Consider the following 144,113-nt stretch of genomic DNA (forward strand, 5'->3'; position numbering starts at 1 on the left):
CGTACATGTATGTGTGTACTTGTTTGTATACCAAACCGCAGCGAGTATTAAGGCAAAACATACCGTACATGTATGTATGTACTTGTTTTGTTTACCGAACTGCTGGGAGTATCAAGGTAGAACATATCGTACATATATGTGTGTACTTGTTTGTTTACAGGACCGCAGGGAGTATCAAGGTAGAACATACCGTACATGTATATGTGTACTTGTTTGTTTACCGAACCGCAGGGAGTATCAAGGTAGAACATATCGTACATGTATGTGTGTACTTGTTTTGTTTACCGAACCGCAGGGAGTATCAAGGTAGACCACACCGTTCTTGTATATGTGTACTTGTTTGTGTACAGCCATTACACGCCCGCAGAAAGTAAGTAAGTTTTTATCCATACAATGCTCAAACAATGAAAGTGATTAACACTCGTCAGATATAACTAGTAAGTGGTCAAACAACTTTAATTAATATAAATTGCCGTCATAAAAGTCAAAATAAAAGATTAATTGTTCGTTATGAATTGCAAATGCTAGGGAGATTTTGCCGTATTACATGTTTATTTACCATATATACCTTATACACATACGTAAACCCAACCTCACAAAACAATTGCTGCATGTCATGGGCTCCAAGCTCTTACTTTTGTGTAATAAAATGAATGCTGTCTCAGTAGCATTAGGAATTTTGGAAAGGAATCAAAATTATGTAGCATATCTTTTGAGGGTGATGTTTTGTGCAATAGAATGAATGCTGTCTCAGTAGCATTAGTAATTTTGGAAAGAAAAACAAAAAGTATGTAGCATATTTTTTCAGGGTGATGTTCTGTGCAATAAAATGAAAGCCGTCTCAGTAGCATTAGAAATTTTGGAAAGAAAAACAAAATTATGTAGCATATCTTTTCAGGGTGATGTTTAGTGCAATAAAATGAATGCTGTCTCGGGAGTGATCAGATTGAAAGGAACACCAACATATGTATCATATCTGCTCAAGGTGCTGTCTTGTATGAAAACAAAAACTGTTTAATGATTACATGAGCTTCGCTGTTGATGGTGATTTTTGTTAGATGTGAATATCATATGATTGATTGGCATTTTTCGAAAAGAACAATCATAAAGGATTGTACTGTTTATGAACGTAGGTCGTCACTTCTTAGTTAAAAACATAGTATTTTGTTCTTACTAAACATCTTACCTAATTTGAATATGCAGTCGGAACGTCACATGCAGTTAATATAGATATATTTATTATATACCTTATTCATATGTCAAATCGTACACTTTCAATTTTAACATGTGACCGTACAATATATATCTGTATAGGGACGCACGCACATACAATAAATCCTGTAGCTTTACCGTATTGTACAATACACAGGTCCAATGGTTAACCTAGGATGAAGACCGGAACACGTGATATGGTTCTGAATTAAAATCATGAACGCCAGACGCTCTATAGATAGAGTGAAATAAATCCTTTTCAAAAACAATGATCGTGTCAAAATGTCAATATTTTGATAAATCAGCGAGGAATTGTAGAAAACTGGTCTTTGGTTTTGCTCAAGTCGGCTAAATTATCAACTGATTGGTCAATATTATCCGCAATTTTATACTGACCACTGAAATCATTTGAAAATGCAAACAAGTATAAAGACAAGTTGACAAGTTTTATACAATTTGCGGCTGATATGAACGCATTGATGAAATATTATATAATCGAAATATTTGGAATAATGAAGGTATAGTATAAATAAGTTATTTAATATTGTTTCATACACTATGGGATATATTTGGACTCATACACAGCTACACCATATATATATATATATTCGTACATTGTACAGAGCAATGTTAAATAACCCATAAAATTGTCATTTTGGCCTACATTTTTAAGCAAAAAACTAATATGATTTGTATAATGTTGAATAATTTTCATCATCATTCTTTAAGGAATCCGAACTTATTTATAAACGATATTTAAACAAGTTATTTAGTATTAATCACTCCAGTTGGCACAGGTTTACGCGAGGGTGTGATTTTGTCTTGTAGGGGAAACCTGGAGAAAACCAACACGTCCGGCTTGGTGACCACAAGCTTAACACACATGCGCCCAAGCCGGGAATCGGACCAGGGCCGCCTAGTTGTAAAGAGACACAAACGGACAACCTATAGAATATAATATAATTAAACATATGGAGGAACCCGGCATATAAAAAACAATTGTTCTGTCAAATCAATTAATCATATAATGTATCATTTGGAACATATATCTTGGACGAATATAAATGGCCATCATAAAAGTATGTGTATTAGCTATCTATTTCAATAATATTGGATGTAAATGACATTTTTTGGTAATCCTTATTATTTTAGCTTGTTTTAATATCAAAAAAAAAAATATATTGTTCAATATTTTTAATAACGTTGTTAAAAGTTTTCAGTTTTATTAAAAATAATGAATTCAGAATTATAAAAATATAATATAATGTAGTTTAAAAAAGGCACTTCATTCGCCGATTTTCAATATTATTTAACTATGTAACTTTCACAAATGTAATTGTGATAATGCCAATTTATGATTTGGTAATTTATAGCGTTATACTCAATAGTGTACACAACTTGTTACAAAATGTTGAAGATATACGACTTCGTGTTAGACAAATTCATGAATGATATTTGTTTGTTGATATTGTCAAAAAAATGTGGATGCAGTGTTTCACATATAATTGTATTTTTTTCTTTAAATAATATGTTTAAGATATAAAGCACACATAAATTGTATGGATTAGCATGTAGTTATATAGAGTCAAACTCTCATTCAAAATTTGATTTTAAATAAATGTATGTATTAATAGATTTACGCGCAGCGCATTTTCCCTCACCCCTCACTACTTGTGAATACCCTTGTGAAGGCTTTTCGCCTGTTTGGATCTGAAAATACCTCTCTTAATGAATCATTGATTGCTAAGGCAACATCCAATATATTGAACTTATTGTCTCTAGTTAAAAGGTCCGTGATATTGGTACGTGATATTGGTAATGTATCTGTAAATTGTTATTCAAAAATAAAGCATCCTACACCTCGTACACTGTTATTATTAAAGAAACATCGAGCCCTCCGTATACCGTATGTATCCTATAACTCGTACACTGTTATTATTGACGTTACCTCAAGCCCTCCTTATACCGTATGTATCATATACCTCGTACACTGTTACTACTAACGTTACCTCAAGCCCTCCATATACCGTATATATCCTATACCTCGTACACTGTTGGATCTCACATCACACTTATTGATCTCACATCAAGCCCTCCATATACCATATGTGTACTATACCTCGTACACTGTTATTATTGCCGTTACCTCAAGCCCTCCATATACCGTATGTACCAAATATCTCGTACACTGTTATTATTGATGTAACATCTAGCCCTCCTTATACCGTATATATCCTATACCTCGTACACTATTATAATTGATGTTACATCTAGCCCTCCGTACACCGTATGTGTCCTACAACTCGTGCACTGTTATTATAGACGGAACATCTAGCTTTTCGTATACAGTATGTATCCTATACCTCGTACCCTTTTATGATTAACGTAACCACAAGCCCTCTATTTACCGTATGTGCCCTAAACCCCGTACACTTTTACTATTGACGTTACATCTAGCCATCTGTATACCGTATGTGTCCTATATCTCGTACAATGTTATTATTGATGTTACATTTAGCCCTCCTTATACCGTACATATCCTATACCTCGTACACTATTATAATTGATGTTACATCTAGCCCTCCGTATACCGTATGTGTCCTACAACACGTACACTGTTATTATAGAAGTAAACATATAGCTTTTCGTTTACAGTATGTATCCTATATCTCGTACCCTGTTATGATTAACGTAACCACAAGCCATATATTTGCCGTATGTGCCATACACCCCGTACACATTTACTATTGACGTTACATCTAGCCATCTGTATACCGTATGTGTTCTGTACCTCGTTCACTGTTATTATTGATATAACATCTAGCTCTCCTTATACCGTATGTGTCATATACTTCGTACACTGTTACTATGTACGTTACATCTAACTCTCCGTATACCCTATGTGTCCTTAACCCCGTACACTGTTATTATTGACATTACCTCTAGCTCCCCGTATACCGTATATATATATCCTTCAACTCGTACACTGTTATTATTGACGTTACGTCTATCCCTCCGTATACCGTATGTATCCTATGCCTCCTACACTGTTACAATTGATCATAAATATTGCTCTTAAATAACGTATATATCCTATATTTTGAACTCAGTTTACATTGACGATAGATCTAGCGGTTTAATTTCGTAAATACACAGCACTTTGTACACTGTATACATTGACGATGCACCTAGCTATTTAATTCCGCATACATCCTTTACTTCGTAGGCTGTTTGTTTTCACGATTCAAATTGGTATTCAATGTTGTTTACATCCTATAGTTTCCTACGCTGTTACTATTGACGATAGGTCTACCTCTTTATTTTGTATATAGGCTATACTTCGTGGGTGGTTACAATCGGTAATACATGGTTGAAAACGTTCAATGTTGCTTGATATCCGGTATGCAAGAAAAGTGACGAAAACAACAACAATTTTAATCTCTGTTTATTATTTAAAGCAGACTGAAATGATTAATAATAGACGTGCGTTATATTTGCATCAATTTTCGTGTTGTGTAAAGAGCCATGTATAAAAGACAGCATAAACGTACGCCTCGGTAAATATTTGAGCCAACAGAGTTATGAAGTCCTAAACACCATAAGCATCATAAATGAACACTGTGAAGAACAACAGAAAGGGAGGAGAGTGTTTTATATCGTAAAAGTCATAAATGAACACTATGAAGGACAGCAAAAAGGGACGTGAGTGGTTGACATCATAAGCGCCATGAATTAACACTGTGAAGAAGAGCAAAAAGGGACATGAGTGTTTGACATCATAAGCGTCATGAATTAACACTGTGAAGAACAGCAGAAAGGGACGTGAGTGTTTGACATCATAAGCGTCATGAATTGACACTGTGAAGAACAACAGAAAGGAACGTGAGTGTTTGACATCATAAACGTCATAAATGAACACTGTGAATAACAACAGAAAGAGAAGTGAGTGCTTTATATCGTAAAAGTCATAAATGAACACTGTGAAGGACAGCATAAAGGGACGTGAGTGGTTTACATCATGACCGCCATAAATGAATACTGTGAAGAACAGCAGAAAGGGCCGTGAGAGTTTTACATCATAAACGTTATTAATGAATACCGTTAAGAACAGCAGAAAGGGCCGTGAGGGTTTTACATCATAAACGTTATTAATGAATACCGTTAAGAACAGCAGAAAGGGCCGTGAGAGTTTTACATCATAAACGTCATTAATGAGTACTGTGAAGAACAATAGAAAGGGACGAGCGTATTTTACATTAAAAATGAATATTGTGAAGTACAGCATAAAGGGATATGAGTGGTTGAGATAATAAAAGTCATTAATAAACACTGTGAAGAACAGCAGAAAAGGGCGTGCGTGCTTTGTATCATAAAAGTCATGAATGAACACTGTGAAGAACAGCAGAAAGGGACGAGGGTGTTTTATATCATAAGCGTCATTAATGAACACTGTGAAACACAGCATAAAGAGAAGTGAGTGTTTAACATCATAAACGTCATAAATGAACACTGTGAAGAACAGCAGAAATGAACGTGAGTGTTTTACATCATAAACGTCATGAATGAACACTGTGAAACACAGCAGAAATGGACGTGAGTGTTTCACATCATAAACGTCATATATGGATAATATATATGGTATTGGAGAAAATGGAGTGAGCATTTGACATCATAAATGAACACTGTAAATGTAACATGTATTCAAAATAAAACATTTGTCTACACAACGACTGCTGTGAAAATATCATATATAGGTTTTGATAATTCTGTACTGAATAATAGTAATCAATAAACAACCAATGGGAAAAAGACACACACAATAGTGGCAATCTCAACGAAATAATGTGTTACTGCTTACATAGGTTATTATACGACCAATATTATGAGAAACAATATCAGTGAATAATACAACCAAATTATAATAACGTAAACCTATAAAAGAGGATAAAGCGGATAAATGTTTGTTTCAATATAAGATTGTAATATATTTCACCTAGTAAGCCCCAAAATTTACATTACATTAGATCCTCATGATATGAAATATATTGCTATATTACACTGATTTCTTCTTTTTATAATTTGCCTTAACTTGGAATTAAAAAGCATTTAATTTCATGTTTTTAGAAAAACGGGCTTGTGTGTTTGTGCACGTAACGTCATTTCGGAAATGACGTCGTTGAAATTGTGTCCCAGCCCTGTTTCCGCTAACGTTTGATTCAGATCTGAGGGCAGGCTTAAATTTAAAACAGTGAAACACATCGACTTGATATTTTCACTATTTGAACCAGTGAAATATCAATTTTATTTCATTTGTTTTGTTTTAACCATCGGAAAGCATTTAATAAAAGAAAATAATAAGCAAAGAAAAAAAATGAACAATTAAGCAAAATGTACATGTAGCTCCATGTGCGTGTTCCCACGTTTCAAGAAAAACAGCCAATACTTCATATACCTTGGTCAATGAGTATAAACGATAAATGTCTTAATTTTGACCTTAAAATCGAAGACTTTTGATCACTCTGCATGTCGTTATATCTTTTAAACCATTCTCTAATCACATCTACGTTTGCTGTTCTTATACCTATTAGGTCTCATTTCCTTCAATTTTAGATTTCATATATATTTCTACTGATTAAATTGTGATTGCATTTAGCATCGGCCCATCCCTCATCCTACCATTAAACGTTTTAATTGACAGTTTAAAAGGTTAAATTATTATTCTATTAGTCAATAAATAATTAGCAGAGCAGGCATAATGACGTTCAAATAAAATAAGTATTGCATAGTTTTAACATAAAGCTCTCACTTTAGTAAGTACTGTTTGTAATCGATTGTTGTATTATAAGTAATTCCCTTTGTATAGGTCTTTTAGATAGTTTTGTCTGGTCTTAAATTAGCAACACGCACGCACGCACACTTGCAAGCTCAGTTGCTTATTGTCAACAGCACGTGCCTCACAAGTATACATAATATAAAATGTTCTGATTAAATATGAAAGCTTATTTTAAATGCCGAAAGTCCTCTCCAAAATTCATTCAATCCACGTGCTGTCGATCGTGCGTAACTAAGGAGCTTCCAAAGCTTGAGCTTCTTGGCGTAACTTCTCCCTTCTCTGCTGGCACACACTCAGACGAGGGGGTGTGACTATATGAAAATAGTTGAGAGTTAAAGAGTTTAAAACAAAAAAGAACACAGAAACGTTTTAATCATCAAATTGTATTGATTCGACGATTTTAACGAGGTCTCCTGATAAATTTAGGTACTAACTCACGCTATGATCCAAACACACTTAACACCATCCATTTTCTTTGGTATTTATGCCCAAAACTACAGAAACAATATCTGTAGCAAACAGTTTAAACATTTTTAATGGCACTGGGCAAACCTAAAAGACATAGAACATAAAACAAAAAATCACAAACATGGACGAACAGCACAAAACTCCACAAACAGCACAGTGCAAACATACTATATATAAAAAACTTGGTATGTTTATCAAGGATTGTTAGGTACTGCCTTGGAACGGTCAGTAAAATGTCAATTTACTGGGGGTTTAAACCAGTTTAAGTGCACAAACCCCAGTCTTATCCCAACAATCCTAAATAAAGAAAACTTATTGACGTCATTCATGAAAAATAAAGGTACTAAACAAACATCCGGATAATCAAATGGCGATTAGCAAAGCAACTGAATATCCGAACTAGAAATCAGAGTGAACTCAATACGCAAAACAAAGTACGCAAATAATTGCACACACGCCAGAACATATATGTCTCAACATTTCTAGAAGTTGAACTGTCATGTGAGTTAGTCAGAAAAACAACAACATCGGAAGATGTGTTTAGTTTGAAATGTCTTTCGTGAATTGATTCACTTAGTTTTATAATGATTTAAGTTAATATAAATCGTCTGAAAGGAAACAACCTTCAAATAGTTTTAAAAGTAAGCGAATTTATACTTAAAATGCTACTTTTTCATTAAAATGTTAAACTAGCCTCAGAAGTTAGAATAATATTGCCAATTACAAATAAATAAACCCCGCATAGATTAAGTTCGCAGGAAACAGGTATGTTGGTTAATCTATTCAATGTCTGCAGAACAAGCACGCGTACATCAGACTGTTCTCACGTAAATAAACATATTAGCAGGTATGCAGTAAGAATACATCATTACAAAGGAAAACTCCCCTTGACTAAGCGTTTTACATATCAAATATATTTCAGACATGTCAATATTGCAACCAAATTAATACGCGTATTAACGTCGATAAACAACATCGCACGAAAGTTTGGGTTTAATTACCGAACAATGCAGTATCGAATTCAACTTGTTTACATTAATTTGTACAAATAGATATTTTAAAGTAGGCAAGATAACAGGTCAGTCATTTGCTTTCAGATGATATATATATTATTTATCCACAGCTGCCTCGTCAAGTATTTACACTAATCTTTCTTTTCGTTTATTGCAGCTCAAAACCTACTCGTTCAACCTATTTATTTTGTCCCGAGGATGCATACAAACATAAAGCAATACTTACTGCCGCAGTGGAACTTTCATAGACAAACAAAGTGTTTCATTTAGTACTAGAAAAAGGAAATTAGTGCAACCGGCTTCAAGGTTAGAATATTAGTGATGATTTGTGTTTTTCATTTACTGTTTTATTTTAAAGTATGTTAGCGTTAGTGTGTTGTTTAATTCAAATTCAATTTATATTTTTATAGACTAAATCATTAATACCATTGTTCCAAAAGTTTCTTCAGTCATAATTTCAAAGTGGCAAAAATGTGCAAAATATTTGGTAATGGCTTTGTTTGTGTAAACGATTTGTATTTTTAAATCCCTTTATAAATACTTAATTGTAGGCATTAACTATATGTAATGCTGCAGAGCTTTAATTGTTAATATATTATTTATTCATTCTTTTCAATCCATTTCAGATAAGGCGTCATGAGACCCGTCGTGCTTTATCTGATGTTGTGCTTGACTGTCTTGGTGCCCATACAGGGATCACGGCTGGGGAAACTAGAAGATGTTGTAAAAAGTCTTAGGAGCTTCATATACAGCGTAATAATTATTACATTTCGAAAGATGGCCTTTAACAAATTAGTTGTTATCTTAAACTCAAGAACGTTGACGCAAAATCTATTTAGACGTTTCATATTTCATTGGAAATAAATTCAAATAAAAAATATAATGACGGACACAGCAAACATTCAATAATGTAGAACTTTGCGATATATTCATTGTTTCATTTGAAGTGGTTTGATTTTGTGACACCATTATTTAGTTATAGATAAACACCGGTAAATCAATATTTTGCTAGTTAAGGTCGCATCCTGATTAATACTCAAGAAATAGTGAATAATGTGTGGTTATGGTGAGCATAAACTTTGCATATGACGTTTTTTCGGAGAGTAATCATATTTGTTGTTGGCACGGACCGGTCATCAAATAAGATCTGGACCGCTGACGTCATAAAAATGATGACCACGGCTTTAAGACTTTCACAACTGCGAAAAAAATATGTCTGTTCAATATTTGCTTTTTTAAAACAACAGCATTAACCAAGCCTAAAACATTTTGAATGTTAATATAAATGTTTGTTATAATATAAGAAACATAACACATAATGTGAGTTTGGTTTGTGGTCACTAAGCTGAAAAAAGTGGGATTCCTCCTGGTACTCCGGTTTCCCCCACAATATAAGACCACACTTTCGCGTAAAATCGTGCCAACGAGAGAGATAAATTCAATGTTGTAACAACTTGTTTAACAATCGTTGTAAAATAAATAAGTTTAAACTAAATATAGCACATCACTTCGGGCCTTATGGCATTGTAAGGACCAGCCCTTGGACCTCGGCGTTACATCTTCGGTTGCTGACTGTCCGGTCCTTATACTGTCATTTGACCCACAATGGTGGTAAATACATATCAAATATTTAAATCAACTTCGTCAGTACATCTTAAATAGGGAGTTTATCGATCAAAATTATATTTAACTCGTATTTTAGTCCGTTTCTCTGTGACGCGGACAGAGCTGGGAAGAGAAATTAATGAATTATCTTCTAGAATTGAGTCATTTAGCTAATATTTGTTGCTGTAGTCTAATTAAAAATAAATTAATTATTGTGTACAATGAATTTAAGACTATATTCTTTTTGGAGGATAGAATATATTTTACCTCGTAAACACCAAATGTAAATACGAGTAAAGTAAAGGTTTTGGTGTTCGTTCAGTAATTAAAAAATAAATTTATTTTTTTGACAGAACCAACCAAGTGTTCTTAATAAAATCTATTGTTTTATAACCACCCAAATAACGAAATGGAGGAAAATGCTGAAGAAAATGTCAACATTGCAATGCGTTTGTAACATTGTATGTGTAACTTTATTTGTTCAGGAGTTATCTTCAATACGGCATGAGGTCAAAGAAATCTCCAACAGAGTGGACATTTTGGAAAACACCACGGTTACGCACGACCCAAGCAGTTCATACCAAGATATTGACATTACCTCTAACAACCTTGTTAATGAAACTAGAGAAAGTGTCAATCAACTTTTACGTGATAAAACTAACGAAGCAAGTCATGTTGTAAAAGCAGAGATTCAAAATATGCGCAAGGCTTACTCAAATGACAAAAAGGACCTACACATACTGAAGCAAGATGTTCAATACCAACTGAGAGAGCTTGAACAAAAGATAACTACCCATATGTATAACCTGACTGCAGACGTGCAACATAATATCGAGTACATTCATGAAAATATATCGCTGGCTAACATTGCTTTGTCCGAGTTCATCAACGGGTCTACTACAAACGTTAGCATTTTTTCGGACAATATAAAAATGGAAATAAAAGAGGTCTTTGCGAGCAAAATTGAACATTTTACCTTAAAATTTAATGAAACTGAAGCGCAAATGAAAATAAATGTATCGTCTACTCTTCGTCAAAATGAGGCTAAACTGGAAAGATTCGTGACGCTTGCGGATCGAAATGTTAGTGAAATAATGCTTAAATCTGAAAAGATTTTCAGTTTTGTTCGTACTAACTTTTCGGAAATGCCGATTCAAATTACCAATTTAACTTTTGAACTGCAAACAAACAAAAATGAAATAAGAGATGTAGAGAAAAGGCTGTGGAATATACTTGAGTCAACTTCAAGTCATTTAAGGAAAGACATTGATTTTCTAAAAGACTTACATTATTATTATTACCCAAGCACAAAAGACATCCGTCTGGCCAACGCGTCTTCATATGGCTCCAACGGCGTCCAGGGGCGGCTTGAGGTTCGTCACGATAATATATGGGGCACGGTCTGTGATTATAGCTTTCAAAACGTAGGCGAACGTTACATTACTAATAACGTTAACGTGGTATGTAGGATGTTCGGGTTCCAGGAATGTGACTATGTGGAAAAAGCGGGTCTGGGTGAGGGCAGTGGGGACATCTTGATGGACATTGTGTTATGTCTTGGCGGTGAAAGTAGCATCCTGGAATGTTCTCACGCTGGACGGGATGTTAATTTCTGTCACCATAGTGAAGACGTAGGATTCCGTATGTGGAATTAACATAGAGCTAACATAATATAACGATCTAAGTGATAGGATTTATATTTGAACATTAACTGTGTTGTTTGGTTCTGGAGATTTAGTGGCAATAGGTCATGAGTTTATGTTGTTTAATATCTTGTTTTGTTGGTAACGACGGTGGTTAAATAAATCTGAAAGAAGATGTGTGTGACTAATGACCATGGTGGATTAAATGGCCAATTAAAAGATGATCATAGACATTTTGCGGAGCACGCCAAACAACCTTACTTCTTGGTATATATACAACTGAAGAATGTTTACTCTAATAATATAACTTACTATTTGGTCCATAGTAACATAAAAGGATGGATCCATTAGGATAAAACAATCTCAAATGTTTCAAGTGAATGTCTAATCGCTTGTACAACATTTGAGAATACAACGCCAAAAACAGTGCAGATAAAAAGTCAAGTTGCATCAGTATGTTGGATAACAAGACGTCCGTCATTAGAAATAATTCGTGGACTTGATGCATATCAACTGTAATCAACAGCCGTGAACAATGTAACTAAATTGTAATGTTTTTATGTAAGCAATTTTGCAAGTTTAAAAAAAAATTATTAGACACGTTTTTACACTATATATCAATTTGAAAGGTACGCACATATATATTATATGTAATTAGCAAAAGAGTGTAATTTGCATCTTATAAATAACTCACATGTTTGTATAAAGCATTGTTAAACATATGTATCTGCCTTGATATCGCGCTTTGTATGTTTGCATATTGCGTGTTCTGCTTTTAAAAACAGCCTCGGCATAATGTTTTCCTTTAATCTGATCCTCATGCCTGCAAGTTATAACCAACTTACTAGTTTGAATATATTGAAACTTCACTTATTTAGAAATATTGATCTGTTAAACAAACAAGGGGAGCACACTTGAAATGCAATGAATTCTTAACGTTGGTACATGACGCTTCAAAGGCACCAACTCTGATAAAGGGTCCAACACGTGTGAACTGTTTTTGAAGGATATCATATATTTATATAACATCAAAATAAAAGAGATAAGACACATATACAGACAAAAAGCCAATAAAAATCACATGACTCTTCGACATACCCCCCCCCCCCTCAGAGAGAATGTCATTGGCGCACGCTACTTGCGTAACTGTAAACCTTTCGCCTAACTCGGTTGAGTCAAAATCAATGTCAACATCATCATCAAATGCTCTTGAATTACCGAACCGGGTCGCAATAAATTTCAATGTAGTGTTTTCACAGGACCCCTACAAAATCCCTTCCTAACCCGGGAAATGAGAGTGTCATTATTAGGCTGATTACGTTTATTAATTTAAATGCATGCACTGTCCATCTTTTCTAAAGCCGGAATACGCAAAACGTACCTTATACTTATCAATATAATTATTTTAATACAATCAATTTGAGGTTTAATCATTTTTTTTTGAAATACTATGAAAGTTGTAGGTTAATTCTGCCTTCATGGTCATTATTGGAAACATATGTTAATACTGTCGACTTTTCAAGAATTAAATATACATTTTAAGATCTAAAATGCTTGCTGAGACTTGATTCAGTCGTTTGCAGGTGATGCTTGTTTCCGGTCGTTTAGGACATTTTTTTATTAGTTTATGTTATTATTTTATTTTATTATTTTTTCACTGACCGTTCAAAGGTGGTTATCCCATATAACGGTAAAACTAATTTGATAAGTTTATGATCTGTATGGTGTTTGTATTTGTGTTTTTGTTTTTGTATGTCTTTGTGTCTAGCTCAGTGCTTTTTGGAACCTTGTATAATGCAGGATTTGTTTTACTATTTGGCTTGTTTCGGTAGTTTTCGTTGTGTTATTGAACAGTCTTAACATGCTGTTTTTCTGTATAATGTTTTATATGTGTGTCTGTCGTTTGCATTTATTTCTCATTAAATAAATATAAGCAAGTTTAGAACTATTGTCCTTATTTTAACTCAATAATGTCTAAATGATTTTTGTTATGCCTGATATTGTAAAATGTTACAAGAGAGTCCCTTATTGGACCGTCAAAAGTGTGAGTTTTTTTTCCATTAAATTGGCGATTAAAGCCGTTAATTCTTACAAACAAATGACCTGTAAATTAACATGACATTTTTAAAGTCCAAAATTATTTATTTAAAGCAACAAAGCATTAACATTGGAAACACCGCTTCTGGATGCCCTCTCCTGGTGCTTATCATCGACGGCGGTCTCCTTGTAATTAAACACAGAATGAGCATAGTCTGCATCCCCAGTATCGGAAATGTGTCACCCGCAAACGAAGTGATTTGAGCCGACGAACGAGTTTCAATCTGGCAACCAGTTCATCCTCTACGTTTAATACAGTTTTATAACGTTTGTGCGAACCGTTTGGAAACATAAAGAACTTTTTCAAAAGTATTTACGCGAATTCTGCATCCGAAAACAGAGCTACTTTTAACCACTTTGATGTCAATGACGCGTGCCACCCTTGGTAGGTTTTGCTATGCGGTAGGTTCAGTACCGCAGTACAGTCGACAAAAGTGTTAAATGTATAAAAAATATTATTTCTAGAAAAGTGGTAATTATCTGTTCATAAATATATTGACTCTCTTTGCTTTTTACTTGGAGATAATTCCAAACAGCATTTTATGCCATTGCAATGTGTTCGTTGTCCGGGTAGCGCAGTTGATAGCGCACTCGCTTCTTACCAAGGCGACCCGGGTTCGATTCCTGGCCTGTGCTCATCTGAGATTGGTTCGTGGTCACCAAGCTGGACAAGTCGGTTTCCACCGGGTACTCCGGTTTCCTCCACAACACAAGACCATATGCTCCCGTAACATTGTGCCAACAAAAGTGATTAATATAATTTTGTTATGACTTGTTTCACAATCGTTGTAAAATATATGAATTTAAACAAAAACGTGTTGAGCCAAGTTTCAGAATATGTGCCGTGAAACATTTTGAACCAATGTTCAGAGTAAATTCTTTTAAAAGGAGTTAGACCAATGTTCAGAGTTTGTTCCTTTAAAACGAGAAGGAGCATTGTTTAGAATTTGTGCCTTTAAAGCGTGTTGGACCAATGTTCAGAGTGTGCTGTTTTAAAACCTGTAAGAACGAAAATAAATATTACATTTGCGAACTCGTATGGTTACAGATCAAACTTTCAAGTGTAGTTGACAGCTTATTTCAACAGCTTCAGTTCAGGATGACATGACATTATGATGATATGAGAAAATATCATACATAATAACACGAGACTGTTTTAGCGATAAGAACAAGCAGTATGCAAATACATAAAGCAAAATATAACTAGAGAGAAGTATGTTTAATAATGCTTTATTCAAAGATTTGAGCTATTTATACTATGCAAAGTACACTTTATTGCTTATTATATATAAAAATATATACATATTTACATTGTTAAAACATGTTTAAAATGAATTTACAAACTGACAAAACGTTCTCTATTTGGACAATTTGTTGTTACATAAATACATTTAGTATTTAGCAATGGTTTCATAGATCGCGGCTCTTTATGGTTTTTAATAATGCACGTCTTGTTATCAAATTAAAGAATGCCATTTGAATTTTTTTCTACCGTCTTTCGTTGCATAAAAACATGTGGTATTCTCAGTTGATGTACGAGCGATTGGACATTTCGAATTGTTTTATCTCCATAAATCCTTGCTTGTACGGTTCTAGGGACGATAATGGTTATATCGTTAGAGTATTGATTCCTCTGAAACATCCGTATTTTACATGTAACGTTATAGTTATATCGTCACAAAGACAACAACATTGCGATGCATAAACAGACGTTTTTGTGTGCCCTGCAAAAGGTCTATTATCCCCTTTCAATTCGCCATTAATGCGCCATGTTCTGTTTCATTGTTAATCATTTTGGAAACAACACTGATTTTAATACACATTGTTATTGCAAATTATCAACTGATATTATGAATAAAACAACACATTTAACAGCATTACAATTGAAAATTCATAAACTATTGTCACTTAATCACAGAAAAAATAACACAATACTCCTATCCTTTTGATAGGATCATATTAATTCCACATACTGAACCCTACGTCCTCATAATGAGTACAACTATGAATCACCCACCCATGGTGAGAACATTCTAAGAAGCTACGTTCTTCTCCTCGACATTCAACATGGTCCATCCAGATGTCACCACTGCCCATACCCAGACCCGCCTGCATCACATAGTCACATTTGCGGAACCCGAACATCCTACACACCACGTTTACGTTGTTTGCTACGTGATGTTCTTCTACATGACCAACCTGAAAGTTGTCGTCACATATCGTGCCCCATTTATTATCATGACGGATCTCAAGCCTCCCTTGGACGCCCGTAGAGCCATTGGCAGACGCGTTGGCCAGACGGATGTCTTTCACACAAGGGTAATAATAACCATCATGTGTAATTTCCTTGCTTATACATGGTTTTAATGAAGCAATTTCTTTCTTTCATTTGCTTGATGTCGTCTCAACTCTATTTCCCAGCCTTTCTTCTACACCTTTTAGTTCATTTTTAGTTGTTTGTAGTTCCAAAGATAAATTAGTAATTTCAATCGGCATTTTCGAAAAGTTACTACGGATTCCACTGACAATGCTGTCTGCTTTCAGAATCATTGCACTAACATTGCGACCGGCAAGTGCCGTGAATCTTTCAATTCTACCTTTTTTCTTACGATATTTGGAATTTATATTTTGTTGCACGTCTGAAGTCAGGTTATGCATATGGCTAGTTATCTTTTGTTCAAGCTCTCTCAGTTGGCCTTTAACATGTTGCTTCAGTTGGTGTAAGTCCTTTTTGTCATTCGAGTATGCCTTGCGCATAGTTTTAACCATTGATTTCAACGCATGTTTTGCTTCATCACGTACGATTTGCTTGCCACTTTCACCAGTTCCATCAACACGGTTGTAAGAAGTAATTTCAATGACCTGGTTCGATATGCTTGGTTCGTGCGTAACCATGGCGTTTTCCAACATGTCGACTCTGTTGGAGATTGTTTTGACCTCGTCTCGAATAGATAACATCTCCTAAAATAATTTGACACGTTCAATATTACGAATGTGGAGTTCCTGTATTATAATGATGACAATTGTAAAACTTAAACATATTTCTTTATTTCGTTATTTTGGTGGACTATAAAGACGACACTTGTGTCTGTCGAAGTTTTATATATATGTCATTGAAGAAGCACAAAGAGCTATATTTAACTCTTGGGTGTTAAAAGTTAAGCAATACTTATTGACGAGATCGAGATATGTATCTTTAGATTATGCTTTTTGGTGGTGATTATAGCAAGATAAACATACATTAAAATCACAGATTTATTTCAGCAATAGCAAAATAAGAGCATGATTCGAATTAAACTTTAGCGAACTTTCAGACAACGTACTGATTTGTGGGTCAGGTGCCTCAGTGGAGCTTTCAGTCAACGTACTGATTTGTGGGTCAGGTGCCTCAATGGAGCTTTCAGCCAACGTACTGATGTGTGGGTCAAGTGCCTCATTAAAGCTTCAGTCAACGTACTGATTTGTGTGTCAGTTGTCTCAGAGGAGCTTTCAGACAACGTACTGATTTGTGTGTCGGGTGCCTCAATGGAGCTTTTAGACAACGCACTAAGTTGTGTGTCAGGTGCCTGAATGGAGCTTTTAGACAACGTACTGATTTGTGGGTCAGGTGCCGCAATGGAGCTTTCAGACAACGTACTGATTTGTGGGTCAGATGCCTCAATGGAGCTTTCAGACAACGTATTGTTTTGTGGGTCAGGTGCCTCAGTGGAGCTTTCACGCAACTTATTGATTCTTTGGTCGAATGTCTCATTGGAGCTTTCAAACAAGTAGCCAAAATTGAGCTTTCAGAGGACTTATCTTATATGTAGTCGGATGCTTTATTGGAGATTTTAGATAACTTACTTCTTTCGACTGACACCAAATTGTTTGAAAATGCAGTTCAGATATCCAACACGCAAATTCAATATTTATCTGACAGCTCTTTTGAAATATCTGATCCACAAATATCCGACTTTAATTGAAGCCAATTCCATGTATACTTGATGCATACCAACCTAAAGAAAGCAGTATCTCTGTATCTTCATGGAAGTAGCTTACTTGTAGGTAAGAGGCCTCAATGTAGCTTTCACGGAACTAGCTGTATGGTTGGTCGAATGACATATAGTTTTCAGGAAACTAGCTTATTTGTGGGTTGGATGCTTCAATCGAACTTTCAGGGGACAGCCTTACTTGTGCGTCGGATGCCTTAATATATATATCGGCAAACTAGCTTAATTATGAGTCAAATAACTTCATGGAGATTTTAGGAAACTAGCTTTCTTGTTGGTAGGGTGACTTAATGTAGTTGTCTGGAAACTAGCTTACTTGTTGGTGGGATGATTTAATGGGGCTATCAGGAAACTAGCTTACTTGTTGGTGGGATGACTTAATGGAGCTTTCAGGAAACTAGCTTACTTGTTGGTAGGATGATTTAATGGTTCTTTCAGGGAACTAGCTTACTTGTTGGTGGGATGACTTAATGGAGCTTTCAGGAAACTAGTTTACTTGTTGGTAGGATGACTTAATGGAGCTTTCATGAAACTAGCTTTCTTGTTGGTAGGATGACTTAATGGATCTTTCAGGGAACTAGTTTACTTCTTGGTGGGATGATTTAATGGATCTTTCAGGGAACTAGTTTACTTGTTGGTAAGGTGACTTAATGGAGTTGTCAGAAAACTAGCTTTCTTGTTGGTAGGATGACTTAATGTAGCTATCAGGAAATTAGCTTACTTGTTGGTGGGATGACATAATGTAGCTATCATGAAACTAGTTTACTTGTTGGTAGGATGACTTAATGTAGCTATCATGAAACTAGTTTACTTGTTGGTAGAATGACTTAATGTAGCTATCATGAAACTAGTTTACTTGTCAGTGGGAAGACTTAAAGTAGCTATCAGGGAACTAGCTTACTTGTTGGTAGGATGACTTAATGTAGCTATCAGGAAACTAGTTTACTTGTGGGTCGGATGACTTAATCGAGCTTTCAGGAAACTAGCTTTATTGTGGGTCTGATGACTTAATGTAGCTTCCAGGGAACTAGTTTACATGTGGGTCGGATGCCTTAATGTAGTTTTCAGGGAACTTACGTTTTGGTCGGATGCCTTATTGGAGCTTTCAGGGAACAAGTTTCCTTGTGGGTCGGATGCTCTAATGCAACTTTTAGGGAACTAGCACATTTGTGGGTCGAATGACTCAATGAAGCTATCGGGAAACTAGCTTACTTGTTGGTCAGATGACCTTATGAAGCTTTTAAGAAACCGGATTATTTGTTGGTCGGATGACTTATTTAGTTTCATGGAACTAGCTTGCTTGTGGGTCGGATGACTTAATGGAGTTATCAGGGAACTAGCTTACTCGATGGTCTGATGACTTAATTGAGATTTCAGGGAACTAGCATACTTGTTGGTCTACTTTCTCAATGGATCTTTTAGGGAACTTACATACTTGTTGGTTTGATGCCTCAATGTAGCTTTCAGGGACTTTACATACTTGTTGGTTTGATGCCTCAATGTAGCTTTCAGGGAACTAGCTTGCTTGTGGGTTGGATGCCTCAAAGTAGCTTTCATGGAACTAGCTTACTTGTTGGTCAGATGTCTCAATGTAGCTTTCAGGGAACTTAAATACTTGTGGGTTGGATTGCTCAATGTAGCTTTCAGGGAACTTACATACTTGTGGGTTGGATGCCTCAATGTAGCTTTCATGGAACTAGCTTACGTGTGGGTTGGATGCCTCAATGGAACTTTCAGGGAACTAGCATACTTGTGGGTTGGATGCCTCAATGGGACTTTCAGGGAACTAGGATACTTGTGAGTTGGATGCCTCAATGTAGCTTTCAGGGAACTAGCTTACTTGTGGGTTGGATGCCTCAGTGTCGCTTTCGTTGAACTTACATACTTGTGGGTTGGATGCCTCAATGTAGCTTTCATAAAACTTACATACTTGTGGGTTGGATGCCTCAATGTAGCTTTCAGGGAACTTACATACTTGTGGGTTGAATGCCTCAATTTAGCTTTCAGGGAACTAGCTTACTTGTGGGTTGGATGCCTCAATGGAACTTTCAGGGAACTAGCTTATTTGTGGGTTGGCTGTCTCAATGGATTCTTCAGGGAACTAGCTTACTTGTGGGTCGGATACCTCAATGGAGCTTTTATGAAGCCAGTTTACTTGCGGGACAGATGCATCAATGGAGCATTTAGATTCCTGCCGCAAACCAATGTGAACATGTAGTGTGATAGGTCATAAAATCACAAATCGTGCTATGGACATATGACACATTGTCTTTTGATTGGTCATTAAAAAAGATGAATTCTGAACATTCGAAAAAGGTTATATAGTACATGTTTAGTTACAGAAATACGCATTTTAGGCAGACACTATTGTTCATGAATATATTAATGAGAAATTTATAATAAATTGAAATTCATATTATACGCGCTTGAGTTATTCAGTTACAAAGCAGTACACAGCTATACAGACCAAAAGTGTGCCTTATTATATAATATATTAAAGAACCTTATTCAAATCGGTATCAATAACAAAACAATTAAATCATGAATAAAACGTAAGCCCACAAGCATTAAACATTTTTTACCTTAAAACAAACTAAATGTAATTATATGATTATTGTTGTCAAATTTTAGATACTCTAAATTTTACATTAAACAACATCATTTTTCTAAAGCTAAGTTGTTTCGGCTAAAATACACCTATATGAACATACTTCATAATGACTGACAGTATATGAGAACTAACACTGATCACTTCTAATCGAGGGTTGAAAGCGATAAGGTTTTATCTACTTCTTAATTTAATGTCACTTAGAACCTTTTCGCATTCACTCCTCGTAATGCTCTTACCTGGATGTTTCTATTTCTAGTACAAAATGTTAACAATTGTTGCCGGTTGCACAACTAAGTTCCTAATTCTAATACAAGATGAATCAATTTTTTTTATCTAAGAAAGTGAGATTCCTCTACAATGAAGCGGCCATAACAAATCTTGTGTATTATATATGCAGTCTTAGCACATAAATCGGTTAATAGAGTAGGTTTGAGCTGCAATGATCGAAACAAAGGAATAGCGTAAAGACTTGGCGCTGTTGTGGATAAACACTATTTTGATATCCGGAATCACATTATTGATCTTATATCATGCACATCTTAAAGTATCCATTTGTTTAAATATTAAAGTATAAAACGCATTGTTTGTACATTGCACAGAAACGCACGTGCGACGTTGTTAAATGACGTCATAACGCGTATTAAATTTTATTTCAATATTGACGTTAAAAGACCGAAGTGTATTTGATTTTTAAACATTAATTAAAGGGAAATTTTCCTTTGGAATAATGGATTCCTACTGCAAACTTGCCAGTGTGTTGTTTTCGTGAGATCTGGCTGATACACGTGCCTGTTCTTTGTCGATGTTCAATAACTTAAGCAACACACCTGTTTTCTTGGAATATAATACATATGGATTAATATGTATTTTGCTCTTTGTTAACATTGTCTTCCTTTGTTGTTTTTGTTTATCCACGTGTTTGTTTAAATACCTGGAAGTAAACAATATCATGTGACCGAAAGAAAAAGTAATCAAACGGAGCATTAGGTCAACATCCACTAGTTTAAAAAAAAAATATTACTAGTAACTTAGTTATAACACATTTGTTAGGCAAATAAACCAAAATATGCCACTAGCAATATAACCATCATGTTAATGCAATGTACATGTATATTTCTGTTTGTCGTTGTGTTTTTTGCATTGTATTTTGTTAAAATGTTTGATCAAGAGTCATTTTGACCTTTTTAAAACACATCGTTTGTATATACTATTTCGATGAATAAACGTTCTTCTTTATGTGTTTGTTTTGTTTTGGGTTATTTGTTATAGGCAAAATTATTATTTTAAGGCAACACGCACATTATATGTCTTAGTAAGGAGGGACTACTTAAAATAAATACTTTCTAAACATAACAACGTAGAAATATCAACCAGCTTTAGTATTTTAGGAGCAACATTTAATATGTCCAAATATGATACCTCATGCGGGGTGTCGGGCACGTACACCATTATAAAACATACCTTTAGATCGGTAGAGTCGTGTATATACAATAAGATTTTTTCACTGCATATCATCCATGGGAAAAGCCGAGTACGTAATCAAATACTTTTCTTTATTTAAGATGAATTTATGGGGAGAGTCGGGCAGGTCATTCAAGAGGTGAGTCGGGCACATAAACCATTTGAGCTCATCTCTTTATATTATTGGGAGGATAAGGGCTCGCATGTCTTTCGAAAAATTTACTTTGGATGATTTATTTGTATAAAGAAAACATAAAAAAGTGACTTGGAACCTTATTGCACTAAGGGGGCAATATTGATTACCCTACACCTAGCATTAAGCTGTCGATTGTTATGTTTGTAAGTATATATAAGTGAAAATAACATTCAAATTGATATTATCCAAGCAACCACATTTTATGGCTTAACTGGGCTGATTTGATTAAAGCATTGGCAAATAACATCCGTTTATTACCATTGCGAATATATTTATTAAGGAAACAGTCCGGAGTAAATGCAGCCTTAACACCCCTAGGTTCGACGCTATACTCAACATTACTTTGTTTAACAGGATGCCAGATAGATTCTTACAACGCAAACTATCATCTTCACCGTGCACGCGGGTTTCAATATGTTGCAACCTTGAACGAAATAACTGACATACACCTGTTTATCTTATTTGTACTAGTTTTTGTAATTCTGGCAGAACAAGAGCACTATTTTCCTAGATCCGACCTTGTTGTTTAGAAGTCTGTATTGGTTTTTCTAAGAAACGCAGTTTATGAACACCACAATGAGGGATAAATATAACTTCCTCAGTACAAAGGAGAAATAGGTTTCTCAATTGTTAGATAGATTTCCACCGCAAAATGGGTTGGAATAAAACTTTATCCACGTGTATCGATCATGGGAATCACACAGAATGCATACAACATCTGACCTTGCTGCTTTTCAGTCTGTAATAGGTTTAAAAAAATATATTTTAAGTGTAGTACTCATGGGAGTCACATCATGTATCATTTTCAGATATCAAATGTCTGGAATATTTGTACTATGTATGGTGTGTGCACTGGTGTTCAGAATAGTAGTAGGAAACTATAAATATTCGGCAAGATCGTTGATCATATAAAAAGTGACTTTTTTTCGATTGGGAAGACAAAACCTATCCTTCGTTGTCCCTTAAAATAGAAACAATTTAGTATGGCCTTAGTCTGTCCAGGCAGCGAAATGAGCATACGCAATTTGGGGGGAGGGGGGAATGTTTAGCTGGTCTGTAAAGGCAGCGAAATGGTAAAAAGTTACTTTAAGGTATAACGCTGCTCTGTTGTCTATATTTAAAGGAACTATGCAGTCGTGCTTTTATATTTTTCGGTAAAGTTTCAATCCGGCATCATGTTTTGATTGATGTTTTTTTTTCCGAAATTTAGAATGAGCATTTTACCTGTTTACGAACGGTATAAACGCCCAATTTCATTCCTGTATGGAAAATATCGGACGTTTTTTTCCTGAAAAAAAAGAAGTCAATGAACGGAGAAAAGTTGATAATCTTTTCCGATACTAGTTTGTTCCATATCAGTTTGAACCAATCTCTTGGAAAATATATGTTCTGAAACATATAAGAATGCACACATGAGAGAAGTCATACAGGTGCGCGAGATGTGGGCTTTTCAGTTGTCAGGGATGTCATTAAACGGGGTTTATGTTTAAATTTTTTGCTACTGGGCTCGTTTCTGTAGTTTTTCACATAAGTGTTGAAAGCGTTCCATTAAATAACACATATAATCGAACATGTCATGATACTTTCTCTTGGAAAATTTGCTTACATAGTCATATGATAAGCTTAACACATTTAAGATGTCGAGGCATTCCATCAAACATAATGTTTACATACTTATAGTGACTAGACAGAAATATGCACATATGGAAATGAGACAAGAGAGGATACATCAATCTGATAAGCCAGTTTGACAGATAATGGTAGCAACTAGCAACACACCAATATACATGCCACCATCGTTCAGAGGGTATAAGTCTTTGCCCCCAAAATATTTTAATATTCTGTGTGATTTTTAAAACGCAATTGTGTAATTTTTTGATGATGTTTTATGTTGATATAATTTCTATGTACTAATTACCTGTTGTACTGTTGTATTCGATTAATCTTTGATAGTTTTTTATGTATATGGACGTTTATAATACAATAATGTATTTTCTTTTAAAATATGCAGCATTTTACGGCGATTGATATAATTTACACTATAAATAATAAAATTCGTTTATCATATCATAAAATAAGCAGTGTATCACATCTGTTGACACAATATGTCCATGTCCATACCTGACAACCATCTCGATTAAACCTTGTACTAGCAGTATGTTCATTTGCCTCTGAGTTGTGTCGCTTAATTGATTTACATGACTAGAAACTGGCTAAAGAATAACTATTTTATATGGCACTTGCTTGAAAAATATTTTATTTCGTGGCACATATGATTTATAACATCGCTATGTAGGTATTATTCTAATATTATTAGGTGTTGCCACCCTCACGCTATATGGCGTCTCTTTTGTCTAGCTTATTTGCTTAGCAGTGCAACTATGAAGGTATACACTTAATATCAGTTTGCGTAGGCCAAAGTTAGGTTGCATTGCGTCATATATTGTCTATATGATAACAAAGCAGTGCATCTATGTAGTTTTACTCTAAATCAGTTTGCGTGCGCCACACTCTCGCTATATTGTCTATCTGACAACAAAGCTGTGCTATGTAGGTATACTTCTGTTATCCCTTGACATGAGCCACCCTCACACTACGTGGCATCATATATTTACTGTCTGACAACAAAGCTGTTCTTTGTAGGTATACTTCTGTTATCCTTTGACATAAGCCTCCCTTGCGCAAATGGCGTCATATATTGTCTATCTGACAACAATGATGAGCTATGTAGGTATACTCCTAATATCTTTTGAAGTGCGCCATCCTTGCGCTACATGGCATCATATATTTATTGTCTGACAACAATGATGAGCTATGTAGGTATACTCCTGTTATCCTTTGAAGTGCGCCATCCTTGCGCTACATGGCATCATATATTTATTGTCTGACAACAATGATGAGCTATGTAGGTATACTCCTGTTATCTTTTGAAGTGCACCATCCTTGCGCTACATGGCATCATATATTTACTGTCTGACAACAATGATGAGCTATGTAGGTATACTCCTGTTATCCTTTGAAGTGCGCCATCCTTGCGCTACATGGCATCATATATTTACTATCTGACAACAAAGCAGTACTGTTTAAGTGTACCACTTTTATCCTTCGTACTCAGCCTCCGCTCTACATGGCGTCATCTTTTGTATATATTACAGCAATTGAAGCATTTTGATTATCGCAGGTAAAAAGAACATGTCGATGTTTACAAATATGTCTATAAATGCGTACAACATTTTAACTATTATGTGGTTGTGGTCCGTGGCATGTGTTTTATTTCGTCAAAACATGTATGCGGTCGTGGTTATTAAACGAGAAGTTCTGCAAACACAAGCAGTATTTCTCTACATATATTGTTAATCTCCCCGACAATACGAGGACACAAACATAATAGTCCATATTTATGTTTGCCATTTTACTCAAATTTTCAATTCTCTATCATATACGTCAAACACGTTTTTAAATAATTCAGAAAATAATAAAGGCAACGCTATTTATTTTCAAATTATTTATCTCACATACACTAGCCAATATTTTGACAATGTTATCATTTTGAAAAATTAAACTGCATTGTCAATTCAAACGAATGACGTATTTGAAGAGCTTAGCGGTATAAGTGGATCATTCATGACGTTCATCGTTGTCAGATGTCAGAAGGAGGTGGTCGTGAAATGATAGAGAACTCATTCCTTGAAGAGATGTTAACTATGTCAGTATCAAGGACCATACCCGTCGACATAGAAATCTACAAGGCTTGTACGGACAAAAACATCATCAAATGCTAAGTTCCTCTTCCTCAGTGTTTCAAATGAAAAATCAAAGGCAAAATAATGTTTAGGTGTTAACAAGTTTGAGCGTAAGGATGCTCAATTTTATAACGAAATCTTGACAAACATTATAAAAATTTTTTAAAAACTGCTGGACTTAAATGAAATAAACAAGAAATATTATCGCACAGTAATATAACCATGTTATGAACCTTGTTTTCAACCATCGTACGGACAGAACAGCGCCAGCAACACCTACGCACTCGTTTGATATCCGCATGTGCACCTAAATAATATTTTATCAAAAATCAGACGTACGTTTTCAAACAATGTTTTAGAACTGCTTCAAATCAGTAGGATATAATTCTAAAGCAAGGAACATGAGTATTGATGCAACAGATAATGCGGATGAGGATCAAATGCGGGTTTTTTCTAAAGAACAAATGGGAAAAGGGCAATGTTTATACAGAACATATTATGTAGAATGGAACACACTGCAGTCAAACATACCGATACTTGAACTACCAATTCATTTTAATATTGCATTTATATATAAATGAAAACTATTAAAAAGTAGTTGTTATTTCACTGATAACACTACATTTGTCGACGATAGGCATGCCAAAAACACATCAAACATAACCGTAGGGATCGCAAAAGATAAACAATCCAATGGCGATCAATATCTGGTTCGATATTTCTGTATTTCATCTAGCTGTAGTCGGATTCAGTGTGGTACACAGAATCTCCTAAAGTGGGTCCCGGTGGTGAGCAGAAATCAATATCGATATTCTGTCGGCGTGTTGTTCCTCCTTGCTGGAACTCTGGCGTTAGCTTCCTCTAAGAACTTGATGTCCAACTCGGCGTACGTTAGGCTGTTGTCTTCATGTGGTTGCTGGAATGTATAATATTGTAATACGTTTCAAAATGGCATAATTTTGTATACTCGCATGACATCAAATTTGGTAAACTATCAGGTTTAATCATTCTCATTGAATACATGAATATTCGATTCGTTATGAACTATTGTATACCCGTCCTACTGTTTTCAATTAGGGTATTATCAACTACAGTGAAAACTCAATATTCATTAACCTAGTTTTAGTTTTTCTCGTCATGTTTTATTGTACTATTAATACAACCATCGCATCACATTTATTTCCACGAAATATACTGCGCAAAAAGAATTGACCTGCGTTACAGTCCTCTATATGACTGCCGGCCTCTGCACTACTGCGTACTGGACTCCTTGCGTTGTTATGTGTGGCAAGTCGTTTTCTGACAAGGCGCCTGCTTTTCATGAATAATTGTATTTATTAACGCCCGTTTAAAGGCAAATAATGTATACGAGTATTTAGAAAACCAATAGAATAAAACTGATGAAATCCCCGAAAGACTGCCTTTTCGATTTGTATGTAGCTTTTGATAACTATTTTTATCAATAATAACCTGTCAATATATGTTTTGTTTAACTAATCTTCGTCAAAATACAAATGACGTTGAAAGCATTTTTGAACATGTTCACTCCCTTAGTTCGATTCCTTATGTATTGAGGCGTCTTTATGGTTACGAAAAATATTTGAACCCTTGAAAATTAGATCAAATAAATTACAGTTAATAGTTGTATCTTTATCGAATGCTCGATTGTATTTTTAACAGGACTTCGTATTAACCTAAAGAAATCTAATAAACTACTGAAAAACTTACCACTGTGATGTTCAATGCTGAAAACAGTACAAATTATTTCATTAGTTAAATGAAAAAAAAACATGAAGCATTTTATTATCGAATAAACTGTCCAGAAACAGTTGCACAATAATCAATCTAACTATGCAAAATTTAACTGGTATTTTATGTTTGGAATATTTAAATTTGATACATACATCTCTATTGTATTGACTGTGTTGACCTTTCGCCGTTGAAGACGTAAACATCCTAAAATGTATGTCTGTATATATTAAGCATTAAATAACCATGGTTCTAAATAGTTTCGTTTGAAGTATCAAGATTGATAATATTTTTGTTTAAGGCATGAATCGTGGGATTGATGTCATTAGCGGGGTATGATCGCAGTTGGGCTGGATAAAGTGAGTGGAGTATAACAATTTAATTGCATTCGAAGAAATCTCTTCAGTTATTCGTTCTCACGCATTCTGTTAATAGAACGACCCGACCATATACGGATATTATCATATGACGTCTTAACAACGCGGGAAAAACTAACAAAAAATAATAGTTGATTTTTGACGAATAATTTAAATTGACAAGAATATTTAAACAAACCATAAATCCCTTTTCAGCATGTTGATAAAAAATTCTTGGCCCGCTCACACAATAAAAGATAACGAAATAAACAATTTTCAATGCGCATATTTATTTGCATGCGATCATTTGCGATCCGAGCATATCCGATTATGTTGCGTTCATCGGATGATAATCGCAATTGCCGAAAGGCCGTTCTTTTAAGGAATGGAAGTTGAGGTATATATATTTTCTAATAATTGATACAGACATCTTATGTTCTTTTGAAACAAAAGATGATAAAATATGAAACATGGGATAACATTTAACAACACCAACAGTTGTAAAATTTGAAAATATTTTGTTAGTTGTAATGTTGATAGTAAATGTGTTTTCGCACAAAACATTTATAATTCCCGGTTGGCCAATGTCCTTTCTGTCAGTCAGTCTCAAAACCTTCTCTGAATAATGCGATATCACACTTAAACAAAATAGTAAATTGGTAAAATTGCATAAGCATTGTATCTAACTGTTCTTACTTTTTCAAAGGTCAATGCAGAATAGTTAAGAGTTTACGCCAGTGGACCTTTTACAAAACTGCACATCCTAAATTACAGAAAAGGAATTTTGCTAGATTCAGTATAAACGCTAATGAGCTTGTTCAGGAAACAACATCCTTACCTCCGATTACAACCAGAATGCAGATTCCACAGAAAATACCCGTTCCAATAAGTAGATTGTTGACAGGAAATCTTAGCAATGAAGACAACGTCTGAATGTTATTTTCCTGGGATCGACTACCTACAATATTTTTATTCAAATCAGAGTGTAGTTTTTTCATAGTAAAAATTCGGAGCCTTCATAAACTTAAATGCGTTTTGTTATATTAAAGTCAGGGAACTTTGGACCAAGTACTGGGTAACTTGGTCGCTCTGAAACCAACAAAATCTAAACTTTAAATCATTTTGCATTCCATTAAGAGATTCAAACTGATAATTTATGTAAAATCCTATAACATTGCTACTTATAAAGCCGTTTACTTAAATAAAAACAGCATCCTTATATCAACGAACTTTCTAGTCGAATTTTACCTAAGATAGAAACAATGATAAACTCTCTAAACATGTGAAAACACTGAAGTTACCTAGAATTTGGAGTTGCACTGAGTTCGTATAACCAGCAACATTGCAAGTTAATCTATACGTTCCCTCATCACTTTTATCGAAGTTAAATATAGTTAATATGTACAAGTATTCAGAAACGTTTTCCTCTTCGTAATAACCTTCTCGTAGATGAATATCTTGATTGGTTTTTGTCCATGTTTGTATTGTGTATGTTTCATGCACTAAAGAAAAGGTGGATGGAAAGTATCCTAGTTTAATTTCCGCACCGCGAGTAACCTGGTTTAGAAGCACGAGAGCACCGCATTTTCCAACGATTTCTGTAAATTGTTACGGGAATAAATATGATTGGCCAACAACATCATATTTCTAGATTGTGGTCAGACAATAATAATACAACAATGGAAATTACACGGAGAAGCGTGATGGCAAACTTCCTGCTTTGCTTGTGTTAGGAGGCTTTAATGAATTAAACACAAAATTTAAAACAAAGAGGAAGCACAATACAACACATATATTTCATATCCTTAGAAATACGTTACGTTTATAATACAATGCGGGTAACCACCTTAAAACAGAAGTTTATGTCTTACCTGTTAAATTCAAAGATACCATGCCTGTTTTAATCGTTTGGTTTCTTGCACAACTGGCGTAGAATCTAGATCTGTTGTATTGAATTGTAGCCGTCCAATTTAAAAAGAATGACCCATCTTTCAAATATCTTGTAGTAAATGCACGACGATGCGTAGTTTGAAAGTGTGTGGTCCCGTCCATAATGTACCTCCATATTACATCACATCCCCAAGGGTAGAGCGGTGTCGCTTTAAGTGTTACCTCCCTGTTTAAAAAAGCTGGTCCCACTACTGAGATGGTTCCATACTGGTTTGTGGCAGCCCATATGTGACCAAACAGAGCTGCAATAGGTGGAGCGAAGGAAAGCAAAGCCAATTAATACCAGTACATTTATCACACTAGCTAATTATATTTGAGTAGTAAGACTAAAATCGAGTGGAATACAAGAGCTATAGATCGCCAAGACGTCATTCACACGATATATTTTAGCACGTCTGTTTTCAGCATAAACATTAAAATATACCGTGTGAATTATGAATCAACTTCGCTTCTGCTAACAAATTTGCTGAGCAAAAATAATAAAAATATCCTATTCCGTATGCTTAAACCAAACGCCCTTATGGTCAGATACATGTCACATCAAAAGTTTATCGTAATACTTGCATGAAGGAGTAAGGACGCTGCTACGACACTGATACTTTCACGGACCAAACGCACATGTATCATGTTTGTAATAGTGATAGTAGTAGTTGTAGTTGTAGTAGTAGAAGTAGTAGTAGCAGTAGCAGTAGTAGTAGCAGTAGCAGAAGCAGTAGCAGTAGCAGCAGCAGCAGTAGCAGCAGCAGCAGTAGCAGTAGCAGTAGGAGTTTAGCAATGAAAATGTGTCCTACGTACCAGTAAAGCGAACGGCAAATTCAACTCCTTTTATTATCCATTGTGGAAGCCTGGAAAACATTATCTATATTTTTACTGACATTAATTTTAAAATGATACATATAATTATGAAACTATTAACAAGTGTACACAAACAATCGCTTATTTATTATAGGGAAGATAAGTATTGTAAACCCATTCTGTCTACAATTGCTTGGCTAAAGTACAGGAAACATGGCAGTTCAATTGTAATGATTCTTAAAGTTGTTGAAACCACATTAAAACATGATAACTAAGTAATTGTGTTCTTCTTCATACTTAGACCATGGAAATCATTTGTAATTTAAACGGGACGCCAATACTCATTCTTTATTTTATTTCGAACCTTAATTATGTAAAACTTCTAAGATACTTGCTTGACGCTGGTAATAAAAGAATAAAAAATACACAAATGAGCAATAGTTTGCAAACTCAAACAGTTAGTTCAAATAACACGGCAATTTGTTTTTCATTTAATAACGTTATAACAAAACATTTGTTTTCTATCGACGTTTTTAATTATCGTTTTGCAGTACATCAGATTTGTTTTACATGCGATAAAATGCAAAATTTTCTGAATACACCTTATACCATCAACGCACCGCAATTCTAGTTTTACTAGTAAGGAAGTATTTCAGATTCCTTCCATACACAAAACCCACAGACGTATACATGTTGTTTTTTTTTCTCGTTGCATGGACATTTTCGAACGTTGCAAGTGGTAAATAACTTGCGCATAATATAGGGTTTATAGTTGTGCTCCCCTTAACAAAGCTCCGTCTGCACTCATTCCTCTGTATGCTTGTGATATTATATAGGCTAGATATAACATAACAAACTCAACACAGCGGGAACTTCCCTTTGCTGTCAATGGAGAATATTGTATAGGATATTACTACTACTACTACTAAATCATGTCCACGGTATGTCACAATTGTCGCCTCATTCTTGAAATTACATATCAAACGCCTGGGTATTCTCAATCAAGTGCTTGAAACATATATGTAGGTAAAACACTTTTCAAATGTTAAAGATTACTTTTAATTTACAAATAATACCAAATATTGATGACTGAGTAAAACTCACATTTGACTTTCGCTCGTCACGTGTCCGGGAAGTAGGCAAGTGTCCGAAAACTATTCGCATTTTTAAAGTCACTTGTCCGAGAACTACTAGCCTGCTGATAGGCTCGTGTCCGGTATCTACTCGCCTACTGCTAGTATCGTGTCCGAGAACTACGTTATTACTGGTAGAAATGTGTACATTTATACGCGTCAAGGAGACATACCTGTATAAGAATGAATTTTAGAGCCGTGCAACATATTGCGGGTTATAGAGTTATTACACACCTTCGAAACATTTAGTTATTACACACCATCGATACATAGAGTTATTACACACCATCCATACATAGAGTTATTACACACCATCCATACATAGAGTTACTAAACGCCATCGTTACATAGAGTAATTCCACACCATCCTTACATAGAGGTATTACCCAACATCATTACACAGAGTTATTACAAACCATCGATACATAGAGTTATTACACACCATCAATACATAAAGTAATTACACACCATCCATACATAGACTTACTATACGCCATCGTTACATGGAGTTATTAAACACCATCCATACATTAAGGTATTACCCACCATCCTTACATAGAGTTATTACACACCATTGACACATAGAGTTATTACACACGATCGATACATAGAGTTACTACACACCATCCATACATGGAGTAATTACACACCATCCATACATAGAGTTATTACACACCATCCATACATAGAGGTATTACACACCATCCTTAGACAGAGTTAATACACACCATCGATATATAGAGTTATTACACACCATCGATACATAGAGTTACTACACATCATTCATACATAGAGTTATTACACACCATCGATACTTAGAGTTATTACACACCATCGATACATAGAGTTATTACACACCATCGAAACATAGAGTTATTACACACCATCGATACATACAGTTATTACACACCATCCATACATTAAGTTATTACACATCATCGATACATAGAGTTATTACACACCATCGATATATAGAGTTATTACACACCATCGATACATAGAGTTACTACACATCATCCATACATAGAGTTATTACACACCATCGATGCATACTGCTATTAAACACCATTGATACATAGAGTCATACATAATGTTATTACACACCATCGATACATTGAGTTATTACACGCCATCGATACATACAGTTATTACACTCCATCGATACATAGAGTTACTAAACATCATCCATACATATAGTTATTACACACCATTCATACATGGAGTAAATATTTATTTAAATGAATTGATGGATGCACACATTAACTTTACATTCTCTTTTATAGAGTTAAAAACACACAGTGCCTGCAAAAACCTTTTTTGTACATTCTTTGAATAATATGTCGAAGCACTAGCATTAGGCAATTGCACGCAAAGAGACTCGAGGCAAAAGCGCATTGTAAGAAAAGGCCATGTCAATATACCGTTTACTAAGATAAGTTATTAAACAATATCAATATTCGCGTTGGTAGAGGAAACAAATAACAGACACCATTTGCATACATACATGTGCCATCTACTGAGTTCAGTTATTGAACAGTTTGATTAGTCACGTTTAGAAGGGAAATAAATTACAGACACCATTTGCATACATATATGCACCATGTACTATGTTCAGTAGTTGAATAGTATAAATATGTCTATGGGAAAAGTAAATAAATATCAAACACCATTAACATACGTTTATATACCGTCTTTTAAGTTCAATAAATGAACAACATAATTATGAGAATGGAAAAAGTAAATAAATTGCAGACATCATTAACAAACATTTGTGTACCGTCTACTTAGTGCAGTAAATAAACAAAGTTCTTATTAACATGGAAATACTACAACTGATAAAGTAAAAGTAAACATTTTTGTGCAAACCTTTACTAAATAGTAAATTGCAAGAAAATATTTACGGTAAAAAAATGTAATATTTCATTTATTCTTCATTAATTTGAAGCAGAAGATATTTTATAGCAAAAATCATATATGATGTAATAGTCAGTTCATATAGATAAATGCCAATTATAGTTCAAGGTCATAGATATGTAAGGACTTTGTGCACGGCCCTTACATGATTTTACAGTCATTAAGGAAGAAGTGTAGACACCTTTTGAACGGCCTTCGCATTATACACATGTCATTAACGGATAACTGATGGAACTTGGTGAACGGCCCGCGAATTCTACTACAGTCATAAAAAAGAAGTATAGCATCTTTATATCAGATACAAGATACAATAACTTTATTTAAAGTCGCGTACGTGTTAACAAGAAACATTAGCTCAATGGGCTATTTTCCGAAATGAATAACAGACATACACAACATATCAAATAAAAATAACAATGAGCTTGTGACCTGGAAATAAAAGTTATATATGTTAAAATGGACACATAATGGAGCAAGTATTTACAAAAGCCATTCGTTAACATATTCGTGCATACAAATACAAATACGAAAATTGGATTAGAGCATCAAAAACAGTGAAAACAATAACAAGTTGATATTTCACTGTAAAATGGTTAGTTGTTTCAAAAGAATAACTTAAAGGGTAATTAGTACTAATTACATACATTGATATAGCAAAATTTTAAGTAGCAAAAAATACAAGGGAAGAACAACTTTGTACATCGATGTGTAGTTTGTTAAAGACTTAAAATTAATCCAGCTTAATAGGAAAAATCTTTGGAAAGTATTGCTTGGAGGAGGTATGATATTTATCAGATTATTTTGATATTACAACTATCACTGTAAAATAATGTTTATTGAAAAAGTAAAGTCGTAACACCTTAACAAAATACTTGCCGAAAGAAAAACACAAGTAGTTGTATGTGTTCGCCAAATGTTATATAAATTTTAAACAATCATAAATAGATATTTGCCCATGTAATGTAATTTAATAAGTTGTTATTTTAATAAATAAAGTCCGCTGAAGGCTTTTCTGGTATTTAAATGCCATATCTTGTTCAGTGAATGTAAGCCATCCTACTGAAAACAAAATTCCTTTTCCGTTAAGACAAAGGATGAAAGATATTCAGTGAAACATCTTATAATTTTCAATTTCTGTTATTTTTAAAGCAAATTGGTATTATTTGAACATTTAACATCCTTCTAAATTCCAGGTAGTTTTGGGAGCACCTTAATTTCTTTGGGAGGCTGTTCCATACCTGACTAGCCTCAAAGCGGAAAGTGTTATTTTCCATATTTAGATGTTCTTACTAATGGAACGTTTACACAGTTTTCGTATCTCAGATTAAAATTACATGTCTTAACAGTAACAACGTTTTAAACATATTCTGGTGAAATACCATACAGACATTTGTAAGTTTCAATAGCACTGTATTTACCATGCTCAGATGTAATGTTAGCAATTGAACTGAAGAAGATTTTCGTAAGTTGAGGTGTTATCATTAAAAACATTTTTTAAAGCTCTGTATTTAATCTTTTCAATTTTTTCTGTGTTGGTCTTGCTACAAAAATGCCAAACGACAGGACATAAGTTGAAATTGGATCTGATAAAAGATTTAAAGATAATAAGCTTAGTATTGGTTGTCAAAAGTTTGGTTAGTCTTTGAAGAATATTCAATTGCTTCGCTGCTTTTTGGCACATTTTAGAAATCTGGGCATCAAAATTTAATAAACTATCCACCCGAACACCAAACAGTTTCACTTGCTCTTCATAAACAATGTTGTGATTAAGTATACGAATTGTTTTATTTCTTTAACATACTATGAGCCAATTGAAATTGCCTGTAATTTGTCAGTGTTAGCCTGCATTTGATTGAAAGTAAACCAGTTCATCAAAATGTTACTTTCCTCTTCAAGAGTGTCTTAACAACATCAGGATCTCGGCCCTCACATCATACTACAGTCATTAACGAAGAATGTGTAGGAACTTTGTGAACAACACTGGCATTATATTGCAGTCATAGCAAAAAGCATAGCGTCTTTGTGAGCTGCCCTAGCATCATACTACAGTCATTGACGGAGAAGTGTAGACTTTCTGTGAAGAGCACTCGCATCATACAACAATCATTAACCGACAAGTGTAGGAACTTTGAAAATGGCCCTCCCCTCTCATCACCCTACAGTCATTAAGGGAAAGGTGTAGGAACTTTGTGAACGGCCCTCGCATCATACTACAATCATCAGGAGAAAGGTGTAGGAACTTTGTGAACGGTCCTCGCATCACAATACAGTCATTAGGTGAATGGTGTAAGAATTTTGTGAACTGCCCTCGCATCATATTACAGTCATAAAGGGAAAGGTGTAGGGACTTTATGAACGGCCCTCGCATCATACTATAGTCATAAGGGGAAAGGTGTAGGAATTTTGTGAACGGCCCCCGCGTCATACTACAGTCATAAGGGGAAACGTTTTGGAACGTTGTGAACGGCCCCCGCATCACACTACATTGATTAAGGGAAAGGTGCAGGAACTTTGTGAACGGCCCTTGCATCACACTACAGTCATTAAGGGAAAGTTGTAGGAACTTTGTGAACGGCCCTCTCATCAAACTACAGTCATTAAAGGAAAGGTGTAGGAATGTCGTGAACGGCCCTCGCATCACACTACAGTCATTAGGGAAAAGGTTTAGGCACTTTGTGAACATCCCTCACATCACATTACAGTCATTAGGGAAAAGGTTTAGGCACTTTGTGAACATCCCTCACATCACATTACAGTCATTAAGGGAAAGTTGTAGGAACTTTGTGAACGGCCCTCTCATCAAACTACAGTCATTAAAGGAAAGGTGTAGGAATGTCGTGAACGGCCCTCGCATCACACTACAGTCATTAGGGAAAAGGTTTAGGCACTTTGTGAACATCCCTCACATCACATTACAGTCATTAAGGGAAATTTGTAGGAACTTTGTGAACGGCCCTCTCATCAAACTACAGTCATTAAAGGAAAGGTGTAGGAATGTCGTGAACGGCCCTCGCGTCACACTACAGTCATTAGGGAAAAGGTTTAGGAATTTTGTGAACGGCCCTCGCATCACACTACAGTCATTAGGGAAAAGGTTTAGGCACTTTGTGAACATCCCTCACATCACACTACAGTCATTAGGGAAAAGGTTTAGGCACTTTGTGAACATCCCTCACATCACATTACAGTCATTAAGGGAAAGGTGTAGGAATTTTGTGAACGGCCCTCGCATCACATTACAGTCATTAAGGGAAAGGTTTAGGCACTTTGTGAACATCCCTCACATCACACTACAGTCATTAAGGGAAAGGTTTAGGCACTTTGTGAACATCCCTCACATCACACTACAGTCATTAGGGAAAAGGTGTAGGAATTTTGTGAACGGCCCTCGCGTCACACTACAGTCATCAAGGGAAAGGTTTAGGCACTTTGTGAACATCCCTCACATCACACTACAGTCATCAAGGACGAGTTGTAGGAATTTTGTGAACATCCCTCACATCACACTACAGTCATTAAGGGAAAGGTTTAGGCACTTTGTGAACATCCCTCACATCACACTACAGTCATTAAGGGAAAGGTTTAGGCACTTTGTGAACATCCCTCACATCACATTACAGTCATCAAGGGAAAGTTGTAGGAATTTTGTGAACATCCCTCACATCACACTACAGTCATTAAGGGAAAGGTTTAGGCACTTTGTGAACATCCCTCACATCACATTACAGTCATCAAGGGAAAGTTGTAGGCACTTTGTGAACATCCCTCACATCACACTACAGTCATTAGGGAAAAGGTTTAGGCACTTTGTGAACATCCCTCACATCACACTACAGTCATTAGGGGAAAGGTGTAGGAATTTTGTGAACGGCCCTCGCATCACATTACAGTCATTAAGGGAAAGGTTTAGGCACTTTGTGAACATCCCTCACATCACATTACAGTCATCAAGGGAAAGTTGTAGGAATTTTGTGAACATCCCTCACATCACATTACAGTCATTAAGGGAAAGGTTTAGGCACTTTGTGAACATCCCTCACATCACATTACAGTCATCAAGGGAAAGTTGTAGGAATTTTGTGAACATCCCTCACATCACATTACAGTCATTAAGGGAAAGGTTTAGGCACTTTGTGAACATCCCTCACATCACATTACAGTCATCAAGGGAAAGTTGTAGGAATTTTGTGAACATCCCTCACATCACATTACAGTCATTAAGGGAAAGGTTTAGGCACTTTGTGAACATCCCTCACATCACATTACAGTCATCAAGGGAAAGGTGTAGGAATTTTGTGAACATCCCTCACATCACATTACAGTCATTAAGGGAAAGGTTTAGGCACTTTGTGAACATCCCTCACATCACACTACAGTCATTAAGGGAAAGGTTTAGGCACTTTGTGAACATCCCTCACATCACACTACAGTCATTAAGGGAAAGGTTTAGGCACTTTGTGAACATCCCTCACATCACATTACAGTCATTAAGGGAAAGGTTTAGGCACTTTGTGAACATCCCTCACATCACACTACAGTCATTAAGGGAAAGGTTTAGGCACTTTGTGAACATCCCTCACATCACATTACAGTCATTAAGGGAAAGGTTTAGGCACTTTGTGAACATCCCTCACATCACACTACAGTCATTAAGGGAAAGGTTTAGGCACGTTGTGAACATCCCTCACATCACACTACAGTCATTAGGGAAAAGGTGTAGGAATTTTGTGAACGGCCCTCGCGTCACACTACAGTCATCAAGGGAAAGGTGTAGGAATTTTGTGAACGGCCCTCGCGTCACACTACAGTCATCAAGGGAAAGGTGTAGGAATTTTGTGAACGGCCCTCGCGTCAAACTACAGTCATCAAGGGAAAGGTGTAGGAATTTTGTGAACGGCCCTCGCGTCACACTACAGTCATCAAGGGAAAGGTGTAAGAACTTTGTGAACGGATCTCACATCAAATTACAGTCATAAGGGGAAAGATGTAGGAACTTTTTGAACGGCCCTCGCATCACACTACAGTCATCAAGGGAAAGGTGTAGGAATTTTGTGAACGGCCCTCGCGTCACACTACAGTCATCAAGGGAAAGGTGTAGGAATTTTGTGAACGGCCCTCGCGTCACACTACAGTCATCAAGGGAAAGGTGTAGGAATTTTGTGAACGGCCCTCGCGTCAAACTACAGTCATTAGGGGAAAGGTGTAGGAATTTTGTGAACGGCCCTCGCGTCACACTACAGTCATCAAGGGAAAGGTGTAGGAATTTTGTGAACGGCCCTCGCGTCACACTACAGTCATCAAGGGAAAGGTGTAGGAATTTTGTGAACGGCCCTCGCGTCACACTACAGTCATTAGGGAAAAGGTGTAGGAATTTTGTGAACGGCCCTCGCGTCACACTACAGTCATCAAGGGAAAGGTGTAGGAATTTTGTGAACGGCCCTCGCGTCACACTACAGTCATCAAGGGAAAGGTGTAGGAATTTTGTGAACGGCCCTCGCGTCACACTACAGTCATCAAGGGAAAGGTGTAGGAATTTTGTGAACGGCCCTCGCGTCACATTACAGTCATTAAGGGAAAGGTTTAGGCACTTTGTGAACATCCCTCACATCACATTACAGTCATCAAGGGAAAGGTGTAGGAATTTTGTGAACATCCCTCACATCACATTACAGTCATTAAGGGAAAGGTTTAGGCACTTTGTGAACATCCCTCACATCACACTACAGTCATTAAGGGAAAGGTTTAGGCACTTTGTGAACATCCCTCACATCACACTACAGTCATTAAGGGAAAGGTTTAGGCACTTTGTGAACATCCCTCACATCACACTACAGTCATTAAGGGAAAGGTTTAGGCACTTTGTGAACATCCCTCACATCACACTACAGTCATTAAGGGAAAGGTTTAGGCACTTTGTGAACATCCCTCACATCACATTACAGTCATTAAGGGAAAGGTTTAGGCACTTTGTGAACATCCCTCACATCACACTACAGTCATTAAGGGAAAGGTTTAGGCACTTTGTGAACATCCCTCACATCACACTACAGTCATTAGGGAAAAGGTGTAGGAATTTTGTGAACGGCCCTCGCGTCACACTACAGTCATCAAGGGAAAGGTGTAGGAATTTTGTGAACGGCCCTCGCGTCACACTACAGTCATCAAGGGAAAGGTGTAGGAATTTTGTGAACGGCCCTCGCGTCAAACTACAGTCATCAAGGGAAAGGTGTAGGAATTTTGTGAACGGCCCTCGCGTCACACTACAGTCATCAAGGGAAAGGTGTAAGAACTTTGTGAACGGATCTCACATCAAATTACAGTCATAAGGGGAAAGATGTAGGAACTTTTTGAACGGCCCTCGCATCACACTACAGTCATCAAGGGAAAGGTGTAGGAATTTTGTGAACGGCCCTCGCGTCACACTACAGTCATCAAGGGAAAGGTGTAGGAATTTTGTGAACGGCCCTCGCGTCACACTACAGTCATCAAGGGAAAGGTGTAGGAATTTTGTGAACGGCCCTCGCGTCAAACTACAGTCATTAGGGGAAAGGTGTAGGAATTTTGTGAACGGCCCTCGCGTCACACTACAGTCATCAAGGGAAAGGTGTAGGAATTTTGTGAACGGCCCTCGCGTCACACTACAGTCATCAAGGGAAAGGTGTAGGAATTTTGTGAACGGCCCTCGCGTCACACTACAGTCATTAGGGAAAAGGTGTAGGAATTTTGTGAACGGCCCTCGCGTCACACTACAGTCATCAAGGGAAAGGTGTAGGAATTTTGTGAACGGCCCTCGCGTCACACTACAGTCATCAAGGGAAAGGTGTAGGAATTTTGTGAACGGCCCTCGCGTCACACTACAGTCATCAAGGGAAAGGTGTAGGAATTTTGTGAACGGCCCTCGCGTCACATTACAGTCATTAAGGGAAAGGTTTAGGCACTTTGTGAACATCCCTCACATCACACTACAGTCATTAAGGGAAAGGTTTAGGCACTTTGTGAACATCCCTCACATCACATTACAGTCATTAAGGGAAAGGTTTAGACACTTTGTGAACATCCCTCACATCACACTACAGTAATTAAGGGAAAAGGTGTAGGAATTTTGTGAACGGCCCTCGCGTCACACTACAGTCATCAAGGGAAAGGTGTAGGAATTTTGTGAACGGCCCTCGCGTCACACTACAGTCATCAAGGGAAAGGTGTAGGAATTTTGTGAACGGCCCTCGCGTCAAACTACAGTCATCAAGGGAAAGGTGTAGGAATTTTGTGAACGGCCCTCGCGTCACACTACAGTCATCAAGGGAAAGGTGTAAGAACTTTGTGAACGGATCTCACATCAAATTACAGTCATAAGGGGAAAGATGTAGGAACTTTTTGAACGGCCCTCGCATCACACTACAGTCATCAAGGGAAAGGTGTAGGAATTTTGTGAACGGCCCTCGCGTCACACTACAGTCATCAAGGGAAAGGTGTAGGAATTTTGTGAACGGCCCTCGCGTCACACTACAGTCATCAAGGGAAAGGTGTAGGAATTTTGTGAACGGCCCTCGCGTCAAACTACAGTCATTAGGGGAAAGGTGTAGGAATTTTGTGAACGGCCCTCGCGTCACACTACAGTCATCAAGGGAAAGGTGTAGGAATTTTGTGAACGGCCCTCGCGTCACACTACAGTCATCAAGGGAAAGGTGTAGGAATTTTGTGAACGGCCCTCGCGTCACACTACAGTCATTAGGGAAAAGGTGTAGGAATTTTGTGAACGGCCCTCGCGTCACACTACAGTCATCAAGGGAAAGGTGTAGGAATTTTGTGAACGGCCCTCGCGTCACACTACAGTCATCAAGGGAAAGGTGTAGGAATTTTGTGAACGGCCCTCGCGTCACACTACAGTCATCAAGGGAAAGGTGTAGGAATTTTGTGAACGGCCCTCGCGTCAAACTACAGTCATCAAGGGAAAGGTGTAGGAATTTTGTGAACGGCCCTCGCGTCACACTACAGTCATCAAGGGAAAGGTGTAGGAATTTTGTGAACGGCCCTCGCGTCACATTACAGTCATTAAGGGAAAGGTTTAGGCACTTTGTGAACATCCCTCACATCACACTACAGTCATTAAGGGAAAAGGTGTAGGAATTTTGTGAACATCCCTCACATCACATTACAGTCATTAAGGGAAAGGTTTAGGCACTTTGTGAACATCCCTCACATCACATTACAGTCATTAAGGGAAAAGGTGTAGGAATTTTGTGAACGGCCCTCGCGTCACACTACAGTCATCAAGGGAAAGGTGTAGGAATTTTGTGAACGGCCCTCGCGTCACACTACAGTCATCAAGGGAAAGGTGTAGGAATTTTGTGAACGGCCCTCGCGTCAAACTACAGTCATCAAGGGAAAGGTGTAGGAATTTTGTGAACGGCCCTCGCGTCACACTACAGTCATCAAGGGAAAGGTGTAAGAACTTTGTGAACGGATCTCACATCAAATTACAGTCATAAGGGGAAAGATGTAGGAACTTTTTGAACGGCCCTCGCATCACACTACAGTCATGAGGGGAAAGGTGTAGGAATTTTGTGAACGGCCCTCGCGTCACACTACAGTCATCAAGGGAAAGGTGTAGGAATTTTGTGAACGGCCCTCGCGTCACACTACAGTCATCAAGGGAAAGGTGTAGGAATTTTGTGAACGGCCCTCGCGTCAAACTACAGTCATTAGGGGAAAGGTGTAGGAATTTTGTGAACGGCCCTCGCGTCACACTACAGTCATCAAGGGAAATGTGTAGGAATTTTGTGAACGGCCCTCGCGTCACACTACAGTCATCAAGGGAAAGGTGTAGGAATTTTGTGAACGGCCCTCGCGTCACACTACAGTCATTAGGGAAAAGGTGTAGGAATTTTGTGAACGGCCCTCGCGTCACACTACAGTCATCAAGGGAAAGGTGTAGGAATTTTGTGAACGGCCCTCGCGTCAAACTACAGTCATCAAGGGAAAGGTGTAGGAATTTTGTGAACGGCCCTCGCGTCACACTACAGTCATCAAGGGAAAGGTGTAAGAACTTTGTGAACGGATCTCACATCAAATTACAGTCATAAGGGGAAAGATGTAGGAACTTTTTGAACGGCCCTCGCATCACACTACAGTCATGAGGGGAAAGGTGTAGGAACTTTGTGAACGGCCCTCGCATCACATTACAGTCATGAGGGGAAAGGTGTAGGAACTTTGTGAACGGCCTTCCCATCACACTACAGTCATTAAGGGAAAAGCGTAGGAACTTTGTGAACGGTCCTCGCATCATACTACAGTCATAAATGGAACGGTGTAGGAACTTTGAGAACGGCCCTCGCATCATACTACAGTCATTAAGGGAAAGGTGTAGGAACTTTTGAACGGCCCTAGCATCACACAACAGTCATTTAGGTGAAGGTGTAGGTACTTTTGAACGGTCCCCGCATCATACTACAGTCATTAAAGAAAATGTGTAGGAACGTCGTGAACGGTCCTCGCATCATACTACAGTCATTAAGAGAAAGGTGTAGGTACTTTAAGGAACTTTGTGAAAGGCTTTCGCATCATACTACAGTCATTAAAGGAAAGGTGTAGGGACGTTGTGAACGGTCCTCGCATAACACTATAGTCATTAGGGGAAGGGTGTAGAAACTTTGTGAACGGCCCTCGCATCATACAACAGTCATTAAGGGAAAGATGTAGGAACTTTAAGGAACTTTGTGAACGGCCCTCGCATCATATTACAGTCATTAAAGTAAAGGTGTAGGAACGTTGTGAACTGCCCTCGCATCACATTACAGTCATAAAGGGAAAGGTGTAGGGACTTTATGAACGACCCTCGCATCCCATCACAGTCATTAGGTGAAAGGTGTAGGAACTTTGTGAACGGCCCTCGCATCACAATACAGTAATAAGGGAAAACGTGTAAGAATGTTGTGAACGGCACTCGAAACACTACAGTCATTAAGGGAAAGGTGCAGGAACTTTGTGAACGGCCCTCGCATCACTCTACGGTCATAAAAGGAACGGTATAGGAACTTTGTGAACGCCCCTCTCATCATACTACAGTCATTAAGGGAAAAGGTGTAGGAACTTTTTGAACGGTCCTCGCATCACACTACAGTCATTTAAGTGAAAAAGTGTAGGAACTTTGTGAACGACCCTCGCATCACACTACAGTCATAAAAGGAAAGGTTTAAGATTTTTGTGAACGGCCCTCTTATCATACTACAGTCATTAAGGGAAAGCTGTAGGAACGTCGTGAACGGCCCTCGCATCATACTACAGTCATTAAGGGCAAGCTGTAGGACCGTCGTGAACGGCCCTCGCATCACACTACAGTCATTGAAGGAGAATTGTAGTCTTGCATCATACATAGATATTAACGGAAAAGTGTTGACCCCTTGTGAACCGGCCTCGCATCATACTACAGTCATTAACGGAGACGTGTAGACCATTTATGAACGGCCCTAGCATCAAACTACAGTCTTTAAAGGAAAGGAGTAGAAACTTTGAGAACGTCCCTTACATTGCACTACAGTCATCACATGAGAAGTGTGGGAACGACTCTCGCATCATTAACGGAGAATCTTTTTTACATTTTGAAATTTAGCTTATGTAGAATGCTTTAAATATGTAACGAATATATGTTTGCTAAATTCACATTTATCATTTTCGGCACCAGTCTTATCATTTTTATCGTTTTGCGAGTCAAGCACTTCGCCAATTGACATAGTATGAATTATTCCGTGTTTATGGAGGCAATATCGTAACGACTACCTTTACAGGCGATATTAGTTAGAACACAGCAATTGCAAATACATGACATTCCATGTAGTAAGACATGTATATAAGGTGACGCAGCATTTCTGAATACAAAATGTGAATCGATATCACATGTATATATGTGTATTTATCACATGTGTAACGTTGTTTCCGGATTAATAAAATGACCAAGTGTTTCTGCAGTAAACATGTGTATCTTTGCATATTTGTAAACAATCTAATTTGAAACCATGATTGCCTAGGTGGTAATATTCCAGCAAGTGATACTTTCATTTCTTATTTTATTTTATGATAAGGATTAATTCAAATAAAGTTCATTTTCAAATTTAAACTTAAGTTCCCTCTTTGTTTTATGATAATCATTCTAAAAGATAGTTCGTCGTTTTCAGTATTTAAACCGGAAATGACGTCATGAACATATTACAACATTTTTTCGTCAAACTACCGGCTGTGCGATCACCAAGTGTAAGGAATTTGTTTTGTTAAAAGTGATAGCATTAAAATATTCCGGGTTCTACATAACAGCAATGCATGGACGGCGGTAAAAGCCATAACTTTGTTTACTTGTGGTATTCGGCTCAGCATCAGCGCAGGTGAAACAGGTAGGTATTTTAGGGGTTTGTTACTGTTACAAAGCATGTGATAAAAGCAAATCTGACACTCATCAACACATAATACACAATTGTATTCAACTTTATGTGAATATCCTAATAACATGGCTAACAGCTCGCTTACTTGCACATTGCCGGACACGCTGAATAGAATCATGTAGAATATTACGACTCGTCACAAGTCATGTATATATCTGATGTGTATAGCGTACAATATCAATCACATCGTTTGATACCTTGGATCTTGATGACTATCCCTGCTTATTATGTTAAGTTGTGCTAACGGATTTTGTACCGTGGCTTCACACAATATGATGATCATAATCAGTTCCGACATAAAAATCACACATTATGTCAATATACGTATGTAAAAGGAGCAACTTTAAATCTGCCGTTGGTAAATCAATTGTTTAAACAGACACATTTCAATATAAATAAAATTATCAATGGCAAATACATTTTACAAACTGCCAATGGCTAATGCGTTCTACAAAATACTAATGGCAAATACATTCTACAAAATATAAATGAAAAAACATTCTACAAAATATAAATGACAAATACATTCTTAAAAATATCAACAGAAAACACATTCTACAAAATACCAATGGCAAATACATTCAACAAAATACCAATGGAAAATACATTATACAAAATACCAATGGAAAATACATTCTACAAAATACCAATGGCAAATACATTCTACAAAATACCAATGGAAAATACATTCTACAAAATACCAATGGCAAATACATTCTACAAAATACCAACTGAAAATACATTCTACAAAATACCAATGGCAAATACATTCTACAAAATACCAATGGAAAATACATTCTACAAAATATAAATGACAAATACATTCTTAAATATATCAATGGAAAACACATTCTACAAAATATCAATGGCAAGTACATTCTACAAAATATCAATGGCAAATACATTCTGCAAAATATCAATTGCAAACATATTCTGCTAAATAACAATGGGAAATACATTCTACAAAATATCAATGGTAGATATCTTTTTCAAAATGTCAATGGCAAAAAAATTCTTCAAAATATCAATGGTAGATATTTATTTTTTTAAATGTCATTGGCAAATACATTCTACAAAATATCAATTGGCAAATACATTTTACAAAATGTCAATGGCAAATACATTAAACATAATGTCAATGAGAAATATATTCCAAAAAAATGCCAAAAGCAAATATTGTATACAAACTGCTCATAGTTATCATATTGTACTAAGGAAAATTGAAAATACATTCTACAAGGCTTCTACAAATATCAATGGAAAATACATTTTTCAAAATATCAATGACAAATATATTCTACTAAATAATGATGGCATATTCATTCTGCAATATATCAATGGTAGATATATTTTTCAAAATGTCAATGGCAAATACATTCAATAAAATGTCAATGGCAAATACATTCCACAAAATATTTATGGCAAATACTTTCTACAAACTGACAATGGCAAATACTTTCTACAAAATGTCAATGGCAAATACATTCTAAAAAATGTCAATGGCAAATATATTCTACAACATGTAAATGGCAAATACATTCTACAAAATGTAAATATCAAATATCTTCTACAAAATGTCAATGGCAAATACATTCTACAAAATGTCAATGGCAAATACATTCTACAAAATGTCAATGGCATATACATCTACAAAATGTCTATGGCAAATTCATTCCACAAAATGTCAATGGCAAATATATTCTACAACATGTAAATGGCAAATACATTCTACAAAATATAAATGTCAAATATCTTCTACAAAATGTCAATGGCAAATACATTCTACAAAATGTCAATGGCATATACATCTACAAAATGTCTATGGCAATTCATTCTACAAAATGTCAATGGCAAATATATTTTACAAAATGTCAACGGCAAATACAGTCTACAAAATGTGAATGGCATATACATTCTAAAAAATGTCTATGGCAAATATATTTTACAAAATGTCAATGGCAAATACATTCTACAAAATGTCAATGGCAAATACATTCTATAAAATGTAAATTGGCAAATACATTTTAAAAAATGTCAATGACATATACATTCTACAAAATGTATATAGCAAATACTTTCTACAAAATGTCAATGACATATACATCTACAAAATGTCAATGGCAAATACATTTTACAAAATGTCAACGGCAAATACAGTCTACAAAATGTCATTGGCATATACATTCTACAAGATGTATATGGCAAATATATTCTACAAAATGTCAATGGCAAATACATTCTATAAAATGTAAATTGGCAAATACATTTTACAAAATGTCAATGACATATACATTCTACAAAATGTATATAGCAAATACTTTCTACAAACTGACAATGGCAAATACATTTTACAAAATGTCAATGGCAAATACATTGTTGAAAATGTCAATGGCATATATATTCTACAAAATGGGAAAGATTTTATACAAACTGCAAATAATAAATAAATTGTAATAATGGAAAATGGAAAATACATTCTACAAGGTTTCAAAGGTGAATACAGTGAACAAACTTTGTACAAACTGCTAAATGTAAATACGATATTGTAAAAAAATGTCAATGACAACATGAAACAAGAGTCTTAACAAATAAAAACATAACAATTAGCTTGTGACCATGAAAAAAATAAAAGCATACAGTTTTAAAAAGGCTAGAAATATTGGATCAAGTATTTATAGAAGCCGTTCCCTACTTTATTCATACATACTATAATCTTTGACGGACTGTCACCGTGAAGAGGTCATACCTCCTACGTTCTAAACTCACACTTAACCAAATGTCCATACTTTGCTGCTTCACAAGCGACACGCTCTTCGACGTCATCTGACATCGACACGTGATCGAAAATGAGTTTTGCTGTACGAGCAGGTAAGTGGGTATGAAGCATTTGGGAAAAGTGAAGGTTGTCAATATGCGGCACGTCACTGGACAACATATCACAGTATGATACATAACAATTGTATCCAAAATGAATCACACTTATAACAACATACCAAAGAAGTGTTTCTGAAATGTCCATCCCATCGATTTCAATGAGTTTGGTACAGTCCATTAACGTGTTTATTGGAGGCCCCATTTGAATCCTTAGCGGATCGCACTCGTTTGCTATTTCGGTACACCTATTTAACTCTAAATTTACTGAATGGTGGAGTTGATTCATCCTACCGACGATTTGACAAATTTGTTCGGTTGACATTTTAGTATAATGAAGTCTCAACTCTGTGGTATAGTCAGCTGAGATAGGCTGTGGAACTACCATTGGAAATATTATTTGTTTAACATAATTGATTGGCTTCAGTTCTAAGCAAACCAAATTACATTTCACAGAATCACTGCACCTGGTCACCCAATCCACAAGATTCATAAACGCACGTGCTGTGATGGTCACATGGCCAAGTTCAATGGTTGTTGTACTATCAGATGATTCGACCTGCTGGTCGAACACATGCTGTAATTGCTCTACATCCTCGTCCTGCTCTATTGAACAATCATTCAATACACTTTTCCAACTTCCAGTTCTTCCCACTCCTAAGCAAAACTGCAATAGACCGCTGAACTGCTCTTCTGACATGCAAATGTTGCCCAAACTTGCGTGTCTCAGGTGAGAGAAAGGTTCTTCCCATTTGTTCTGTGGGATGATTATTTTTCTATTAATATGACATGTTTTATTATTATCATTATTATTATTATTATTATTATTATTATTATTATTATTATTATTTATAATATTTTTTTTATTTTTATTATGGTATATATTATTATGATTATCATTATTAATAGTTTGACCTAGTGCGAATAGGCTATTGCAAGTATATTTTATCTAGTAATTTAACTACATCGATCAAGTTTTATAGGAATAATGCACGACCGCTCAATCGCGTGAATGACCGAGTGCGAAGGTGCTCATTGGACATAATTGCTATTAAATATGAATGCAAAACACCAATACATTGTTTAAATTCTTACGGAACTGAGAATTGTTACAAAAACAATATGAGCTACTTAACTTTAAAAACAAACATTTGCAAGACGTCATTTGCTGGAAATATCAATGGTTTGGTAAAGCGTCTGTAGACACTATTCATAATAAAACAAAATTGCCAGTTTCGTTTGTTCGGTAGTTGCAATTTATAAATATAAGATGTCATGCTGACAATATTTACCTATTTATTGAATCTAAATATAGTTCAGTTTAAATTATTCTTAAATGTTTATTACTCACCCGTAGGTCACAAATAATATAACAGCTTTTGATAAACAATTATCTCATTGGAATTACCGTTTAAACAAAAAACAACAGTTTAAATCGTCGTATTTGCATGTCAGGAAACTCACGTTGATAATAATACATATGTCTTAAATGTTGTTATAAATCTTTAAGATAAAATACAGCGTTGACGGTATTGCACTTCTCATTAATTACAAGCAAAGCCAAACTGTTTTTTTATTATTTTTCGAGGTAGTTTTCCCCGACAGAAAGTCGGTATTCGATAGTTAAATGACCAGAGACTGTTCTAATTTTCAACTTTACTATTTACAGGACATTGTAATGGTACTCAACGGGAAACGCATAACTGTATACAAGCTCATGGTTTAAGAGCCGCAATGAATTATAAAATCAATATGATCATCATCTATTTATCTTAAACACGTGCTACCATGGACATAACAAGGACAGTTTTATCATCATCTGAAAGAAAGACCATCTTGATAGATTAGACAGCACAAAGGTAATACAACAATAGTTACCTCGCCTCTTGTACACGTTAAAAGCGTTGTCATTAGCTCTTTTGCCCGACGAAGCTCAATGAAATCAACATGTAACTTGTGTAGTCTAAATGCTTGTAGATTCACCAAGTCTGAGGTAGACAGTCCTCCTAATGTAAGTTCGGTAATTTGTGCAATAGTTCCAAGGCGGCGTAAATCAAGACATTGATTTTGTTCGAAACCCACATTAAGCCAGTTTAAGTCTCTCAAATTGGACAATTCAAGTTTTTTAAGGTTTTTCAAACATTCAATATCAGAGTTGTAGAAAAATGATGTAAGCTTTGGGGCTTGCTGAAGTTCTCGGAATTTTATACTGCATTCTACTAAATTGCTCAAATTCAAACCAGTGACATCTTTGAAGCTTAAATAGTCTAAGTGTAAGTACTTCAGACCATTGCAGTTCTCCAAATGAATTACTTCTTTGTCTTTACTGTTTGCTAAATGTAAAGCAAGTTCGTTGTAGTACCATAGATACAATGATACTATACATGACTGATTTGTCTTCATATAGTGTTTCAAGACGGTTACTTCGGTCTCATGTACCTCTTTGTCCAACAACTCGTGAATATTGATGTGCTGCAGGCACAATTTCACCCCGGATTGATTGCTCCTATCGAGCTCTTTTTGACCTTGTATGACTATATCCTGAAGCATTCTGGATTCGCTGTCAGAATAACCATCTCTATCGCAAAAATCAGTAAACAGTTCGTTCATTGTTTTCGAAAGTTCTTCGGCAGCTTCTGCATTCAAACCACAAAGGAAAAGTAAAACCTGTGACAAGCTAATTCCGCTTTCTTTTCTGTGTTTTTTGTATGTGTTTATGATATGCAAACAACAATTCGTAATGTCTTCTGATAAAAAAAGCGCCGCTAGGTACTCTTGGAATGTTTTGTGCAAGAAGTGGTATTGCGGAGAATCCCCAGGAACATTGGTACAGGATAAGATGCCAGATTCAAGCGATGCAGCTTTATGACTTTCGAAGTTCGTATTCACCTCATCGTCTAATTGAAATACAATTGTATTATTTTCATCATCAGCAAATAAATTGTCAAAGGCTATTTGGCTCAGAGCGCGAATCACGTCTCTATATTTGGTTTTAGTACATGAATTTCTCTTTTCACACGATTCAACCCATCTTTCCTTTAACAACAATCTGTAGATATCAGAAACTTTCATATCTTGCAAAATTCTTCTTTTGTACCAAAGCCAAACTATGTGGGCTAACACGATTGGACATTGTCTGAAATGCCATAGTTCTCTATCTCGTATGACACAGATACATTCTTCATGATCCGGTTTTTCTCCTGTGCCGTGAAATGCACTCAATTTCGATAATATTTTATCGACGAGTTCTCTAGGGCACTCAACTCCTTTCAACATCACGTGATTGTCAATCTGAGAGCAACCTATTCTTATGTCAGCCAGTTTATAAGGCCTTGTAGTGATAAGAATTGTACAGTTTTTGAAAGACATGTCAACATGGGGAATTCTTTCATCCCGATTGCATTTTTTAGGGTGCTGCCATTCGTCTAGACCATCAAGCAGTAGTAGACAGGAGAAGGATTTCCATAATTTTCCTGCGCTTTCTTTGTCTACTCCGATCCTATCCATGATGTTGTTTAATATCATATTTTCTATTTGGCACTCATTCTTTGCCTCGCGGAGAATTATGTAAAATACGAATTTAAACTGACTTAGTATGTCGTGCCATTCAGTTTTTGCCTGTCCTTTGAATCCTTGGTTTGTTTTACACCAATCACGAACGATCTTCTTACAAAGTGTCGACTTTCCTGTGCCAGGCTCGCCTTCAACAAATATCGTTTTTGCCATTTTGCCGTCTTTGCTTCGAAAGATGTTATCAAATTCTAAGCAGTCCTCTTTTTCTTTGCCATTTTCCTTTAAAGTAAGAATAGGCTTTACATATACTTTTTCAAGGGCCTCATCGATATTAAGCCGAACACGCACTGTGCTTGCAGTTGTGTTGTATAGTTCGAAAAGTTTTATTCTCAAATCTGAAAATAAAAAAAATAACTTTACGGCAGTTATCATAGCTGTATGCGTAATATTTTATATAAATCAATAATGAAATTTAAACCCATATACGAAAGCATTTTGGATACTCAAATTACCTCGATTGTTTAAATGGATTATTAATGGGGTAATTATTTTAACATAATGTATATTTTAAGCAATATTATCATACATTTTGTGTTGAATAATTTACACCACTTGTGTAACAAGTTTTTTTTTCAGATTATTTTAAGGTCACATATCGGGGACGAATGAACATTTGGTATTTTTTTGCATTCCTATTAAACATAGATTTTTTGTAAACTTCTGGTGCAAATACCAATATGAACCGCGACAGACAGAAATGGGTCCTGAGGTAAATCGGTAAGTTTGACATCATATTAAATATGATGTATGCAAGAAATCAATAATGAATATTTTAAATGACCTATGACCTTACATTCGCATCACAAACTGAGAAAAGTAGTTCTATGGTCAGTAGCAAGCCACAATGACGATATATTATTTTCTTCACCAAGAGTTATTTTAATGTGCGACATCGTCGAGGTTTAACTATGTAATTGATTCATAGGAATAAGCGAAGTAGACATAAAGTCTTTTCCTAGCCCTTACTCCATATCATTTGACTTAAGATGTTTCGTATTGTTTTACCTTGTAATGGGTTGCTTTCTAGTGACATTTTCAAAGCTTCGAGCCATCCAGAATCCACCGGTCTAAACGTAAGAATATTGTCAGTTTGCCCTGATGCATATGTTTGATGTGACGGTTCTGTCAACTCAGATTTGGTGTGTCGTGAAAAATACATCAGTAAGTTAAAATCTCTGATAATAGGTGTATTCTGGCAACACACACATTCCCAAGGTTTTGTGAATACATCGATAATATCATTGATAAACTGGCTACCTGTTGGTTCACATGAAGCTTTTTGGGTGCTTGTTACAGCATTAAATTGCAGTACCGTTTTTTCTCCCAAGTTCAGCTTCTTTGGGCGACAGCAATCAAATATTGCAATAACCTTCTTGACAGGTTTAAGACCATTGACTTTTTTTTCTAGCTCACCGTCTGTCAACAAATCAGAACCTAATCTAAATCCTTGATCCCCATGGTGACCTGAATACACTAATACGAGAGTGTCTATCTCTGAAGAATTATTAATCCTGCTGAACGCCTTGTCTAATTGTTCACCGTACGTTGTTATAGATTTCTTCACTGTGATTACATTGTCCCCCCTGCAATGAGAGCATATTTTGTGAAATACAATGCCGTCGATGACAACAGTCTACATAAAAGTAATTAAACGACATCATGTTCATTTAAATATGAATTTTTTAATGGCCACCATACAACATATGATAGTATGTGACATGTTTGATCAATTATACTAAAATTGGTTAAGTCTGTACTGTACACATCAATCTATCGATTTACATAAAGAAAACATGTATTCATGAACAAAATCATCCATGCAAAACGGTAGATGCGAAAATAACCCATGTTCACGCGTTCCTCGTCCATTGTATTTGTAGTATTGGGGAGGAATATATTGTTCCTTGTTTTTCCTTTACAATAAACATTCAATATGGCGAGAATGAGCAATGCAGAACGCGCTTATGCAATCGGGATGATTCGTGCTGGCACCCCGTCAGACGTGTTTGTTATGCGTCGTTATGAAAGTTTAAATTCGTTCTATTGTTTCTTATTAAATGCAAAACACAGACAGAAACATGTTTTTTCTATCAATCTATAGGAGATTCTAACTAACGTGAACACGGTTGTAAACAAATACAACTGTGGTTACTCATGCGGTATCCGTGTATTTCATTAGCATTCACCTATGAAACGACCATAAGTCGATTTTATAAAAAAACACACAGTTTGCTCGGCTTTTCAATAGGCGAAATTTATTTCAGTATTCAGAATCTTTTGACGAAATTGGTAAAAGCCGAAAGTGACGACTGCCATACAGGACGTTCAAATTGTCAATGACCACATTCAGAATCGTTTTACAATGGCAGCGACCACGGCGCGTAATACAGTGGGCAGACTAAACCGCGCAATCCTCTCACAGAGAGTGCTAAATCGCCTGAGGGCCGTCAGCTTGCTGTGCCGTCGTCAACTGCGGGATATAATTCTTACCGCAAGGCCCAGTCAGGCAAGATTAGTTTTGACCAGGCGACATTTGCCATTTACAAGGGCGGACTTGGGCAACGCGTTATTTATTGACGAGACAAGCATCACACCACGCGGGTATGACACATGTGATTGCGTACTTCGCCTTCGGGATGAACGGAACCATGAGAACTGTTAACGACATACATTTACATACTAGTGCGACCATGAAAACGGCATACATTTACATACTAGTATGATCGTCATTAATTACATTCTTGTAGAACAGTGTTAACGACATACCTTTACATACTAGTGCGACCGTGTAAACGGCATACATTTACATAGTAGTGCGACCGTGTAAACGGCATACATTTACATAGTAGTGCGACCGTGTAAACGGCATACATTTACAAACTAGTGCGATCGTGTAAACGACATACATTTACATAGTAGTGCGACCGTGTAAACGACATACGTTTTCATAGTAGTGCGACCGTGTAAACGGATTACATTTACATACTAGTAGGACCGTGTAAACGACATTCATTTACATTCTAGTAGGACCGTGTAAACGACATTCATTTACAAACTAGTAGGACCGTGTCAACGACATTCATTTACAAACTAGTAGGACCGTGTAAACGACATACGTTTACATACTAGTGCGACCGTGTAAACGACATACATTTACATACTAGTAAGCCGTGTAAACGACAAACGTTTACATAGTAGTGCGACCGAGTAAACGACATACGTTTACATACTAGTGGGACCGTGTAAACGACATTCATTTACAAACTAGTAGGACCGTGTAAACGACATTCATTTACAAACTAGTAGGACCGTGTAAACGACATTCATTTACAAACTAGTAGGACCGTGTAAACGCCAAACATTTACATACTAGTAAGCCGTGTAAACGACATACGTTTACATACTAGTAGGACCGTGTAAACGACATTCATTTACAAACTAGTAGGACCGTGTAAACGACAAACATTTACATATTAGTAAGCCGTGTAAACGACATACGTTAACATACAAGTAGGACCGTGTAAACGACATTCATTTACAAACTAGTAGGACCGTGTAAACGACAAACATTTACATACTAGTAAGCCGTATAAACGACATACATTTACATACTAGTAGGACCGTGTAAACGACATGCATTTACAAACTAGTAGGACCGTGTAAACGACAAACATTTACAGACTAGTAAGCCGTGTAAACGACATACGTTTACATACTAGTGGTGACCGTGTAAACAACATACATTTACATACTAGTAAGCCCGTGAAAACGGCATACATTTACATACTAGTAGGACCGTCGTTAATTACATGCTAGTAAGCCGTGTAAACGACATACGTTTACATACTAGTGCGACCGTGTAAACGGATTACATTTACATACTAGTAGGACCGTGTAAACAACATACATTTACATACTAGTGCGACCGTGTCAACGGCATACATTTACACACTAGTAGGAACGTGTAAACAACATACATTTACACACTAGTGCGACCGTGTAAACGACATACGTTAACATACTAGTAGGACCGTGTAAACAACATACATTTACATACTAGTAAGCCGTGTAAACGACATACGTTTACATACTAGTGCGACCGTGTAAACGACATACGTTTACATACTAGTGCGACCGTGTAAACGACATACGTTTACATACTAGTGCGACCGTGTAAACGACATACGTTTACATACTAGTGCGACCGTGTAAACGACATACGTTTACATACTAGTGTGACCGTGTAAACGACATACGTTTACATACTAGTGCGACCGTGTAAACGACATACATTTACACACTAGTGCGACCGTGTAAACGGCATACATTTACACACTAGTGCGACCGTGTCAACGACATACGTTTACCTACTAGTGCGACCGTGTAAACGACATACATTTACATACTAGTGCGACCGTGTAAACGGCATACATTTACATAGTAGTGCGACCGTGTAAACGGCATACATTTACATACTAGTGCGACCGTGTAAACGGCATACATTTACATACTAGTGCGACCGTGTAAACGGCATACATTTACATACTAGTGCGACCGTGTCAACGACATACATTTACATACTAGTAGGACCGTGTAAACGACATACATTTACACACTAGTGCGACCGTGTAAACGGCATACATTTACATACTAGTGCGTCCGTGTCAACGACATACGTTTACATACTAGTAGGACCGTGTCAACGACATACGTTTACATACAAGTAGGACCGTGTAAACGACAGACATTTACATACTAGTGCGACCGTGTAAACGACATACATTTACACACTAGTAGGATCGTGTAAACAACATACATTTACATACTAGTGCGACCGTGTAAACAGTTTACATTTACATACTAGTGCGACCGTGTAAACAGTTTACATTTACATACTAGTGCCATCGTGTAAACGGCATACATTTACACACTAGTAGGACCGTGTAAACGTCATACCTATACATACTAGCGCGACCGTCTGATCGACATACATTTATATTCTAGCGCGACCGTGCAAACGACATACATGTACATACGACCGCGACCGTTGGAACGACCTATAATACACTTATTATAGCGACCGTGTGAACGACATACATTAATATATATATATATGTTTTATATATTTTAGCGTCTACATACAAGCACGACCGCGTGAACAGATTTCTTGTACACACTAGCACGACAAATATGTACATACTAGTGCGACCTTGAAAATGAAATACTTGTACGCACTAGCGAGACCGTGTTAATGCCATACATATACATATAATCCCCACCGTGTTAACTACATTGCCAGACAACATGTCGGAAAAAATGTCATTGAGCTAATGGTTTTTTTTGTTATCAAATACAGGGTCAGGAATCACGTGACTTAATGGTGTTCTTACATGGTTCACCACGGGTCAAAACGACGTATACGAAAAATTAGTCACGTTGATTTCAAAATAACTTTTTTGACAGGAACGATATGAAAATATCTATAAAAGACTATGTTATTTTATTCTGCTACACGTGTGAAAGATTTTAGATTGGTTTGTTTATAAATGACGAAATGGCCAAAATTCCAACTTGACTTAATTTTGTAGAACGATGCAAAGCTAAAACGTTGGCCATGGATTGCATCATTAAAATACAGGCAAATCAGAAGTAGAAAATATCACATCTTTTAGGCTTAGACTCTTTTGTTTGTATACATCGGTTGTAACCCGTGGCGACCCATATGAAAACCACTTTAAGACACGTGATTCAAAGCCCTGATATATACGACATTAAATAAGATTGTGTCTTGTATCTTGTATCTCGTGTGCACACTAGCAGGCGCTGATCTAATTTTGATGTCGTTCGATGAAAGACATACCGCATATTGCAAACAAAGCTACATACCTTACACCCATTAAGGTCGCTTCTGTTATGAGTTTATCTTTGATCTTTTCTATATCGTCTTCAAAATGTTTTGTAAAGGCATGTTTTTCATCTGTGCCTGCTATGAGAATTGCACCCCAGCCATCACCTTCAATGCCAAAAAAAAGCTTCCTGACCTATTACTATGCAACTATGTTAAGGCAATGCTAATGTCATCAATACATTGATCAAGGCAATGTTAAAATAGAAATATAAACATTAAATCATACATTACGAACTTAAGTTAAACTTCTGTTTACATCAGGTTACACAGTATAATTACCTTTTTGCTAAATCAATTTGAACGATTGCTGAATATTTTTTATTGAAAATTGGTCTGACGCTTTGCTTGTTCTACCGACAGCTTATGATATCGCTGTTGCTTATGCTCTTCATTGTAATATATATAAATAATGCATGTTTATGCTCTCTTAATATCTCTACAAATCGCTCACCGACTGGGCACCGTATTTTTTCTTGATCACAACTGTGGCACTTGACGGGATTGTATCGCCAGTTCCACAAACAACCAACGCATATCTTTATATTGGTAACACAGTAATCAATATGTCTTTTACACAACTGCTCTGAAATCATTATTTTATCAATATGAATATAGATAGATGCATTTGTAATACTTCTTTTCTAACGCCCTCGCACACCACTTTCACAACAAGATTGTGTTTCACGTTTGGTATAGAACAAACTTGACCAGTATTGCTTACATGAGATAAAGATGTTAGAGTGGCAGCATTCAACCATCCATGTATAAGACGTTATTATTGTCAATTGCTAGTAACTATAAAACAAACAAAACGCTTTTGGGAATATATGTTGTACAAAGAAACTCAATGGTTGTCATTACTTCAGTCCATGTACTTGGTTTGCTAGTTATTTAATAATCCATATATACATGTGTCATCTTTTGTCGCTTTTTTTCAACCATCCATGTAAAGTACGTTATATATAATCTTTGTTTGCTAGTCATTTAACCATCAATACGAAAACGCTTTTTCCCTTGTTTGCTAGTTCTTCATTTATCTATGTAAAATACATTATAGTTTATTATTTAACCATCCATGGAAAAGATACTATTTTCCTTGGTTTGCTAGTTGTTCGATCATAGTTTATGGTTAGTCACAGGCCGCAAATTGTATAAAAAAGGTGCCGTTATTTTCGCAGGTAGTTTTTGTTACCCTGAACAGCCATTTCATGGTTATATCGAAGATACTTAATTATAAATATCAAAAGAAATTAAAATATATACCTGGCTTATTTACGCAGCAGATCTCACACTTTTCTTTCCTTTGATCATCGTCTGGTGATCGGGTCCACAAGTTGATGCCTTCTTGTCTCAGAGCCGACTGGAAATATCAAATTAAATAATTACAATAATACTATAGAGCTGGCCAATGTAGTATGCAAAGAAAAGAGTCAACGCAGACCCCTTAATAAGTAGTTCAGCCAATCCCAGTTGCTCTACAACATTAAAGCCAACAAAGAATCCTGTTTTTATTGAGGATATCTAAACATCCTCTTTAATTTGAACAGAATAAATAACAATATCCTTACCAGTAGTAGTATTTTCATTTCTGTCATCGTAGCAGCCTAAAAATAAAAAAACTTTCCTTTCACATCTGTCGAACCTTGTTAATACTAAAATGGTAACCTCAGGGACAATGTCATTATCAATTCACGAAGACGGACATGGTAAAAGCCTTGTGCACAATTGAACGAGTGACACATAACATGAAAAAAGCAACAAAGACAGAACATATTTGCCCCAAAATAAACTTATAAAAGAAGTTTTGATTACCGCGCTGGAATGATCAGGTATTTCAATTGAGGTTAAAATCTAGATTATGATTATTCAAGCTGCTACTTGTCACAATTATTATCAATAACTGCAACGTAAAAATAATACTCGAAATTAAAAAACAACCTTTTATTAAAACATGGGTTGCTCGTTAAATTGTCTGTTTGAATAGATTCAAAATTAGAAATCGTATCAATAAAGAATACCTAAAATAAATTGATCAATTCTTCTTATATGATAAGAGACCAATGGAAGGAGTTTATATTTACCTTTTGTATATCGGCCTGAACGTATGATGCTGTTTTCTTTCTGACTTGTTTAAGGACCTCGTCCGACACTGTAAAATAAACCAAATGCGAACAATCATGTAAAATGAATATGTTATTTATTGCTCAATTGGTGTGTTATAACAATACAAAACAATCAACTATTATCACATAACGTACGTTTCTTATCAGGATGACAATTAAATCACAGATTATGTCATGATAGCAGTATATGTAGCAGTAGTAGAGTTATCGCTGTATCGTTAGTGGTGTTGTAGAAATAGAAGTTGTAATAATTTGAGTACAATTGTTTGTAGGGATGGAATTATTATAATTATTATTATTATTATTATTATTATTATTATTATTGTTATTGTTATTGTTATTATTATTGTTATAATCTAGTAGTAGTAGAAGTAGTAGTAGAAGTAGCAGTAGTAGTAGTAGTAGAAGTAGTAGTAGTAGTAGTAGTACTAGTAGTAGTACTAGTAGTAAGCTGTAGCTGTAGACAACGTCTTACACGTAGTTATTATAATAAAGTATGCAAACATGCTACAATCACTACAGACGTATTGTTGTACCTGCAGGGAATTGATTTGTGATATATATAGTCGTGGTAAGTATACTCGGTTTTCATAAAATTGCTATTTTAGCTACTTTTTTGCAAAAAAATGTTTGTATTTGTACTTAATCCACTGGCAACCTAACCAACTTGTTAAGATAATTATAATACACATTAACATTTTTTTAATTGAAATGATAAAATATATAAGAAATTGATATATAAAGCAAAATGTCAGTGTTCAAATATATATACATGTAGTATATATATTATAACATTGCTGATACAAAGCAGAACATACCGTCTTTGAAGGCTTGCACGTCTTTCTTTTTGTCCTCTTCAAACTGTTCCTCCATTCCTCCTTCGACCGATGTGGGTGCAAAAAATAACAATCGAGCATTTTTCTGCTCATCCAAAAGAATTTTTTTCATGCATATGTTACCATGGGATACAGGATTCCTGAATAAATAAATAATTTGAATACATTCACTTGATCTTGTAGTACTGATAAATTCAATTCGCGCGTTAGATTGGGCAATCCGTACAAATGTCATCACATAGCTAATGCAAGTCTACTTCTTAACAAACATACTTCACGTGCAGTCACCTTCAAAACATATACATTATGGAATTAGATTAAAGCTGAATTTGTGTACTCTTAATTTAGTAACAGAACAGCATTTAAGTTAAGTGAGACGCACTATTGCCGGTATTACAAGAACGAATTGAATAATATGTAAAGTAATATCTCTGAGTACAATTATTTGCTCTATTTTTGTTAAGTATGAACACGCTGTTGGGAATTTTAGAAATATTTTAAAATGCACTTTTGTGTAACTGACCTGTCACATTTAGGTGGGTTGTGAAGATATTCAAGGCGCAGCATACTTGGTAAAGTATTCGTATTTTTTCTTTCCATTGTAACGTTGTTTTCTGTACTGGTGTTTCCGTCGTGTTCACTGATGTGTTTTCCGTTTCTTTCTGTATTTCTTCCTCCAAGGTCCCCCCTCGGAAGTATGGTGAGACGAAGCTAACATACCTAACAAAACATATTCAGTTACAGATAGAAATGTATGGGATTTAGGTTTTCGTCTCCGAATCATGGCGATTTGCCTAACGTCCACATCATTACACTTTTAATTGAAGTAACCGATTAACTTTCTGAAACTTTCATGCAATTAATCACAATTGCACAATTCCGAATACAGAACATCTTTAATATGTTCAAATATAAAAGTCTGTCAAGCTCATACTTCAGAGCTATATACCACTTTTGAACTCATTTCATGTTGCCGTACGATGGTATGAATGTTTGTAAGTGGAATGTATGCTTTCTTATCAGCGAAATGAAGCTGGTAAATCTCACTTGACCGCATTGGGGTGCTTAACACTGCTCTGCCTCATATATTTTAGAGTATAACTACATGTTTGCCGTGTAAGGGTGTACTGAGAGGTTTATATGGAGAGAAAAGCTTATATTTTTTAAGTTTTTCCATTCAAGATAGAAAGTAGAAGTAGAAAAAAAACATATGTTTCTGTTCCATTCTATTCTAGGCCACTTAATGAACTATTTACAAGATGTTAAATAACATATGTAACTGTTCATGTATGTACGAGGTCACTTGGCGACCTATTTACAAGATGGAGAACAACAAATATTACTGTTCATTTCTGTAGTAGGCCACTTGGGGAACGATTGCGTAATGTAGAATTCTCTGCTCCAGGTAATTCTGAAAAAAACATGTATATATTTACATATCACCAGTGTTGAGTGTAATATTTATATAATTCTAGTTCAGATAAAAAAAATTAACACGTCACAATATTTATCAAGAAGATAGTGAAACACATGTAGAAAACGATATATTTTGCGTTGGGATTTTACCCCAATCTGTTTATTTAATGGAATGTACCCTTGTGGGAAATGTTTAATACAGCGAAAAAGAATCATAATTGACTAATCATCAAAATTATATTTCAATCTCGTCCTTGTGGCGTTTCTTTTTGTGGAATGACAGCAATTCTTAAATGGTTAATCTCCTTAATACCTCGTTTGACTCGTACCAAGCTTGAAAAATCATTTTGAGCTCGAGAAGCGGTGTGGTTAACCCGAAATGAGGGCATATTGTATCACCTCATTATACCAAACTATTGTAGTTAACATATGTTTTACGACACACTGTGTTTAAAGTATAGGACAATTTATCATACCTCTATTTCCCCTCCAGAGATATCACCAGCCCATGGTTTTTCCAACGTGCTTATAGCAAGAGTTGTGTCGTAAAAAGGAACATCACCTTGTGCTGTTCAGAAAAATGGCAATTTTAGGCAATACACGTCTATTAAACTGTAAGCAAAATTAACATTGTTTTCAACAATATACTGTAATGTATTCTTACGTAATGTAAAAAGCCATAAACCACAAGTTGGATGGATGGCATAAATGCGAGTCGGAGTAAATTTGTCTATATAATGCGTAAGTAACTCTGTCTACATATTTGTGGTCAACCATATTAAGCTATGCTTGCGTAACTTTGTACATATCATTTGTGAGTAACCTTTAAAAATTATTATCTCGGTAACTTTGTTTACTAAATCGAGGGTAACTCTGTCTATTTAATGACTGGGTCAATTCATCTTCTTATTGCATGGTAAATTTTATCTACTGAATGCATGGGTAACTTTGTCTACTTAATACGTGGGTAACTCTGTCTATTTAATGCGTAGGTTAACGTTGTTACTATATGCGTGGATAACTAAATCTACTTCATGCATGGAAAATTTTGTATACTTAATGCGTGGGTAACCTTGAGTACTCAATGCGGTGGTAACTTTATCTATCTAATGCGTGGGAAACAACGTGTACTTAATGCGTGGGTAACTCTGTCAACAAAATGCGTGGGTCACTTTGTCTAATTGATGTGAGGGTAACATTGTATATTTAATGCGTGTTTTACTTTGTCTACTTCATGCGTGGATAACTGAACCTACACAATGCGTGGGTAACTATGACTACTTACTGCGTGAGTAACTGTTTTATTTAATGAGTGGGTAACTTTATATTCTTCATGCATTCATAGGTCTGTCTATATATGCGTGGGAAACATTGTCTACTTAGTACGTTGGTACCTATGTCTATTTAATGAGTGGGTCACTTTGTCTTCTTGATGCGTGGGACATTTTGCTAAAATTACGTGGTTACCCTTATCTATTTTATTATAAGTAACTTTGTCTACTGAACGCCTGGGTAACTATGTGTACTGAAAGCATAGGTTACTTTTCTACTGAATGTTTTGGTAACTTTGTCCTCGTGTGGGTAATTCTATCTATTTTATGTGTTGAAAAGTATGTCTATATAATGCGAGAGCAAGTGTGTCTTGTTAAGGTGTAGGTTAGCCAGGATTCTTAAATCTTCGGTTTATTTAATACACAGATTACTTGTCTAGTAAAAGCCAGTTTCATAATAATAAATTGTGTCAAATAAAAAAATAAACATTCTTTCTCCCTGACGTTTTACTCGAAGAGACAATAACTTAAATCGTAATCGTCTACTTACAAACAAGCGTTCTTGTATTGCCTAGTCGTGCGTCATCTTGTCTTGCTTTGACAGGCTGGCATACTGCTTCTAACTTTTTAAATACTCGTTCGTTGAGCTTCCCAGCTTTTCCGTTGAATGCTAGACGCTCATCCATGATGATTCACTTCGAAAGTAAAAAAAAACTTATTTTGATATTGGTATGTTTGTACGTAGAACACATGCTGCCGTCAGCAATATCATTTCTGTCCAACAGAAAATGATGTGTGACCATTCCATTTTAAAAGAAAAGCTTTAATATCAATAAATGTTTGGTCACCGCTTTTGTACGAAAAACCTAACACGAGTTCACTTGCTGTTTAGCCTACTCCTGCACACACAACCTCACACTTGTCCGATCAATCTTTAATTCTTGCAGGATTAATTTGACTCTTACATGTATCCACAAAGAATAATCCTTATAAGAACCATTTTTATACACCAGACATGATGTTTTGCGTACAACAGTCTGGTTCAATATTACCCCGATTCTGAGTACAAACAGCGAAATATTGAGCCAATCAGAGACGTTTCGCCGATATCTATTTATAGAAAACCGTGCGTATGGCATTTAGCCAATGAATGTGAGTCTTCATTAGGAATAATTCGGGGTTTATCCTGTCAACAGCCACCCTCAGACAATAGTCCAGCTTTTTAAACTTCGTGTTTTCTTGACACCAATAAACTGGTACCCTCTCCATATTTTGTTTACATATTTTGTCCATTATAAACATTTTGTACCAAAATTCCAGAATGCATTGTGAGTTAATGGTGCATCAATGAATAATGATGTTCGCTAAGAAACAACAACCTCACATTCGTATCGAAACAAAGTGCTTAAACATACAAAATTCATGACAAATAACAGCTGGTTGACTCAGATTTCGGCGCATACGTTCAACTATTGAAATAAAAACCGGATATTAACAATTTTGCTATTTGAAACTAAACAGTGGAATTGTATATTTTAATAGATAAAATATTGATATGGAATAAAAAATAGTTGCAGCTTAAGTCGTATGAAGGCTTTTATTGACTCTGTGTTTGTTTTGGTGAGCAGAAAGTGAGTGAATGAGAATTCCCCGCTGTTTGTATGTATTTGAAAGGGTGAGGAGAGAGTGAGAATATGAGAATGCCCAGTTGTGCTTGTGAATATATAAGGGTGAGAAGAAAAAGCGTGAACAAGAATGTCCCGTTGTGCGTGTGTGTTTGTTATGGTGAGCAGAGAGTGAGTGAACAAGAATACACCGTTGTCAGTGTGTGTTACTTATGGTGAGCAGAGATTGAGCATATGAGTATGCCCCGTTGTACGTTTGTGTTTGTTTTGGTGAGCAGAGAGATAGTAAATAGGAATGCCCCGTTGTGCGTGTGTGTTTGTTATGGTGAACAGACATTGAGTGAATGAGAATGCCCCGTTGTGCGTGTGTGTTTGTTATGGTGAACAGACATTGAGTGAATGAGAATGCCCCGTTGTGCGCGTGTGTTTGTTATGGTGAACAGACATTGAGTGAATGAGAATGCCCCGTTGTGCGTGTGTATTTGTTATGTTTAGCTGAGAGTGAGTGAATAAGAATGCCCCGTTGTGCGTGTGTGTTTGTTATGGTGAGCATAGATTAAGTAAAAAGGAATGCCCCGTTGTGCGTGTGTGTTTGTTATGGTGAGCAGAGATTGAGTAAAAAGGAATGCCCCGTTGTGTGTGTGTGTGTTTTATGGTAAGCAGAGATTGAGTGAAAAGGAATGCCCGTTGTGCGTGTGTGTTTGTTATGGTGAACAGATATTGAGTGAATGGGAATGTCCCGTTGTGCGTGTGTGTTTGTTATGTTGAGGTGAGAGTGAGTGAATGAGAATGCCCTGTTGTGCGTGCGTGTTTTTTTATGGTGAGCATAGATTGAGTGAATAGGAATGCCCCGTTGTGCGTGTGTGTTTGTTATGGTGAGCAGAGATTGAGTGAATAGGAATGCCCCGTTGTGCGTGTGTGTTTGTTATGGTGAGCAGAGATTGAGTGAATGAGAATGCCCCGTTGTGCGTGTGTGTTTGTTATGTTTAGCTGAGAGTGAGTGAATAAGAATGCCCCGTTGTGCGTGTGTGTTTGTTATGTTGAGGTGAGAGTGAGTGAATGAGAATGTCCCGTTGTGCGTGTGTGTTTGTTATGTTGAGCTGAGAGTGAGTGAATGAGAATGCCCCGTTGTGCGTGTGTGTTTGTTATGTTGAGGTGAGAGTGAGTGAATGAGAATGTCCCGTTGTGCGTGTGTGTTTGTTATGTTGAGCTGAGAGTGAGTGAATGAGAATGCCCCGTTGTGCGTGTGTGTTTGTTATGGTGAACATATATTGAGTGAATAGGAATGCCCCGTTGTGCGTGTGTGTTTGTTTTGGTTAGTAGAGAGTGAGTGAATGAGAATGCCCCGTTGTGCGTGTGTGTTTGTTATGGTGAGCTGAGATTGAGTATATGAGAATTAATCGTGTTGCGTTAATGTTTGTTATGGTGAGCAGAGAGTGAGTGATTGAGAATGCAACGCTATTGATGATAATGCCCTGTTGTTCATGTATACAAAGGAAAACTCAATGCGGTGGTAACTTTATCTATCTAATGCGTGGGAAACAACGTGTACTTAATGCGTGGGTAACTCTGTCAACAAAATGCGTGGGTCACTTTGTCTAATTGATGTGAGGGTAACATTGTATATTTAATGCGTGTTTTACTTTGTCTACTTCATGCGTGGATAACTGAACCTACACAATGCGTGGGTAACTATGACTACTTACTGCGTGAGTAACTGTTTTATTTAATGAGTGGGTAACTTTATATTCTTCATGCATTCATAGGTCTGTCTATATATGCGTGGGAAACATTGTCTACTTAGTACGTTGGTACCTATGTCTATTTAATGAGTGGGTCACTTTGTCTTGCGTTAATGTTTGTTATGGTGAGCAGAGAGTGAGTGATTGAGAATGCAACGCTATTGATGATAATGCCCTGTTGTTCATGTATACAAAGGAAAACTCAAATCGAATGTTTCATATTGGTAACATGTAACCTTACATTTCAATATTCATGACTTACCATTTCACGTGATCAATAATTCGCGAACGCCGCCATTTTCTGATAATTGTTTATCCGAAATATCGCTACTACGATTTCGGCTAACGGTGTTCAACTGTATATATATGTTTGGCAGAGAGTATTCCCCTTATGGTCGTGTCTATGTATGGGTTATTAGGGGTGTACGCCACTTTGAGGACGTACGATTCATGTGTTAAAAAAACATAGGGTAATAAATTTAAAAAAATAATAAAGAATCATATTTAAGACCTTGGGTAACTCCAACAAACCCTAAATAAACGATATTTCATCGAATTCGGGCAACGTAGTCGCAATTTACATTTGAATAAGCTCAAAAATATACAAAACTGGATAGCAGACGGGTTATTTTACAACAAGGCATTCCTAACAGTTTGAAAGATCTATCTACAAATTCTAAATTCAACACAAAAATCCAATAGAAACTCTCAAAAACACACCTATGAGAAACATGACAAATACTCAAACATATTTAATATATATTAGGCAGGTTTATGAAAATCCATTAATTCATGTTTAATTGGATCAACGGTTATTAGAGCATAGTCGCTGGGACCCTTGGTACTATAATGTTCAAATGTTCATTGTGGATAATAAATTCAATCAATCTAATTAATTGTATAATCTTGTAGCAACGAATTGTATTTACCTACCTGGAAGTTGAAGTCTGTGATTTTAGATTTAATTACAATAAAATAAAATACTACGAAAAAGTCTTTTATGAAATGTGCATCTTTGACATTTTTGGGAATACTATGCATCAAATATGTGGAATATAGAAAGCAATCAAGAATATTAGATATATAGTTATAGGTTTAAAAAATTATAAAAAAGAATTTGTTGTTGTGAACATTGTTTTAAGTTCATTGCGAATTACTAGACCTACTTTATTTGTGAAAGGAAATCTAAAACAGATAAAAGTAATGAACCGTTTATATAACTATTTGATAGTGGTTCAGTCACTTTCGTCAAATAAATGCATTTCTATTCATTAACTGAGCGATTTTGTAATGATATAGCCAGATAAACCAAGTTTTTAAAATGTTTACTTTTTAGATCAACTATTCAATTGTTACTGCTCTTTTTATAGAGTTTGAATGCAAATTTTGTTCTATAAAAGTGGTGTCATGAAACTGCAATTCCAACTAAAAACACAATAACATGGGACGTGACGAAATCAATAAAATTTAGTGAAATGGAAATAATACCCTAAAACGATTATAAGTTCAATAAAAGGCAGTGATTTAAAGTGATGCACTTAACACTCTATGTAGTGTTTAATCGGCTGAACCGGTATTTTGTTTATCGTTGTAATACTTATATGAAGTGTTTTATTTTTCTTCATTATCATTTAAGATTGATTGTGTTTTTCTACTTCCATGTATCTAACCCAATCCTGTAGCCTTAACCATTGTTATCTTGTTCTACTGTTAAATATAACCCTTCAACGAACAACTGGCAGCGGGTGTTGAAGTGATTTGAAATAGATTATCGAAGGAATGAAATAAATAGTTCATACAAGCGCATGTTTAAGACAGCAGATGATTGATTACAATGTGGAAGTTATATTCGTTTTTAGCAGACGACAAAACGCGAATATATATTTAAATTTTTTAACTGTACACCAGATTGGCACAAAAAAACGTTTTTTTCTGTAGCGAATCTCAGGACAATTATTTAATAAAATGTGTAACTCTTTGATATCATAATGGTAAAATAAATATCAAATTGTAAAAAACAATCAAGTCGGAACTTGGGTTCGAACCGGGGTCTCCGAAATTGCAGTCCAGTGTTGTATCCACACAGCAACGAAGGCTAACCCTATTCAGCTATATACCTAACTTGGTAATATCACGTGATAACATCGACTAGCCAATCAAGCATAAGGAATGGATTCTACTAGGTAGACATACCTAGTATTTATTTAATGGAAAAAACAACCGAAAAACTGCGAAAAATAAATTAATTGTAATTTATGTGGTACTTCAGTGAGTAAGTTTCAATGCATTGTACACATCAATACCAAGTTTATGTCAGTTTTAGCTATTTCATCATACGGAGTACAACCCCTTTAATCCAAGATTTCCTATTTAAATAATTAGTATTCGTATACAATACACCCTTAAATGTGTATCTTATCAATGTGTCAACACTGGGGTATATCAGTGTACATTTGCCCAAATTAATCCCTGCACCAGGTCGGTTTACATCATTACGTCATTGAATAAGGAAGGACAATAATAGCGGCCACGGTGAAATTTAACTTTCCTCATTACAAGATGGGTGATTTATAATAAATGTATAGAAACTTTACCTCCCAAATGTGTACTATTATCCCGATGATTAACGTCCTTAAAATGTAATAAAGTCGAGTTTTCTTATAAAAAAAGAGTCTTAAGTCAACTTTGAAGCTGTATATGCGATATTTTTGAGATAATTCTTAACGTTCACATTACTTTCGTTTTCCATATGTGTATGAAGAGTTCTAATTTACGCCGCAAATGAGAATGATTAAAAAAGTACTCTGAAACACAAGTAAAACAACTTACTCATAAGCCAAACAAGACAGTGTTTTATTTTCAACAAAAACTGATTCAATTTAGAGACATCGTTTGATGAAATATTTCTATTTTTTCCTACTTTCGTTTTGCATATGTGTTAGCCGCGTTAGTATTTTTGTGTTTTAATAAGATTAAATCCCTATCGATTGATTAACAAATGCAAGTTATCAACAAAAGTATCGTAAAACAAAAGTAAAGCAACTTACTTGTCGGCTATATAAATCATAGTTTACTTGCAAACGAAGGAATTTATTAATGTATTTGAAATAACACTGAGGATTTCTTATCTTTCACCCTACTTCCGTTTTGCATATGTAAACACCGGGTTTGTGTATCGTCCCGTTTAGTGAAGTTCAATTTATCCAATGACAAATAGTTATTATGATGATAATGAGTTACATTTGAAAAAAATAGCATACACTTGTGTTAAAATCGTATTCCTAAACGGAAGTCCATGTTAAACAAAGTATGCAAAGTAACATAAGGTTTAATTTGATACAGTATAGTTGTAGTAATGTAATGAGGTTTCGTTTCGGAAAAAGGCGGCTTATGAACTCGTCAAAAAACGGCACTTGAAGCCGTTATGAACTTGGATTAATAAGGGCGGCGCGTGGTGTGAACTTTACCAGAAATGCCAATTGGAGCTGTTTGCATCGATTAGATATGTTTACATTCGCTAGGTTACTTGAACATACTTTTGAATAAACTTCTCCTTTCTCGACCCTTTTCGCTATACATCTGAAAGTTAATACGTAGTGTTCAAGAGTCCTTATAAACCAATAATTCATTTCTTTTCATTTATATTTGTATATTATTAGCTCTTCGTGATAATAATTAACGCGTATTTCTATAGGTCTGTATATTATTTCATTTTCCTCCGATAGTGACACACAGAAGTAAACTTGGATGATTTTAAAGGGGGGGGGGGCGGTTGCACCCCTTCTACTGTCTGGATCCGTTTGTGCTTATTACATTGCAGATTTCTGTTGATTATCATCTTTTGGTTTGTAAGTTATATTTTGTGAATGAAATGAGAGTCACGCGCTGGATTTACTATGCTTTTGCTTAGTTAAGAGCCTTATAACTTCAGATCTCTACTGATACTTATAAAATAAATTGGTAACTAATAAAGTAGTAGAACTGTTTGTTGTTGTGTTATTGCTGTAGATGAATATATAAAAACAAAGCACTAATCAGCATAGTCCCATGACTTAAACGATTATTGATGTGTATTATCAAAATATTATAATTCGGCAAATGAGATTGCTTAATAATTTAGAAAGCCTCTCATTAAAATAGCCGCCAGATTTAACTCATCCGTTGATTTATAAAGCTGGTAATTCAGCGCCCGTCTTGTGTGGAATTAGATATGCTGTACAACAACATTAACAAATATCCCTAACATAAAACTGATCAGACACTCTAAGATTTCTAATCTTTTTATTTAATTAACAAAAACAATAGTTCGATTAACGCCATGCTAAACGTTTTAATACAATACGTATTGAAAAAGAAACAGGTATAGGGGTTAGATTATTTGATACTGCGCAAAAACGAAGTCGGTTAGGTACAGTTTTCTTGATATCAGGCGATTTGAAATAAAACATTGAATACATGTATTTAAACAAATCAAAAAATAAACGAGCAGTTTTTTTTTCAAAAATTAAAGAAAAGCGCCGTTTTTCCCGCGAAAAATGACGTTATAGACGAATTTAAAAATGTAAAACAACAGAAAAAAATATATGTGCGTGAACGTTTTCACAAGACGCACTTGAGGTTGAAAAACAGTCCTTAACTGGGAATATGCTCTTCTATTCGTATACCAATTTTCAGGCATTAACTCGAAAATTCGCTCATAGTTGCGTTCCACCTTAACAACAGACACGAGGTTAGTGTATACAAATCACCAAACTAGAGACAAAAAGCTTTATTACTAGACAAGTTTTACACCAAATCACAGGCAGCGCTACATGACAATTTGCACACATTACAAGAGACACAACGTTACAAGTTAAAAGTCACCCAACAAGAGACATACCGCTGCAATATAACATACACCACACAAAAGACACAGCGCAACAAGACAATTAACACCTTACAAGAGTCACCTGATCGGTTTGTGGGTTTAAGTCAGTTGATAGGACCCGTATTCTGTGACGGTGTTACTTTACGTCCAGGTTAAACCTTTTTCAAACCCAAATCTTAGTGTTATTTAACATATATATAATGTTTTTCACTAAAGGAGGATTTATGTATATATTACTATTAACATGTTCCGCATTGATATACTCAAAAATATACAGAACTGCTTTGAAATCTTATGATCTAACTATACCCTATCGTTTTCATTCAATGTATCAACAATTAATATATTTACACTAAACAAAACTTCAACAAATGATACTCTTCGTATAACGATAAATTGAAACACTAGATATAAGGCAAAACAGAAGTTTAAGAGGCCAATTATAAAAAAGGATTAATATAACAATAATCCAATGGTTACATACTAGCTGGCAGTGTTTTAATTGTAATATAGTACAAGAAATTTAAAAATGAAAAAAAAATACGCATAAAGGAATTTAAAAAGCATAAGTAAATCAGTTATACTGGTCTTCTACAACACAACAAAGATTGAGAAATAAAGAAAATGCGACACATCGAACCTTTTTGTTAATGCATGTCACAGGAACCATTTTTTTTGTTTGGCCTTAAGCGTACAATCATGCTTTCAGTAAACATTAGGACTACTAGTGACAGTAACACAGCCTTAAAGCTATCAGCCACCCTACTCGAACTATTGTTATCAGTTTGATTATAAACAATGTCTGATATAATCCCAAAACAGGAGTTTATGAGGTTTAAATAAACGTTCTGCCGAAATGCTGATAAAGCTTCTGACGTACTCCTGTGAACTACCGCAGCACTCTTAAACACTAAATTTTCAGAAATTAATGAGTAAGATTTTTCTTTCCTTGTCTAATTCATGTGCCTTGTCATGTAGAATGGCAGAAAAGATTTGAATCACCACCATTCATTTAAAATAAGTTTGAATTCATCGTGTTCTTGGTACGGTTTGAACCAACGACAGGAAACAGACAAACTATAAGAGTGTCCAATAATCACTTACGCTTCTAGTCTGTGTTTCAGACTCGGAAGGCATATTAATAAATGTCCTGAACTATGTTGGATGATATTAGTATTGACATAAAATATGTAAATAATTATAAACGATTATACTTGAAAAATGTATGTTTAGTTTTGCCATTATTGCTATTCTATCATTGACATGACAATAAAAGGAAAAGTTGCATATTTGAATCTTGAGTCTCAATTTCAGACTCAGACTGTATACGTTTGTGATTTAAGACCCTAGGGCTAGGGCTTATACTGAAGACGTTAGTGACTACGGATAATTCACCTTTTGCGCTATGCTACGTATGAACTCAGACTCAAGACGTTAGTTAAGACAGACCCTGCACCGTATGCACTTGGCCTACTGTCAACTCAGACACAATACCTTAGTTAATAACGACCCTGAATCTTATTCAATAATCTACCTATGGACTTAGACACAAGACGTTAGTTAAAACAGACCCTGTACCTTATGCACTAGTCTACCTATGGACTCAGACACAAGACGTTAGTTTATACAGACCCTGAATCTTATGCAATAGTCTACCTATGGACTCAGACACAAGACGTTAGTTAATACATACCCTGCGCCTTAATCACTAGGATACCTGACACAAGACATTAGTTTATACGAAAAAAAATGCGAAAAATAAATTAAATGTAAACTATGTGATACTTTAGTTAGTAAGTTTTAATGCATTGTACACATCGATACCAAGTTCATGTCAGTTTTCGACAATTTTCTTTTTTGTTCGCTATTTCATCATACGGAGTTCAGCCCCTTTAATCCTAGATTTCCTATTTAATAAAAAAAAACTAGTATTCGTATTCAATAGACCCTTAAATGTGAATCTTATCAATTTGTCAGCACTGGGATATATCAGTGAACATTTGCACAAAAAATCCCTGCACCAGGTCGGATCACATCATTGTCATTGAATAAGGCCCTATACAAGGAAGGACAATAATAGCGGCCACGGTGAAATTAAACTTTCCGCATTTTAAGATGGGTGACTTATAATAAATGTATAGAAACTTTACCTCGCAAATTTGTACTATTATCCCGATGATTAAAGTCCTTAAAATGTAATAAAGTCGAGTTTTCTTATAAAAAAGAGTCTTAAGTCAACTTAGAAGCTGTATATGCGATATTTATGAGATAATTCTTAACGTTCACACTACTTTCGTTTTCCATATGTGTATGAAGAGTTATAATTTACGCCGCAAATGAGAATGATTAAAAAAGTACTCTGAAACACAAGTAAAACAACTTACTCATAAGCCAACCAAGCCAGTGTTTTATTTTTAACAAAAACTGATTCAATTTAGAGAAATCGTTTGATGAAATATTTCTATTTTTCCCTACTTTCGTTTTGCATATGTATTAGCCGCGTTTGTATTTTTGTACTTTAATAAGTTTAAACACCTATCGATTGATTAACAAATGCAATATATCACTATCGACTGACTACCAAATGCAAGTTATCAACAACAGTATTGTAAAACAAAAGTAAAGCAACTTACTTGTCGGCTGTAAAAATCATACTTTACTTCTTTAAACGAAGGAATTTATTAATGTATTTTAAATAACACTGAGGATTTCTTATCTTTCACCCTACTTCTGTTTTGCATATGTTAACACCGGGTTTGTGTATCGTCCCGTTAAGTGAAGTTAAATTTGTTCATTGACAAATAGGTATTGTTATGATAATGATTTACAATTGAAAAAATAGCATACGCTTTCTTTTAAAATCGTATTCCTAAACGAAAGTCCATGTTAAACAAAACGTACAAAGTAACATAAGGTTTAATTTGATACAGTAAAGTTGTAGTAATGTAATGAGGTTTCGTTTCGGAAAAAGGCGGCTTATGGTATGAACTCTTCAAACAATGGCACTTGAAGCCGTTGTAAACCTAGAATAATAAGGGCGGCGCGTGGTGTGAACTTTACCAGAAATGCCAAGTGAAGCTGTTCGCATCGATTAGATATGTTTACATTCGCTAGGTAACTTGAACATACTTTTGAATAAACTTCTTATTTCTCGAACCTTATCGCTATACATCTGAAGGTGGTTAAAACGTAGTGTTAAAGAGTCCTTATATACCAATAATTTATTTCTTTTCATTAATATTTGAATTAGCTCTTCGTGATGTTTTTATCGCGTATTTCTATAGGTCTGTATATTATTTCTATCTCTCCGATAGTGACATACAGAAGTAAACTTGGATGATTTTAGGGGGGGGGGGGGCCGTTGCACCCCTTCTACTGTCTGGATCCGTTTGTGCTTATTAAAATGCAGATTTCTGTCGACTAACATTTTTTGGTTTGTAAGTTATATTTTGTGAATGAAATAAGTGTCACGCACTGGATTTACTATGCTTTTGCTTAGTTAAGTTCCTTATAACTGCAGATCTCTACTGATACTTATAAATGAAATTGGTAACTAATAAAGTAGTAGCACTGTTTGTTGTTGTGTTTTGCTTTAGATGAGTATATAAAAAACAAAGCAGTAATCGGCTTTCAGAGAACTTGCTTACTTGTGGGTTGGATGCCCCTGTGGAGCTTTCAGGGAAATAGCTTACTTGTGGGTTGGATGTCCCTCTGGGGCTTTCAGGGAACTTGCTTACTTGTGGGTTGAATGCCCCTGTGGAGCTTTCAGGGAAATAGCTTACTTGTGGGTTGGATGTCCCTCTGGGGCTTTCAGGGAACTAGCTTTCTTGTGGGTTGGATGCCCCTCTGGGGCTTTCAGGGAACTAGCTTACTTGTGGGTTGGATGCCCCTGTGGAGCTTTCAGGGAACTAGCTTTCTTGTGGGTTGGATGCCCCTGTGGAGCTTTCATGGAACTAGCTTACTTGTGGGTTGGATGCCCATTTGGGGCTTTCAGGGAACTAGCTTTCTTGTGGGTTGGATGCCCCTGTGGAACTTTCAGGGAACTAGCTTACTTTTGGGTTGGATGCCCCTGTGGAGCTTTCAGGGATTAAGCTTTCTTGTGGGTCAGATGCCCCTGTGGTGCTTTCAGAGAACTAGCTTACTTTTGGGTCGGATGCCTTAATGGATCTTTCAGGGATTTAGCTTACTTGTGAGTCGGATGACTTAATGGAGCCTTCAGGGAACTAGCTTACTTTTGGGTCGGATGCCTTAATGGAACTTTCAGCGCTCTAGCTTACTTGTGGGTCGGATGCCTTAATGGAACTATCAGGGAACTAGTTTTCTTGTGGGTCAGATGACTTAATGTAACCTTCGGGAAACTAGTTATCTTGTGGGTCGGATGACCAAATGTATCTATCAGGGAACTAGCTTACTTATATGTCGAATGACTAAATGGAGCTTTCAGGGAACTAGATTACTTGTGGGTCGGATGACTTCATGTTGCTTGCAGGGACTTAGCTTACTTGTTGGTCTAATTTACCTAATTTAGCTTTGGGTCTGATGACTTAATGTAGCTTTCAGGGACAAAGCTTACTTCTAGGTCTGATGACTTAATGCAGCTTTCAGGGACTAAGCTTACTTCTGGGTCTGATGACTTTATGTAGCTTTCAGGGATTAAGTTTACTTCTTGGTCGGATGGCTTAATGTACCGTTCAGTGACTTAGCTTACTTGTTGGTCTGATGACTTAATGTAGCTTTCAGGGAACTAACTTACTTCAGGGTCTGATGACTTCATGTAGCATTCAGGGACTAAGCTTACTTCTTGGTCTGATGACTCAATGTAGCTTTCAGGTACTTAGCTTACTTGTTGGTCTGATGACTCAATGTAGCATTCAGGTACATAGCTTTCTTGTTGGTCTGATGACTTAATGTAGCTTTCAAGTACTTAGCTTACTTGTTGGTCTGATGACTCAATGTAGCTTTCAGGGAACCAGCTTACTTGTTGGTCTGATGACTCAATGTAGCTTTCAGGGACTAAGCTTACTTGTTGGTCTGATGACTTAATGTAGCTTTCAGGGAACCAGCTTACTTGTTGGTCTGATGACTTAATGTAGCTTTCAGGGAACCAGCTTACTTGTTGGTCTGATGATTTAATGTAGCTTTCAGGGACTAAGCTTACTTGTTGGTCTGATGACTTAATGTAGCTTTCAGGGAACCAGCTTACTTGTTGGTCTGATGACTCAATGTATCTCTCAGGGAACAAGCTTTCTTGTTGAGCTAATGACTCAATGTAGCTTTCAGGGAACCAGCTTACTTGTTGGTCTAATGACTCAATGTAGCTTTCAGGGAACCAGCTTACTTGTTGGTCTAATGACTCAAGGTAGCTTTCAGGGAACCAGCTTACTTGTTGGTCTGATGACTCAATGTAGCTTTCAGGAAACCAGCTTACTTGTTGGTCTGATGACTTAATGTAGCTTACCAGGCCTAAGCCTACTTGTTGGTCTCATGACTTAATGTAGCTTTCAGGGAACCAGCTTACTTGTTGGTCTGAATGTAAATTTCAGGGAACCAGCTTACTTGTTGGTCTGATGACTTAATGTAGCTTTCAGGGAATTAGCTTACTTGTTGGTCTGATGACTTAATGTAGCTTTCAGGGAACCAGCTTACTTGTTGGTCTGATGACTTAATGTAGCTTTCAGGGAACCAGCTTACTTGTTGGTCTGATGACACAATGTAGCTTTCAGGGAACCAGCTTTCTTGTTGGTCTAATGACTCAATGTAGCTTTCAGGGAACCAGCTTACTTGTTGGTCTGATGACTCAAGGTAGCTTTCAGGGAACCAGCTTACTTGTTGGTCTGATGACTCAATGTAGCTTTCAGGGAACCAGCTTACTTGTTGGTCTGATGACTTAATGTAGCTTTCAGGGAACCAGCTTACTTGTTGGTCTGAATGTAAATTTCAGGGAACCAGCTTACTTGTTGGTCTGATGACTTAATGTAGCTTTCAGGGAATTAGCTTACTTGTTGGTCTGATGACTTAATGTAGCTTTCAGGGAACCAGCTTACTTGTTGGTCTGATGACTTAATGTAGCTTTCAGGGAACTAGCTTTCTTGTTGGTCTAATGACTCAATGTAGCTTTCAGGGAACCAGCTTACTTGTTGGTCTGATGACTCAAGGTAGCTTTCAGGGAACCAGCTTACTTGTTGGTCTGATGACTCAATGTAGCTTTCAGGGAACCAGCTTACTTGTTGGTCTGATGACTTAATGTAGCTTTCAGGGAACTAGCTTACTTGTTGGTCTGATGACTCAATGTAGCTTACCAGGCCTAAGCCTACATGTTGGTCTGATGACTTAATGTAGCTTCCAGGGAACCAGCTTACTTGTTGGTCTGATGACTCATTGTAGCTTTCAGAGAACTAGCTTACTTGTTGGTCTAATGACTCAATGTAGCTTTCAGGGAACCAGCTTACTTGTTGGTCTAATGGCTCAATGTAACTTTCAGGGAACCAGCTTACTGGTTGGTCTGATGACTTAATGTAGCTTTCAGGGAACCAGCTTACTTGTTGGTCTGATGACTCAATGTAGCTTTCAGGGAACCAGCTTACTTGTTGGTCTGATGTCTTAATGTAGCTTTCAGGGAACCAGCTTACTTGTTGGTCTGATGACTTTATGTAGCTTTCAGGGACTTATCTTACTTGTTAGTCTGATGACATAATGTAGCTTTCGTGGAACTAGCTTACTTGTGGGTTGGATGACTTAAGTTAGCTATCAGGGAAGTAGCTTACTCGATGGTCTGGTGACCTAATGTAGTTATCAGGGAACAAGCTTACTTGTGTGTCGGATGACTAAATTGAGCTATCAGGGAACCAGCTTACTCGATTGTCTGGTGACTTTATTGAGCTTTCATGGAGCTAGCTTACATTTTGGTCGGATGCCCCTGTGGAGCTTCCATTGAAATAGATTCGTGTGGGTCAGATGCCTGAAAGGAGCATTTAGAGAACTAGCTTACTTGTTGGTCAGGTGCCTGAGTCGAGCGTTCAGGGAACTATATAATTTGTTCGTCGAATGCCTTAATGGAGCTTTCAGGGAGTCAGCTTTTTTAAGGGTCAGATGCCTCAATGAAGCTTTCATACACATTTTGCGGATCTGACTTCTTACTGGAAATTTTAAAGAATTAGTTTAATTGTAGGTCAGATTCCTTCCGCGAACAAATAAGAAAATGTTTTTTTTAAAAAGTCATATTATCACAAATCGTGCTATTGACCAATGAAAAATTGGTTATTGTAATGTATTTTTAAAATTATTGAAAAGACTGTGAACTCCTTCAAATCGTTGGAAATGTAATAGAGTTTACAGCCATTGAAATTAAATTTCCTTAAAAATGATTTAACATACCTTGTCTTATTATTTGTCTTATTATTCGTAGACAAAATTCAAATCAGTCGAATAAAGATATTTAAACGGATGTTAACATTTAGGCACAAAAAAACGCCGAGTTGATTTTAGGTCAATTTCAAACACTTATAATCTGAAAATCTATCAGACATAAACAGTAAAACTGCGATCGCTCGAGGATGCCGGGGTCCGGGCTGAAACCTCGAGAGAACGGATATTTCGAACGACCCGAGTTTCGATTTTCCAGTCTTTTATGATCTTTCAGTGTAATTTTAGTTTGAAGTCGTCAAACCGACTGTTTACTACGACTGTACTATTCACATGATTCGGCAAAGCCACTATACAAGATTTCAGATAATTTCTTTGATGTGTTTTCGAAATAAATTCCTTCTTTATCATTTTTCAGATTAACGAAACAATCCTGAACAATTACAATCAATTACATACTCTTTATTTACACTCGATTTAAACACTATATCAAAAATAATTAAATAAAGCATTAAATATTACTTTTAATTTTCTTAAGAATAAGTCTGAACATTCCAAAGTGGTTAAATAATACATGTTATATTACAAAAATACGAATATGTATGAGAAATTTAAAATAAAATACTTTTTATATTATAAACTGTTGAGTTTTTCACTTAGAGAACAGTACAGAGCTGTATAATACAGACAAATAGTGTGACTTATTATATAATATATTCAAGAACCTTATTCAAATCGATATCAATAACAAAACAATTAAATCATTAAAACAACTTAAGCCCACAAGCCTTAGATGTTTTGTAACTCATGATACAAACTAAAAGTATTATAATGATTTCAGATACTCTATAACTTTACATTAAAACAACAACATTTTTTCTAAAGCTTTGTTATTTTGGCTAAAATACACTTACATGGACATATTTCATAATGACTGACAGTATATGAAAACTAAAACAGATCACTTCTATTCGAGGGGTGAAAGCGAAAAGGTTCAATCTGCTTCTGTATTTAATGTCACTTAGAGCCTTTTCGCATTCACCCCTCGTAATGCTCTTACCTGGATGCTCCTATTTCTAGTACAAAAGTTTAATACTTGTTGCCAGTTGCACAGCTAAGTTCCTAATTCTGGTACAAAATGAAACAATTTGTTTATCTAAGAAAATGATTTTCCTCTGCAATGTTGCGGCTGCATCAAATCTTGCATTATATAAATGCAGCCTTCAGACAGCAATCGGTTAATAGAGTAGAATTTGAGCTGCGATGAACGAAACGAAAGCATAGCATAAAGACTTGCCGGTGTTGTTTTGGATAAATTATATTTTGATATCCGAAATCTTAAATATTGTACATCTTAAAGTATCCATTTTGAATTTAATTGATTTTTTTTTTAAATTAAAGTTAAAAACGGATTGTTCAAACATTGCACTGAAAGGCATGTGCGGCGTTGTTCAGTGACGTCATAACGCGTATTAAATTTTATATCAATATTGACGTTAAAATGATCGAAGTATATTTGAATTTAAACGTTAATTCAAGGGGAATCCTTCTTCAAACTTGCCAGTTTGTTGTTTACGTGAGAACTGGCTGATACACGTGCTGTTTTTCTTTGACGATATAAAATAACTTAACCAACACACCTGTGTTCTTGTTATAGGCAAAATTAGTTTAAGGTAACACACACACATTGTATATCTAACTAAGGAGGGACTAATTAAAATGAATACTTTCTAAACAAAACAAAGTAGAAATATCAACTATCATTAATGATTTTGAGGAGCAATACATGTACTTAATATATTCATGTATAATTCCTCATGTTGGAAGTCAGGCACGTACACCATTATAAAACATAGCATTAGATAAGTGATCGGTAGAGTCGGGTATGCATGCAATACGTTCTTTCACTACATATCATTCATGGGAAGAGCCGAGTACATAATCGAATACGTTTCTTTATTTAAGATGAATTCATGGGGAGAGTCGGGCAGGTCATTCATGAGGTGAGTCGGGCACATAAACCATTTGAGCTCATCTCTTTATATCATTGGGAGGGCCAGGGCTCGCATGTCTTTGGGAAATTTTACTTTAGATTATTTATTTGGATATACAAAACCAAACAATGTCTATATCTAGAAAATAATTATTGCAATTCATTCATTTTATAGCACGTAAAACATTTCAAGGCGTTTATCTCGAAAACATAAAAAGATGACTTGCCACCTTATTGCACTAATGGGGCGATATTGAGTTACGTGCACCTAGCGCTGGTCCGCCGATGTGCATGTTTGTAAGTATATAAAAGTGTAAATGATTATGAGAAAACATTCAAATTATATAACCCAAGCAACTGCATATTATGGCTTAACTGGGTTTATTTGATTAAAGCATTGACATTTTATAACATCCGTGCATGTCCATTGCGAATATGATTAATTAAGGCAATAGTCCGGAGTATATGCAACGATTACACCTCTTAGTTCGACGATATCCTCAACCTCATTTGGACCAACAGGATGCCAGATAGATTCTTACAACGCAATAATCGTATTCGCCGTGCATTCGGGGTTTTTTTCTGTTGCAACCTTGAACGAAATAACTGACACATCCTGTGAATCTACTTTGCACTAGTTTTTATATTTCTGGCAGAGTAAGAGCACGCCTTTCCTTGATCTAACCTTGTTGCTTTTCAATCTGTTTTGTTTTGGGGGTTTTGTAAGAAACGCAGTTTATATATACCCAATGGTAGATAAATATAACTTCCTTTGTATAAACGAGAATAGGTTTCTCAATTGTTAGATAGATTTCCACTGCAAAATGAGTTGAATGGTAGTAATCATTGGAATCACGCAGAATGCATTCATCTTACACGAAGGGGTAGAGCAAAGCCAAGTAACAAAAGTTTCAGACTGGCTGAAGTGTCACAATTACACGGAAGTATTAACTTTGAAAATATAGCGGCATTTGGTTTACTTTTCGACAACAATGTTAGTATTTTAATTGGCTTTCGTATGTGCTTGCCATACACATGTGGTGTTTACCTATTTAGTGTTATTTCGGTATTTTAAAACATCAAAATGATGAACACATAATTCCTTGTGAATCCAGCGAGATAATCATATAGTATTACAGCAAGTTCTTAAATACCCAAACAAAATGATGTAATGACGCTTACATTGGAACTTCCCTAATGGGCGTTCTTCATGAAAGGAGTTGTTTATGGTTATACATGGGAGGCCTATAAATTTATTTAAGTCGATAAAATTCGTTTAAACAGTCGCACGTCGTTTTGTAAAAATTTAATGACGAGGTATAAGGCCTGGGCACACGAACATTGTATTAAAGACAAAACATAATTCGATTATGGCCGTACCTGGTAGGCTTAGCTATTAATAAAGTTCATATAAAATGCGTTTAATTAATCGTTAGTCGTTTTTGTTAACGTTTAATGATGGCTGTTATGAACACGACAAGAACATTGTAAATAAATAAAATTCATTACCGTTCCTTGTCGTGACTTTATATTTTGGGCATAACGGCATAATGTATCATTCGGAACTCCTCGGCCATTTTTATCAAAAACAAACTCGGATGTATTTGGACGGTTTACAAACTCAAAAAGTGGCACGTTTAAGTCCGCTGCAAGTAGATCGCGTAGTAACGATATTGATTTAAACCATATTTATTCTATATAAGTACATTTAGCAAATACATAAACAACAAACACGATAATTAAGGATTCAGTAAATAGCTTAGAGCTAATATTTATACCTCTCTCCTTTCACGAATAAATATTTATATATGGTTACAACATCTATAGTTTCATAAAATAAAGACAATTTATGTTTCTCTACCTCTGGGGGAAGTGACAGCCTTAGTTTTGTAGTATTTACAGTTAAATACCGCTGCAAACAATAGTTATCATATAGGTATTTAACGATATTGACGACTACAAGACTAAAATGGATTTTAAAGATGCACACTTATTCCCACATAAGATTTACCACAATTAATATTTTTGTTTAAATAGTCCAAAAGGGATGATTAAATGTCGAAAACAATGGTTCTTATGAAAGATACCGAGTATAATTTGAAAGAGAGATGCAGAAAACATGGGTTTTCTACCTAATAAGACGATAGAAGATCACAGTAAATCTTTTAGCACTCACCAATCATTTAATATTTTTGCGTTTACAGCAATTAAGTAAACGGCTACAGTCTTCTTATAAGTAACAATATTTACCATAAATGCGTGAGTAATTTAAGGGTTATCACTCAAAAATTTTGCGCGTTATACATGTGAATGAATTGATTTTGAATAAGAGTGTCACTTAAATCAAAAAAGTTAAAATATCTTTTTTTTTATAAATGAATGGTTTCGTCTAACTGAAACATTCAATTAAGCAACATATTACATATGCTTAAAACAAAATTCGGCAGGTAGTATACATTTTTAATCAACCGACTAAAAACTTACATTATTTATTTATATTCAAATCAAGAAACCATAGACTCCCAATTGAAACTGATAGCTGAAATACGATGCTTCTAAATGAAGAAGTTATAGAAATTGCGATTAAGTACATACTCTTTTCGAGTGTAATATGTTTGATGAAGAACGGAAGAAATATATGAAGCACTATTTTTACATACACCCTAATATGTTCAAACTAGAGAAACTTATGACTGTCCATAGCCAAAGGCTTATGTATTGCCGATATTGCCAATAAACCTGAAACTGGAAACTATGAATATAGAACAGAACATAAAAAAAATTCGACTTAAGTATAAAAACCTCATCGTCATAACAATATGTATAGAAATAATGCATGGCATGTGACAATTATAACATAAGTTCTATTAATAAATCAATCATAAGTTTCATATAAATATGGTGAGAGTGTGTATAACAATAACAAGACTGTTATCTTTATTAAGGTATAATTGAAATGGTAATGTTTTCGGTGATATATAGATCTATATGTATTTCTCTCTATATATGAATACTGCTCCACGTTGATTAATACAGCCGCAAGATTTATGCTGCGTGGTACATACAACTTTGTGCCTATCTGTTTAAGGATATGAATATTACAAAACAGACAGCAACAACAAAAAACACGCACACAAAAGGAACAAGAATATTTGTACATCTCGTATCTCCTAAGGATCTACAGATTTAAGTTTGCACACTACTGTTTATGTTACAATCAAAATAACAAAGATAGAAAAAACATAGCAAATATTTAGGGAATAAACATTATATAGTCCATTTCACCGGGTAATTAATTTAATATAACGGATAATACTTTTAATGATGTGGCATTAAACAGCTTGCATGAAGTTTGCCGCGTGTCATGGTCATACGTTCACACCTCATTTAATCAATGACGCAAGTTACCCTATTTTAATAATACTTAGTCCTCGTGTTAACTTGTTAATCCAAACTAAGCAATTATCTGATAGTAATTATCCCTTTCAAGTATGCCGGGGATGAACATTTTAAAAATCATTAAAAGAACAAAGAGAACCGATGGGTGAAATTTACTATATAAGTCCTCCTTTTTTGATCATACGACGTTCATATTGTTACCAAAGATAGAGATAGAGGATCGATTGAGTGTTTCTTAATCTTTTAAAGTGCCATTTACATAATTGTCTGTACATACGTATTAAAACATATCTGATTTCTTTAAAAAGTGCAAACGTATGTCACTATTGTGTGTTGTGTAAATTTTGCTTGACGGATTATCAGTGTTCTGTGTGCGGACATTATGTGAGGTAAGATCGCCCATTGTTTTGTGAACAAATATTACGTAGCATACATTTATTTAATAGGCAGGTGTTTAAGGTTAAGATATGTGAAGTTACGTAGGAAAGTATTATTTAAGCGGTTGAATATCCTTGAATTTTAAAGTATATTTTGGGAAGTCAAGAATAGCATATACATAAAGGAACAATTATATTATTTTTATATTTACATTGTATTACATTAAGGCTGGGCTGAGTAACCATATGGGCAATCACAAAGAATTATGGTCATTTCGTAACCGCTCAATGTTGGTCATTTCGTAACCATTGTAATGGTTAATTCGTAACCGTTAAAAAAAATCAAATCGTTATATCGTAACCGTTGGCTCATATGTTGCAAGCATGATTTAAGGTTTTGATGTGAGTTTCTTATTTTGATATCTGCATCAGGTATTTAATTAACATATGTACGAGGAAATGATTTAATAGCATTTGATTTTACAAATATAAGTATACTGTAAGTATGAAACATAAAAATTTGAAGTTAAAATATTAAATTGGATACAGAGAAAGTGACAGCATTAAATCAATATAATTCGCGCAACTTATTAACATCTAATTTAATTGATAAATAAAATATTTGCAGGAATGTAAAAACAACGAAATTTATTTGTCGCACTGTTCATATGTTTTTGTAATAATTTTTGTCACTTTAGTTTTCAAAATGAATACGAACTGCAAATTTTGCCATATTGTTATTGTTTTATTTATTATCCTAAAATTCAAGAAAACATGTAAAATTTATATTCCATACAAACACTTAAAAAGTAATTTTTCCTGTTGTATTCTTAATTTTGTTGTGCGATTTGCCAATAAACTCTGAATCTATAACAAATACAGAAATTTCAAACTAGCAATTTTTATGTTGCGAAGGAAATATTATAAGAAGGCTGAGTATTAAATGTTTTCTTCGTATATTGTTTTACCATTTAGACAAATTGTGATATAACCTTAAGACAACTATAGATTCTTATTTACTGTCTGTGTAATTCGACGCTGATTATTGCCTATTAGCAAGAATTTGAGCAATGTCTCCCAATTGGTGTCGGTGTTGCTGTGCCATATACATTCAATATCAAACAATACACTCGACAAGGTGCTAAGAATACCATTCATCACCTCGTTAGCTGATGGTTACCATATGACCCCTTGATTTCTTGACGGTTACGAATTGACTAACAGAATGGTTACAAATTAACCAAGCGTCAGCGGTTACGAAATAATCCCATCACAAGTAAGATTTAGATATTTAACGACTGATGTGCAATAACATGATACAATTACTTTCAAAATTTAAACGAGCTGGTTACATTTATAATACAATTTGATATATAACGTGAGTGTGCCGTCACCACATTTAACATTGAACTTGATATATTGGAACTGTTATTATATGTAATGTTTGTTTCCATGCGCTTCTGTTCCTAATATATTTTACACGTATGTATAATTATTATAATCATATAATATATCAGGCTATATAAAAATTAATAAGGCTATATGTACATATTAATTTACAAATATTATTTTGAATTGAATAAACAGTATGTCTGACACTACTTGAATATTTACTTGAATGGTAACGCAGAAACGCGGACAGACAGAAGTATTTATTACGATGTGTACATAGAACATTGTCTATAAACATATACATATATCATGAAATATACAAATAACAGACCGCAGGACTACATGTATGATGATATGTATATATAAATAAATTAAGTAAACATTCACGTGTCAGGAAACAAACACAAGAAAAAACACCAAACTAACACCCAACAAAAACACAGAATGAACCCCCGCCCCCCAAACAAAAACAAGAAAAAAAAAATAAAAAAAAGAAGACAGAAATACAACATCATGGAATAATAATTGTTTGTAAGTTAAATGAAAACGTGGATGTAGCATTCAAAATAGCTAACCAGTTTCTCAAATACTAATAAAAATCTATAAAACAATTATGCCATGCTACCGTTATAAACAAACCGCACGACGCTCAATCGTATATCATAACACGTTGTATATCATAGAGTGTATTTAAAAATGTATTATTGACGTATCAAGTTTTTCAAATTTAACGATAGCCATTCTCGGAAACCGGTAACCGGGCTGTAGTTGTATACTATCACGTGACTTAATATACGTATCATTCCGGACATTTAATAAATCGGATAACACGTGTGTTTATGATCTTAAAAAACATAAAATTAGGTTCTTTATAAGATGCAATATGTAACGCAGCCGGTATGTGTAAGTACTTCTTGTGGAGGCGTCTGGTCGAGGAGAGGGGGGGGGGGTGCTCAAAAGTTTTTTTACGTTATTCTGCTGGGGAAATGCCAGCATATTTCAAAAACACATCTGTAGTGATGTCATGTCAAATACTCTCTTTTTTACAATTCTTGTGTATGGTCTCAAATAGTTTGATTGTTAGTTTAGTTTTGTTTTGTTTAGAAATAAAATAAAGCATATGAAATATATCCCAAGGAAGACGGAGACGGAATTGAAGACAATATATATGAAACAAAAAAAAAAATATGGAAATAAAATAGCTGAAAATGCTAATTGAATCATTAGGTGTGCAGGACTAGGTATCCAGGGTTCTTCATTTACTCATTTTCCTTTCGTTTTTTTCAACGAAAAGTCAAGTACTGTACATTTTTTTTTTCAAATATGATGGATTTAGCTCATACATAATACACAGTTGTGTGTCCAAATTTCTTACGTTGTGTAAAAACAACCTATGACTGAACGACTTTTAAGGGATAAGGATGTAGTGACTGTCAATTTTGATAAAGTATGATTTAGGTAAGATACTATGTTTGGCGTCTGGTGTCATCATTTTGGAAATAACATATTCTTGCCTTAATGTGTGTGCATTAAACAGATGTGTAGTTTCAGGGCTTTCATAATACATATGGACCCTAAATGGCCCAGGGGATTATCATGCCAGACATTCCTTAATCTAGGACTTTAAGGACCACATACGGATTCTTGGCATTTTGATAAAGCGTACATGAAACCATCAGACCCATACCTTTGCAGCGTCATCTTGTATTTATTTTCCAAATTATGCCCCAGAGGTGAAAAGATCTCGATATACATATAAATATGGAGTAAACACTGAAAATCTTCTTTTTTGAAATAGTTGTAACCTTACACCATTTTATATAAATTATGGCCCTTTGACCAATGCTGGCCCTCTACCGGAGGTCCTTGGCCTTCAATATACATGTACGTATATACATGTAGAAAAATGTTTTAATCTGTTTTCATGAAACCGCAAAATTTGAAGTGAAGTGGTTAGTAGCTTCCTACAGACAAACCATCCAATGACCATCTTAGCAACCAATTGTTTTAGTGTAAACCAGTATTGCCTAATTGTCTTATCAGGTCTCAGATCTGAGTATCCTGCTGTGCAATTTCAGGGGTTTCATAATAAAAACGGACCCTAAATGGTCCTGAGCCAAGAAATGAATACACAGGGCCCTGTACAATTAGCTGGAGATTCAAGGGACAATTCTACAGTTCCTTTCAGCAACCAATTCATTCTTAGCAACCACCTTTTAGCAACTAATTCTCTTCTCACCAACCAATGGGTTCCTTAGCAACCACTTACGTTTTTTACAACTTCCAACATCTATATAAACCAGAACAGAACATAACTTTTATTAGGCATAAACATTAACATGTTCGTAGTCAAATGCATATATATACATTCACGGCGGCAATATAAAACAGTATTGACATTAATGTTGTATGAAAAGAGCATAAGAACAAATATAAATATAGCTATTCAAATAATAATAAGCAATAATTAAATTAAAGCACTTTTGCGCTTTTCAGTGGCAATATAAACAAATTTAGTAAGTTTCCTTAATAATGCTGCATTTTTAGAACTATATATGCATTTTCTATCATGACTTGGTTTATTTCTATATCTGCCTTCTTCTATAGCTAACTTGTGTGCTGAACATCGCACTCTACTAAGAGATACTCTATGGTTAACATTAGTGACACTATCGAGATATTTTTCATAACAAAATCTTGTTTTTATATCTTTATAAGTACACAGTTTGGACGAATCATTTAAAGTCGCATACCATTTCTGCATGTGCTGAACATATAATCTTTCAATAGCAACTGTAATTTAGTGACTGACATATTATCCCATAGGTAGTTAAATCCTAAATCATTTAACAATTTTTTAACATCAGAATACCATGAGCTGCTTATATTTAGTGAACTACAATATCTAAAACATCTAGACAACAGGTTATCATTTGAATTTACAAGCTTATACCAATATTGCAATATCCTCTCTTTGGCGTATAACATATAATGGCACTTTGCCAAGTTCACCATAAACAGTAGCATTAGTTTTTTGACATCTAACATTTTGTTTTAAATATTTCAAATTAACCCTTTCTATATCGGGAGCAGAATGGAATCGCCATATTTCACAAACATGTGTTAATATTAGTAAAACCATTTAATCAAATAATATAAGTTTTTCATGTACATTTAAGGGTATCTTTTCAAACAAAGAATTTAACGAAAACATTGCACGTATTGCTTGGTCAGATAAAGCTTTCTGGGCCACTGATTTTTTTCCATTGGATGATAACAGTACTCCCAAATAGCAAAATTTATTAACAATATCCAGTTTAGCCTTGAAATAAAATAGACTGACATTTTCTTTCCGTGTACCTTTCTTGCATTTCATAGCAATAGTTTTATTAGTATTTACAGTGATATTCCATTTTAAACAATAATCATGTAATTTATTTAATAACACTTGAAGGCCTTCCACAGATTTAGAGAACAAAACAGTATCATCAGCAAAAAGAAGCATAAATATCTGTAATTCTTCTAAATTTACAAAGTCATCTCTAACACTTTTAACTGTGACTCCATATCATTAATAAACATAATAAATAGCAATGGGGATAATATTTCCCCTTGTTTCACTACCATATAACTTTCAAACGAATCTGACAACTTTCCGTTCACTCTAACACAAATTTTAACGGACTCATACATAGTTTTTAACATATTTACATATGTTGACGAAAATTTTTGTTGAAATAAAAGGTTTTTACACCATATCAAAAGCTTTTTTAAAGTCAACAAATGCACAATAAAGCTTACCCTTGTCACGTTCTATTATCTGTTTAATTAAATTATTATTTTGTAATACAAATATGCAATCTACAGTACTACGTTTATTCCTAAACCCAAATTGCAAATCGGACAAAGAATTATTATTTTCAACAAAAGACCGAGCCCTGCTGTCCAACAACAATGAAAATATTTTAGAAAACACACTTGTCAACATAATTCCTCTATTGTTATCAACATTATTTAAGTCCCCCTTTTTTGGAATAATAATTCCTTTAGTCCATGATATCGGGTAAAAACCTTTAGTGTAAATATAATTAAACAGTTTACATTGACATTGTGTATTTAATGTCTACTGAGCATTAATTATTGCAGCTATTGTTCTGTTTCACTGCAGTATATACATGAGCTTGTTGATAAAATATGAATTCAGTTGCATGTACGTTATTTCTATGACATGCACACTCTAATTGTTTTTGTTGTTGCGTAAATGCTTTATTTATCATTGAAATGTGTGTTGTAAATACGTTCTGCTCTTCATTATTGGAGGAAATAAAAGTATATCTATACCAATTACAAACGTCGTAAACAAAATATAGCAAACAGTGATTTCATTAGCTACAAATAACAATTTTAATTGTATTCAACTTCTTGACAACAACAGGCATGACCTGTTTTGTTTTTTTCTCTCCCACGTCTTTGTTAAAGATACAGGATAAAAGAAACAATCTGCACGCAGATATTTTGATTTTGGCAGTTTTTTTTCTCCCTTACCTTTCTTTAAAAGGGTTTTTTATTTTAACTATACTTATACAGTAGTTAGATTCTAACTTGTTAGCAATTTACGTCATCCGTTCATGCATGACTATAAGGAAGGGCCTTGAGATTGTCATGATTGCTAGTTTGTGGCTTGTGAACACTAAAGAGCCGCCGTCTCTTGTCTGATCTTCACCAGCGTACTACAGTTATTAAATATTGATTAGACCTCCGTTCCTTCGAAAACAAGTAAGATCTTCTTTACATGACCGGATTATTCCTTTGAAATTGCTGGAATCTAGTCTGTGATCAAAATAGACCTTCTATTTCTAATCCAATGTTTATTTGAATATACAACAGTCAGATATTGAATTTATCACGGTTCCTCTCGAAAACCAGCATGATCTCCCAATACAAGACTTGATTATAGCTTTAACATGACCACATAAGCCATGACAGAAGGGCATAGTCCCTGGTTTACCCGTTCTTGTTTTCGCAAATCCTGTAATATCATTCTTTTGCAAATATATTATGATTGTTTTGCGAACACATTATGTCTTGCTCTAAAATGAATGTTCAAATCGGAATACTTATATGAAATAAATAGATCTATATGTTTTCTCTGAAAATTAGCAATCCACCAGCAATATCGAAATCGCATTACGTTGTTTACATGTAATCTAGCAGGAAAATATCTAATTGCACCACACACAAACTTTTCACCACAATATATTCGTTTAAGCAGTGGTATCTAAAAATTCCATAGAAACTAAAAAGAATTGTTGTCGGCAAACAGTTACATTCATCTATTAATATATATATATATTAAGCTATCACTTTTAAAGCGTTGGCAAGATAATGGTAAAGAAATTAAAATGTATTATAAATATATATGAATCTATAGACGAAATTAAACATATTGATAATTAATGTTTTTGTTATTTTTACTATGTTTAAAATATAATATGGAAAAAGGACAATACTTATATACAACATATTTGTTTTACCTCGTTCAAAGCTGACCGGCTAATAAAGATAATTACATTTATATTTTTTCCAGATTATCATGGATTTACACGCTGAAGACAAGCCAAACACGTGTAAGGTCTGTGGGGCTAATTTCGCCCAGAAATCTCATTTAAAGCGTCACATTAAAATACATACAGGAGAGAAGCCGTACAAATGTGCGGAATGTGGTGCTGATTTTACAGATGGAAGTAATTTTAAAAGACACGCGAGAATACACAACGGAGAGAAGCCATATAAGTGTGACACGTGTGTTGCTGTTTTCTCTCGGAAGAGTGAGTTGAAGAAACATACACGAATACACACAGGAGAGAAACCATACAAGTGTGATATATGTGATGCTGCTTTCTCTCTGAAGCATCATTTACAAACACATATAAGAATACACTTGGGAGAAAAGCCATATGAATGTGGTATATGTGATGCTACTTTCGCTCGGAAAAGTTACTTTATGACACATAGAACAATTCACACAGGGGAGAAGCTATACAAGTGTGAGATATGTGATGCGGCTTTCTCTCTGAAACAATATTTGAAAACACATATAAGAAGACACACAGGAGAAAAGCGATATAAGTGTGGGATATGTGATATTGCTTTTTCTCAAAAACATTCTTTAAAGACACACAGAAGAATGCACACAGGAGAGCGTAGCTATCAAGTGTGAGAAATGTAAGATGCATTCTTTATGAAACAATATTTACAGACATATTTAAGAATACATAACATGAGAAAAAACATATGTGTGTGAAATCAGGTGCAGGTCTCACTCAGAAAAGTGGGGTACAAACATTGTAAGAATGCATACAGGACTGACTTATACAATTGTGGGATATGTAACTCTGCTTTCTCACAGAAAAGTGAGGTACAAACACTATTAGAATGCATACAGTAGATAACTATACAATTGTGGGATATGTAACTCTGCTTTTTCACAGAAAAGTGGGGTACAAACACTATTAGAATGCATACAGTAGATAACTATACAATTGTGGGATATGTAACTCTGCTTTCTCTCAGAAAAGTGGGGTACAAACACTATTAGAATGCATACAGTAGATAACTATACAATTGTGTGATATGTGACTCTGCTTTCTCACAGAAAAGTGAGGTACAAACACAATTAGAATGCATACAGTAGATAACTATATAACTGTGGGATATGTAACTCTGCTTTCTCACAGAAAAGTGAGGTACAAACACTATTAGAATGCATACAGTAGATAACTATACAATTGTGTGATATGTAACTCTGCTTTCTCCCAGAAAAGTGGGGTACAAACACTATTAGAATGCATACAGTAGATAACTATACAATTGTGGGATATGTAACTCTGCTTTCTCCCAGAAAAGTGGGGTACAATCACTATTAGAATGCATACAGTAGATGACTATATAATTGTGTGATATGTGATGCTGCTTTCTGGCTTACTATTGGGTTAAAGAAACATATAAGCATACACACAGGAGAGAAGTTATACATGTGTTAGGTTTGTTTTGCTTTTTTCTTAATTCAGGGCTCTCAAATAATTCACCTAAGAAAACACACAGAAATATTGCCATGTTTCTCTGTCTTAGAAAAAATGCTTACAGAATCATATGAAAAGCTAAACATATATGTCTGACTAGTGGTGAAGCACATCCTTAAAAATATATATACGGTCTTATATATAAATAGCGGATAAAACCTTAGAATGAGACATAGGAAGACTTGCAATTAGATATTTACATGAGAGAGTACATTATTAGCCATGTAGCCATTAGCTATTAGCCATAGAGAAATGGCTAAATGTATAGACGTTGCTATAATAATCATCCCCTATATACTCTCTACTTGCGTAAATAATTATCTGCTCATAAATGAAAATGCTTTTCAACGGCGACATTTCTAGTAAATAATTTTGTATATGTAATTTGTGTTAGATTTGTTCACAATTACTAATTTTACATGTGTTTTCCCTACCTACTAAATAAAACATTCATACACTTAAGATTTGTTTTTGTTTTTTGTGTATTTTGTCCAACTGTTTCGATTTACCACCAAGCTGTTTAGATGATAATGATACAACTCATAATTATATAGTTAATTTCACAGGGCAATTAATTAAACAACTTGAGAAAAGATAATACTTTTTATGTTGTGGCATTTAACAGCTTGCAGGAAGTTTGCCGCGTGTCATGGTCATACGTTCACACCTTATTCAATCAATTACGCAAGTTACCCTGTTTTAATAATACTTAGTCATCGTGTTAACTTGTTAATCCAAACCAAGCAATTATCTGATATTAGTTATTTAAATTTTCCCTTTCAAGTATGCTGGAGATGAAAATTTTAGAAATTCATTAAAAGTACAAAGAGGACCGATGGATACAATTTACTATATAAGTATTTTGTAGTAGCACACTTGCATCATACGACGTTGTTGTTACCATATGCCACAAAGATAGAGAATCGATTAAGTGTTTTTCATCATCTTATAAAGTGACATTAACATAACTGTCTATACAATTCACATGTATTAAAAACATATCTGAACATACGTTTGCAACTGCTGTGTGTTGTGTAAATTTTGTATAACGGATTATCAGTGCTCTGTGTGTTCTGAAACCAGTGAGGACATTCTGTGAGGTAAGATCGCCTACTGTTTGGTAAACAAACATTACGTAGTATATATTTAATTAATTGGCAGGTGTTTAAGATTAAAATAAATAATGTTTAGTATGGGAACTATTATTTAAGCGGTTCAATATTATATAAGTTATAAAGCGAAAAGTATATTTTGGGAAGTCAAGAATAGTATTTATATAGATAGGAACAATTATATTATCGTGTGTCTATTTACATTGCAATACTTTCAAGGCCTGGCTGAGTAACCATACGGGCAATCACAATTTTAAGATTAAGATATTAAACGACTTATGTGCAATAAAATGATACAAATACTTTCAAAACTAAACGAGCTGGTTACATTTATAATACATTTTGATATCTTATGTGAATGTGCTGTCACCATAGTTAACTTTGAACTTGATATATTGGAACTGTTATTATATTTAATGTTTGTGTTTTTTTTTCTTGACATATTTTAGACATGTGTATATTACTATCATATAATATATCAGGCTATATTTATACATATATATTTATAAATGTTATTTTGAATTGAATGAATATTATGTTCTCGTCTGACACTACTTAATTATTTACTTGAATGGTAACGAAGAAACGCGGCCGGTATGTGAACTTCTTGTGTGGAGGCGTCTTGTCGAAGGGGGGTGGGGGCTTGCACAAAGTTTTTTTTACGTTAATCTGATAGGGAAATGCCAGCAAATTTCATAAACACAACTGTACTGATGGCATGTCGAATATTCTCTTTTTTACAATTCTTGGGTAAAGTCTCAAATAGTTTTATTGGTAATTTGGCGTTGTTTTGTTTAGCAATAAAACAAAGCATATGAAATATATCCCAAGGAAGACGGAGACGAAATTGTAGACACTATGTTATAGGAAACAAAAAAATGATAACTGATAATGCTTATTGAAACATTGATAAAAGGGGTGGTAAACAATTTGTTAAGTGATCCACTTTAAAGATGCACAGTAACTACCAAATAAGATTTAACACATTTAATAATATTTCAACAAAAATGAATAAATATCGAAAACAATGGTTTTATGAAGGATACCGAGTTTAATTTGAAAGCAGTAAGCATAAAGCAAGTAGTTGCTACTTTATGAGACTATAGCAGATCACAGCCAATCTTTTCGCATTCACCAATCAATTCATTTTTTTTTTGCGCTTTTCTGTTATTGAATGCACGGATACAATCATGTTATCAGTAATAAATATTTCCATGAATGCATTACTAAGTAAGTAGTTGAAGTTTTATCAGTCAAAATGGATGTTTGTTTTACATGTGTATGTATTTAATTTTTAATAAGAGTGTCACTTTATGTAATAAAATTCTTAAAAAACAATCGTCACATTCTTGCAAATTTGATTTCAGTTAATCAAGATAAGTTTCTGTTCTTAAGAAAAGCTTGAACAATCTTCATCGAAATACTTTAACCTATTGTTTATTTGATTGGATATGGTGATTTGATATGAAAACTTTCGACTACTTTCTGTTTCTGTAGTTTTTCATATACAATTTGTACACGAATTAATGTTGAATTGTTCTCAATGCATTCAAGAAATTATATTTATAACTATTTCTCAAAAGCAAATGATTTTGAAATTATGATACTAAACAAGAGTACCTTTCTGTCAGGGTTCTTCAGCAACTCTTTCGTTTTCTTTCGTTTTGTTCAACGATAAGTCTAGTACTGTACCTTTTTGTAACATGCCGACATTTCCGGTAATCAGAAGGTTAAACGTCGACGTGTAGGGTTCGGGTATAAATAATGTCCAGGTGGATTAAGGATTAAGTGAATATAACACCAAATACAAGTTCCTTTCATCACATTTGTATTCCATGATACTGGTATAACAATCACAACCGTGTCGTTCTATAATATAACTGAACATACTGAAAATAGACAATGGAATAACAATTAATACATAGTTATAATTATACATTGCATGTTTATACTTTTACTATTAAACATGTTACTTCATTATAATCTTGTACACAAATAATAATCCTGTACACAAATAATACTGTTAATAAGTTGTAATACGTCTAGTGGCCGTAACAAGGTATAATGCTAAAATAGTATGATATGACCTAACATAAACACAATGAAAACTTACAGGTATGGGGAACCAAATGTCCTATAAATATCTCGAAACGTCTCCTATCTCACCCCATAACCGTGTTGTCAGTGTACTGTTAATCTGTAAATCAACATATTATAAACATGTGCAAAATGTGCAACAAAGACAAGAAAGAGACATCACTGCTATCTTGAACTAGTATTTCACAAGAACCACGAAAATACATGAATTGCTCCGAAAATACAAACAAAGCATCCAATACAACTCATTGCACCAAATGCAGAATTAAACAATGAAGGGCCAATACATACCAAATATCTTAATGCTATTTAAAACTCCTAACTTTAAAAAGTACAATACAAGATGTCTCCCAAAAGTAATGTTTAAAGTGAGAACAGCTCACGAAAATCTCCGTGCGTGAAAACGCTAATTTCACAACATAATATTCTATCAAGGAAATAGTAAAAACGGCAAATTAGCACCGGGTTACACACACCCCTGCTTTGAGAAAAATGACGTCCCGTCATTTACCTGTACTGATTTACTATACTACACACTACTCAATATCACCAAACTCAACTTAATTATAACATACTCTACAGAATAGCCTGTATTATACTATATACCTTGGTTAATCACCATACCGCAGACTACCTCCTTATACTATGTAATAATTATGCACTTTTCCAAATAAATCCAGCAAATTCAGACAAATACAAATCAGTTATAAATGTCCTTAAACAAAAAATCATGTTCATACCTTTTCTCCCCCGTTAAACAAAATAAGCGTCCACGCTTTAGTTAGAATCAATATCAATTATCTTTCAAGTCTCATTAGCAAGTAAATATCAACATGACAATTCAAATGATAAAAAATAAGTTTTTAAAAAAAATCAGTCATATTACTTTTTTAAAAACAGAGTCAACTAGTTTCTGTGCAATCATTGCATCAATATTTTTCAGTATCCCTGAGTTTACTAGTTCTTTCAAGGCCTGAATTCTAGAATCGGTCGGGCGTGTCACCAAAGAATGCATATGGAAGTCTTCCTATCTGGAAGGTGGTTTCCTCTATCTAGAAGATCTTCTTAATTCTGTGTTCTGTGCATCCTCTTCATTCTGTTTCCTCTGCAAAGACGTTTCTCTGCTTGCACCGCTTCTTCTTCTACTAAGACTTCTAGAATCTCTGGCCCTTGATCTACTCTTAGATCTATTAGCTTCCTCAGCTTCTCTTTCACGTCTTCTGGCTCTTGATCTACTTCTTGATCGGTCTTGTCTTGTGTAAATTCCGTTGTTTTCACTATATGTTATCTGAACTTCTTCCTGGTCTGGTTCTGTACGTGTACAATAATCACCGGGTTCTTCTGTTCTTCTCTTTTCAAAAGTTTCATCTCTTTCTACTATAATTCCTGGTTCTTTTACCACTGTCAAATCACTTCTGTTTCCACTTCCACTCAAGTTATCTTCGCGTATCACTTTACGCACTGCGTCTTCTGGAGACTCAGTTTCGTTAACCGCAGGCCTGATATCTGGTCTCTGTTCTTCTATACCGTTATCTGCCTTTACTACTTCATCTTCTACAACTATATCAGTGTTAACACCTTCTTTCCTCGCAAGCTGACGGGCGTCCACATCTCTATATGTAGGAGGTACATAATAGAAGCTTACTTCTTCATCAGAATCTGACTCTTCTTCTGTGACGTCACCTGTTTTCTTCTTCTCTTCAACATCTGGGTTCACTAGTTTTCTTTTCTCTACATCTTCTGCCTGCACACCACCATCATTCAACGTTGATGTATCTCCAGGCTCCTCTGTTGCAAGGTCTATATCTTCATCATCCTCATAATCTATGAGAACAAGATGGTTCCTATGCAACGTCTTCTCCCTCTCGGTCTTCTCGCTCTTATCTTGAACACAGGAATGTCTTCTCTTGGTTGGTCAATAACATCGTATATTTCTTCTTCAAAATTGTCCTGTATCTTATGCTTTCCAACATGTGCTAAGATCTTGACTATGACTCTGTCTCCAACCTTGATCTTCACAGCCTTTGCTATTCTATCATAGTTCTTCTTCTGCTTGTCCTTAGCCTTATCTGTGTGCTTCTTCACAATATCACTCGTTTTCTTCATTCTTTCCCTCATATCTTCGAGAAAGTCTCTGGTAGATGGGGCCTTTGCTCTATTGTCTCTTTCAATATCGAACGCTGCATCTATCGATAGCTTTGGCTTTCTCCCGAACATCAGTTCAAAGGGGGACACTTTGGTGGTCTCGTGTGGAGTGCAGTTATATGCATACACTAATGGTGCAACATACTTCTTCCAATCGCCCTTCTGTGTCGGTTCCAGCGTCCCAAGCATGCCAAGCAACGTCCTATTCATGCGTTCTGTAATCCCGTTCCCCATCGGGTGGTAAGGCGTTGTTCTCGATTTCTTAATATTAGTTAACTTGCAAAGCTCCTGAATGATTTCTCACTCGAAATTTGGTCCTTGGTCTGAATGTAATATGGTAAGTATTCCGTAATGAAGTAAAACATTGTTGTAAAGAGCTTCAGCTGTTGTCTTTGCGGTCTGATTTTTTGTGGGGATGGCTTGAGCAAATTTCGTATAATGGTCTGTAATGACAAGGATGTTGGCTATGCCACCTTTTGAAGGTTCCAGTGTCAAGAAGTCCATGCAGACCATCTCTAGCGGGTAGGTTGTGGTAATGTTAACTAGCGGTGCTCGCGTGTTCATTGGAGACTTCCGCCGAAGGCATCGATCGCACCTGCTTACCCACTTGTCAACATCATTAGTCATGTTTGGCCAGTAGTACCGTTCCTTCAGAAGTGAGAGTGTTCTTTCCCGTCCGGGATGTCCAACATCGTTGTCCTCTTAATACTTCCCTTCTGTATACTTCTGGTAATACCAGCTGCTCTTTGATGTTACCTTCTTCATATATTTGCTTGTATAAAACTCCTCGTTTCATTTTTAGATTCTTGAAGTGTCTTTTCATAATGGAGTCTTCTTTGCTGTTGGTAAATCTAAGTTCTGGTCAATCACTGCTATTCGCCACCTTTCTATCATTCTATCTTCCCTCTGTTTCCACCTAACTTCTCTAAATTCTTTTTGCGCCATCGTCTGTCCCGGGATCTCTGTTGCATCGATAATGTTTATGCTGTATACAGGTAAAGTTTCATAGTATGGTAGTTGTATCACTCCACAGATGGCTTTCACTGTCTTTTCTTCTATCTGTATTTCTTTACCATGTGCGATATCTTCTTCTCTATGCGGGTACCTGCTCATCCCATCTGCATCTGCGTTCTTCAGTCCTGCACGGTAAGTAATTTTAAAATCGTATTGGGCAAGTGCTGATGCCCACCGCTGTCCTGTCGCATCCAGTTTCGCCGAGGTAAGTATGTAGGTAAGCGGGTTGTTATCTGTAAGAACTTTAAAATGTTTCATTTTCAGATAGTCGGAAAACCTTTCGGTAATTGCCCACGTCAGTGCTAAGTATTCTAGTTTGTGGGCAGGATAGTTTTTCTCAGACTTAGTGAGTGATCGGCTGGCGTATGCTATCACTTTCTTGTTGTTGTCCTGGTCTTGGTATAAAAATCCTTGAAAAGACGCATCCGTGTGTAACTCAAACGGTAACGTGAAATCAGGGTAGGCGAGTATGGGAGGATTTGTAAGTATTTCCTTCATTTGTTTAAATGTATCCTGTTCGATTTGGGTCCACTGCCACTCCTTGGTCGGACCGGTTGTTTAATTGGCGGTAGTCACCACACATCCTTAACTTTCCGTTCTTCTTTCGTACGAGTACTACGTTTGATGACCATGGTGATCTGGATTTCTTTATAATTCCGGCTGCTAACAGTTGTTCAAGGTGTTGACGTACTTCTGATATCATATTAGGTGGGATTCTTCTATGTCGTTGTTTGAAAGGAGTCTGTAATTCTGGGAGGAGGTCTATTCTGTGTTTAATGAGATCACATTTACCTATGTCAGTATCGCTAGTAGAAAAAATGTCTCTATGTCGCTCAAGTAATTATAAAATCCGCTTCTTCTGTTCCTCTGTTAAGTTCTTGTCTTCATCTATATGTACCTCCTTGAGAACATCCTTCTTTGTTTCTTCTTCAATTGAGGTTAGGACTTCATCGTCGATTACAACTGGTTGTAGTTCACATATAATCGCTCTAGGTGGAATCGTCACTGTCGTTGTCGTTACATTCGAGAGGTTTACTGTAATAGGGGTCTTGTCCTTGTACTTGTGTTGTATCACTGCTGGTGTTACATCAATGAAGTCAGGTAAGTATGCTTCAGTTGATTCATGTATCAGAGCTGCTGTGGTCCCATATTCAATTTCCCTATCTGTATAACCCTTGATGTCTATACTCTCATTGGGGCGTAGAGTTACTTTCTCTGACATGGCGCTTCTTATAACAGCAATGCGGTTCTTGTTTTTCTTGAGCTCACGTTCTTTTAAGGCAATGCAGCGGAAAGATAAATACCAAGGTGAGTATAGGTTTGCACTTTGAAGGTACTGCTCACCGAAGTTGTTCTCACACTTTAATAAAAGTTCATTCAATATGTTAGTTCCAAGAAGGACAGGTGTCTTGTCTGAAAATGAAGTGCCTTTGGTGATAAGAAATAGACATGAGTGAGTTCCTGATTTCTGTAATCCATTTTCAACTTCAAGTTCTGCTTCAATATAACCAAGGTAAGGTGAGCTGCTTCCATCCGCACACTCTATCTTCAAAATATTCTGGACAGGAAGTAGTTCAAGGTTGCTTAGGTAAGTATCATAGTAGGCTTTTGAAATTGCACTAACGCAGCTCCCAGTATCAATTAGAGCTCTCGCTGTGATACCATTTATCTGAACATCAGCCTCGTTTGTATCACCAACCAGCTTCACTTCTTTATTGGGCCTGGTAGTGGTCGTCATTGACTATATAATTGCATTCGGACAATTCCTGGCAATATGACCCTTCCTATTGCATTGATAGCATGTTGGCTGGAATGATGTAGGTCGATGAGGTATATATCGCTCTCGTTGTCGGAAGTTCTTCCATGGCTTGAACCTCTTATATTGTTGCCCGATTCTGTATACGTCTCTATGTTCATAACCTTCAGTTTCTCTTTCAAGTATTTCAATCCTATGATACAACTTCTTTATAATTTCACTCATATTTTCAACCTCTTCATTTCTTTCTTCAGTTGTTCTGTCCTGTGCTACATTGCATCTATATGCTTATTTAATTCCTCTTCTTCTTTCATGTCTGCCTCTAATTTACGTACTCCAATCTAAACTTCCCATAATCTTCCTCTGTGTCCAGCTTGTAGTATGATCTTAATTTCAATGTTTGTCTTAGCCCCTTATGTATAACTTGTCTTAAAACCTCTTCGTCTGTTCTTCTAAGTCCACCTAATCTCACAGCTTTATCAAATAAAATTTCTGCTCTAGTGCAATAACTATTAATGTTCTCTCCATCTTCTTGAGATATTGAATATAATTGTCCAAGTATTTCTTCTTTAGTGTCTAAACTTCCATAATAACAATCTAGTTTTTCTATTATCTCCTATTCCTGCTCTTCTAATATCATGTAATGCTCTGCCCTTTAGCGACCTTCTAATCCCATGAAGTATCTCCTGTTCTCCAAACATTTCTCCTTCCATGAGCATCTCCAGCTCAAACTTGTAGCTATCCCAGCATACTTCATTTTCTTCATCAACACCACAAAACATGGGTAACCTTGGATGGATGAATGTCTCATGTTCCCATTCATAATCACTGTCACTTTCATCAAATTCAACTTCAGCCATTGTCAATCAATGTTTACTAAATAATGTTCTACACAAAATGTAGTCTAACGATCAATGTTCAATTTCAATAAAATCACTGATTGTTCATCACCATGTCACTATCACATGTCACATTACTTAAGTCCATCAAATGTCACTATATACTATCACATAAGTGTTCACAGTATCACTTTTTACAATAATCCACTGTAAATCATCACACAATTATTCGAGCCTCAACAATTCACACTATTCACTTTCACTTGTAAATTTATGGCAAAAATATTCCACCATATTTCATGTTACTATAAGTTCTAATTCATCTCAATGCAATGCACTATTTGTTTGTAGCATGGCTTCACAACACTCAAATGTCACATGCTTCCATTTTCACTAATGTCCCAATTCACATATAAAATGTTTAAATGTCTCAACTGTATCACCATACAAAGTGTCAATTAACTTTCACTAAACTCCATATTAGCGTTAAATTCTATTTCCACATAATAATCCATTCAACACTGATATTCCTCAAATAGAATTCACATCACTTCACTTTATGACACAATAATGCACCATAATCTTAAATATCTATCATCACATCTCAATTCATCCTTTTGCTCGTTAGCGTTACGTATCACTTTTGCTAATCTAATTTCAATCAACTTCAAAACTTTCAAACACTGTCAATCAATTCACAAATCAATCAAAAATCAAAGTCACTGAACCTTGAAACAATCACAATAGCATAGCTTTATATTTTCACATCACACACAGAGTGTACATAAGGCAAAATATTAAGTATAATTGATCATCAAAATGAAATTCAGAAATAAAGAACAGATTCACAATTTTACATCAAAACCTATCAAGACTGCAAGTCTTAATAGAAAATCAAACTATAAAATTTAAATCTTATAAAAATAAAAATAAAATTTTTAATCAATGTTTTTAATTAAGTGGACTAATTAAAATTTAATAATTAAATTATCTAATCCCAGAAGTACTGAGACCATTTAATTCCTTACGATATCAAAGTAATAAACAAAGAACTGCCTTTTAATTCTCAATTAATTAAATTGAAAAATTTAAATGAATTAAAGTGTGAAAAAAAACAATACGCAGCACACTCAATTCTACAAATCTAAGTATTGATAAATGTCAACACAAATTAAATCAACTGTTCAACAAATGTTTTAAGTATATATATGTTTTCTGGTATGTTGTTCGACAAGAAATACAGAAGAAAATCAATGCTTTATTATTCCAATATCATTCACAAAGAATACAGAATAATGTCAAATTTTCATTATTCTCTGCAACTGTCAATTTTGTTCAAATTCCAAGAACTTCAAAGTAGTCGGATTACTAAATAACTACAATAAATGTTTCAAATACAACTAAATAATACTACTTCTAATTAAATTATATTTGACTAGTGAATCTACCTTGTAATATTCAAACACTAAGTTATCTCACACTCTAAAGTATCATAAACTTCACTAAATTGTGTGCACTACACTGTGTTTGTAATATTCATAACATTCCTATCTAACAGAGTTCCGTCACTGTGTTTGACCTACTTCCAAATATGGTACTACTACTACTATACTGAGCAAGTTGTAACCAGGGGTGTGTATCCGATAGCCAATGAAATTTTACAACTGCGTATGACATCACGGGACTTTCCCGATTAAGAACCAATGAAAATTGGTGCTACCATCAATGGCGGACAAATTTATGCAAAAACAGCCCGTTTCGAAAAAAGTAGTCCTGTCAGCATAAAAACTAACTTTTTAGCAAAATGAAATGAGGTATGCAGTTAAATATGACTCGGACAACGAAAGGTCAATGAATATTATTGAATGCAATTCAAATTTGCCAAAGAAAACCCGCTATTAAACAGAACTTCAAGTGAACAAAAAATATGGGTCAATGAGCCGATTGAAAACCGGTGTCAACATAAAAATCACCCTCAAACAAACAAGCAGAATACTTGTCCAAATAGCAGCATGTATCAGAAGTGATAAATGTTAGAACTGGTTAATTGAAGAGAAAGGGAATAGATATAATTAAATACCTTCACCTGTCTTTTATGTCATGCAGTGATAAAATGCTCTCAGACTCAATTACAAATGCACACTTGTCAAAAATTAATAGGAAATGTCCATATTATATTAAAATAATGATTAAAGATGAACTTTGCACAAATAAACAAAATCCTTATAGTCACAAATTATTATTTTGTACTCACAAATCTGATGTACCTCTGAATACTGGATCTTGGCCACTAAACACTAGTTATAAAGTCCTAATTATCACAAATATAAATATCACTGAGTGTAAGTCCTTATCTTCACAATTGATATGATAAACAGTCCTAATCTTCACTGATGATCTCAATAATGTTCGGCATCACGAGGTCCTCCTTCCTAAACGTTGCAGACCGCCTTGGCTCCTCTGGTCCTGGAACGATGTCCGCGGCGTTCCACTGGTAAACGTAACGACTATAACGCGTTTCCCTTCATCCAAATTCCAACGTATATTGCAGAACACATATGCTTTCATGGTTATATGGAATTCCAGTTCATTGTTACTGCAAAAAGTTCCACAATAAGCTGCTCCACAATGATAGAATATTCCAAAATGTTAACTAAATCCAGTAAATATGACTGTTCACTATGGTATATGATAATATCCACTAAAATTCAAAATAATCCACACACTCGGTTGGGCGCCATTTGTAACATGCCGACATTTCCGGTAATCAGAAAGTTAAACGTCGACGTGTAGGGTTCGGGTATAAATAATATCCAGGTGGATTAAGGATTAAGTGAATATAACACCAAATACAAGTTCCTTTCATCACATTTGTATTCCATGATACTGGTATAACAATCACAACCGTGTCGTTCTATAATATAACTGAACATACTGAAAATAGACAATGGAATAACAATTAATACATAGTTATAATTATACATTGCATGTTTATACTTTTACTATTAAACATGTTACTTCATTATAATCTTGTACACAAATAATCTTGTACACAAATAATACTGAAGTTGTAATACGTCTAGTGGCCGTAACAAGGTATAATGCTAAAATAGTATGATATGACCTAACATAAACACAATGAAAACTTACAAGTATGTGGAACCAAATGTCCTATAAATATCTCGAAACGTCTCCTATCTCACCCCATAACCGTGTTGTCAGTGTACTGTTAATCTGTAAATCAACATATTATAAACATATGCAAAATGTGCAATAAAGACAAGAAAGAGACATCACTGCTATCTTGAACTAGTATTTCACAAGAACCACGAAAATACATGAATTGCTCCGAAAATACAAACAAAGCATCCAATACAACTCATTGCACCAAATGCAGAATTAAACAATGAAGGGCCAATACATACCAAATATCTTAATGCTATTTAAAACTCCTAACTTTAAAAAGTACAATACAAGATGTCTCCCAAAAGTAATGTTTAAGTGAGAACAGCTCACGAAAATCTCCGTGCGTGAAAACGCTAATTCACAACATAATATTCTATCAAGGAAATAGTAAAAACGGCAAATTAGCACCGGGTTAAACTTTTTCAAATGAAATGGATTTGGCCTATACACAAAACACAGTTGTGTGTCAAATTTCTTTAGTTGTGTAAAACAACCTATGACTGAGCGTGTTTTTAGGGATAAGGATGTAGTGACTGTCATTTTTGATAAAGTAAGATTTAGGTAAGATACTATGATTGCCCTATGTTCGGCATCCGGTGTCATCATTTGGAAATAACATAGTCTTGCCTATATGTGTGTGCATTACCAACAAAATATCAGACTGAAGTAACATTTTCAATCATAAATATAGATAATACATACTGAACCACACACTGGTACAACATAATTGCCTAAAATAGTAATAATGTGCCAGTAATTGTGAGATTAAATTTATTTCCTACCAAAAATGACACTTTGAACCATTTAGGTTAAACATATTTTTGATCGTATTTTCCTAAACATTTAAATGTAAACAGGAAATATTTTAGATTGCCATTTCTCGCGGTATATATTAAATTAAAGTCCAATGACAATTTATTTAAACAATTCAAAAAAGGATGTCACATTTCTAGAAAAAAATTATTTTACTATGCAGTTATGTTCTGTTATTTTTCACGGAATCCATGATGCCTTAGGTCGGTAGTCTATGTTCTATCCAGCAGAAAAAAAAACGATAAATCTCAAATTTCATGATTCACACACACACACACACACACACGCACACGCACCGCACACGCACACAACACACACACGAATTGCACCACACACAAAATTTTCACCCCAATACATGTATATTCGTTTAAGCAGGAATATCTATTAATTCCATAGAAACTAAAAAGAAGTAACTGTTACATTCATTTATTATATAAGAAAGCTATCACTTTTTAAGCGTTGGCAAGATATTGGTAAAGAAATTAAAATGTATTTTAAATTTGTATTTCTAAGACGGGAACTTACTAAGTGCGGGTAAAGTTAGGTTTGTATGCTTATATTTTTCGTTCAACGTTTAAAACACTGCTATTTCATAAATCTATAAACGAAATTAAGCATATTGAGAATTAATGGTTTTCTTTATTACATCTTTTCTTAAGCTACATTAAAAATATAATATGGAAATAGGTCAATACACACGTATATACAACATATTTGTTTTAATTCGTACAAAGCTGTCCGGCTAGTAAAGAGAATAACATTAATATTTTTTTCCAGATTATCATGGATTTACACGCTGAAGACAAGCCAAACACGTGTAAGGTCTGTGGAGCTTATTTCTCCCAGAAATCTCATTTAAAGCGTCACATGAAAATACATACAGGAGAGAAGCCGTACAAATGTGCGGAATGTGGTGCTGATATTTACAGATGGAAGTAATTTTAAAGACACAAAGACACGAGGACACACAAATGAGCGGAATGTAGGTGGCAGGATGGGAAGTGTGTAAAAACAAGTAGTAAGTACAAAAGGAGTTGGAACGGATATTGCGTGCTTCTCGAAAGAGTGATTTGAAGAACATACACGAATACACATAGGAGAGAAACCATACAAGTGTGATATATGATGCTGCTTTCTCTCTGAAGCATCATTTACAAACACATATAATACACACTTGGAGAAAAGCCATATGAATGTCGTATATGTGATGCTACTTTCGCTCAGAAAAGTTTTAAAGAGACATAGAACAATTCACACAGGGAGAAGCTATACAAGTGTGAGATATGTGATGCGGCTTTCTCTCTGAAAGAATATTTGAAAAACATATAAGAAGACACACAGGAGAAAAGCGATATAAGTGTGGATATGTGATATTGCTTTTTCTCAAAATTTCTTTAAAGACACACAGAAGAATACATACAGGAGATCGTAGCTATCAGTGTGAGAAATGTAAGATGCATTCTTTCTGAAACAATATTTACAGACATATTTAAGAATACATAACATGAGAAAAAACATATGTGTGTGAAATCAGGTGCAGGTCCTCACTCAGAAAAGTGGGTACAAACATTGTAAGAATGCATACAGGACTGACTTATACAATTGTGGGATATGTAACTCTGCTTTCTCACAGAAAAGTGAGGTACAAACACTATTAGAATGCATACAGTAGATAACTATACAATTGTGGGATATGTAACTCTGCTTTCTCTCAGAAAAGTGGGTACAAACACTATTAGAATGCATACAGTAGATAACTATACAATTGTGTGATATGTGACTCTGCTTTCTCACAGAAAAGTGAGGTACAAACACAATTAGAATGCATACAGTAGATAACTATATAATTGTGGGATATGTAACTCTGCTTTCTCTGAGAAAAGTGAGGTACAAACACTACTAGAATGCATACAGTAGATAACTATATAACTGTGTGATATGTAACTCTGCTTTCTCACAAAAAAGTGAGGTACAAACACTATTAGAATGCATACAGTAGATAATATATACAATTGTGTGATATGTAACTCTGCTTTCTCCCAGAAAAGTGGGTACAACACTATTAGAATGCATACAGTAGATAACTATATAATTGTGTGATATGTGATGCTGCTTTCTGGCTTACTGGTGGGTTAAAGAAACATATAAGCATACACACAGGAGAGAAGTTATACATGTGTTAGGTTTGTTTTGCTTTTTTTCTTAATTCAGGGCTCTCAAATAATTCACCTAAGAAAACACACAGAAATATTGCCATGTTTTCTGTCTTAGAAAAAATGCTTACAGAATCATATGAAAAGCTAAACATATATGTCTGACTAGTGGTGAAGCACATCCTTAAAAATATATATACGGTCTTATATATAAATAGCGGATAAAACCTTAGAATGAGACATATAGGAACACTTGCAATTAGATATTTACATGAGAGAGTACATTATAGCCATGTAGCCATTAGCTATTAGCCATAGAGAAATGGCTACATGTATAGACGTTGCTATAATAATCATCCCCTATATACTCTCTACTTGCGTAAATAATTATCTGCTCATAAATGAAAATGCTTTTCAACGGCGACATTTCTAGTAAATAATTTTGTATATGTATATTGTGTTAGATTTGTTCACAATTACTAATTTTACATGTGTTTTCCCTATCTACTAAATAAAACATTCATACACTTAGATTTGTTTTTGTTTTTTGTGTATTTTGTCCAACTGTTTCGATTTACCACCAAGCTGTTTAGATGATAATGATACAACTCATAATTATATAGTTAATTTCACAGGGTAATTAATTAAACAACTTGAGAAAAGATAATACTTTTTATGTTGTGGCATTTAACAGCTTGCAGGAAGTTTGCCGCGTGTCATGGTCATACGTTCACACCTTATTCAATCAATTACGCAAGTTACCCTGTTTTAATAATACTTAGTCATCGTGTTAACTTGTTAATCCAAACCAAGCAATTATCTGATATTAGTTATTTAAATTTTCCCTTTCAAGTATGCTGGAGATGAAAATTTTAGAAATTTATTAAAAGTACAAAGAGGACCGATGGATACAATTTCCTATTTAAGTATTTTGTAGTAGCACACTTGCATCATACGACGTTGTTGTTACCATATGCCACAGAGATAGAGAATCGATTAAGTGTTTTTCATCATCTTTTAAAGTGACATTAACATAACTGTCTATACAATTCACATGTATTAAAAACATATCTGAACATACGTTTGCAACTGCTGTGTGTTGTGTAAATTTTGTATAACGGATTATCAGTGCTCTGTGTGTTCTGAAACCAGTGAGGACATTCTGTGAGGTAAGATCGCCTACTGTTTGGTAAACAAACATTACGTAGTATATATTTAATTAATTGGCAGGTGTTTAAGATTAAAATAAATTATGTTTAGTATGGGAACTATTATTTAAGCGGTTGAATATTATATAAGTTATAAAGCGAAAAGTATATTTTGGGAAGTCAAGAATAGTATTTATATAGATAGGAACAATTATATTATCGTGTGTCTATTTACATTGCAATACTTTCAAGGCCTGGCTGAGTAACCATATGGGCAATCACAATTTTAAGATTAAGATATTAAACGACTGATGTGCAATAAAATGATACAAATACTTTCAAAACTAAACGAGCTGGTTACATTTATAATACATTTTGATATCTTATGTGAATGTGCTGTCACCATATTAACTTTGAACTTGATATATTGGAACTGTTATTATATTTAATGTTTGTGGGTTTTTTCTTGACATATTTTAGACATGTGTATATTACTATCATATAATATATCAGGCTATATTTATACATATATATTTATAAATGTTATTTTGAATTGAATAAGTATTATGTTCTCGTCTGACACTACTTAATTATCTACTTGAATGGTAACGCAGAAACGCGGCCGTTATTTGAACTTCTTGTGTGGAGGCGTCCTGTCGAAAGGGGGTGGGGGCTTGCACAAAGTTTTTTTACGTTAATCTGATAGGGAAATGCCAGCAAATTTCAAAAACACAACTGTACTGATGGTATGTCGAATATTATCTCGTTTACAATTCTTGGGTAAAGTCTCAAATAGTTTTATTGGTAGTTTGGCGTTGTTTTGTTTAGCAATAAAATATAGCATATGGAATATATCCCAAGGAAGACGGAGACGAAATTGTAGACACTATATTATAGGAAACAAAAAAAAATGATAGCTGACAATGCTTATTGAAACATTAAGGGGTGTTAACTTAACAATTTGTTAAGTGATCCACTTTAAAGATGCACAGTTACTACCAAATAAGATTTAACACATTTAATAATATTGTATTGATATGTCAACAAAAATAAATAAATGTCGAAACAATGGTTTTATTAAGGACACCTAGTTTAATTTGAAAGCACTAAGCATAAAGCAAGTAGTTGCTATTTTATGAGACTATAGTAGATCACAGCCAATCTTTACTGAAGTAACATTTTCAATCATAAATATAGATAATACATACTGAACCACACACTGGTACAACATAATTGCCTAAAATAGTAATAATGTGCCAGTAATTGTGAGATTAAATTTATTTCCTGCCAAAAATGACACTTTGAACCATTTAGGTTAAACATATTTTTGATCGTTATTTTCCTAAACATTTAAATGTAAACAGGAAATATTTTAGATTGCCATTTCTCGCGGTATATATTAAATTAAAGTCCAATGACAATTTATTTAAACAATTCAAAAAAGGATGTCACATTTCTAGAAAGAAAATTATTTTACTATGCAGTTATGTTCTGTTATTTTTTCACGGAATCCATGATGCCTTCAAAGGTCGGTAGTCTATGTTCTAGTCCAGCAGAAAAAAACGATAAATCTCAAATTTTCATGATTCACACACACACACACACGCACGCACGCACGCACGCACACACACACGAATTGCACCACATACAAAATTTTCACCCCAATACATGTATATTCGTTTAAGCAGGAATATCTATTAATTCCATATAAACTAAAAAGAAGTAACTGTTACATTCATTTATTATATATATATATATATATATATATATATATATATATATATATATATATATATATATATATAATATAAGCTATCACTTTTGTAGCGTTGGCAAGATATTGGTAAAGAAATTAAAATGTATTTTAAATTTGTATTTCTAAGACGGGAACTTACTAAGTGCGGGTAAAGTTAGGTTGGTATGCTTATATTTTTCGTTCAATGTTTAAAACACTGCTATTTCATAAATCTATAAACGAAATTACATACAGGAGAGAAGCCGTACAAATGTGCGGAATGTGGTGCTGATTTTACAGATGGAAGTAATTTTAAAAGACACGCGAGAATACACAAAGGAGAGAAGCCGTACAAATGTGCGGAATGTGGTGCTGATTTTACAGATGGAAGTAATTTTAAAAAACACACGAGAATACATAAAGGAGAGAAGCCATTTAAATGTGGAACGTGTGATGCTGCTTTCTCTCAGAAGAGTGATTTGAAGAAACATACACGAATACACACAGGAGAGAAACCATACAAGTGTGGGATATGTGATGCTGCTTTCTCTCTGAAGCATCATTTACAAACACATATAAAAATACACTTGGGAGAAAAGCCATATGAATGTCGTATATGTGATGCTACTTCGCTCAGAAAAGTTATTTAAAGAGACATAGAACAATTCACACAGGGGAGAAGCTATACAAGTGTGAGATATGTGATGCGGCTTTCTCTCTGAAACAATATTTGAAAAAACATATAAGAAGACACACAGGAGAAAAGCGATATAAGTGTGGGATATGTGGTATTGCTTTTTCTCAAAAACATTCTTTAAAGACACACAGAAGAATGCACACAGGAGAGCGTAGCTATCGAGTGTGAGAAATGTTAAGATGCATTCTTTATGAAACAATATTTACAGACACATTTAAGAATACATAACATGAGAAAAAACATATGTGTGTGAAATCAGGTGCAGGTCTCACTCAGAAAAGTGGGGTACAAACATTATAAGAATGCAAACAGGACTGACTTATACAATTGTGGGATATGTAACTCTGCTTTCTCACAGAAAAGTGAGGTACAAACACTATTAGAATGCATACAGTAGATAACTATACAATTGTGGGATATGTAACTCTGCTTTTTCACAGAAAAGTGGGGTACAAACACTATTAGAATGCATACAGTAGATAACTATACAATTGTGTGATATGTAACTCTGCTTTCTCTCAGAAAAGTGGGGTACAAACACTATTAGAATGCATACAGTAGATAACTATACAATTGTGTGATATGTAACTCTGCTTTCTCTCAGAAAAGTGGGGTACAAACACTATTAGAATGCATACAGTAGATAACTATACAATTGTGTGATATGTAACTCTGCTTTCTGGCTTACTATTGGGTTAAAGAAACATATAAGCATACACACAGGAGAGAAGTTATACATGTGTTAGGTTTGTTTTGCTTTTTTTCTTAATTCAGGGCTCTCAAATAATTCACCTAAGAAAACACACAGAAATATTGCCATGTTTCTCTGTCTTAGAAAAATGCTTACAGAATCATATGAAAAGCTAAACATATATGTCTGACTAGTGGTGAAGCACATCCTTAAAAATATATATACGGTCTTAAATATAAATAGCGGATAAAGAATGAGACATATAGGAACACTTGCAATTAGATATTTACATGAGAGAGTACATTATTAGCCATGTAGCCATTAGCTATTAGCCATAGAGAAATGGCTACATGTATAGAGTCTGCTATAATAATCATCCCCTATATACTCTCTACTTGCGTAAATAATTATCTGCTCATAAATGAAAATGCTTTTCAACGGCGACATTTCTAGTAAATAATTTTGTATATGTAATTTGTGTTAGATTTGTTCACAATTACTAATTTTACATGTGTTTTCCCTACCTACTAAATAAAACATTCATACACTTAGATTTGTTTTTTGTGTATTTTGTCCAACTGTTTTGATTTACCACCAAGCTGTTTAGATGATAATGATACAACTCATAATTATATAGTTAATTTCACAGGGTAATTAATTAAACAACTTGAGAAAAATAATACTTTTTATGTTGTGGCATTTAACAGCTTGCAGGAAGTTTGCCGCGTGTCATGGTCATACGTTCACACCTTATTCAATCAATTACGCAAGTTACCCTGTTTTAATAATACTTAGTCATCGTGTTAACTTGTTAATCCAAACCAAGCAATTATCTGATATTAGTTATTTAAATTTTCCCTTTCAAGTATGCTGGAGATGAAAATTTTAGAAATTCATTAAAAGTACAAAGAGGACCGATGGATACAATTTACTATATAAGTATTTTGTAGTAGCACACTTGCATCATACGACGTTGTTGTTACCATATGCCACAGAGATAGAGAATCGATTAAGTGTTTTTCATCATCTTTTAAAGTGACATTAACATAACTGTCTATACAATTCACATGTATTAAAAACATATCTGAACATACGTTTGCAACTGCTGTGTGTTGTGTAAATTTTGTATAACGGATTATCAGTGCTCTGTGTGTTCTGAAACCAGTGAGGACATTCTGTGAGGTAAGATCGCCTACTGTTTGGTAAACAAACATTACGTAGTATATATTTAATTAATTGGCAGGTGTTTAAGATTAAAATAAATAATGTTTAGTATGGGAACTATTATTTAAGCGGTTGAATATTATATAAGTTATAAAGCGAAAAGTATATTTTGGGAAGTCAAGAATAGTATTTATATAGATAGGAACAATTATATTATCGTGTGTCTATTTACATTGCAATACTTTCAAGGCCTGGCTGAGTAACCATATGGGCAATCACAATTATAAGATTAAGATATTAAACGACTGATGTGCAATAAAATGATACAAATACTATCAAAACTAAACGAGCTGGTTACATTTATAATACATTTTGATATCTTATGTGAATGTGCTGTCACCATAGTTAACTTTGAACTTGATATATTGGAACTGTTATTATATTTAATGTTTGTGGGGTTTTTTCTTGACATATTTTAGACATGTGTATATTACTATCATATAATATATCAGGCTATATTTATACATATATATTTATAAATGTTTATTCTGAATTGAATGAATATTATGTTCTCGTCTGACACTACTTAATTATCTACTTGAATGGTAACGCAGAAACGCGGCCGGTATTTGAACTTCTTGGTGGAGGCGTCCTGTCGAAAGGGGGTGGGGGCTTGCACAAAGTTTTTTTTACGTTAATCTGATAGGGAAATGCCAGCAAATTTCAAAAACACAACTGTACTGATGGCATGTCGAATATTCTCTTTTTTACAATTCTTGGGTAAAGTCTCAAATAGTTTTATTGGTAGTTTGGCGTTGTTTTGTTTAGCAATAAAATATAGCATATGGAATATATCCCAAGGAAGACGGAGACGAAATTGTAGACACTATATTATAGGAAACAAAAAATGATAGCTGACAATGCTTATTGAAACATTAAGGGGTGGTTAACAATTTGTTAAGTGATCCACTTTAAAGATGCACAGTTACTACCAAATAAGATTTAACACATTTAATAATATTGTATTGATATTTCAACAAAAATAAATAAATGTCGAAAACAATGGTTTTATTAAGGACACCTAGTTTAATTTGAAAGCACTAAGCATAAAGCAAGTAGTTGCTATTTTATGAGACTATAGTAGATCACAGCCAATCTTTACTGGAGTAACATTTTCAATCATAAATATAGATAATACATACTGAACCACACACTGGTACAACATAATTGCCTAAAATAGTGATAATTTGCCAGTAATTGTGAGATTAAATTTATTTCCTGCCAAAAATGACACTTTGAACCATATTTAGGTTGAACATATTTTTATCGTTATTTTCCTTAAACATTTAAATGTAAATAGGAAACATTTTAGATTGCCATTTCTCGCGGTATATGTTAAATTTAAGTTCAATGACAATTTATTTAAACAATTAAAAAAAGGATGTCACATTTCTAGAAAGAAAATTATTTTACTATGCAGATATGTTCTGTTATTTTTCACGGAATCCATGATGCCTTCAAAGGTCGGTAGTCAATGTTCTAATCCAGCAGAAAAAAAAAACGATAAATCTCAAAAAATTTATGATTCTCTCTCTCTCTCACACATACACACACACACACACACACACACACACGAATTGCGCCACACACAAAATTTTCACCCCAATACATGTATATTTGTTTAAGCAGGAATATCTATTAATTCCATAGAAACTAAAAAGAAGTAACTGTTACATTCATTTATTTATTATATTATATTTAAGCTATCACTTTTTAAGCGTTGGCAAGATATTGGTAAAGAAATTAAAATGTATTTTAAATTTGTATTTCTAAAAACTGGAACTTACTAAGTGCGGGTAAAGTTAGGTTGGTATGCTTATATTTTTCGTTCAATGTTTAAAACACTGCTATTTCATAAATCTATAAACGAAATTAAGCATATTGATAATTAACGGTTTTCTTTATTACATCTTTTTTAAGCTACATTAAAAATATAATATGGAAATAGGTCAATATATACGTATATACAACATATTTGTTTTAATTCGTACAAAGCTGTCCGGCTAGTAAAGAGAATAACATTCATATTTTTTCCAGATTTTCATGGATTTACACGCTGAAGACAAGCCAAACACGTGTAAGGTCTGTGGAGCTTATTTCTCCCAGAAATCTCATTTAAAGCGTCACATGAAAATACATACAGGAGAGAAGCCGTACACATGTGCGGAATGTGGTGCTGATTTTACAGATGGAAGTAATTTTAAAAGACACGCGAGAATACACAAAGGAGAGAAGCCGTACAAATGTGCGGAATGTGGTGCTGATTTTACAGATGGGAGTAATTTTAAAAAACACACGAGAATACACAAAGGAGAGAAGCCATTTAAATGTGGAACGTGTGATGCTGCTTTCTCTCCGAAGAGTGATTTGAAGAAACATACACGAATACACACAGGAGAGAAACCATACAAGTGTGGGATATGTGATGCTGCTTTCTCTCTGAAGCATCATTTACAAACACATATAAAAATACACTTGGGAGAAAAGCCATATGAATGTCGTATATGTGATGCTACTTTCGCTCAGAAAAGTTATTTAAAGAGACATAGAACAATTCACACAGGGGAGAAGCTATACAAGTGTGAGATATGTGATGCGGCTTTCTCTCTGAAAGAATATTTGAAAAACATATAAGAAGACACACAGGAGAAAAGCGATATAAGTGTGGGATATGTGGTATTGCTTTTTCTCAAAAACATTCTTTAAAGACACACAGAAGAATGCACACAGGAGAGCGTAGCTATCAAGTGTGAGAAATGTAAGATGCATTCTTTATGAAACAATATTTACAGACACATTTAAGAATACATAACATGAGAAAAAACATATGTGTGTAAAATCAGGTGCAGGTCTCTCTCAGAAAAGTAAGGGTACAAACATTATAAGAATGCAAACAGGACTGACTTATACAATTGTGGGATATGTAACTCTGCTTTCTCACAGAAAAGTGAGGTACAAACACTATTAGAATGCATACAGTAGATAACTATACAATTGTGGGATATGTAACTCTGCTTTTTCACAGAAAAGTGGGGTACAAACACTATTAGAATGCATACAGTAGATAACTATACAATTGTGGGATATGTAACTCTGCTTTTTCACAGAAAAGTGGGTACAAACACTATTAGAATGCATACAGTAGATAACTATACAATTGTGGGATATGTAACTCTGCTTTTTCACAGAAAAGTGGGGTACAAACACTATTAGAATGCATACAGTAGATAACTATACAATTGTGGGATATGTAACTCTGCTTTCTCACAGAAAAGTGAGGTACAAACACTATTAGAATGCATACAGTAGATAACTATATAATTGTGTGGTATGTGATGCTGCTTTCTGGCTTACTATTGGGTTAAAGAAACATATAAGCATACACATAGGAGAGAAGTTATACATGTGTTAGGTTTGTGTTGCTTTTTTTCTTAATTCAGGGCTCTCAAATAAGTCACCTAAGAAAACACACAGAAATATTGCCATGTTTCTCTGTCTTAGAAAAAATGCTTACAGAATCATATGAAAAGCTAAACATATATGTCTGACTAGTGGTGAAGCACATCCTTAAAAATATATATACGGTCTTATATATAAATAGCGGATAAAACCTTAGAATGAGACATATAGGAACACTTGCAATTAGATATTTACATGAGAGAGTACATTATTAGCCATGTAGCCATTAGCTATTAGCCATAGAGAAATGGCTACATGTATAGACGTTGCTATAATAATCATCCCCTATATACTCTCTACTTGCGTAAATAATTATCTGCTCATAAATGAAAATGCTTTTCAACGGCGACATTTCTAGTAAATTATTTTGTATATGTAATTTGTGTTAGATTTGTTCACAATTACTAATTTTACATGTGTTTTCCCTATCTACTAAATAAAACATTCATACACTTAGATTTGTTTTTTGTGTATTTTGTCCAACTGTTTCGATTTACCACCAAGCTGTTTAGATGATAATGATACAACTCATAATTATATAGTTAATTTCACAGGGTAATTAATTAAACAACTTGAGAAAAGATAATACTTTTTATGTTGTGGCATTTAACAGCTTGCAGGAAGTTTGCCGCGTGTCATGGTCATACGTTCACACCTTATTCAATCAATTACGCAAGTTACCCTGTTTTAATAATACTTAGTCATCGTGTTAACTTGTTAATCCAAACCAAGCAATTATCTGATATTAGTTATTTAAATTTTCCCTTTCAAGTATGCTGGAGATGAAAATTTTAGAAATTCATTAAAAGTACAAAGAGGACCGATGGATACAATTTACTATATAAGTATTTTGTAGTAGCACACTTGCATCATGCGACGTTGTTGTTACCATATGCCACAGAGATAGAGAATCCATTAAGTGTTTTTCATCATCTTTTAAAGTGACATTAACATAACTGTCTATACAATTCACATGTATTAAAAACATATCTGAACATACGTTTGCAACTGCTGTGTGTTGTGTAAATTTTGTATAACGGATTATCAGTGCTCTGTGTGTTCTGAAACCAGTGAGGACATTCTGTGAGGTAAGATCGCCTACTGTTTGGTAAACAAACATTACGTAGTATATATTTAATTAATTGGCAGGTGTTTAAGATTAAAATAAATAATGTTTAGTATGGGAACTATTATTTAAGCGGTTGAATATTATATAAGTTATAAAGCGAAAAGTATATTTTGGGAAGTCAAGAATAGTATTTATATAGATAGGAACAATTATATTATCGTGTGTCTATTTACATTGCAATACTTTCAAGGCATGGCTGAGTAACCATACGGGCAATCACAATTTTAAGATTAACATATTAAACGACTGATGTGCAATAAAATGATACAAATACTTTCAAAACTAAACGAGCTGGTTACATTTATAATACATTTTGATATCTTATGTGAATGTGCTGTCACCATAGTTAACTTTGAACTTGATATATTGGAACTGTTATTATATTTAATATTTGTGTTTTTTTCTTGACATATTTTAGACATGTGTATATTACTATCATATAATATATCAGGCTATATTTATACATATATATTTATAAATGTTATTTTGAATTGAATGAATATTATGTTCTCGTCTGACACTACTTAATTATCTACTTGAATGGTAACGCAGAAACGCGGCAGATATTTGAACTTCTTGTGTGGAGGCGTCCTGTCGAATGGGGGTGGGGGCTTGCACAAAGTTTTTTTTACGTTAATCTGATAGGGAAAAGCCAGCAAATTTCAAGTACACAACTGTACTGATGGCATGTCGAATATTATCTCGTTTACAATTCTTGGGTAAAGTCTCAAATAGTTTTATTGGTAGTTTGGCGTTGTTTTGTTTAGCAATAAAATATAGCATATGGAATATATCCCAAGGAAGACGGAGACGAAATTGTAGACACTATATTATAGGAAACAAAAAAATGATAGCTGACAATGCTTATTGAAACATTAAGGGGTGGTTAACAATTTGTTAAGTGATCCACTTTAAAGATGCACAGTTACTACCAAATAAGATTTAACACATTTAATAATATTGTATTGATATTTCAACAAAAATAAATAAATGTCGAAAACAATGGTTTTATTAAGGACACCTAGTTTAATTTGAAAGCACTAAGCATAAAGCAAGTAGTTGCTATTTTATGAGACTATAGTAGATCACAGCCAATCTTTACTGGAGTAACATTTTCAATCATAAATATAGATATTACATACTGAACCACACACTGGTACAACATAATTGCCTAAAATAGTAATAATGTGCCAGTAATTGTGAGATCAAATTTATTTCCGGCCAAAAATGACACTTTGAACCATTTAGGTTAAACATATTTTTGATCGTTATTTTCCTTAACATTTAAATGTAAACAGGAAATATTTTAGATTGCCATTTCTCGCGGTATATATTAAATTAAAGTCCAATGACAATTTATTTAAACAATTCAAAAAAGGATGTCACATTTCTAGAAAGAAAATTATTTTACTATGCAGTTATGTTCTGTTATTTTTTCACGGAATCCATGATGCCTTAGGTCGGTAGTCTATGTTCTAGTCCAGCAGAACAAAAACAATAAATCTCAAATTTTCATGATTCACACACACACACACACACACGAATTGCACCACACACAAAATTTTCACCCCAATACATGTATATTCGTTTAAGCAGGAATATCTATTAATTCCATAGAAACTAAAAAGAAGTAACTGTTACATTCATTTATTTATTATATATATATATATATATATATATATATATATATATATATAATAATAAATGAATGTAACAGTTACTTCTTTTTAGTTTCTATGGAATAAATAGATATTCCTGCTTAAACGAACAGTTTTCGAAGTAACTGTTACATTCATTTATTTATTATATATATATATATATATAATAAATAAATGAATGTAACAGTTACTTCTTTTTAGTTTATATATATTTATATATATATTTATTATATATATATATATATATATATATATTTAAGCTATCACTTTTTAAGCGTTGGCAAGATATTGGTAAAAAAATTAAAATGTATTTTAAATTTGTATTTCTAAGACAGGAACTTACTAAGTGCGGGTAAAGTTAGGTTGGTATGCTTATATTTTTCGTTCAATGTTTAAAACACTGCTATTTCATATATCTATCAACGAAATTAAGCATATTGATAATTAATTGATAATTAATGGTTTTCTTTATTACATCTTTTTTAAGCTACATTAAAAATATAATATGAAAATAGGTCATAACACACGTATATACAACATATTTGTTTTAATTCGTACAAAGCTGTCCGGCTAGTAAAGAGAATAACATTAATATTTTTTTTCCAGATTATCATGGATTTACACGCTGAAGACAAGCCAAACACGTGTAAGGTCTGTGGAGCTTATTTCTCCCAGAAATCTCATTTAAAGCGTCACATGAAAATACATACAGGAGAGAAGCCGTACAAATGTGCGGAATGTGGTGCTGATTTTACAGATGGAAGTAATTTTAAAAGACACGCGAGAATACACAAAGGAGAGAAGCCATTTAAATGTGGAACGTGTGCTGCTGCTTTCTCTCAGAAGAGTGATTTGAAGAAACATACACGAATACACACAGGAGAGAAACCATACAAGTGTATGATATGTGATGCTGCTTTCTCTCTGAAGCATCATTTACAAACACATATAAAAATACACTTGGGAGAAAAGCCATATGAATGTCGTGTATGTGATGCTACTTTCGCTCAGAAAAGTTATTTAAAGAGACATAGAACAATTCACACAGGGGAGAAGCTATACAAGTGTGAGATATGTGATGCGGCTTTCTCTCTGAAAGAATATTTGAAAAAACATATAAGAAGACACACAGGAGAAAAGCGATATAAGTGTGGGATATGTGGTATTGCTTTTTCTCAAAAATGTTCTTTAAAGACACACAGAAGAATGCACACAGGAGAGCGTAGCTATCAAGTGTGAGAAGTGTAAGATGCATTCTTTATGAAACAATATTTACAGACACATTTAAGAATACATAACATGAGAAAAAACATATGTGTGTGAAATCAGGTGCAGGTCTCTCTCAGAAAAGTGGGGTACAAACATTATAAGAATGCATAAGGACTGACTTATACAATTGTGGGATATGTAACTCTGCTTTCATACAGAAAAGTGAGGTACAAACACTATTAGAATGCATACAGTAGATAACTATACAATTGTGGGATATGTAACTCTGCTTTTTCACAGAAAAGTGGGGTACAAACACTATTAGAATGCATACAGTAGATAACTATACAATTGTGTGATATGTAACTCTGCTTTCTCCCAGAAAAGTGGGGTACAATCACTATTAGAATGCATACAGTAGATAACTATATAATTGTGTGATATGTGATGCTGCTTTCTAGCTTTCTATTGGGTTAAAGAAACATATAAGCATACACACAGGAGAGAAGTTATACATGTGTTAGGTTTGTTTTGCTTTTTTCTTAATTCAGGGCTCTCAAATAATTCACCTAAGAAAACACACAGAAATATTGCCATGTTTCTCTGTCTTAGAAAAAATGCTTACAGAATCATATGAAAAGCTAAACATATATGTCTGACTAGTGGTGAAGCACATCCTTAAAAATATATATACGGTCTTATATATAAATAGCGGATAAAACCTTAGAATGAGACATATAGGAACACTTGCAATTAGATATTTACATGAGAGAGTACATTATTAGCCATGTAGCCATTAGCTATTAGCCATAGAGAAATGGCTACATGTATAGACGTTGCTATAATAATCATCCCCTATATACTCTCTACTTGCGTAAATAATTATCTGCTCATAAATGAAAATGCTTTTTAACGGCGACATTTCTAGTAAATAATTTTGTATATGTAATTTGTGTTAGATTTGTTCACAATTACTAATTTTACATGTGTTTTCCCTACCTACTAAATAAAACATTCATACACTTAGATTTGTTTTTTTGTGTATTTTGTCCAACTGTTTTGATTTACCACCAAGCTGTTTAGATGATAATGATACAACTCATAATTATATAGTTAATTTCACAGGGTAATTAATTAAACAACTTGAGAAAAGATAATACTTTTTATGTTGTGGCATTTAACAGCTTGCAGGAAGTTTGCCGCGTGTCATGGTCATACGTTCACACCTTATTCAATCAATTACGCAAGTTACCCTGTTTTAATAATACTTAGTCATCGTGTTAACTTGTTAATCCAAACCAAGCAATTATCTGATATTAGTTATTTAAATTTTCCCTTTCAAGTATGCTGGAGATGAAAATTTTAGAAATTCATTAAAAGTACAAAGAGGACCGATGGGTACAATTTACTATATAAGTATTTTGTAGTAGCACACTTGCATCATACGACGTTGTTGTTACCATATGCCACAGAGATAGAGAATCGATTAAGTGTTTTTCATCATCTTTTAAAGTGACATTAACATAACTGTCTATACAATTCACATGTATTAAAAACATATCTGAACATACGTTTGCAACTGCTGTGTGTTGTGTAAATTTTGTATAACGGATTATCAGTGCTCTGTGTGTTCACTGAAACCAGTGAGGACATTCTGTGAGGTAAGATCGCCTACTGTTTGGTAAACAAACATTACGTAGTATATATTTAATTAATTGGCAGGTGTTTAAGATTAAAATAAATAATGTTTAGTATGGGAACTATTATTTAAGCGGTTGAATATTATATAAGTTATAAAGCGAAAAGTATATTTTGGGAAGTCAAGAATAGTATTTATATAGATAGGAACAATTATATTATCGTTTGTATATTTACATTGCAATACTTTCAAGGCCTGGCTGAGTAACCATATGGGCAAACACAATTTTAAGATTAAGATATTAAACGACTGATGTGCAATAAAATGATACAAATACTTTCAAAACTAAACGAGCTGGTTACATTTATAATACATTTTGATATCTTATGTGAATGTGCTGTCACCATAGTTAACTTTGAACTTGATATATTGGAACTGTTATTATATTTAATGTTTGTGTTTTTTTTCTTGACATATTTTAGACATGTGTATATTACTATCATATAATATATCAGGCTATATTTATACATATATATTTATAAATGTTATTTTGAATTGAATGAATATTATGTTCTCGTCTGACACTACTTAATTATCTACTTGAATGGTAACGCAGAAACGCGGCCGGTATTTGAACTTCTTGTGTGGATGCGTCCTGTCGAAAGGGGGTGGGGGCTTGCACAAAGTTTTTTTTACGTTAATCTGATAGGGAAATGCCAGCAAATTTCAAAAACACAACTGTACTGATGGCATGTCGAATATTATCTCGTTTACAATTCTTGGGTAAAGTCTCAAATAGTTTTATTGGTAGTTTGGCGTTGTTTTGTTTAGCAATAAAATATAGCATATGGAATATATCCCAAGGAAGACGGAGACGAAATTGTAGACACTATATTATAGGAAACAAAAAAATGATAGCTGACAATGCTTATTGAAACATTAAGGGTGGTTAACAATTTGTTAAGTGGTCCACTTTAAAGATGCACAGTTACTACCAAATAAGATTTAACACATTTAATAATATTGTATTGATATTTCAACAAAAATAAATAAATGTCGAAAACAATGGTTTTATTAAGGACACCTAGTTTAATTTGAAAGCACTAAGCATAAAGCAAGTAGTTGCTATTTTATGAGACTATAGTAGATCACAGCCAATCTTTACTGAAGTAACATTTTCATTCATATATATAGATAATACATACTGAACCACACACTGGTACAACATAATTGCCTAAAATAGTAATAATGTGCCAGTAATTGTGAGATTAAATTTATTTCCTGCCAAAAATGACACTTTGAACCATTTAGGTTAAACATATTTTTGATATTTATTTTCCTTAACATTTAAATGTAAACAGGAAATATTTTAGATTGCCAATTCTCGCGGTATATATTAAATTAAAGTCCAATGACAATTTATTTAAACAATTCAAAAAAGGATGTCACATTTCTAGAAAGAAAATTATTTTACTATGCAGTTATGTTCTGTTATTTTTTCACGGAATCCATGATGCCTTAGGTCGGTAGTCTATGTTCTAGTCCAGCAGAAAAAAACCGATAAATCTCAAATTTTCATGATTCACACACACACACACACACACACACACACACACGCACACACACACACACACGAATTGCACCACACACAAAATTTTCACCCCAATACATGTATATTCGTTTAAGCAGGAATATCTATTAATTCCATATAAACTAAAAAGAAGTAACTGTTACATTCATTATATATATATATATATTTAAGCTATCACTTTTTAAGCGTTGGCAAGATATTGATAAAGAAATTAAAATGTATTTTAAATTTGTATTTCTAAGACGGGAACTTACTAAGTGCGGGTAAAGTTAGGTTGGTATGCTTATATTTTTCGTTCAATGTTTAAAACACTGCTATTTCATAAATCTATAAACGAAATTAAGCATATTGATAATTAATTGATAATTAATGGTTTTCTTTATTACATCTTTTTTAAGCTACATTAAAAATATAATATGGAAATAGGTCAATACACACGTATATACAACATATTTGTTTTAATTCGTACAAAGCTGTCCGGCTAGTAAAGAGAATAACATTAATATTTTTTCCAGATTATCATGGATTTACACGCTGAAGACACGCCAAACACGTGTAAGGTCTGTGGAGCTTATTTCTCCCAGAAACCTCATTTAAAGCGTCACATGAAAATACATACAGGAGAGAAGCCGTACAAATGTGCGGAATGTGGTGCTGATTTTACAGATGGAAGTAATTTTAAAAGACACGCGAGAATACACAAAGGAGAGAAGCCATTTAAATGTGGAACGTGTGCTGCTGCTTTCTCTCGGAAGGGTGATTTGAAGAAACATACACGAATACACACAGGAGAGAAACCATACAAGTGGGATATGTGATGCTGCTTTCTCTCTGAAGCATCATTTACAAACACATATAAAAATACACTTGGGAGAAAAGCCATATGAATGTCGTATATGTGATGCTACTTTCGCTCAGAAAAGTTATTTAAAGAGACATAGAACAATTCACACAGGGGAGAAGCTATACAAGTGTGAGATATGTGATGCGGCTTTCTCTCTGAAAGAATATTTGAAAAAACATATAAGAAGACACACAGGAGAAAAGCGATATAAGTGTGGGATATGTGTATTGCTTTTTCTCAAAAATGTTCTTTAAAGACACACAGAAGAATGCACACAGGAGAGCGTAGCTATCAAGTGTGAGAAATGTAAGATGCATTCTTTATGAAACAATATTTACAGACACATTTAAGAATACATAACATGAGAAAAAACATATGTGTGTGAAATCAGGTGCAGGTCTCTCTCAGAAAAGTGGGGTACAAACATTATAAGAATGCATACAGGACTGACTTATACAATTGTGGGATATGTAACTCTGCTTTCTCACAGAAAAGTGAGGTACAAACACTATTAGAATGCATACAGTAGATAACTATACAATTGTGGGATATGTAACTCTGCTTTTTCACAGAAAAGTGGGGTACAAACACTATTAGAATGCATACAGTAGATAACTATACAATTGTGGGATATGTAACTCTGCTTTCTCTCAGAAAAGTGGGGTACAAACACTATTAGAATGCATACAGTAGATAACTATACAATTGTGTGATATGTAACTCTGCTTTCTCCCAGAAAAGTGGGGTACAATCACTATTAGAATGCATACAGTAGATGACTATATATTGTGTGATATGTGATGCTGCTTTCTGGCTTACTATTGGGTTAAAGAAACATATAAGCATACACACAGGAGAGAAGTTATACATGTGTTAGGTTTGTTTTGCTTTTTTCTTAATTCAGGGCTCTCAAATAATTCACCTAAGAAAACACACAGAAATATTGCCATGTTTCTCTGTCTTAGAAAAAATGCTTACAGAATCATATGAAAAGCTAAACATATATGTCTGACTAGTGGTGAAGCACATCCTTAAAAATATATATACGGTCTTATATATAAATAGCGGATAAAACCTTAGAATGAGACATAGGAACACTTGCAATTAGATATTTACATGAGAGAGTACATTATTAGCCATGTAGCCATTAGCTATTAGCCATAGAGAAATGGCTAAATGTATAGACGTTGCTATAATAATCATCCCCTATATACTCTCTACTTGCGTAAATAATTATCTGCTCATAAATGAAAATGCTTTTCAACGGCGACATTTCTAGTAAATAATTTTGTATATGTAATTTGTGTTAGATTTGTTCACAATTACTAATTTTACATGTGTTTTCCCTACCTACTAAATAAAACATTCATACACTTAGATTTGTTTTTGTTTTTTGTGTATTTTGTCCAACTGTTTCGATTTACCACCAAGCTGTTTAGATGATAATGATACAACTCATAATTATATAGTTAATTTCACAGGGTAATTAATTAAACAACTTGAGAAAAGATAATACTTTTTATGTTGTGGCATTTAACAGCTTGCAGGAAGTTTGCCGCGTGTCATGGTCATACGTTCACACCTTATTCAATCAATTACGCAAGTTACCCTGTTTTAATAATACTTAGTCATCGTGTTAACTTGTTAATCCAAACCAAGCAATTATCTGATATTAGTTATTTAAATTTTCCCTTTCAAGTATGCTGGAGATGAAAATTTTAGAAATTCATTAAAAGTACAAAGAGGACCGATGGATACAATTTACTATATAAGTATTTTGTAGTAGCACACTTGCATCATACGACGTTGTTGTTACCATATGCCACAGAGATAGAGAATCGATTAAGTGTTTTTCATCATCTTTTAAAGTGACATTAACATAACTGTCTATACAATTCACATGTATTAAAAACATATCTGAACATACGTTTGCAACTGCTGTGTGTTGTGTAAATTTTGTATAACGGATTATCAGTGCTCTGTGTGTTCTGAAACCAGTGAGGACATTCTGTGAGGTAAGATCGCCTACTGTTTGGTAAACAAACATTACGTAGTATATATTTAATTAATTGGCAGGTGTTTAAGATTAAAATAAATAATGTTTAGTATGGGAACTATTATTTAAGCGGTTGAATATTATATAAGTTATAAAGCGAAAAGTATATTTTGGGAAGTCAAGAATAGTATTTATATAGATAGGAACAATTATATTATCGTGTGTCTATTTACATTGCAATACTTTCAAGGCCTGGCTGAGTAACCATATGGGCAATCACAATTATAAGATTAAGATATTAAACGACTGATGTGCAATAAAATGATACAAATACTTTCAAAACTAAACGAGCTGGTTACATTTATAATACATTTTGATATCTTATGTGAATGTGCTGTCACCATAGTTAACTTTGAACTTGATATATTGGAACTGTTATTATATTTAATGTTTGTGTTTTTTTTTCTTGACATATTTTAGACATGTGTATATTACTATCATATAATATATCAGGCTATATTTATACATATATATTTATAAATGTTATTCTGAATTGAATGAATATTATGTTCTCGTCTGACACTACTTAATTATCTACTTGAATGGTAACGCAGAAACGCGGCCGGTATTTGAACTTCTTGTGTGGAGGCGTCCTGTCGAAAGGGGGTGGGGGCTTGCACAAAGTTTTTTTTACGTTAATCTGATAGGGAAATGCCAGCAAATTTCAAAAACACAACTGTACTGATGGCATGTCGAATATTCTCTTTTTTACAATTCTTGGGTAAAGTCTCAAATAGTTTTATTGGTAGTTTGGCGTTGTTTTGTTTAGCAATAAAACAAAGCATATGAAATATATCCCAAAAAGACGGAGACGAAATTGTAGACACTATGTTATAGGAAACAAAAAAATGATAACTGATAATGCTTATTGAAACATTGATAAAAGGGGTGGTAAACAATTTGTTAAGTGATCCACTTTAAAGATGCACAGTAACTACCAAATAAGATTTAACACATTTAATAATATTTCAACAAAAATGAATAAATATCGAAAACAATGGTTTTATGAAGGATACCGAGTTTAATTTGAAAGCAGTAAGCATAAAGCAAGTAGTTGCTACTTTATGAGACTATAGCAGATCACAGCCAATCTTTTCGCATTCACCAATCAATTCTTTTTTTTGCGCTTTTCTGTTATTGAATGCACGGATACAATCATGTTATCAGTAATAATATTTCCATGAATGCAGAAAGTAAGTAGTTGAAGTTTTATCAGTCAAAATGGATGTTTGTTTTACATGTGTATGTATTTAATTTTTAATAAGAGTGTCACTTTATGTAATAAAATTCTTAAAAAACAATCGTCACATTCTTGCAAATTTGATTTCAGTTAATCAAGATAAGTTTCTGTTCTTAAGAAAAGCTTGAACAATCTTCATCGAAATACTTTAACCTATTGTTTATTTGATTGATATGGTGATTTGATATGAAAACTTTCGACTACTTTCTGTTTCTGTAGTTTTTCATATACAATTTGTACACGAATTAATGTTTAATTGTTCTCAATGCATTCAAGAAATTATATTTATAACTATTTCTCAAAAGCAAATGATTTTGAAATTATGATACTAAACAAGAGTACCTTTCTGTCAGGGTTCTTCATTAACTCAGTTTTCTTTCGTTTTGTTCAACGATAAGTCTAGTACTGTACCTTTTTGTGACATGCCGACATTTCCGGTAATCAGAAAGTTAAACGTCGACGTGTAGGGTTCGGGTATAAATAATGTCCAGGTGGATTAAGGATTAAGTGAATATAACACCAAATACAAGTTCCTTTCATCACATTTGTATTCCATGATACTGGTATAACAATCACAACCGTGTCGTTCTATAATATAACTGAACATACTGAAAATAGACAATGGAATAACAATTAATACATAGTTATAATTATACATTGCATGTTTATACTTTTACTATTAAACATGTTACTTCATTATAATCTTGTACACAAATAATAATCTTGTACACAAATAATACTGAAGTTGTAATACGTCTAGTGGCCGTAACAAGGTATAATGCTAAAATAGTATGATATGACCTAACATAAACACAATGAAAACTTACAAGTATGTGGAACTAAATGTCCTATAAATATCTCGAAACGTCTCATATCTCACCCCATAGCCGTGTTGTCAGTGTACTGTTAATCTGTAAATCAACATATTATAAACATGTGCAAAATGTGCAACAAAGACAAGAAAGAGACATCACTGCTATCTTGAACTAGTATTTCACAAGAACCACGAAAATACATGAATTGCTCCGAAAATACAAACAAAGCATCCAATACAACTCATTGCACCAAATGCAGAATTAAACAATGAAGGGCCAATACATACCAAATATCTTAATGCTATTTAAAACTCCTAACTTTAAAAAGTACAATACAAGATGTCTCCCAAAAGTAATGTTTAAAGTGAGAACAGCTCACGAAAATCTCCGTGCGTGAAAACGCTAATTTCACAACATAATATTCTATCAAGGAAATAGTAAAAACGGCAAATTAGCACCGGGTTAAACTTTTTCAAATGAAATGGATTTGGCCTATACACAAAACACAGTTGTGTGTCAAATTTCTTTAGTTGTGTAAAAATAACCTATGACTGAGCGTGTTTTTAGGGATAAGGATGTAGTGACTGTCATTTTTGATAAAGTAAGATTTAGGTAAGATACTATGATTGCCCTATGTTCGGCATCCGGTGTCATCATTTGGAAATAACATAGTCTTGCCTATATGTGTGTGCATTACCAACAAAATATCAGACTGAAGTAACATTTTCAATCATAAATATAGATAATACATACTGAACCACACACTGGTACAACATAATTGCCTAAAATAGTGATAATTTGCCAGTAATTGTGAGATTAAATTTATTTCCTGCCAAAAATGACACTTTGAACCATATTTAGGTTGAACATATTTTTATCGTTATTTTCCTAAACATTTAAATGTAAATAGGAAACATTTTAGATTGCCATTTCTCGCGGTATATATTAAATTTAAGTTCAATGACAATTTATTTAAACAATTAAAAAAAGGATGTCACATTTCTAGAAAGAAAATTAGTTTACTATGCAGATATGTTCTGTTATTTTTCACGGAATCCATGATGCCTTCAAAGGTCGGTAGTCAATGTTCTAATCCAGCAGAAAAAAAAAACGATAAATCTCAAAAAAATTATGATTCTCTCTCTCTCTCACACACACACACACACACACACACACACACACACACGAATTGCGCCACACACAAAATTTTCACCCCAATACATGTATATTTGTTTAAGCAGGAATATCTATTAATTCCATAGAAACTAAAAAGAAGTAACTGTTACATTCATTTATTTATTATATATATATTTAAGCTATCACTTTTTAAGCGTTGGCAAGATATTGGTAAAGAAATTAAAATGTATTTTCAATTTGTATTTCTAAAAACTGGAACTTACTAAGTGCGGGTAAAGTTAGGTTGGTATGCTTATATTTTTCGTTCAATGTTTAAAACACTGCTATTTCATAAATCTATAAACGAAATTAAGCATATTGATAATAAACGGTTTTCTTTATTACATCTTTTTTAAGCTACATTAAAAATATAATATGGAAATAGGTCAATATATACGTATATACAACATATTTGTTTTAATTCGTACAAAGCTGTCCGGCTAGTAAAGAGAATAACATTCATATTTTTTCCAGATTTTCATGGATTTACACGCTGAAGACAAGCCAAACACGTGTAAGGTCTGTGGAGCTTATTTCTCCCAGAAATCTCATTTAAAGCGTCACATGAAAATACATACAGGAGAGATGCCGTACACATGTGCGGAATGTGGTGCTGATTTTACAGATGGAAGTAATTTTAAAAGACACACGAAAATACACAAAGGAGAGAAGCCATTTAAATGTGGAACGTGTGATGCTGCTTTCTCTCAGAAGAGTGATTTGAAGAAACATACACGAATACACACAGGAGAGAAACCATACAAGTGTATGATATGTGATGCTGCTTTCTCTCTGAAGCATCATTTACAAACACATATAAGAATACACACGGGAGAAAAGCCATATGAATGTCGTATATGTGATGCTACTTTCGCTCAGAAAAGTTATTTAAAGAGACATAGAACAATTCACACAGGGGAGAAGCTATACAAGTGTGAGATATGTGATGCGGCTTTCTCTCTAAAACAATATTTGAAAACACATATAAGAAGACACACAGGAGAAAAGCGATATAAGTGTGGGATATGTGATATTGCTTTTTTTCAAAAATGTTCTTTAAAGACACACAGAAGAATACATACAGGAGATCGTAGCTATCGAGTGTGAGAAATGTTAAGATGCATTCTTTCTAAAACAATATTTACAGACATATTTAAGAATACACAACATGTGGGAAATCGGGTGCAGCTCTCTCTCAGAAAAGTGGGGTACAAACACTATTAGAATGCATAGAGGACTGACCTATACAATTGTGGGATATGTAACTCTGCTTTCTCCCAGAAAAGTGGGGTACAAACACTATTGGATGCATACAGGACTGACCTATACACTTGTGTGATATGTTACTCTGCTTTCTCACAGAAAAATGGGGTACAAACACTATAAGAATGCATACAGTAGATAACTATACAATTGTGTGATATGTGATGCTGGTTTCTGGCTTACTATTGGGTTAAAGAAACATATAAGCATACACACAGGAGAGAAGTTATACACGTGTTACGTTTGTGTTGCTTGTTTAACTCAGGGATCTCACATAATAATTCTAAGAAAACACTCATAATTATTGCCATGTTTCTCTTCCTTAAAAAAGCAGCTTACAGAATCAAACGAAAATCTAAACATATATATATATGTCTGATCAGTGGTGCGGCACATCCTCGAAAATATTATTTCCATGGCCATATAGAGGATATAACCTTAGAAGGAAACATATAGAATTTTTTGCACTTGTATATTTACATGAGATTGTACACAGGGGATGATTATTATAGCAACGTATATACATGTAAACCTTCATATGTCGATGTTAGCGTAAATAATAATCTGTCCAAAAAAGAAAATGTTTTATTCAACGTCGACATTTCTGGCGAATAAGGACTTATGTATTTTGTGTTAGATTTATTCACACGTACTAATTATATTTGTGTCTTCCCTACGTACTAAATAAAACATTCATACACTTAGATTTGTTTTTGTTGAATATTGTCCAACTGTCTCGGTGAAATATGTAACTTGTGATCAAAATATAAATTATTATTTTGAAAGCGCGTAATATAGGCTGATGCCATATTATAAAGTTTTAACATTGATATAGTAAAGTTCAAGTCATTTGACTCTAATGATTTTAACAAAACAAATGCAAAGGATTTTGATACATAAAAAATATTGGCGATGTTTTGGTGTTTTAACATGTATCTAAATAAGAGTTGTGTCTCTTGGTTAAAAATGTTAAGTTTTGTCTCTTGGTTAAAAATGTTAAGTTTTATATGTAGGTAACATGAGTTTATGAACGTATAGAGCAGTGGATTCAATATGGGTAACATTTTCCGATGCCATCAGATTATAGAAATGAACACTATTTTCACGATACCAAGAAAACAAATAATTTTCACGGATGTCATAAAATCTTGAACACTTAAAAATACATGATATTTATCTGCAATAATAAGTATGTCTTTGTCCAATAAACAATAAATACAATAGCGACTATTTCTATCAATACTAAAAAATCGACCAATTTTAATATGGAGTTTATGACTAAATTTCGCCAATGATTTTCGTACAGGAAACGGTAAACTGAAGGAATCTTTCAACATTCAATAAAGACTTGAAGCATTTATAAGTATCACAACTTGAGGAATTATTTACATTATCCAGCCATGTTTGTCTACAACAATCAGCAATTCTTGTTTTAAAATAATAAAAAAATATTTATACATCCAACATCCTTGGCAATCCAAGCATACCCAAAGCCATACGTAAACAATATTTCTTTGATATAAGTTGCCCAAGTAAAAATTGCATTATGCTTGATGACATATGTATTATGCTGGATGACATATGAATTATGCTTTATGACATTTGTATTATGGTTGATGACATTCCCGTTCGGGTAGTGAAACTTGCAACATGCATTATGACATGTCGTATTGCATGATGGCATTTGCATTTTGCATGTTGACATTCCAATCCTGTGAAGAGCTACTACAATAATAACGTTATATAATAACTTCACTTAGTTTAAAAGTCTGAACTTTTGGTACAATCTACATAACTTCCTTATTTTTATCATAAAGTTCGAAATTTGACGAGGCCGAATAGAAATGCAAGTAAGCACAATGCAACAATCACCAAGCGTAATTGAACTATCCCAATGAAACAGTCCAAATTAGACAAGCCGAATGACGCAAGCCAAATGCACTAAACATAATGCGGTTGCCAAGAAACAGGCATAACGAATTATGACAACAGGGGGCGCTGTATGCATATTAATTTGTTTCCGTACATTTTCGGAGTTGAACGAGTTATATGCTTTGCACTTATTTCCCTTTATTCTAAATCTGTCATAGCAATTAGTTGTTGTGATTTGTGTATGCTGTATATATAGGATCTGACACGAGTTGTCATTTAATACAAGATTTAATTAAACGAGTTCATGAAATTTGTTAGTAAGCGAGCCTCTGGCGAGCTTACTAACAACTTTCATGGACGAGTTTAATAAAAATCTTGTATAAAATGACGACGAGTGTCACATCGTTTTTATCACATGCTTAAAACGGTGTTTTTATTACCAATTTAGTTCCACGTTCCACTTTCTAATCCAATTGATTGACAGCCAAAGTACACTGAGTGGAATGTCAACGATGCGCCATATAAATAGTTCCAAATGAAAATGACAAAAACAGCTAGCAGTTATCAAGTTTTAATTCTGATAAAGCACTGAACAAGTCACAAGTATAAAAATGTGCAGTTAAATATCCAACAACATGAATAACGAACAATTTTAATCATTAAATCACAATAAGTACACAATTTGATGACGTCACACTGAGAGTACATGCTTTACGCGGTTTATGTGACCTACATCGGTCTGTCAAGTTTTACTGTGTGTACGGATTTAAAAGTTATTCGCTGTCGCTTTCTACGATGACTTTGAAGCGTTTTCTTAGTGTACATGGATTTTCACAACATGCAGATGATTACGACGAAGCCTTACTCTGCATTGCATGGATGTTGATGTTGAAAAAGTTCCATCAAGAATGTTTCCAGAGAACAAGCTGTTCAAGTTCGAGAATTACGGTCTCGGGACGTACGTGTGATGAGAAACCTGTGCTGCGGAATTCGTATTTGTGTTTTGGTAACCGACAGCTGGCAAGCAAATTTTATGGCATTGGTCGCATATTGCCTGTTAAGATGGAGATGTTTGAAATGTTCTCGTGTTGTTTGTCACTAATGTGTCTGTATTTGTTGACTGACTGGATATTTCTGTGACTAGTAATCTGCATTATCTGGTTGGCGGAACATTGTTATCAGAAAGTTTTCGAACAAGATGCTTTCTGGCACTATGATTCGTTAGCCATTTGTCTCCCGGAAGTCCTACCGCTTCATTATTGAGGTAAGTATTTGTTGGCGTTTAAACCATTTTGTTTACAAACAATGCGGAGGGATATCTATGTCGCGTGTGATTAGTGTAGCCAATAGAAAAGTCTGATATGTTATCTTACACATGTGTAAGATGAAAATATTCGTAATGGGTATATTACACGGAAAACAAGGGTAAGCATGGGATAAATTTGTATTTCGGATGAATATATTCAACACTGATATGGGTGCATTTTCTGCATATATTGAAAGCATTGCATTTTAACCTACATACATAGCACTGTCATAAATGGAACAACAGTTATTCCCAGAAATTCTGACGATAACAGATGCTACAAGGAACAGGATTTTGCAGTTGGCCAATGCGATTTCGAACTACCGAACTACCGCATGGAAAATGTGGACTAAGAATTTGCATCTACACAGTAATGTCTATTTGGACCCAGCTGTCATGTCACCATGATGTGTCGTCCGTTTTGCACAGTCTCAGTCAAAGATGCCTTGGACGCTTTAACAACGAGTGCTAATGATCACAGGCGTCTGACTCATTGTTTGTCTCTAAAATGTTAATTAATATCATTTCGGGTACATATAATGAGATAAACAACACAACTAAAGATATGTAATGGATTTGATAAACAAGAAAGAAACACAAGGTAAGTAACTGAAACTTACTGGAGTTCACGGTAGAGTCCAGTTGTATTCAAATGTCTTAATTGACATAGAAACATTTCATTTTTAAATAGGTGACATGAAAAGGGGAATCAATTCCCTTTAAAATGGTGTGCGATTATTTGGTATAACTATATTGTATTTAAACAAAATAATATTAATTCAGTGTCAAATTCTCTTTTTGTGAAAAATTTTTATGAATAAGCTAAAGGCGGGGCTCCGTAAGCGACATAGACAGAGCTATGTTTCATCTAAATTAGTAAAGAAATAGTGAAGTCTGTTTAAGGTATTCATTCGAAGCATAATATTGCCTTCCGACTAAGCATTTATAGCCCAATTTATCACGTGGTGAAATACATGCATTAATAAATAAATATATACAGATTTATAAATAGATAAATATTTTTTTCGAAAGATAAACATTAGATTTTTATCAGAGCTTTTCTAAATACAATGTATCGGTACGTGGGATTACTCGAAATTCTCGTGCAAGGTCCGCTTACAAACGTAAGCAGATCCTTTTAATAGCTCGGCTTGGGGGATAGTCGTATATACAGTTGTTTTTTTAATTTAATCGCTACCTTGACAATTGACCCAATGGCTTCAAATTCACTAAGAAGCATCTATTAATTATAGAATGCTGGCATGCCTTGTGTGAAGTTCCTATGTGTAAGCGGTCTGTAATTATTGCCTGAAAATATTTCTTCACCGCATCTTTTGAACATGTGATCCCAAAATAAGTAGGAGTCATCTACTTGTCATGATATACCGTCGTACTAAATATGAAGATCCTGGGTGACGGCGTTCTTTCGTTTTTTATCGGTTAACCTTTTTTACATCAATATCACCGCTACCTTGACCTTTGACCTTCTGACCTCAAAATAAAGAGGGATCAACTTCTAGTAATGACCAACAGGCAAACAGTTTCTAGGAGAAAACGTTGGTGAAATGCTATACATGGTGCACCCTTGATCTTTAAATTCAGATTTCGAAATTTCGAATAGGGGTTATCAACTGTTGTGTTCATGACCAAACTTAATACTAAATATATAAATCTCCTGTGTCCAAGCGCTCTTTAGCTATTGGGCGAAAACGAAGTGTGGCGTATTGAACTGACTGACGGTCTTCCAGGGGGAGATACATAATTATTGACGATTGTATATGAGGTTACCAATTTCAAAAAAGTAGCGTTCACAAAAAAATCTAGATTGTGTTAATACATGTTGTACCTATACGATGGAAAATAACATTGATAACTACATAAAGTTACACTTTATTTATTTGTTATCACCACCTGATATACGTTTTGATGAATATTAAGAAATGTTACGAACATAAACCAATTTTTTAACACATTTTGGAAAGGGTAAACACCGAAATGCGTTTTTTAAACCTAGAATTAGCAAATTACTAAATTGCCCTGCTTTGTTGTAAAGGAAACAATAGACGAAACTGTTTAATGCTAGGTCGGTCCACGCACTATTAGGGGTAAACCTAACAAAACGGTGGGTTCCCTCTTGTCTGGATTCTTACATAAGTCGATCAATGAATTATTTTCGATAGAGAGTGTAATTCAATGTCACATAATACTATTATGTTCGGCTCCTGTTTTCTAAAATGCGTTAAATCATTGCATGCACTACATTACTGCTCCTCTGTATGTTCGCCTGTGTATGTAAATGAATTTTCTAAGAGAAGGCAGCAATGTATATCCCACAGTTGTATGGCTTCTCTATTTTCTGTAATGTGTTGACTTCTTTTCTAAACATTACATTTCTGAGAGAAAGTAACATCACATGTATCCCACTGGAATGTCTTATTCCCAGAGTGTATTCTTATAAATTCTTGTAGACCATGTTCCTGAGAGAGAGAGCAGCATCACATGTTAAATGGCCTCTCTCTTGTGTGTATTCTTATATAAAAGTACCTGTTAAGAACTTTTCTGAGAGAAAGCAGGACCATATATCTAACACTTAAACGGCTTCTCTCGTGAATGCTTTTTTATATGTTTCTGAAAATAACCTTTCTGAAAGAAAACAGCATCACATTTCTTCACATGGCTTCTCTCAAGAGTGTTTGCTCCTATGTTTCTGCAAACAGTTGTATAACATATCTCACACTCCTATGGCTTCTCTACCGTGTGTTTTCTTATATGTGCTTGTAAATATTTCTTTCGGGAGAAATCAACATCACATATCCCACACTTGTATGGCTTCTCTCCTGTATGCATTCTTGTGTGTGCCTTTAAATCACTTTTCCGAGTAAAATCAACATCACATAGTCCACACTTATATGGCTTCTCTCCTGTGTGTATTCTTATATGTGTTTGTAAATGATGTTTCCGAGAGAAAGCAGCATCACATAGCTCACACATATAGGGCTTTTCTCCAGTGTGAATCCTTATATGGGCCTTTAAAGTACTTTGCTGAGTGAAAGCAGCATCACATATCTCACACTTGAATGGTTTCACTCCAGTATGTATCCTTATATGATTTTGTAAATTATTATTCTGAGAGAATGCGGCATTACAGATCTCACACTTGTATGGTTTTTCTCCTGTATGAACTCTTAAATGTGTTTGTAAATCTTTTTTCCGAGGGAAATCAACATCACAAAGCTCACAATTGTACGGCTTATCTCCTGTATTCTTCTCCATGTGCATCTGAAATTAACACAATTATATATATTATATATATGTATAATACATTTTATTGATAGTAGTGTTTAGTCAAGTCAAATTATCTATATCATTTTAAACATGTCGCCTCATTCGCACAATAGACATTAATACACAATATATTTTCCGAAGTTCTTAAAGTAAATATTCGGCATAATGAAAAATAAGCACAGTTGGTTGTGCATGGTTGCGTCTATATCGGCTATAAAATTAACCTGAACGTGTTCAAACGTGATGCCGTTTTTAAAAAAACCGTCCTGCATGGAAGCTATTTGGTTGTACATATTTTTTTAATAAAAGCTTTATATGGCACTAGTTTATATTAATTAAAATTGCATTATTGAAATTGTAAATCATTGATACAAAATGATAGAAGAGTTTATTTAATAACTTGAAATTGAATTGGAATAAAATTGTTAGTTCCAACTATGTTATGTTTCAATGTTGTTTTAAATTTAATCAAAACAATTTCAATATAAGATTGTATAAAAGCATTTAATTATATGACAACATTTACTTTAAATGCAGCATGTAAGACCATTCCGTATCTCTAAAGCTAAAGTCCTGCACAAATAAGTTACGCGTTTCATTTTCTTTGGGTGATAGCATAGCTCCATTTTAGCAGATAAGTCTTCAAAAAGGTAAAGAAAATTGGATCACATCTGATGTATAACAGTTATTTCTAAAGCGCAGTTTGCATCACACCATTTGAGACAGTGAGTGTGAAGGCAAAAACAAGTACATATACACTGGAGTCACGTCTGGATAATTACAATGCCTTACATCGAACAATTGTGAGCATTTACAATGATAAATAAATGTACGCTAACCTTTATTTTTGTTCTCTCCATGGTCATCTTATAACTAAGGGAAATAACTGCATGGTGTAAAATTGTTTGTTGCAGACAACAGTAAAATACACTGATAATGGGAGATAAGTAAATTATATGAACGGGGAGGTCGAAAAAAAATAGTTTTAGGGAATAGTCAATAGACGGGCCGCTGATGGATAAATGCACAGTTTAACATCTTGCGAAATAAACCAAATATATCCAAAATAGTAATACAATTTGAGGCACCCTTTCGACAATTAAATAGGACTGTAGGTAAGGAATGTTACAACCTTCGTAACAACACATTTCATGGAATCCGTATATTAACAATATGCTTAAAATAAAGTATATTGTTAATAAACGGATTTTCATGAAATGTGTTGTAAATAAATTGATGTAGATAGTAATATAAGTGTGAGCGGGTAGTCTAGTCGATCAGTGTTTGACTTCTGTTCAGAGCTATTTCGTTTTAACACAAAAGAGCACATACATAAGTGGCTTTTTCGTACTCCTCGATTTCTTTTGTTTGATTGTACTCGTTCAAACTTCTGAAAACCTCTTAGGAACTTTCAGTTTCATTTTGCAACATCGCTTCACAAGAAAGTTTAAAAATAATAAGTTTTACTGTTTTTTACATTTACGTCACAGTATCGTAACAGTGAACACTAGAAACGATCATTTGCAAGTTCGAGATTAGATGCGTTCAATTTGTTGAATCATACATAATTCGGTTATTCTTTACCATAACTTGAGTATGAATACATATTAATATACATAACTCAACACGAAAACATGTTGCTTTTTTAATAAAATCGTCATTTATTTCGAATGGTGTATGTTATTCTGGATTAATATGATGTATTCATTTATATTTATCAAAAATGTAAATTACACCAAAAATGGAAAATCGATACATTTTGATGTATTTTAACGCATACCAAAACGTAGTGTCTCCTGCAAGGCTCTGTAGGTGACTAACTTTTTTTATATGGAAACGGTCGTATTGTTTGGAAAAATAAAACATATTGCGAAACATTGTTAAATAGGTTGCGTATAAAACTTACCCAGTTGATATGAGGCTCTGGCATATTTTTAATTGCTTATTGCTTATTGTTGAAGAACCAGGGTCTCATTTTCAATAAAGAATTTTAAACGTACATGTAAACTCATAAGCCTAAAAAATATCACAGTTGGCATCAAGCTTTTTTTATCCATTTTTTTCCGCGAATGGGTTCATCGGTAGCAGTGACTTTTAATCATACGGTGTCGAGTAACCGCCCGCAGAGCAATTGATAAAAAAACCTGGATGAAGTACCATTTAATATTAGACGATAACAACTGCTAAATTTGTATCCGATCATTAATTTGCTTTATCAAGTGAGATTTTAACAAGATTGCGCGTGCACACTTGATTTTACAGAGGCATTTTCCCATTTCAATTGTTTGGTCGTCTTTTAAACAAATAAACAGGCGAAGGGCTGTGTCCGATCTTTCAACTTTATTGTTTGGAATAGAATACTCAAATAAACTCTAATAATCCATGGTCTGATGCTGCTTTCTTCCCAAATTGTTGTAGGAAAAAGTCATACGAATCAATGTGAGATATGCAATGCAGCTTTCTCAAAGAATTCATTAACACACAGAAGAGAAGAGCCGATTCAGTGTTAGACATGCGATGTATTTTTTTGTTTCGAAAAAGTGGAGGAGCTAAACATTTATAAGACGTGCGATGCTGCTTACTATCGAAACAATCATTTATCGACTGATGTAAGAATTCAGGTAGGCAAGAAGTTATATTGAACGTTGAAGTATCAGTATTTTCCTTTTCAATTGAACTGTATAATTCTTTGGTAATATACAGCTAGAAATTATCTTCGAATCAAATATTTGATGTTTTATATATCCTTGTTCCGTGGAATAAACAGAAATGTGAATAGTTTATTCTTTGAACGTTTTAATATAATTTTACTGGTATCCCACTTAGGTATTCGTGGTAAAATATATAAAACTCAGCCACATAGTTATGATTTATAACTTAATTATATAGGTATACATTTAACAAAATTCTGCGTGCATCGCTCTAACGTCAAATTGATTTGTTTGTTGTTTATCTAACAATTAAGCAGAGCAATTATAGCAATTTGGTCATTCCATGTGGTAAAGAACAAGTCGATGTTTACCATATTATAAGAACTATATACATACATCTAAAACAATAAGCGGTTAATAACTTATGGTGGTTATTGTGTAAAATATTGATAATGTTTAGAATTTACATCTCTTTTATTTATTTTATATAAATATATGTCATATTTCTTCATACATTTTATTTTTTACAAAGTACATTGTTTGTCATATGATGTTTCTCTTTTCGTGACAAATATAATTTAAACATATAGCCTAAAAGCTTGTTTGTCCATCCTCACTGTCAATTTAAACAATATTTAATTCAAATTTGTAATATGTTTTAAATACTGATTATAAATAGTGATCATATTATATCTGTCATGTCTCACATTCAACATATTGTGTTGTCGTTGTAAATGTAAGTATAATTGAATTGATATTTTGATCATGTAATGAGGAATACTTTCGTGTTTAAATTACTTTCATAATTGTGTTGAATCTTGAATGTAATTGTCATCAAATATAATCGGGTTTGATGACCAGCCATGTCGCCTCTTTATTTTCAGAGTCATGTCCCTTGAATTGGTAAAAAAGTGTTTAAAGTCTACGATCTCTTCCTTTGAACCACTTATAGCCAAACTTCGTGTCCTTTAATTAGAACGGGCTTTTTGCAACATTTGCAAAAAAGCAACCCATTTCCCAAAGACAAATGAAATTCAAGGTAAATTGTTTGTAATTAAAAGTATATCATTTTATAATGAAGCTGAAAATCCTAATATACCATTATCCAAATATTCAAATCCCCCGCAACCGAGTGGGGAGGGGATAATAGGAATGCACTTCGTTCGTCCGTCAGTTTGTCTGTCTCGCTGTCTTTTCTTTCCGTTTCATTTTGTGACCGGGGTATAGCTTACTTATGTATTGATAGATTACAATATTGCTTGGCACAAATGTTGTCCTCATTGAGACGATATGCAGTGACCTTGACCTGGGTCCATACTTCAAAGGTCAAGGTCACACGAGATATTTAAATGTCAGAGTACATATGCTCATGTCCGCGCTATAAAACATTCATGCATTGATGGATTACAATATTGCTTGGCACAAATGTTGTCCTCATTGAGACGATATGCAGTGGCCTTGACCTGGGTCCATACTTCAAAGGTCAAGGTCACACGAGATATTTAAATGTCAGAGTACATATGCTCATGTCCGCGCTATAAAACATTCATGCATTGATTGTTTACCATATTGCTTAGTACAAATGTTATCCTCGTTGAGACAATGTTCACTTAACTTTCTTGACACGGAACAATACCTCGAGTGTTAAGGTCACACGAGACATTTAAACGTCACAGTACACATGCTCGTCTCCGCACTTTTATTTACCTTAACTTTATTTGCATTTATAGGTTACCATATAACTTGGTACAAATGTTTTCTTCAATGAAACGATGTTCTATGGCTTTGACCTGGGTCCATACCTCAAATGTCATGGTCACCCGAGACATTTAAAGGTCAGAGTACACATGATTGTGTAGCGATGACACGCACCACAGCGATTGTTATCGCGGAATAAATCGCCGCGATTTTCCACGATGAAGCAATCTCTCCCGCGGTAGCAACGCGATTTTTCGAAATACCGCGATGCTGAAAGTGTATGCAATGATGGATTACAATATTGTTTGATGCAATTGTTGTCCTAATTAAGACGTTGTACAGTGACCTTGACCGGGGTCCATACCTCAAAGGACAAGGCCACACGAGACATTTAAAGCTCAGAATACACATGTTCTTGTAATTATGCATTGATGGATTGCCATATAACGATGTACAAATGTTGTCCTTATTGAGACGATGTGCAGTGACCTTTACCCGTGTCCATACTTCAAAGGTCAAGGTCACACAAGACATTTAAAAGTCAGAGTACACAATTAAAGGTGTTTGTTAATTGAAAGTGTTAAACAAGTTGCACAGACTCATACTTAACGCACTCTTCCGAGCATTAGCAACAAGTTCAATATTTAAATAAACAATAGAAATAAAATAATATGCGATAGTATAATTTTAAGATGTGTTTGCTCTTCAAAAGCAGTAAAACAATGTTATGACGTTTCATGAAGATCTACTGTTTTAAATTTAACTTCCATTATGGAAAAACAAATCAATGATCAATACAATTTAAATGGAATACCTTAGTGTCCTAGCCTAGAATTGCTCGGTGGACTGAGGTTATACTATATTAAACTATGATGGTCTATGTGTTCTACTTGTCAAATACAATATGCACCAGCGATGATTTATTTTCTCACATTTACTTTCAGTTTCAATTTTGTGTGAGAACTTTACAGGAAGTAAACCAAAACAAATGAAACAACACTTTTCAACCGTTAAGGAACTACAAATATTGAATTTGCTCACAGTAACAATACGCTCATTGATGTACTTAACCTTATGTTAGCAGGTTTATGGAGCCGGAGAGTACTGTGAACCCTTACCTCCCTTAACGTCAATGGTTTAAAATTGCATTTTTAGTTCAATATCGGAGAACAACTTTTAACAAAAGACACCAGACTGCACCTGGTTATACATAGAAAGAAAAAAAATTCTTGGAGGACAAACCACCTCATTCAATTAAGTTTTTTGAGAAAAAGGCGTACGCCAAAAACTTGCGCCACCGAAGTCAGGTCCTCTCTAACGCCATATGCTTGAATTGCGCCTGTCTAAAAGACGGATTTAAAATCAATACTTTAACAGGTGTTTACTTCATTGAGTTGTTCACATGTTACGAGGGAGTTTCCTTTTGAATTAGTGATGCATTCATATCTGAAATAATATTGAAACAAACAACCTGAATTCAGTGAACGTCTCTGATTTTGATATATGGTTTCTCATCATGCACAGTTTGTCTTTTTTATGAGAGTATGCTCTAAATGATACCAATTTAAAATGTGT

At 34.5% G+C, this 144,113-nt stretch overlaps 9 protein-coding genes across 12 annotated transcripts; 3 read left to right on the forward strand and 6 right to left on the reverse strand.

Annotated features, from left to right (window-relative positions):
- The first annotated feature begins 8,719 nt into the window (after positions 1 to 8,719).
- Positions 8,720 to 13,806, forward strand: LOC128221086 (uncharacterized). Its single transcript, XM_052929534.1, has 3 exons — positions 8,720 to 8,832; positions 9,153 to 9,279; positions 10,617 to 13,806. Exons 2-3 carry the CDS (start codon positions 9,163 to 9,165, stop codon positions 11,784 to 11,786), a joined length of 1,287 nt encoding a protein of 428 aa, XP_052785494.1. The 5' UTR covers positions 8,720 to 8,832; positions 9,153 to 9,162; the 3' UTR covers positions 11,787 to 13,806.
- A 2,024-nt stretch (positions 13,807 to 15,830) lies between these two features.
- On the reverse strand, positions 15,831 to 16,829 carry LOC128221445 (egg peptide speract receptor-like). The gene is made up of 2 exons (XM_052930051.1): positions 16,469 to 16,829; positions 15,831 to 16,177 (listed from the first exon to the last, which is right to left on the reverse strand). Exons 1-2 carry the CDS (start codon positions 16,827 to 16,829, stop codon positions 15,831 to 15,833), a joined length of 708 nt encoding a protein of 235 aa, XP_052786011.1.
- A 9,653-nt stretch (positions 16,830 to 26,482) lies between these two features.
- On the reverse strand, positions 26,483 to 30,774 carry LOC128221093 (uncharacterized). Its single transcript, XM_052929543.1, has 8 exons — positions 30,722 to 30,774; positions 29,848 to 30,168; positions 29,278 to 29,574; positions 28,815 to 28,934; positions 27,776 to 27,827; positions 27,600 to 27,616; positions 27,085 to 27,182; positions 26,483 to 26,787 (listed from the first exon to the last, which is right to left on the reverse strand). The coding sequence occupies exons 2-7, from the start codon at positions 30,026 to 30,028 to the stop codon at positions 27,100 to 27,102; spliced, it is 750 nt and encodes a 249-aa protein (XP_052785503.1). The 5' UTR covers positions 30,029 to 30,168; positions 30,722 to 30,774; the 3' UTR covers positions 26,483 to 26,787; positions 27,085 to 27,099.
- Positions 30,775 to 41,099: 10,325 nt separating this feature from the next.
- Positions 41,100 to 41,852, reverse strand: LOC128221446 (putative uncharacterized protein ENSP00000383309). The gene has a single exon (XM_052930052.1). The coding sequence runs from the start codon at positions 41,850 to 41,852 to the stop codon at positions 41,100 to 41,102; it is 753 nt and encodes a 250-aa protein (XP_052786012.1).
- A 383-nt stretch (positions 41,853 to 42,235) lies between these two features.
- On the reverse strand, positions 42,236 to 43,105 carry LOC128221447 (putative uncharacterized protein ENSP00000383309). Its single transcript, XM_052930054.1, has 2 exons — positions 42,834 to 43,105; positions 42,236 to 42,731 (listed from the first exon to the last, which is right to left on the reverse strand). Exons 1-2 carry the CDS (start codon positions 43,103 to 43,105, stop codon positions 42,236 to 42,238), a joined length of 768 nt encoding a protein of 255 aa, XP_052786014.1.
- Positions 43,106 to 47,341: 4,236 nt separating this feature from the next.
- Positions 47,342 to 74,186, reverse strand: LOC128221082 (uncharacterized). 4 transcript variants are annotated; one of them, XM_052929526.1, is made up of 14 exons: positions 74,066 to 74,186; positions 63,749 to 63,893; positions 62,404 to 62,495; positions 61,855 to 61,922; positions 61,035 to 61,231; positions 60,494 to 60,651; positions 59,634 to 59,701; positions 59,121 to 59,156; positions 58,816 to 58,912; positions 58,004 to 58,135; positions 57,531 to 57,657; positions 52,650 to 53,227; positions 49,950 to 51,979; positions 47,342 to 48,828 (listed from the first exon to the last, which is right to left on the reverse strand). In XM_052929526.1, exons 5-14 carry the CDS (start codon positions 61,109 to 61,111, stop codon positions 47,950 to 47,952), a joined length of 4,182 nt encoding a protein of 1,393 aa, XP_052785486.1. In that variant the 5' UTR covers positions 61,112 to 61,231; positions 61,855 to 61,922; positions 62,404 to 62,495; positions 63,749 to 63,893; positions 74,066 to 74,186; the 3' UTR covers positions 47,342 to 47,949. The 4 variants fall into 4 exon arrangements, with proteins under 4 accessions (XP_052785486.1, XP_052785489.1, XP_052785488.1 ...); XM_052929529.1 differs by lacking the exon at positions 74,066 to 74,186 and adding an exon at positions 69,613 to 69,700 and having other exon boundaries at positions 50,511 to 51,979; XM_052929528.1 differs by lacking the exon at positions 63,749 to 63,893 and having other exon boundaries at positions 74,066 to 74,153.
- A 2,170-nt stretch (positions 74,187 to 76,356) lies between these two features.
- LOC128221448 (membrane-spanning 4-domains subfamily A member 14-like) lies at positions 76,357 to 87,656 on the reverse strand. Its single transcript, XM_052930055.1, has 4 exons — positions 87,643 to 87,656; positions 78,332 to 78,390; positions 77,034 to 77,356; positions 76,357 to 76,875 (listed from the first exon to the last, which is right to left on the reverse strand). Exons 1-4 carry the CDS (start codon positions 87,654 to 87,656, stop codon positions 76,357 to 76,359), a joined length of 915 nt encoding a protein of 304 aa, XP_052786015.1.
- A 3,892-nt stretch (positions 87,657 to 91,548) lies between these two features.
- LOC128221449 (zinc finger protein 45-like) lies at positions 91,549 to 106,938 on the forward strand. The gene is made up of 4 exons (XM_052930056.1): positions 91,549 to 91,826; positions 98,029 to 98,156; positions 99,425 to 99,537; positions 106,777 to 106,938. The coding sequence occupies exons 1-4, from the start codon at positions 91,549 to 91,551 to the stop codon at positions 106,936 to 106,938; spliced, it is 681 nt and encodes a 226-aa protein (XP_052786016.1).
- Positions 106,939 to 111,335: 4,397 nt separating this feature from the next.
- LOC128221450 (zinc finger protein 480-like) lies at positions 111,336 to 116,281 on the forward strand. The gene is made up of 3 exons (XM_052930057.1): positions 111,336 to 111,425; positions 111,673 to 111,894; positions 115,685 to 116,281. The coding sequence occupies exons 1-3, from the start codon at positions 111,336 to 111,338 to the stop codon at positions 116,279 to 116,281; spliced, it is 909 nt and encodes a 302-aa protein (XP_052786017.1).
- Positions 116,282 to 144,113: the final 27,832 nt, after the last annotated feature.

The sequence above is a fragment of the Mya arenaria genome, chromosome 16 (genome assembly GCF_026914265.1).
Source record: "Mya arenaria isolate MELC-2E11 chromosome 16, ASM2691426v1".
NCBI lineage: Eukaryota > Metazoa > Mollusca > Bivalvia > Myida > Myidae > Mya > Mya arenaria.

Excerpts from the sequence above, each read along its gene's own strand:
- LOC128221086 (XM_052929534.1), top strand. The coding sequence starts at position 9,163 with ATGAGACCCGTCGTGCTTTATCTGATGTTGTGCTTGACTGTCTTGGTG. Across the intron at positions 9,280-10,616 it reads TTAGGAGCTTCATATACAGC|GAGTTATCTTCAATACGGCA; the intron begins GTAATAATTATT and ends TTATTTGTTCAG.
- LOC128221445 (XM_052930051.1), bottom strand. The coding sequence starts at position 16,829 with ATGTTATCTATTCGAGACGAGGTCAAAACAATCTCCAACAGAGTCGAC. Across the intron at positions 16,178-16,468 it reads CAAATATCGTAAGAAAAAAG|ACATCCGTCTGGCCAACGCG; the intron begins GTAGAATTGAAA and ends CTTGTGTGAAAG.
- LOC128221093 (XM_052929543.1), bottom strand. The coding sequence starts at position 30,028 with ATGGACGGGACCACACACTTTCAAACTACGCATCGTCGTGCATTTACT. Across the intron at positions 29,575-29,847 it reads GGTATCTTTGAATTTAACAG|AAATCGTTGGAAAATGCGGT; the intron begins GTAAGACATAAA and ends AACAATTTACAG. Across the intron at positions 27,828-28,814 it reads CATTCTGGTTGTAATCGGAG|GATGTTTACGTCTTCAACGG; the intron begins GTAAGGATGTTG and ends CATACATTTTAG.
- LOC128221446 (XM_052930052.1), bottom strand. The coding sequence starts at position 41,852 with ATGTTCACAAAGTGCCTAAACCTTTCCCTTAATGACTGTAATGTGACG.
- LOC128221447 (XM_052930054.1), bottom strand. The coding sequence starts at position 43,105 with ATGCGAGGGCCGTTCTCAAAGTTCCTACACCGTTCCATTTATGACTGT. Across the intron at positions 42,732-42,833 it reads CCTTATGACTGTAATTTGAT|TTTGACGCGAGGGCCGTTCA; the intron begins GTGAGATCCGTT and ends TGATGACTGTAG.
- LOC128221082 (XM_052929526.1), bottom strand. The coding sequence starts at position 61,111 with ATGGAAAGAAAAAATACGAATACTTTACCAAGTATGCTGCGCCTTGAA. Across the intron at positions 58,913-59,120 it reads AAATGAAAATACTACTACTG|TCGGCTCTGAGACAAGAAGG; the intron begins GTAAGGATATTG and ends TGATATTTCCAG. Across the intron at positions 51,980-52,649 it reads AGAAAGCAACCCATTACAAG|ATTTGAGAATAAAACTTTTC; the intron begins GTAAAACAATAC and ends TTTTATTTTCAG.
- LOC128221448 (XM_052930055.1), bottom strand. Across the intron at positions 77,357-78,331 it reads CAGGGGCATCCGACCAAAAT|ACCAACAAGTAAGCTGGTTC; the intron begins GTAAGCTAGCTC and ends ATTTACATTCAG. Across the intron at positions 76,876-77,033 it reads TTAAGTCATCAGACCAACAA|TCATCAGACCAACAAGTAAG; the intron begins GTAAGCTAATTC and ends AGCTACATTAAG.
- LOC128221449 (XM_052930056.1), top strand. The coding sequence starts at position 91,549 with ATGGATTTACACGCTGAAGACAAGCCAAACACGTGTAAGGTCTGTGGG. Across the intron at positions 91,827-98,028 it reads ATACACACAGGAGAGAAACC|GCTCCTCTGTTGCAAGGTCT; the intron begins ATACAAGTGTGA and ends ATGTATCTCCAG. Across the intron at positions 99,538-106,776 it reads GCGTTCTTCAGTCCTGCACG|ATTATCATGGATTTACACGC; the intron begins GTAAGTAATTTT and ends ATTTTTTTCCAG.
- LOC128221450 (XM_052930057.1), top strand. The coding sequence starts at position 111,336 with ATGGAAGTAATTTTAAAAGACACGCGAGAATACACAAAGGAGAGAAGC. Across the intron at positions 111,426-111,672 it reads TGCTGATTTTACAGATGGAA|AAAAGTTATTTAAAGAGACA; the intron begins GTAATTTTAAAA and ends TACTTCGCTCAG. Across the intron at positions 111,895-115,684 it reads CAGGAGAGCGTAGCTATCGA|ATTTTCATGGATTTACACGC; the intron begins GTGTGAGAAATG and ends TATTTTTTCCAG.